General features: G+C 47.9%; 1 long non-coding RNA gene across 1 annotated transcript; it reads left to right on the top strand.

Annotated features, from left to right (window-relative positions):
* The first annotated feature begins 22976 nt into the window (after nucleotides 1-22976).
* Nucleotides 22977-141281, top strand: LOC138481754 (uncharacterized). The gene is made up of 3 exons (XR_011274383.1): nucleotides 22977-23059; nucleotides 27823-27977; nucleotides 140696-141281. It is a non-coding gene; the product is annotated as an uncharacterized lncRNA (long non-coding RNA).
* The last annotated feature ends 2898 nt before the right edge of the window (nucleotides 141282-144179 follow it).

Raw genomic sequence — 144179 nt, 5'->3', positions numbered from 1 at the left:
TACTGTTGGAGGACGGTTCAGTGGTCACCAGTGAGGAGGGGATAAATAGGGAATTCACCCGGTTCTACTCTAATCTATACTCTAATCATGACTCGAAAACGCCCGAGGAGGTGGAGGCATACCTCCGTGGCATCACCCTCCCGTCGCTACCCTCCGAATACAAGCTGGCAATGGACCAACCCTTGACCACTGAGGAAATCGCCGATGCGATAAAATCTTTGGCCAACGGGAAGGCGCCGGGCTCGGACGGGCTTGGTGCAGAATTCTACAAGGAGCTTAGTGAGGAACTAACCCCGGTGTTGCTGTCGGTGTGGGAGGAGGCTGTGGAGGTGGGTACTCTCCCGCCATCAATGAGAGAAGCCATAATCACAGTATTGCTGAAACCCAGGCGACCATCCAGTGAGATGTCCTCTTACCGCCCCCTTTCTTTACTTAATTGTGATGCAAAAATTTTTGCTAAAATCCTGGCCACTAGACTTCTCCCACACATGCCCACGTTGATACACCCTGATCAGTGCGGCTTCATCCCTACCAGATCGACGGCCCTCAACCTTAGGAGGCTGTTCGGTATAATGGCCCAGATAAAACCGGAGGCCCAGGCAGTGGCAGTCTCACTAGACGCTGAAAAGGCGTTTGACACGGTGTCATGGCTTTACCTGTTCAGGGTGCTAAATAAATTTGGTATAGGTCCCTACTTTCTAAGATGTGTTGGGCTGTTATACTCGGACCCGGGCGCCAGAGTGCTAACCAACCGCGTGCTGTCTGACTGGTTTAAGCTGGGCAGGGGCACGCGACAGGGATGTCCATTTTCCCCTATATTGTTCGCCCTCACGATGGAACCGGTTGCAGCAGCAATCAGGGAGCATCAGGGGCAGAGGGGCATAAAAATGGCAGGTCTGACTCAATCCATATCCTTATATGCAGACGACACACTGTTATATATTAGAGAACCAGATGTACATTTAGGCCCTGCGATAGAGACAATACATGAGTTTGCCGAGTACTCGGGCTACAGAACCAACAGGTCTAAATCCGAGATATTCCCCTTAACCCCCGCCACGAGATGCCCAACCAACACATATGGTTTGCAATGGTCCCCCGCCAAGCTGAGATATCTGGGAATAGTGGTGTCCACTGGAGCAGCCTCTCTTTATGCTGACAACCATGATCAGCTATTAGACAACATATCTGCTAAACTTAAGTTGTGGACACGGCTCCCCATTTCTCTCGTTGGTCGAGTGGCCATACTAAAAATGGTAATACTCCCGAAATTGCTATACATATTCACCAACATTCCGCTGTGGCCGGGGGCACAGTTTTTTGCAACCCTCCGATCACTGGCGGTGGAATTTGTCTGGGGAGGGAACACGGCCAGGATGAAATGGGAAAAGATGGTGGAACCTTATGACAAGGGGGGAATAGCTGCCCCGGATTTCGAATTATATTACCTTGTAGCACAGGCCCAATTTATCAAATACTGGTACGACGACCTGGACACCTCCCCACATGTTGTTATCGAAAAGCACGCCGCTCTCCCTACCGATATAAGGTCCATAATCTTTAATAAAAAACATAAGGATGACTGCCCATTCCACCCGGTTAGCGTTACAGTACACGCGTGGTCTAGACTCTTCGGCAGGCTTGGAATAGTAGCCCCTTACTGCCCGGAAGCACCCTTCTGGAACTTTCCCGGTATAGCACCGTCCTACGATCCGGGTATCCGCACAAACTGGGACCCAGATGGTGAGTTTAAACTCCGGGACATATACCCTAATGGCAAGTTCATAACTTTAGAGGAATTTAAAGTAGGGATGGGAAGAGATCCGCTGAAAATATTGCAATACCATCGCATGCGACTATCTTTTAAAGCTAGATGGCCTCTGTTCCCGGAGGAACCACCTACCCATCCATGCCTGGATGTGTTGACTGCCCAAGGGGGAGTTAGTGTCTCGGGGCTATATGCAGTTATGCAGGCAAACACACCCACAACAAACAGGATCAGACTGACATGGGAATCTGACCTGGGGATCACGATCCCGAACGAGAAATGGGAGAAATATTGTGCTCTGACAAAAGGAGTCTCCATCAACGCGGGTCTCCGCCAAATCCAATTTAAGGTGTTAAATAAGTTACATTATACCCCTCAGAAGGTAGCGAAATTTATACGAGATGGATCGAGCAGGTGCCTGAAATGTGGAGACGAACAGGCCGACTCATTCCACATGTATTGGAGGTGCCCACTCATATACAAGTTCTGGGGTGAAGTGGCATCCATCCTAGAAGATATTACACAGATTCCAGCGGACCTAGCTCCTCAGAAATATATATTTGGTGACATTGGTAAGATCTCAGTAGTGGCCCGGCGATTATTCAACGTTGCGTGCGCAGTGGCCAAAAAATGTATATTGCAACAATGGAAAAGCACGAACGCCCCGAGTGCAAACCACTTCCTTAAAGAGCTGGCCTATGTCAACGAATGTGAAGAACATTACATAATGTCCTTGCCAGGTACATGCAAACCCAAGGACATATGGGGCCCATTCAGGGTATACTTGTGTGAATTGGGGTCGGCTGGAAACAGCCCCGGGGGAACTGTTACTGTGCCAAGTGTGTAAAATCGTTCCACTGTAACCAAGTTCCGATATTGGAGAAACGTAATGTGAAATGCTATGGTATGTTATGTTGTGTAGTAAGTGTACCACCACGATTGTTAAATAAAGTTTAAAAAAAAAAAAAAATTAACGTGACCTATTACAATTAGAGTCAGAAATCTAATTAATTGATATAATGTGTTCATTAAAGTGTGGAAGGATTATTTTTGAGATTAGCAGAGGCATACCAATTCTTATTTCTGTAAATAAGTTACAAATGTACCAACGTTTTTTGTGGTGACTTCCTTAGCATAAAGTTAGAGGACCGTCTTTCATTTGATTTCATTTGAATAAAATTACATTTTGATTCCTGATATATGCTGATATATTCCCAGAATCTGTGAGTGGGACTTATGACATTAAGTGGCATTACACTAGGGATGTATCTTAGCAATATCTATAAATGAATCTATGAAAGATCTGTCGAGTTGATTTAATCTTTCACTCAAATTTGATAGGTAAAACAGTCTACTCTAAAATCCTTTTCCAGATAAATGAAGGTCAGGTGCTCCGAAGGAAAAGGAAAGTCCTTTTCCCTACCCATCTAAAGGGAACATTTGGGGTGAAACTGCTGTGGGGACAAGGCCTACTATAACAAAGGTAAAAGTACCCAAGTCCCTGCCACTGGACACAAACAGACCCCTGCAAGTACCCCCTTCAAAGCTGTCTGGCTGGGAAAAGCAATGAAAAGGATTCACCTTGTAATTACAGAATAAAGGATGTGACCCCCTGTCTCTCTCTGCATCTCTGAACCTCCTCAGCATCTATTTCGGCTACTTCAACACTATCCAAGCTGCTGCAAGGGAACCACTGGAGCCATCTTAGACCTCAAATGCCTCTACATCCTTGAGATTCACGTGATGCAGACACTGAGGACCCAGCCTCTCTGTATATGAACTCCATCGAGTCTTCTAGCATTCTGAAACAGACACTACCTGTCTGGTTACCACCTTTTTGAAGCCCCAAGCTGACAGTGCTGTGGTACCCCAACTGTTAAGACGGATTTCTGAACTCTGTCCTGGTGGCGCAGAAGTTCAGAAGGCCAACCTAATTACTTGGAACAGGGTAACCTCTGGACGAGCCAGACCAATCAAGGTAGCGATCGCGGCGGTCAAGACTAGGTCTCAAGAGGGGTGAGGGTGACTGAAAGCCCGCAATGAGCACACAAAGCAAGATCACTTACAAACTACTCCAAACAGTTGTTATATTAAAAATATATACACATTTATTCCAAGGCCTTTAAAACAATGACCATAGCGAGAAAATCACAATATAACGATAGTAAACCAACACATACAGATCAACACAATATATATACAAATACAACAAGTCTCAAGCGTTATATGCACGAAATGGGTAGTCTACCTAAAAGGGAAGGAAGACAGGCAGTGCGAAATAATGCTTAGACCCAGTTTGCCTTCAGAGGCACCTAACTAGATGGAAGTCCGAGCCCTGCGAAGAGTGGAGCCTTGTGCTCAAAAGTACCTGCACGCGCTGGTGCCAACGGGCAAAAGGAGAAGCTCTTTGAGGGAAATCAGGCAGTTCAGTTTAGTGCACAAAAGAAGAACAAGTTCCGCGACTGAAGCGCAGCCTCCACAGTGGGCAGAAGCAGAGCGCGAGTACGGAAAAGGGTGCTGTTTGACACAGCGGGGAAAAGCAATGGGCTCCTGCAGGAGGGCGACCAGATCCTAGCTATGCTACTCACCGGTCCCCGATGCAAGCAGACCCAGGCTTCTCCGCGTCAGTTTCAGCAGCTGGCAGGTTCAGAAGAGCAGGGAACGCCTCGTCGTCATGTTGAGTAAAAAGACATCCCAATCGAAGAAATCCGCACAGTTTGTTACCACAGCAGGGCAACGGAGCGGCCGTGTGTATCTGAGCCAAATGTACACTACTCACTTCAGACCTGGGAACGCCAAGTGTACGAAGCGTGTGAGAGTGACAAGGACTCGAAATACTACACAACCTGGCGGCGGTTACAGAGCAAGACTCCCGTGTAAGCTGGTCAGTCAGCTGGATGGCCCAGAGACGCTTCCGAAGGCTTACTGGCAGGAGATGGTGAAGATGCCGAGAATAGCTGTTCCCGCTATTCCAAGGGTCGAAGTACCAGTACAGGCCTTCTGGTTCGATCAAAGGTGAAAAGGGTTTCACAAGGCGACAGCAGTGCAGAGGAGAAGTCCTTCAGCGGGTCACCAGCGATTCCTCGGTCCAGCCTCTTGGTTGCAGGATACTTGGCTCCTGTATTCCTTTGTTCGTGAGAACTCAGGAGATCGACATGGTAGTGGTGTTTCCAGCCCCCTCTTATCCACGGTTCCCTTCGCGCCAAAACGGAGGGGACCCAATGGGAGATCCGCTCATCAACACTCACACCATTCGTGGACCAATCACGGACCACGGTGGTGCCAGGCGTTCACACCACCCTAGACTCTCTGGCACCCAGGATGTGTATTGGGACCAGACATCCCAGCCCACATCCTGGAGGCACACACAAGACATGTAGAAGCCCGCGAAAGCATCCATGTTTCGCGGGAAAGTACATGCCCAAATAAGGAAGGCCCCGGGTTGGCTCGACCTGGGGAAGGTGAAGGGAGCAAGACGGTCAGCGGACAGGACAAAGGAGCCTCGTGGTCTGGCCATTTTGGGAGCCAGGCCACCATTTTGGGTTAAGCGCGAGAAACGCGCTTAGAACGCCAAAAGGAGCTCAAAACACAAGAAACGATCGCTGCCACCATTCCCGTCCCTGAATCACTTGCACCGATCAGATACAATCCTAAACGAGTATCTAGGGCCTGTAGAAGGCTAGAGACCCAAGAGAGCTGTAACTTAGTTTACAGTGCCCTCTTGTGTCATGTTGCACGAAAGCCGCAACATGATAAAAGAAACTACAGGAAACAGCGTTCCCCGGTACTGACTGTCTTAAGAGCATGTCAGTTTCCCCATAAGAAAGGAGCAAAAGCCCAGAGGAGTGCGGCAGAAGGCTGCACTTCTCTGGCAAAGTCAAGAACAAGGTGAAAAACAACAGCAAAAAGTTTAGGGGTTGCCACATGGAAGGAAAATTACCTACAATTACGAAATCTTTCCTAACACTCGCCCCTCCCAGACTATGGACAGGGGGAACTAATCCACCCCTGGATGAGTCTCTTGTTCAGGTCAGTTAAACATTCTGGACAACCCATCAGCATTGCTATGTTGGACACCTGGCCTATGCTCAATAGTGAAGTCGAAGCCTTGTAGACTTATGGACCACCTAAGCAACTTTGGATTCTCCCCCTTCATGTTCATTAGCCACTTTAAGGGCTTATGGTCAGTTTGCACAGTGAAGTGGGTCCCATAGAGGTAGGGCCTCAGCTTCCTTAGGGCCCACACAACAGAGAAACATTCTTTCTCTACCGTGGACCATCTGAGCTCTCTGTCCTTAAGCTGGCGGCTAATAAAACCAATAGGGTGTTCCTTACCCTTCTCATCTACTTGTGATAGTACAGCTCCTATCCCAGTGTCAGAGGCGTCCGTCTGCACGATAAAAGGTCTTTGATAATCAGGGGCCCTGAGGACAGGGGCCTGGCACAAGGAGTCTTTTAAGCCATTGAAGGCCTTCTCACACTCGTCGGTCCAAGTTACCTTCTTGGGTTTCTTCGGAGTTGTGAGGGCAGTCAGAGGGGCAGCTATGGTGCCATAGTCTGCCTTGATCTTAATATAAGACCGTACTTTGTCTGACATCCTGTATCCCCTACTTTTGGTAGGTACACTGTCTCCTGTGTCAATGTTATGTTTGCACCAAGGTGTCAAACCAGGCGACTGTGAAAACAGGGGGAAAACTGCCTAAGCAAACTTTTCACCTCAGCCTGCTGATCAGAAGTCAGGTGAGGGGCCACTCGGACACCCTCAAAGGAGCTATCTGAAGGACCGCTTTGGAACAGGTCGGGGAGAGGTTCAGACTCCTCTTCCTCAACATCTGAAGCCAGTAGCAGTGCTGCGATTTCAACTCTTGGGACGAAAGCCTTCAGCCTATTCACGTGAAACACTTTTGGAGCCTGTCCAGGCCTTCCAAGGTCCACTAAATAGTTAACCTCACCCAGGGGCTCCACCACTGTGTAAGGGCCTGACCATTTGTCCTGTAAAGCTCGAGGCCTTATGGGATTCATGATCAGGACTTGTTGACCAGGTGTAAAGTTGATGAGGGAAGCTTTCTGGTCGTACCAATGTTTCACCAGCGCTTGTCCTGCCTTCAATTTATCACTAGCCAAGCCCATCAGAAGTACCATCCGTTTTCTGAGCCCTAGCACATAATCAACTACTTTGGTAGTAACAGGGGGAGTGGGCATCTCCCATCCCTCTTTGACGATGGCTAAGGGTCCCCGTATGGGATGACCGAACAGAAGTTCGAAGGGGCTGAAGCCAACACCCTCCTGTGGTACCTCTCGGTAGGCAAACAGTAAGCATGGTAAAAGAAGATCCCATTTTCTTCTCTGAGGTTCCTCCAGAGCCCCAATCATGCTTTTTAACATTCTGTTGAAACATTCAACCAGACCATTGGTCTGGGGGTGGTATGCAGAAGAGAACTTGTAGGTGACCCCACATTCTTTCCACATAGCCTGCATATACTTCGACATAAAGTTGCTGCCACGATCTGACACAACTTCTTTAGGGAAGCCAACCCTAGTAAATATGCCAAGTAAAGCTTTTGCAACTGACTTAGCAGTAACAGTTTTCAATGGGATGGCCTCAGGATATCTGGTTGCATGGTCGACCAGCACCAGGATAAACCTATTGCCCGAGGATGTTTGCGGGTCAAGGGGACCAACGATGTTGATCCCTACCCTTTCAAATGGTACCCCCACAACTGGGAGCGATACCAACGGAGCTTGGATTGTCACGCCAACCTTACCAGACAACTGGCAGGAGGCACAACTCCTGAAGTGACTTTCTACTTGCACCCCCATCTTGGGCCAGTAGAAGTGCATGGATAACCTTTGCTTGGTCCTCTTCATACCAAGGTGACCAGCAAGGGGAACTTCATGCGCCAACTGCAGGAGGAAGGGCCTAAAAGCAAGGGGAACCACCAACCTCCTATGGTCTCCTTCTGTAGACTCTGTGGGCTCACTATACAGGAGTCCACCTTCCCAATAAATCCTATGCGTCCCAGGAGGTTCACCCTCAAGCTGGGAGCAGGCCTGTCTCCTTAGGCCTTCCAGAGATGGGCACTCACGTTGGCCTTTACTGAATTCGTGCATATCAGGACATCCTTCAACTAACAAGTCTTTTAGTTCAGGATGATCGTTGGGGTCAAATATTTCAGGCATCGCCACCTCCTCGTCAGGCCCGGGCGATTGACCAACTTCCTCCACCGCAGTGGTAGGCGAGCTCGGGGGAATATTCTCTTTCCCTCGTCTTGACTTGTCGACTCCTTTCGCCTTGGGTTTCCCCTTCGGCTGGGGCGGCGTATTGGTCTTGGCCAATGCTGCCCATGCTTGAGACCGTGTGCAGGGTCTTTCGGCAGTGTCTCCTACGAGCCCTAAAGCTCTGAGATCATTACCTAACAAGACCTTTCCCGGGACGTTTCTCTGAATGCTCACTGGAATCCTGACTGCTGTACGATTTAAAGTAAGATTTACAGGTATTACTGGGAACATACAGAGTGGGCCGTCAGCCAACTTAGTGGGCATCAGAGTAGCTCTGGCAACTTCCTCTGAGTCTACCAAGGTAGAATCCACTACAGTGCGACTGCAGCACCCACTATCCCTAAGAGCTGGAGTATTTACTCCATTGATCAGCACACTGTCTTTAAAGTAGTGCTTGGTATTATCCGGAATCCTAGCATAAGCCTCTGCGACTTTAGGCTCCCAGGAACCCAGGGACACTAAAACTACCTCAGCCTCTATCCCGCTGGGAAATGAGTCTGAGGAGAAGGATGCTCCTGTAATTTCTTCTTCCTCGTAGGAGGAGAAGGCCAAATTAGCGGAGTGGACCCCCAAAGGTCTAACCTTACACCGGGGATCCCCCTTCACGTGGTCAGTTGCTCTACAAGCAAAACAAGATCCATTGGGTCTGTTTACATAGGGGGGCTTATTGTAACCAGAGTTCTGTTTCGGAGGCTGACCTCCACTACCCTGTGAGTTCTCTTGTGTCTTACCCTTATTTTTCTTTTTGTGGCCCTTATGAGAAGAAGATTTATCAGATTCTCCACCCTCCATATCTTTGGACTTTTTCCCTTCCTCCTGCTTACTAGGATGAGTTTTGTCCTTATGGGACACTCAATGTGACACCCATAAGTCGGCTGCAATGGCTAGCTTCTTAGGATCTATCTCCTTCGAATCGGCCAAATGCTGCTTAAGCTCCGGGGAAGAAGATGCAAAAATGTGTTCCAGCATGAAAAGATTTATCATGCCTTCGAAGGTAGAAACCTTATAACCTTCGACCCAGCCAGTTATGTTTTTCAAGGACTCAGTGACATAAGATACCCAAGTACCACCTTCCTTTTTCTTATGCTCTCTGAAACGTTTCAAATATTGGGCCGGAGTCTTCCCAAACTTTAAAATGAGAGTTTGCTTTAACATTGCGAAATCAGCTCACTCAGCCTTCGACATTTCCTTAATGGCACTACAGCCAGAATGGGGCAGTCTGCTGAGTAACCAGGCAATCTTATCAGCATTGTCAACTTGTTGAACTTCGCATGCATACTCAAACGCATTCAGCCAGTCCATAATGTCATTTCTTTCTTCATACACACTGAGCAGATCTTTCGGAAATCGTGGATGAGAGGAGGCCCCAGACCCATGTCCAGGACCCTTGGACCCATTTGCAAACTGAAGCTTGGCCAGTTCCAACTGGTGATCCCTGTCTTTTTGTTTTTCTGCCTGTTCGATTTTTAGTTTGGCTATGCTGAATTCAAGCTCCTGCTGCCTAAACCGCAGCTCTTGCTTCTTGAATTCAAGCATAGCCTCCCCATCAGCACTGGCAGAGGAAACATTAGACATCTCATCCTCCCTGTCCTCGTGGTCGCGATGGATCAGTGCAGCGGCAGAACCGTCGGTTCTACCAGTGAGAGCAGCCCCACCACCTTCCGCACTGTCCTCAGAAGTTATAGCGTCAAGCTGCGCTTCTTGCCACGCCACGATTCTTGGATCATTTCCAATTTCGTGCCTTGAGAGGAAACACCTCTCTCCGCACACATCTTTTTCAATGTTTCTGATTTGGAAGCATTTAAAGTTAACAAGGTATTTGTTTCCATACTGTTAGATAGGACTATGGCCTTTTTAAAGTTATACTACAACAATTCACTACGTGTCCTGGTTGGAATAACCTGAAATGCCTTAGTTTGTGCGCAACACTGGATACCTTCAGTCGTATCCCACCGCTGTACACCAATTTGTTAAGACGGATTTCTGAACTCTGTCCTGGTGGCGCAGAAGTTCAGAAGGCCAACCTAATTACTTGGAACAGGGTAACCTCTGGACGAGCCAGACCAATCAAGGTAGCGATCGCGGCGGTCAAGACTAGGACTCAAGAGGGGTGAGGGTGACTGAAAGCCCGCAATGAGCACACAAAGCAAGATCACCTACAAACTACTCCAAACAGTTGTTATATTAAAAATATATACACATTTATTCCAAGGCCTTTAAAACAATGACCGTAGCGAGAAAATCACAATATAACGATAGTAAACCAACACATACCATATCAACACAATATATATACAAATACAACAAGTCTCAAGCGTTATATGCACGAAATGGGTAGTCTACCTAAAAGGGAAGGAAGACAGGCAGTGCGAAATAATGCTTAGACCCAGTTCGCCTTCAGAGGCACCTAACTAGATGGAAGTCCGAGCCCTGCGAAGAGTGGAGCCTTGTGCTCAAAAGTACCTGCACGCACTGGTGCCAATGGGCAAAAGGAGAAGCTCTTCGAGGGAAATCAGGCAGTTCAGTTTAGTGCACAAAAGAAGAAGAACAAGTTCCGCGACTCAAGCGCAGCCTCCACAGTGGGCAGAAGCAGAGCGCGAGTACGGAAAAGGGTGCTGTTTGACACAGCGGGGAAAAGCAATGGGCTCCTGCAGGAGGGCGACCAGATCCTAGCTATGCTACTCACCGGTCCCCGATGCAAGCAGACCCAGGCTTCTCCGCGTCAGTTTCAGCAGCTGGCAGGTTCAGAAGAGCAGGGAACGCCTCGTCGTCGTGTTGAGTAAAAAGACGTCCCAATCGAAGAAACCCGCACAGTTTGTTACCACAGCAGGGCAACGGAGCGGCCGTGTGTATCTGAGCCAAATGTACACTACTCACTTCAGACCTGGGAACGCCAAGTGTACGAAGCGTGTGAGAGTGACAAGGACTCGAAATACTACACAACCTGGCGGCGGTTACAGAGCAAGACTCCCGTGTAAACTGGTCAGTCAGCTGGATGGCCCAGAGACGCTTCCGAAGGCTTACTGGCAGGAGATGGTGAAGATGCCGAGAATAGCTGTTCCCGCTATTCCAAGGGTCGAAGTACCAGTACAGGCCTTCTGGTTCGATCAAAGGTGAAAAGGGTTTCACAAGGTGACAGCAGTGCAGAGGAGAAGTCCTTCAGCGGGTCACCAGCGATTCCTCGGTCCAGCCTCTTGGTTGCAGGATACTTGGCTCCTGTATTCCTTCGTTCGTGAGAACTCAGGAGATCGACATGGTAGTGGTGTTTCCAGCCCCCTCTTATCCACGGTTCCCTTCACGCCAAAACGGAGGGGACCCAATGGGAGATCCGCTCATCAACACTCACACCATTCGTGGACCAATCACGGACCACGGTGGTCCCAGGCGTTCAAACCACCCTAGACTCTCTGGCACCCAGGATGTGTATTGGCCCCAGACATCCCAGCCCACATCCTGGAGGCACACACAAGACATGTAGAAGCCCGCGGAAGCATCCGTGTTTCGCGGGAAAGTACATGCCCAAATAAGGAAGGCCCCGGGTCGGCTCGACCTGGGGAAGGTGAAGGGAGCAAGACGGTCAGCGGACAGGACAAAGGAGCCTCGTGGTCTGGCCATTTTGGGAGCCAGGCCACCATTTTGGGTTAAGCGCGAGAAACGCGCTTAGAACGCCAAAAGGAGCTCAAAACACAAGAAACGATCGCTGCCACCATTCCCGTCCCTGAATCACTTGCACCGATCCGATACAATCCTAAACGAGTATCTAGGGCCTGTAGAAGGCTAGAGACCCAAGAGAGCTGTAACTCAGTTTACAGTGCCCTCTTGTGTCATGTTGCACGAAAGCCGCAACATGATAAAAGAAACTACGGGAAACAGCGTTCCCCGGTACTGACTGTCTTAAGGGCATGTCAGTTTCCCCATAAGAAAGGAGCGAAAGCCCAGAGGAGTGCGGCAGAAGGCTGCACTTCTCTGGCAAAGTCAAGAACAAGGTGAAAAACAACAGCAAAAGGTTTAGGGGTTGCCACATGGAAGGAAAATTACCTACAATTACGAAATCTTTCCTATAACAAAGGTAAAAGTACCCAAGTCCCTGCCACTGGACACAAACAGACCCCTGCAAGTACCCCCTTCAAAGCTGTCTGGCTGGGAAAGGCAATGAAAAGGATTCACCTTGTAATTACAGAATAAAGGATGTGACCCCCTGTCTCTCTCTGCATCTCTGAACCTCCTCAGCATCTATTTCGGCTACTTCAACACTATCCAAGCTGCTGCAAGGGAACCACTGGAGCCATCTTAGACCTCAAATGCCTCTACCTCCTTGAGATTCACGTGATGCAGACACTGAGGACCCAGCCTCTCTGTATATGAACTCCACCGAGTCTTCTAGCATTCTGAAACAGACACTACCTGTCTGGTTACCACCTTTTTGAAGCCCCAAGCTGACAGTGCTGTGGTACCCCAACATTGTGTTGTGCCTGCTGAGCCCACTTTTCTCTCCGCACCAGAGGTCAATGAGTCTTTCACGGCCCCCAACCTGACACCGCCTGCAATCCCAAGCATCTTTAACCTGCAAGCCCATGCTGTTTTTGAACAGCACTCCATCATTGGAACCCAGCAGCACCACTCCTTCACTTGACTCTGGCACAACGCCAAAAACACCCAAACTCCCGGCTCGGTGCCTATACACCTGACACAACTCTGATGAGCCCTGAAAAACAATAATTAAAGGTATTTGAAGTCAACTGTCCCCTTGGTCTGCCTTAAAGGACCCTAGTGACTTTTATGAGTCACCTTCTCTACCTTATAAAAGAGATCTTCACAAATATTGACATTTTGCTGCTGAAATTGTTGCCTGAGCATCCCTGTTTACAAATCCTGAGTGTCAGTCTGTCAGTGATAACTTTATTCAGCGTTCAGCCATAAATGTTTTTACAACATGTCAAAGAAACATACAAAATGTAACATTAATGTTTCATTCCGAATTAAATGAAACTAGAATAGCCTAAATGTCCTAGAGACCCCATTATAGAGCATGCATAGATAGAATCACAGCAACAGGTTTGCATGTTAGAACAAGATCAAGTCACTAACACTGTATGCCGGAAGGGTCCGAGTTTGATGGTTTCTCTTAACAGCTTTTTTCCAGTGGGACAGTATTTGCTCCTGAAATAACTGGCCATTGGAGTATTTTTTCCAAGGGATGGGCACTCAATTTGATCACACTATTTGCCGATGGATAACATCTCCTGTTAAACCTTAGTATTCTCTCGGCCAAAGCTGAGTCCCCGAAATCAACTCTAATGGAATCATAATCATTTCCCCCCTCCTCCGTTTACAGATTCTAGAAATGCGAACAGTTTTCTCAGGGGACTCAAATAAACAACCCCCAACTGCCCAGAGCCAGTGTAAACACTTATTTAGCAGTGCGTCCCTGGGTTTGTGGCAGTTTGGGGATAATTTTGGGACCCTGTATAAATATATTTAACCCACTGCCTTAGATGGAATTAACCTGCCAGTTTTAATAGTGGGAGAATCTAGAACTCGACCCAGCCTTCTTGGGCTCTTAAAAGTGGTTTATTTGCCCCACATAGACTAGCACCCTTTAAACCGAGGATCTGTACTGATGGGAAAGAAGCAGAATGTTGGATTCCCCAATTAGTATTACAACCACTTGGGCCTTTTTCTGGCTGTATTCCGATGCACTCTAGGGGAAATGTAGAGTTGATACTTATTTCGATCCCTTTTGGTGGTCCCCTCTCACCCTCAGTGGCAATATTGTGGAAAGACTAAATTCGGGCAATGAGGCTCCAGCTTCCACCAGCTTATCGGATGCTCTAATTCCCCCCTCGTGGCTGTAGGTTGGCTTTCCCTTACTCACTCCTTTCCCAACCATTTCAAACAAGGATAGGACTATTTTTTTAATTGTCAGCAGTTCAGCTAACACAATGACACTCTTTCGTCTTTGTACCTCCCTCATCGATCTGGTCTGAGCTCTGCTTTACCTCTGTCTCATGGATAGTACTAAACGCACTGGTGTGAGTGATCCCCTATCCAGCATGACGCCACTAACTGCCCCTATGGATGACACCAGCGATCCTTCATCCACAGTGCCCTGCCGGGCCATGGGGCGGATGCAGGGGTGGACTGGGAGCCAAAAGAGGCCCTGGAAATCATTTTCAAAGTGGCCCCATATTACACATATTCAGCAACCCTAAGCCTTTTCCTATGAAAAAATGTGGAAATAAAATAAGTTATCACACAAAAGGGGCTCAGCGCGCAGAGGCCTTCCTGGAAATCTCCAGAGTTCCCTTTATACCAGTCCACCCATGGGCAGATGTGGACAATGTGGATTCTGGAGAAGAATCATTGCTATCCGTCAGATATGGCACTGGTTCCCTACCACACTTGATGCAGCAATTCCAATGGTTCCAGTGGCGGCCAAAAGGAGGCAATACTGAGAAGGGGTTACAACAGGAATGAGTCCAGAAGTCTCCATAGTAGCAATGGGGTGGAAGGATCAGCATCAAATCAGTTATTTCCCCTGGGGTAGTGTTCGCTAGGTATCCTACCGTAATTTGATACAATGCATTACAAGGCCATGTGTATTCAGAGCCGATCTTGGGCCCCTTATCATAGCCCAAGTCACTCTAATGGTCAGCACTGACTGAATTTTCAGTGATAATAGTATTGGCAGGCACCTCAGTAAATGTCCGTATAAACAGGGGCTTCAGTATTGGTTGTGATATTTTTGACCCCCAAGGATCCAGGCTGACTGGAAATCTAACTGCACCCAGAAACTGGTTAATTCTTTTGTGAAGTGCTTGCAATGTATGCATATGTATGATGAGCTGAGAGAATGTTGGTGTGCTGTGTTGAATGTTTGGGTGTAAATGCCATGTAAAGATTCTAGGACTAGTCAGTTGGTAGAAGTCAGCCTGGGTGATGGGACCCAGTGGTTCACTGTAAGATCCTGTAATGAACTGTGAATAAAGCGTAACTGAAGAACCTCAGCATGAGTGTCCTAGGGATCTGCTTCCTAGAGATAGCAATGAGGATGGGATGATACTTCCCCGTGCAGAGAGCGATCGTATGTGGCCAACAAATTAATTGGACACAGTAAGGACTTGCAGCAGAAGCTGTTCAAGGCAGTGGCTGGGATCGTTAGAGACAACAGCATTGAGGGATACTGTCGTGAGATATTCCCAGTTCGCATGAAGTGAAACACAACTGGTTTCATAAGGATTGGGCTACCTTTTCTAATAAAGAGTAACACGTATTTAATTTAATTTATTAATAATGTGATACAGTTTAGATTTAAACTTTACACATAATTATAAATTGTTTGACTATATAATCAAGCACTATCTTAAAAAGCAATAGAAGAAAAAGAAAAATGAACAAAATTAAATATACCTAATAATAATAATAGAGGACAGGAAAATATTTCTAAGTACTATCATAATTAAAATTTAAAGTTTTAAAATTTTAGAACTTAAGATTCCCAGCAATTGTTGGTAACACTTTCTATTTACGCAGATTTCAAAATTGTAATATCAAGTGTGTTCAGATAGAAATGTCCAAGAGTCTTTCAATAATTAGCCAGACATTAAAAGTAGCAATTTGCAGTTGCAAACTTTGAGTATTGATGAGACACTGCCAGAACATAGGTTCACGTATAGAATCAATGTCGTGAACATGATTACTATAATAGGTATTGCAAGCAAGTTACCAGCAGTGTTGGGGTCGGCATAGCGGGCCTTGATGCTGAAGACAGATCAGGGGGCTCGGGCTCGGCCCAGCTGTGCGTGGGGGCCTTTGCCAAGGAGAAACATCAGAGCCAATGTTCTGTGGCTGCTGAGTGGGGGCTAATGATGATATCATGTTGTTGGTGTAGAGTATGGCGGAGGTAGAACGCTTCCGCGTGTCAGCCCCCAGAGGAGCCGTTAAAATGAAAGCACCAAATATGGAAGTCTGCCTCAATGAAAAAGAGAGGCTTGAAACGCAGAAGAAAGTGCACGGAAAAGAGAGGTTTGAAACGCGGCAGGAAGTGCAGAAGTGAAAATGTTCTAGCTGCTTGCCAGGTACCAGAGGAATCTTTCCTGAACATTTTTTTTGCGCATGTGTGTGAGGCGTGGTCCACTGATTACTAGAAGCTGCAGTCCAAGTAGGTTATGCTCAGTCGTTACTTTCAGTATGACGTCTCTTGAAGCGTTGTGCTGCAGTGGAATCAACCGTCAGGTCAGGAGTAAATGTCGAAATGGGCATGAGGCCCGCATCACATACCAGTATCCTTTTGTTGTTCGATTGTTCGATCTGGCCGATTAAGAAATATTTGCAGTAACACGTGGAGTCAAATGTACGTTGCAATCACGTAACATGTACGTGATTGCATGTGATGTGAAGTGGATGATACATAGTGTAAGTAAGGGAGAAGTGGGTCAGGAGTAAATGATACCTGCATTTAGGTGTATTAGAGTTTATAAGTTTGAGGATTTGCAGGTTAGCGGTGCAAAGCACCGATGGACTTTTAGGAAATAAAGTCATTGCGATAATAAGGACAAGGAAAGTGCCACAATGTTGTGGGAGGCTGACATGTGGGTTAGTGGTAACCTTTCGAGGATTTTCAGGTCTAGGGCAGCAACACAGCATGGACACTTAGCAGTAAATCTATGCTGAGGGCTCTGTGGGATAAAGCATGTTTAAAAAAATAGAAGCATGTTGATACTAGAAATGTGTAAGATGCTTAAAGTGAATTGACAAGAATGAGAGGATGCGGATGATGTCCCACAGATTTGGAGGGTAGCGCCTTCTGTGAGTGTAATGAGGCTGAATAAGTGGGAATAGTGTTCCACAAAGTTGGAGGGTCACACTTTCTGAGAATGTGTGGGTGTATGGTGTCCCACAATGTTGGAGGGTCGCGCCTTCCCAAGTGTGAATGTGGGTATGGTGTTCCACAGAGTGGGAGGGTCGCGTCTTCCGCGTTAGAAGTGAGGGTAAGGTGGAGGGGCACGCCTTTTGAATGTGTAAGTGTAGGTATGGTGTCCCACTATATTGGATAGTTGTGCTCTCCAAGTGTGAATGTGGGTATGGTGTCCCACAGAGTTGGAGGGTCGCGCCTTCCCAGAGTGTGAGAGTGGGTATGGTGTCTCACAGGGATTGGATGGTTTCCCTTCCATTAGAGATGAGAGAGTAATTAGAATGCATTCCGTACCAAGTCAGGGATGCAGGCACTTCCTGATATGTTTGAGGAATGCTGGATGGGAGCCAGCAAACGTACAGAGGGGGGACGCCCTCCGCGTACGGATGTGGAGTATGTTGGAGGGGACAATCTCCAATCATTTCTTGAGTCACATCTCCTTAAAAAGATGCATTGTTAGTGTGTTCCCCATTTGTATCCTTTTGTGGTTTTGTGTTTGTGTGTAGGGAGGGAGATGTGTTGTGAAGTGCTTGCAATGTATGCATGTGAATGATGAGCTGAGAGAATGTTGCTGTGCTTTTTGGAGTGTTTGGGTGTGAATGCTATGTAAAGGTTCTAGGTGTAGTCAGTTGGTAGAAGTCAGCCTAGGTGATGGGACCCAGTGGTTCACTATAAGATCCTGTTATGATCTATGAATAAAGCTTAACTGAAGAACCTTACCATGAGTGTCGTAGGGATCTGCTTCGTAACAAATTCATTAATAAGGGAATTAACTTCTCCCGGGTGCCCGACAGGCTGAATTATTTCGATTTTTCCAGTCTCTCCAGGATGATGTTGGGGGTGGTGGAACTGCAAGTTGAATCTTCCTTTTTAAAATCATTTTTTTCCTTGCAAGCACTGGCACAAGTGGCAAATCAAAACTTGACATATCGAATAGGCTTTCGGATTAGAGGCGCTTTTAAAGTAAAGATCACTATATAATCCACCAGTGCTTGAGGACGTGAGTGTGCCAATAAACCACGTTAGTCAGTGATAAACTTAAAAACAAATTTGGCAGCCCCCGCCCGCCCCCCTCCGTGTGTCGCGGATTTCACCAGGGCCACAGCTTCACTTCACTTGCCTGCACAAATGCCGGTCCCCAGGTTTTAGATCCTGTGTGCTGAAACCTCCCGTGAAAACTGTTTCAGTACCGGCAAGTATCACTGTGTGAATGTGGTTCAGCTACACCCACCGGCAGACTGGTGAACTTCGTGTAGTGTCAAGGTGTCCAGGTGTCACTTGTGCCCGAACATAAGAAACCATGCTGTCACAAACACCCCCGTCCTTGACCCCTGCGTGCTTCGCCCTCGCAGGGGTCTGCAGCAGTGATGAGTATTTGGGTGGGGTGGGGCTCCAATAAGCAGCGGCTGACAATGAGGAAAGCAGGGCAGGAACACCCTGCTAGTGAAAACACCCACACCCTTGACCCTCGCAGGCTTTCCCTCGTGGTCGTCTGCAGCAGTGATGAGGGTTCGGGCGGGGCTCCAACAGGCAGCAGCTGACAATGAGGAAAGCAGGGCAGGAACACCCTGCTGTTGCGAACACTCATGCCCTCTTGACCACCCCAGAGTGTAACTTTAGTTCAAAGTATGCTTTCTCTGTGTCTTCCCTTAGAGGTGTGGGCCAGTAGTCAATTTATCAGTTGTGCGCATTGTTATTAGTTTAATTAAATATCCTATTTTATAGAACCTTAGTTGCACATTCTTTTATTTAAGTACCCCATACTATGGTTTTTTGTGTTGCTTCTTTACCAGCTCAGACCCCTCCTGAAGACTGTAGCCTGCCTGCGGTCCACGTTGTTAAGAGAGGTTGTGATGTTAGAAATGCTTTGGAGGGACAGGGCCTCCTTGTTCCACTACTTCCCATGTCTGTGTTTTCTGCATGCTTTCTGCACAGGAGTCCAGCTTGGACCCCTGGCAGTAGAGCTCTTCATTTTCTATTGTTGGTGAACAAGACCCATGGGATTCCTTTATGACAGCCATTGGTAGGGGTACACCTTGGTACCCCTATTGTATTTTAAGGCCCCTATGTTTTGCCCCAAAGAGCAGGGTATGGACTGGTGGCAGCTACATGCTGATTTTGCAGGAGCGCTGGGTTTCCCCCATTTTGGGACACACATGCCTGCCATAGGAATAAATGGATTCCTGAACAAAGGTAACATGGCTACTGCCACTGCCTTTTCCTTCCTGTTTCTCAAAGTCCTGAAAAGCCTGGCTCTGTTCCCTTACCCTGATTGGATGATGGGAGAAAGGACCATATATGGCTCTGGGGTTGCCACTGCTTAATTGGCAGGGGCCCTCCCCAGAGACCGCTTGTTTTGGATACAACCTAGGGGTGGGACCTGACTGAATGGAAAGAGGAGTCAACTCACATTCTGGTTTGTGGGTATATGGTTTTGGTTGTGTGTCACAATGACCGTGGTCTTTCCTGGGCCAGCATTGTCTAAAAATGAATGCATTCAGTATGTGCTCTGAAAGGCTGGGAGTTGCCCCCAATACACATCGACTGTTTTGGTGATTGGCTGAATCCTTGTGAGCCTGATTGGGTATTGTATGAAGTACTTGTGTGTGATTGGCTGACTGAGTCTAGTTCCGCCTGTATGGGGGGATTTGTGCATATCAGAAGACCCCGCTCTTTACTCACTGCCAGAAGCTTGGAGTTTTCCTGGAGGTGTATCCTGAATCCAGCTGGAGGGGGATCTCTGCTGCTGCAAGACTTCATTGAATCCAAAGCTTCCTGTGTTGATTCAAGGACTGATCAAGAGAGAACCTGGATAGGTGACCTCTTCTTGTAGCTACGAGAGTACACAATGCAACTACTGTTCTTCCCCCAAAGTGTCCCGGAAGCCAGTTCTGATTGCCTGCTGTCCTGCAGAGGTATGTTCGTGGGTCCTGAAGAAGAGTGACTGCACATCTTGAGCCCAAGAAATTCATCAGTGTCGTCCAGTGCCTGAAGGCTGTCTATGACAGAAGACAGACTGCTGTGTATAGCCTAGAAGAGTTGGTACCCTGGCTTAGTGCTACTCAATGCTACGAGCTTGTAAGGTTCCAACCAACTGAAAACATCTTCAAAAGGCACTGCAACCTCAACATCTGTCCACTTTTTCCCAGCTGAGAAAGTCCAGTGTCACCGCCTGCAGAGAAGTACCCACAGCATAGAAGAATAAGTCCTGAGGGTCCAGACTTGGTGAAGGCCTGCTGGGCAGTCCAGTGCTCTGGTCCAACTCACCACAAGCCATCCTATCATCCTTGCTATGGCTGCAGCACCGAAGAATTAACCAGCAACAAACTGCGAACCGACGAAATCCGGCACCAATTCTGCCACTGCATCCCTCACCTCCGAAGGTCATCAACAAAAAACAGCTATGGGACATCCACAGCTGGTCTAGTCACTTAACCAGGGAGACCACTGCGACAGACATCACTGCTGCCTTTCTGACACTGCTTGATTCCCTTCTCCTGCCCCACACCGATGACCCAGTGACTTCTTTTTGGACAGGAAGTGGTCCATCCTTGAGGGGGATTGTTGAGTAAAGCTGAGAGACTCCACCACATCACCTTCTAAGGCACTCAAGGTACTGTGATAAGGAAAATGGGCTTCTTCCTGCAGGGGTAGCACAAGGGTCCCGGATTTGTCTTGGGACAGGCTCTCCTATTGCTTCCTAGGTACTTTGGGGTGGTGGGACCTGTCAAGACAGGAACAGAAAATGACTGAACACTTAAGGGCTGGGCATTAATATAAAAGCAAAGTATCACTTATCTTTTATTGCTGGTTGCCCACGTGGAGGGGCGGGGGGGTTGCCACAGAGAATTGCATTTTGCCTCTGAAAAGTATTTTGCCTTTGTTCCGAAGAAATTTCTTGCATTTCTAGTTGTACTTTGAATTTCAAACAGTGTTTAGTAATTTTAGTACATTATATGACCTATACCAGCTGGTGTGTTATTGCTGAATCTAAGAATAACTGTGGTGCGACAGAGTATTGTATATATTGTGTTAAATTGTTAGAGTGTCCTGATTACAAAGTGAGCCTTATTATATATATATATATATATATATATATATATATATATATATATATATATATATATATTACCTAAACCTAATCTTTATTTGATAAAATAACGGTGTTAGCACATAACATAGTGTGCAGAGGTTCCTTTGTGGGGGGCCTGGGGATTCATTGTACCTAAGAAGCAGCCTGCCTCACCACCCTGTGAGTCTCAGCCTTGGCTTCTCGTCCGTTGCTACCCCTTGAAAGCCTTGGCAGGGGTGCCTCTGTGCCTCTACCACATCCACAGTGGGTAGTATGACAGATAACCCCCCCCAGTCTTTACAGAGATGAAGGAGGCAATCCTGTTGGGCAGTGCCGTTTTCACCTTTATGATTGGAATCACTGCTGCTGTAGTAGTAACGTTGGCCTGAGTAGGCACCGACCTTAGCCTCTACTCACCCCTGCTTTCCTGCAGAGCAGTAGTCCTTTTTGTCCATAAAGATCATCTCTCTTCTACTGATTGTCTCGAAGCCAGTCTCGTCCTTGATCTGAAACAGGGGCCATGGATTGGAACCAGTACCCTGGACACAATGAAGACGGCCTGCTCTGGTGACAATTATTTCTGACCCCAGAGAACTCCTTTGATTGTGTCATGGCACTGCATTCTGCAGCAACTCACTGTGAGCCAGTGACATTATGTTGCATTGCCACCCAGGAGACAACGTTTAAAAAGTGAATGGGATTAAATGTGACTGTTATGAACCCAATTGTACAGAGTTTATAAAATGAAAGAGCAAATATAGGCGTTTTAGTGGGTGCCTTTAGAAACATGTTTCCTGGGAGAAGGGTGCAGGGCAGTTGAGAGCGTGAGATTAATAACTGCCCACAGTGCTAACAATTTCAGACATTGTGTGATGGGAAGGCAATGTTGGAAGCAATTTTAGATCCAGTGATAGCAAAGAATTAGGAAGTGTTGACAGACAGAAAAAATCTGGAACACAGAGAGCATATCATTCATGGAAGGAGTTCATTTGGGATATAAACGCACATGGGAAATTTGATAGATATACCATCTTTAAAACGGAAGCATTAATAATAACTTATTTTTATATAGAACTTCTACCACAGTTTTACTCTTTCATATTGCTGTTAATATCAGCTGAAAGTAATACGCAATTTAATAATACTCATATAATAGGAATCACTGTAAGCCAGTCATGTATTAACATCATTGTCACCCGCAATGATTTTGTAAATAAATAGGTGCCAGTGCTCAAACATTGTCAAACACACCTGTGACACTTTGGAGCGGCAGCTCTCCACCCACTGTGGCCTCTAACCACAGCTAGTTCCCACAGTGTCTTTATGTTTGGGGTTGCAGTTGTACCTTCCACTAGATCATTGGGGTGATGTGTGTACCACCCATGGCAGATGTGCAATTTACAAATACAAAACAAAATAACATAAAACAGTGGCTCTTTTGAAATGAGACCCCAAGGGCCTGATTTACAAAAAGCTTTTCAATGGGATTGCACCATTGTAGAAGGCTTTTGTAAATCAGACCCCAATTGTTTAACTGTTTTCTAAATATGACATATTCGTTATTAGAACACCCTAGTTATGTTTCCAGGAAGCTGATTGGTCAATCTGTGGGCTATACTCACTGGTATAGCCCGCAGATTTATTACAGCCCGTAGTTCGGGTTACATTTATGTACCTGAACACCCGGGTCTGTCCGCGGGCAGGGAAGCCTGCAAAAGTGGACTTGTTGATCAACGTGTCATTTTGGAACGAAAAGAGTTAACTTTCCGCTCCGAAATGCACATTGCAAGACCAATGTGTCTACTAGGCACGGCCAGGGAAATTAAACTGGGAAATGAAAGCAAAGGAAATGCTTTCGTAGCATTTCACATAAATAGTAAAGGGGCTGACATGAGCTGCACTGCAGCGTTACGGGTAACGTGTGAAAACGTTTATTTTTGGCAGTGAAATGAAATGAAATGCTGCGCGCACTTCTGGACATTCAGTGGAGCATTGAACTGCCAATGGTGAAGAAGGGCACAGAAAGGTAAGTGAATTGCCTGTCAATTTAATGTATGTGCAGATGTAGCTTGCAGATTTACATAAACTGCATGTTTCTGTTGAGTAATTGGTAGCTAACATTTGTGTAGTGGGGGGAGCACACCTAAAGTAAACTTAATTAGAGCAGGGGGCAGGCATACCCACACCTGAATCCACTTTAGTATGATACTCCTCCCACCCTAGCACCTTCCACCACCCTATAAAAAAATGAAACATCTTTAAATGAAGTACAAAAAATGTCTGCAACATTCATTTACCATTTTGCAATTTTTTGTACTTCAAATAAACATGTCTCATTTATTCAATTTTAATCAAACAATGAGGGTGTTCTAATAGGTTAGGTTTGTAGACCTGCAGCGAGGGCCGTACCAGGCGTTATGGTCCCTCACACCTCGTTAAAGGTCTTCAGTGCCCATAACGCCTGGTACAGCGCTCGCTGCAGGTCTATAAAGCTATATTGTTTTCCTCTGATTGCAGGCGGCAATTGGAACATTTTGACAGTCTAGACACAGAAAATTGAACAACAATACCTGCTTCATAGTGTGAAGGGATGGACAAAAGCAGACAACAGCATTACTGAAATGGTTTAATTGCCTTTCAAACACATCAGCAGGTTCTTCAACAGGGCAGAGCTCAGCACTGACACTGCTCTGTGGCAGTGACCTCTTCCCTGGCCTTGACCCTCTGGTGGTGTTTGTGGCTCATGTCTGTCCTGGTGTTATCCTATCTGTGCAGAGACCTCCTCTGGCCCAATAACAGCACTGGCGACTTTGCGGCACTGGTCGCAGTCATGTGACTGTGTGTGATTAAGATTCAGTGAGTTGATGGCCTGGGACACGCCTGAGCATTGGTGCACCACAAAGTGACTGATTGCCAAAAGAAAAAGGCAAAGTACCCAGCTTAACAAGGCCCTTCATGAGTGCCCGGCCTGCAGAGGTACAGCAAACCGACATCATAATGATGCCGGCGCATCTACATGTGTATGCAGCTTGCCCGCTGAATTACTGAGGTGCACCAGGTACCCTGGCTGGGTGGCTGCTGCCCTTACACACACCCAAGCCCTGCACCCTGCTGCAGCCAGAATTTACTGTAGCGGAGCATTGCCATTGCCATGTAGGCTGACAGAGGAGTGTGCTGGCATGAGCAGCATGGGTACCCAGCACTGCTTCTTTGCCACACATTGTTATTCATAACAATGAGACAGAAAGCAGTAGCACCTGCATGTACCAGTAGCACCTGCATGACTCTCACTGTTGTTGTTTGTTCTATAACTGAAAGTTAAAAAAGAAAGTTGCCAAAACACATCATGATTAAACTGAGACTGAGGCAATAAGTATCGGTGCTCAGAAATAAGACCTAGGGCTCAGCATTGGCAAACACTCCCAAAAACTAAGCACCGGGTACTCAATCTACCAACCTGGGGAGCATGGGTGGGGGTGAAGGGCTGTGTTGACCCAAGCAGGGTATTAAGCGAAGGACATCCCACATTGTCCAGCTCCTAAAGGTTAGAAAAGGAGAAGTCATTAACACAAGTACATTAGAAGCAGGTGTGTGCTGAAATAGATTTTTAAAAGAAGTATGATATGATAGGTTATTTATAACACGCTTAATACCCAGAGGTTTCTAAGCACGGACCCGGGGATCGAACCTGTGGTGCTCCGTGTTATCTTGCTTCCAAGGGGAGCACGTTGCCCCTGAGCTATCCTCCCGAGACTATGTGCTTTCTGTCAAGAAAACTATACAACATAGAAATACCAACCCCATAGAAAGAGTTAAGCCACGGAACACATCCAGTTGCTCCAGTTTCAATGGAAATGTCATTCGACTTGGACAGGAAAAAGATGGCAGCACTGCAATGCATTGGATTTTGTAAACACTGGGCCTGAGCTAGCAAACACCCAAAGCCTTGCAATGGGAGAAGGATACATGCATTGCAAATTCTTCTCCTAAGTGTATATGCAAGATGAGGATAGGAGGCATACATGCTACGCCGTGCTCCCTTATTTGGCGGTGTGGAGAACATAAATATTATGAGAAGGGACCCACGTTTTAAAAAAAAAATACACATTTTTAATTTCCCTTGTACTGCAGAATGGTAAACACCCATTGGAGTCAATCAGTCATTTATCGTTTATATTAAATGTGTGGGACATTATTGTAAACTTCTGCAGATTCGGCTGCTATCACACAGTGGGGCCCACTGTGCAGTGGCGTGCCACTGAAGACCACTGGGCTGTGATGGGCATTAGTTCTGCATTCAGGCTTTTATCACATAAGTACCCGGCGAAAGACAATCAGAATGCAACAAGCATTCTGAATGGCTCTCGCCGGGTCATTACCCGGCCGAGGATCCTTCGATTCTCGGCCGGGATTCCAGCCGCCTTGTCCTGGGCGGGGGCGTGGCAGCCCCTCAGCCAATGAGGAGGCTCGAAGCGGGGCCATCCCCGCTGCGAGCCTCCCCACGACTGAGAAGCTGCCTTCGCCCCCCGCCGGGGACTCGGGTAAGCTTTTTCTTTTTCCTTCCCTTCCTCCCTCCTCCCTACCCCACTTACCTTTTTGCTCCTGCATCCCCGCTGGGCAACGATAGCAGACTCCAGCAGTGTGGAGACTCAGAGCGGGCCATCCCCGCTCGGCGCCTCCACACGGCTGGAGGCTTCCACCGTCCCCCAGTGGGGATGCAGGTACGTTTTTTTTTTTTTCTTCCCCTCCCTCCCTCCTTTCCACCCTCCCAACCCCACTTACCTTCTGCTTCTTTTTTTTTCTTTTTTTTTTCAGGAGCGGACGCGCGGGGAACACTTGTGTTCCCAAAGTGTCCGCTCCCGATGGCCGCCATGGAAAGGGAAAACAGACTCCGTTTTCCCTTTCCCGGTGGCCATTTTTTTTCATTTTTTTTTCTTTTCTGTTTCGAAACGCGGCGAAACAGAAAAAAAAATGCCATTAGCACCCCGATCCAACGGGCCGGGGTGCTAATGGCTACGCTCGGGCCTATAACTACGGCCCCAGGCATTACCTGGGGCAGTATTGGACCGCCGCCTCGGGTCTTATTGCCACAATGCAACCACGCCCAAGACTCAGCTACAAGCCGCGTCTATTCAGAAGGATAGTGTCAGTTTCTCCTTCCACTCAGTGATCTTCCTATTAGATCCCCGGCAGTGGGTTTCCATGCACTGCCTGGGGCTTGCACAGGGGAGACATCTTCGGATCTGCTATACTGGTTCCTTGGCTGTTGCTGTTATAGGCTTCTGTTCTGACAATGCATATAGCAACGGTAAACTTGTCCTCCTCCATGAAGCCATATCATATAGCCAGAAACAGCAAAGTAGGGGTGATTATTGTGTGTTAATGACCTGTCCTTTGCCGCAGGCAATGGGTTGGCGAAGGGTCCTTATCCTAAGCGCCAATCACCCCTCATGAGGCCAAGAAGGCAACAGAGGTTTTGGGGTTGAACTAGTGATGCAAGAACTTGAATGCAATTGTGAACAAAATACATTTACAAAACGTGTTCGCAAGTTAAATGTGGATTTATTTTGTGTTATTCATATAGCAATGTTGTCTTTGTAAAGTAAGCACTTGAACTGTAAGCTTGCCCACATTAGACCAGTTTCAACTTAAGCCTAAATTCAGTGTAATTATTAATTTATTTATTCAAATTTATTTAAAGCGCACATCAGCCCTAGGGCATCGTGGCACTGTTACAGATAAACATTAAGCTAGTTGCAGTGGAAGGAAGATGGTTACAAGGAAATTTTCATTACAGGATAATGTATACAGATGCTGGTATTACAGACACATTTTGTAGCAGAAAGTATGAGAGCAAGTGTAGGTGATGGTTAATTGAATAGTGTAGTTTTGAGGGATTTGCGAAAGGAGTACAGCGAGGGTTCTGCTCTGAGTGAGAGTACATGGTTTCTCTATGCAAGTATATTTTGTTCATGTTTTAGTTTGCACATAAAATGTAATGTTCTCTATCATGGTGAAAGTGCAATGAAAAAGAGACACTCACAGAAAGGGAGTGTCCTGTAAAAAAGAAATCTTGCTGGGAAATTGCATTGCTGCTTCATGAGTGCAATTGCGTTCTGCTGTTTCCCTGTCTGCTTCTAAAAATTGCGAGAGAAATACCTTGATATGAAGGAAATATTCAGCGCTGAATTTGTAAATAAATAAGTGCCAGGGCCCACATATTTTCTAGCATGCGTCTCTCTGGGTGGGTCCGGCAGCTGACACCACTCACTGCTCCCCACCCCCACTCCTCCTCCCCGCAGTTTTAACATATTTCGGATTGGACTTGCGACTCCCAGCAGCTAATTGGGGACGTGGGTACGGCGGCAGATGGCCATTCTGCAAATATCAATTAAAGTCAGTGATAGAAGTGAGCGGGAACAGTCGGGAGGGGTGTTCCACTACTTTTATTTTTTTCTGTTTACCACTCCTCTACTTTTTGCGACCATATTTACCATTCTAAATAGACGATTTGCCCAATCATGTCCCTGTGCAAGCGTAAAGTTGTAATAGGAGCATTAGTTACTAGTCACTTAGACTATTGCAAAGTCCTGGCTGCAACACCTTGTCACATGTTGCACTATGCTTCTGCCTACCCTCTTCCCTGCAGAGACCTCAGTTCCACGACTTTTTTGATACACTTCTACCACTGATTAAAGTAACAACAAATAGAGGTTGTGAAGTGAAATAAAGCAACACATGATTCTTTAAATGCATCATGGTCATGATCAATTTCCTCTGATTCTATAGGTTCCAAGTGGGAAGTTTTGGCCATCGATGCACAGAAAGCAGACCAGAAGTGTTTTCTTCCTACGTTGAAGTGATGGACAAATGCAGAGAGAATCCATACTGAACTGTTGAACTGTGGAGCTTGCCCATAGAGCACCAGCGCAAGAGCGCCTCTTGTAAGTCGGCACTCAGCCAGGTCACTCCTGCTTTGAAGTGGCCTTTTTTCTGACCATGCACATCTGGTGGTGCTGTAGGTTTGCCATTGTCCTAGATGTGTCCTCTGCATGCTGGTTGCCCCCCAACCCCAGTAATGGCCCTGGCAACTGTACAGCACCAATTGCAGTCCTGCGCCAGTCTAGGACTTGCTGAGTTGATGGCCTGCAATCTGTATTCGTGCACCCCATGTTGGCTAAACACCAGGAGAAAAAGTTTACGTTTTAAGATTAACAAGGCACTGCATGTGCCTGTCCAGTACCACTGCGCAAAGGGGTTCAGCAAAGCCAGTGTCACATGACACTGACAAAGATAAATGTGTGTGTCCACCTGCCAGCTGAACTAGTGAACGAATGTGTGTGTTCACCTGCCAGCTGAACTAGTGAACAAATGCGTGTGTCCACCTGCCATCTGAACTAGTGAATGAATGTGTTTGTCCACCTGCCAGCTGAACTAGTGACAAATGTGTTTGTCCACCTGCCATCTGAACTAGTGAACGAATGTGTGTGTCCATCTGCCAACTGAACTAGTGACAAATGTGTTTGTCCACCTGCCATCTGAACTAGTGAACGCATGTGTGTGTCCACCTGCCATCTGAACTAGTGAACGAATGTGTGTGACCAACTGCCAGCTGAACTAGTGAACGAATGTGTGTGTGTCCACCTGCCATCTGAACTAGTGAACGAATGTGTTTGTCCTCCTGCCATCTGAACTAGTGAACGAATGTGTTTTTCCACCTGACATCTGAACTAGTGAACAAATGTGTGTGTCCACCTGCCATCTGAACTAGTGAACAAATGTGTGTGTCCAACTTCCAGCTGAACTAGTGAGTTTTGTGTGTGGCCATCTGAACTAGTGAACGAATGTGCGTGTCCACCTGCCATCTGAACTAGTGAACGAATGTGTGTGTCCACCTGCCAGCTGAACTAGTGAACGAATGTGTGTGTGTCCACCTGCCATCTGAACTAGTGAACGAATGTGTGTGTCCACCTGCCATCTGAACTAGTGAACGAATGTGTGTGTGTCCACCTGCCATCTGAACTAGTGAACGAATGTGTGTGTCCACCTGCCATCTGAACTAGTGAACGGCAGGCAGCAGCCACCCTCGATGACTGGCTGCTACCCGCACCACATGCCCAAGGCATCTGGTCTCATGCAGCAATGCTGTCAGTCATTACTGCAGCCGAGCATCTTAAATGTCAGGAAGCCTGATTAGAACAGCATCCTGGCATGCCCTGCATGAATTCCCAGGCGGTGCAACCTTCCGACTCATGGGCGTACATGAAACTGGATAATTAGCACAGCGGCGCATTTTTTGCTTGTTATGTAGCTAAGACTAACATTTAAAAGAAGGATGCACAAACACCAAACACTGAACTGAATATGAGACAATACATGCCAGTGCCTAGAGGTGAATCCCGTGCCCCAGCAGAGGCAAACCCTTCCCCCCACAAATTGAGCAGTGGCAAGAGAGCTGTAACATTTTAGACACACCTTGCACATCGTTCTCACACTATCAAGAAGTCAGAGCCATCATCTCCCCACACCTCTTTATACCTGCACCTCTACAGTGTGGCACACTTTATTCATATTAGAAAGATACATAACATAACACAAGATAAAATAACATATATGGTTGTTGTGCATCACAAAGCAAATCATTACAGTAAAGAGAGTGATGAACTAGTTCCAAACAAGTACAACCTCTATCCCAGGAATTCACATTAGGGACTCCACTGCAACTCTTTAAAGTAATCCCATCACGCAAAGAACACCGACACTATGGGGCAATACCATTAGAAGAGTCAGCCTGACCTTACCACCCTCGCCCTCCTCACTTATAACTAACTACAAGTCGTAACTTTGAGCCGGTATGTATGACTAGTGGGGTCACAGTGGCTACATCAACATGCAGTGTGTCGATGTTAAGGGTGGTGGGGCTTTCCAAAGATGCAAATAAGGTTTCAGTGTTTAGGAAACTAGATGTGTACATTATTTGTAATGGAGACACTGGGCCTTGCACCTCAATATGAGCAAAGCTGCTTTCAGGGAGCTGACACCGTTTGGAAAAACCGATGCAAAGGGTTGAGTGCAATAAGGGTTTTACACCAGCTATATAGCAACCTCTTCTGGCAGGAAAGGAAGGGAGTAGGACCAGCAACATCATTGTGTTGATTCAATTGGAACACAAACATGTTTCCGACAAATTACAAATAACCTAAAGGAAAGGAAGTTAAATAAACAAAGTAGATGTTTCAACGCTTTTAGCACTGTTATAGTTTGACACACTTTAAAAATGCTAAAGGATTTATAAAGTCAATGTTTTGTAATTCAGGTTTCTTTCATTTGCTTTTTTTTAAATTTTGTCTAAGAACTATTTGTATTACAGCTTAAATTACATGGCCTTGAAAAAGTGTTTTCTAATACGAAACACATGTTGGCCAATTGATTCTTAAAAAGGATGTACTAAAACTATGGTTGATTAAGAGTAGGAAATATTACATTATTCATTGATCAGTGATTGAAATTATTATGCCAAAAAAACGACAAGCACACTTCCATTAATATGCAGGACTTGAAATACAGGGCCTTGCTTGGATTTGCAGCAATTTATTAATTGGGCTGGTCGAGTGTATCTGCCTTATTCTCATGATATAAATCAATGCCGGGGAAGGTAAAATACTATCTTTGTATGCAATGACATGTGGAAAGACATCTACAAAGTGTCTAGAAAGTAATCCTGCTAGGCTGTTGAATGTCACCCCCTTCCCGATACCTGCATGAAGGTGAGCAGATCCCTTTCCCTTTTCCTGATTTGGTAACAGAGCTATTTACAACTCCTTGTGATTCCAAGCCCCATTTGTCCCTAATTATTCCACAATGGCTCAACTGCCATTAGAGAGCCTTTCATTTCCTGTATCTGGCCCTTCTTCCTTATTGACTCTCTTGTACACGCCTAACATCTTCCCCCCACCTGTGCCACACCTCTGGTCAACTCTGCTCTGTCTGATTTTCTTTGCCAATGTGTGACTCACTATATTTCAATGTATCTCCCTCCTTAATGACCGTCCCTGTGTCCAAACCACAAACCATTATCACTCAATCCCCTTGGACACTGTGCCACTTCCTCACTGTTGTACCGTGCTCCTCTGTTAAGGGGATCCCAATTGATAATCGATAATCAATAAGAAGACAAACTCAAGAAAATTAAGTAACTACAAGTGCACGAGTACAGCCAGCTTTATTCAAACATGAACGTCCGGGAAAAACACATAAAAGCATCCTCCATCGTTATAATACAAAAAACAAACTTTTAAATCAAAAGCACGTCATAAATGGTGTCACGGTTAGTGATAAGAAAACACTTTTATTCATTTGTCCTATTGGTTAGTAAGATATAACACTTACAAATTATATAGGCGAAGGCTACAACTATTGGATATTCTTTAAGTGATAACTCCTCCTAAGTGTGTCCTAATAAACAACGTTACATGTAATACTATCATTTCTTTGGTTAGCTCTATACTACGGTAGCCCACCTGGTGGACAAGGTTCTAATTGGTCAGTAGTTTGCTCATCTGACCTAGGGCACTTTAATATAATGTCAATATGCGTGGTGAGGAAGGAGAGATGGCCATTCTGCTATGATTCAGTTTGAAGAAGTTACTCCGTTCTTGTTCCCAAGCCTAAGAAGACCGTAACTGCCAATTTGTTCATGGCCTTGGAGTGTCATCCCTGTGTCTGGGTGTGCCAAGGGGGTAGCAGGCGTGCTAACTAGTTGAGTCTGGAATAAATGACCACTGTTCCGATCATGTGGTAGGAGACCACTGTTAAGAACTCATTTTCATCTATTTATTGAGTTGTCCTATCCTAGCCCGTGTATGCTGCACTGTGTGTTTATTCATTAGGAGTACATTTGGCAGAGTAGCTATTTGCACCTGGAAAGCAATGCAATCTGTACCTTCTCACTGTTGCCAATAGAAACAAATTAACTGTATAGTTGCATGCTGTGTGCTTCCGGAGAATGCTATCTAGTGTGGTTTCAACTGCCTTTTGGGGCACCCTTACCCACTGGCCATGACACCTGAGCATCTGTCTTAACATTGTGGGGCCTGGGATTGCATGCAAAGCTGTTTTGATGTTAGGATTCAGTATTTCGGAATAAAGGCCTGTCAAAGTTCGATCTAAAAATGGGAGTACTCTGGTTAAATCTCTGCCATGTTAATGTTCTGCATGTCTCGTGCATTGCATACCACCATACATTGTTCCCTGCCCATGTATTCTGCAACCTACATCTACCGATGCACATCTCATTGCTACTTGTGTAACCCTATCTATGTATTCTGCAGCCTTTCCTTAAACTTGCAAGTGCTACTTCTCATGCTGGTTGTGTGGCGTGACCTATTGTACTCTTTATGGTTGTTGCATTATCACTAATGTTTAAACTGGCTGTTTACAGGTCAATTGTCAGCTTGTACCTTGGTTCACCTCTGTGGACATCAGGGAGTGGGACCAAACTTTGTGTTGAACTTATCTGCATCATCACACTTCTGTACCATTCCACCCATGTACCATGATGTTTTCGTGTCTTTTGGGCACAGTGGTCTTTATGACACATAATGAAACAGTGACCATTCTTGAGACTTAATTATGAAAACATATGGCCGGATTCACAAACACTGGGCACCCCTTAGGGACACAAAGGGCCTCCATACCGTGTCCCAGTACGGGGTTCCTTCAATGAGGAATAACCCGGTAATTCCTCCTTGAAGGATGCCACCCTCATTCCCAATTGAGCCCCCATAGCGCTCAATGGGAATGGGGAGGGAGCTAATAACGGGCCTGTTAATAACAAACAAACTAGGAAAAAGTAATGCTAATCAGAAGCACTACCTCCGGCGTTACGGACTCCTTTATTGAACCGCGAACGTGAATTGACCTCCAGCATTGCCAGAATGGAGCCGTTCTCTGCAATCTTCCCTCCTTCAGTCGGGGGTAATGCATGTGGCGCAATGCAGATCGGACCTCAGGTGTGACAGCATCCACCCCCAAATATAGCGGAAACCCCCTGGAGGTGCAAAAGGAACGGAGATGGTCAGGTGAGTGGATATGAGCCAAAGGTTCCCAGGTGCGGTCTTCGGGGCCAAATCCCTTCCAAGCCACCAAATAGTATAAGGTACCCCTAGAGAATTTGACATCCAAAATGCGTGCCACCTCAAACTCATTCTCACCCTCCACATGAATAGGGTCTGGGCGCACAGGTAACCGGGTACCAGAAGGACAGGGCTTCAACAGGGATACATGAAAAACCAGTTGCACTCGCCAGCTGGAGGGCAGAGACAGACGAACAGCAGCAGGGTTGATCACAGCGTCCACTTTGTAAGGACCCACGAAATGAGGCAGCAGCTTTTTGCACCCTGGGATGCGTAAATGGCACATGGACAGCCATACATTTATTCCTGCGCAGTACATCGGTGCGGGAGTACGACGGGCATCCGCATACTTCTTGGCCCGTACCTGAGCATGCAGTAGATGAGACCGTATGTCCACCCATAGCTGGTCCAAATCTTGAACACACGTTTCAGCAGCTGTATTTCCAAGCGGCAAGGCAGGATCCAGAGGCAAAGAATGTAGATGGAACCCGTATGAAGCATAAAATGGTGAGGATTTAGTGGCCGAGTGCAAGAAATTATTACATGCAAATTCAGCATGAGGCAAGGCCTGCAACCATGATTGTTGACACTGGAGGCACAAACAGTGTAAATATTGTTCCATCGTAGCATTGGTGTGCTCCGTCTAGCCGTCCATTTGTGGTTTATAGGACGAAGAAAAGCGATCATCGATGAGCAAAGCAGCGGTTAAAACCCTCCAAAAACGGGAGGTGAATTGCGAACCCCTGTCGGAGATCACAATGGAGGGGAGTCCGAACCACTGGAAGACACCGGCCAGAAATAAAGTGGTCAGATCAGGCACAGTAGGATTGCTTGTACAAGTAATAAAGACTGCGTATTTAGTGAAATAATCAACAACAACAAGGATGGTATCAAACCCTTTAATCTCTGGTAAATCCACCACAAAGTCCATTGATATCATCTGCCATGGTTTATATGGCACTGGAAGGGGTTGTAACAAACCCATTAGTCTAGTTTTGGAGGACTTACATTGTGCGCAGATAGCACAGGAGGCCAAATGATCAACAACATCACCAGGACCAGGGGTGGACTGGCAATCAAAAGAGGCCCTGGAAATAATGTTCAAAGTGGCCCCATATTACACATTTTCAGAAATATCAACCCTTTTCCTATGGGAACATTTGGAAATACCACACAAAAGAGGCCCAAGGCTCAGAGGCCTACTGGGAAATCTCCAGAGTTCACTATAGGTCATTCCACCCGTGCTGTCACATCAGTGTTCTGAGACATATGGGTGTGTAGTGCTGTATAAGAAATAGATGTTATTATCATCTTGGAACTAATGAAACAGCGGAGTTGGAGTTATGGTATGTTACGATGCTTATACTGTCCAGATTAATCACTCGAGTAGTTCCAAAGTGCCAAATCCTTGTCTGAGGTGTATTGCGACTCTGCTGGGAAGAGCTACACTAGTTGTTAAGTAAAATTGAGGGAATGTGGGACAGGAGTTTGCAGACGCAAGGCTATTTCCAGAAGTCTTTGCGATCTGTGCTGATCTTCAAATGAAGTGAAATGTTCCTCATTTATACATTGACCGATCAGGCTAAGCCCCTGCAAGTACTTTAAGTGGGCCGGGGCTGTCTAAGGCTCAGTCTTGACATTGGCCAAAAGCAAAGCTTGAGTCCGGGTCAACAAACGAGCACTCTCTGTGCTGAAATTGAATGAAAAGATATGAGATAATACTGGTGTTTGCCGGTATGTGTCACGATCACCCATACTTAAAATCATAACATCAGTTGGGGGCGTGGCTTGGAGCGCCATCGATGTGGTCGCTTCTCTGAGGCTGCCCGTGGGATGCCCGCCTCCGCCGTCAATTCCCAGCGGTTCTAAGCAGGTTACTGTGTCGCCAATGCCATCTAAGGCGACCAGAACCGACACGGCACAACCTGGCCAAACATAGCCTTCGACCGAGGAGGCGTTCTACCAGAATTCAGCAGCCGAACATCTCCCCCGTCTCCAGCCAAAGAAACCAAGATGGCCGCCAAGCCAGAACCCAGCAACACACTCCGCACCTGGTGGTAACGGGGCCTTAGAGCGCCAGAGAGTTGGAGGAGGGTAGCAGAACCCAGCACAGAGCCATCCGATTCATACCAAGGCTGCCTGGAATACACACAAGTGCATCCTCGGCTGCTGGGGCCTGAGTGCCCGACGCACACTCCAAGGGACGGGGAGTGCGGGCTTTCCCCATCCCCCGCTACGTGGAACGAGTCGGGACCGCCTCTCAGCGACAGCCGACATCTTTACAGAACCGCATACGGGAGGTTCACAGAGGGATCTGGGACCTCCATCAGCGAAGGACCACCGATGGACACTTGAGGAGGGGCGGAGAAGCAGCGAGACAACCGCTTTCATCCAGAGAGGCCTTGAGCCCGTGGGCCTCATCGCAGCGACACACCCCCCCTCACGCAACAGTCGGCCATCCTGCACCGTTCCCGACTCACTGAGACCCCCCCACACCAACGCTTCCTCGGGCGCCCCTGCCCACTCGCCCAGATCTGGACCAGAGAGGGGGTTGAGAGCGATACACACCCCGAGTGCACACTCCCACTGCCCTGGGCAATCAAGACCGCCCAATACGAGCAGCATGTCTAGGCAAACAAAGGTGAGCAAGGGCACAGATATCTCCGCCATGTTTACTGCACCGGAGAAACCCAAGAAACAAGACCCTTCTAAACTGACCCCACAGAAACCACAAGATGACAGGGGTGCCCTCGCTACCAAAGGAGACCTGATAGCCTTCATGGCGGATATTAAATCGGAGTTCCGCGCCTGCCTCTCGGAATTCACCACTAAAGTCAAACAGACGGACCAAAGGGTCACAGAGATCGAACAGAGGCTCGGAGAAATTGAGGACCATTCTCAGGACCACACTACCACGCTGGGGGAAATGCAAAGATCCATCGATTCCCTGCATCACAAATGCGAGATCCTGGAGTTCAAACATGAAGACCTTGAAAATAGGGCACGTCGCAACAACCTCTGCATGCGGGGCGTCCCAACCTCTGTCCCCGACAGCAAGTTAGCGGACTACGTGGGAAGCTTCTTCGAGGCCCTACTCCCGGATCTGGACAAATCTCAGCTCCTGCTGGACCGGACCCATAGACTCTGCCCGCGCCGAGGGACAGATTCGGACCCCCCCAGATGTTATTACCAGGGTCCACTTCTTCACAACCAAAGAGGCAATATCAGCGATCAGTCGCCAAGGAGAAGAGATCACTTTTCAGAGCACCCCACTTCAAATATACCAGGACCTCTCACCACTTACTCTTCAGAAAAGAAGAGCACGCCGACCTCTGGCAGTGTTCCTTCAGGAGCAACAGATCCGTTACAGGTGGCTGTTTCCGACAGCTCTCCAGTTTACATATAAAGGCACCCTACGCCGAATCAGCCACCTGGAAGACGCAGAGAGAATCTTACATCCAGCCTTGCCCCGAGATCCTTCCACGCCAAACCCGGAGAGGACCGAGGACTCTGGACCGCCTCCCTCCCCAAAGCCCAAACGCACATCATGGTCGTCAACCCAGCGGAGCAACAGAAAGAGATGACGAGGACGCTTCCATGGTCCCAGGTTCTGTCAGCAACTTAGCCTGGACGCAAGTGCCCTTACATAAATTAAGACCCGCCACCTTCGGCTCGAACTAAAGAACCCTGAAGGGGGTGGTGGCGGGCCATACCCATGGTTCTTACCCACTCCAAGGATACTTTCCAACCTTTGTTCCTTGGAAACCCACAGTACACAATACGTGATGGGACAGTTGGCCCTGTTGGCCGAGGGTATGCCCGTACTTACAATGTCAGTCTACCCTCCAGTTAAAGTTGCGGCCCCCCGTTGGGGCTCTGCGTTAAAACCTCAAGTGCAGGATGATATTAAGGTATCCCCCAACAGACATGGCAGCTGAATCACCACCCCACGACTCCTCCCTAACCCAAGGAAAGGAGAGTGAGACTCCAGTGGACCTCCAAACGCTTCGGGTCCTCTCCCTGAATTTTAATGGCCTGAACTCCCCTGGCAAGCGAAAGGCAATTCTACTGAAACTCCGGGACGAAGACGCAGCGATAGCCATGCTCCAAGAGACTCACTTGCTGCCGGTAGACGTGACTCGGCTTCGCTCCCGGTTATTCCCGCTCCAATTCTTTGCCTCTGGCACAAACAAAAAAGGAGGTAGGGCGATCCTCTTCAGGAAAGACTTGAACCCACAGATTCTGGAAACGAAAATCTGCCCAGAAGGCCGATTTACAGCAGTCAAATGCCTCCTAATGGGAGATCTATATACACTTGTCTCAGTGTACGCCCCTAACACTGGACAATCACACTTCTATGACTCCTTGGGCACATCTCTCGCTAGCTTTGTGGAGGGCCAAACAATAGTCGGTGGGGACTTCAATGGGGTTCCCGAACCCACCAAAGACCGGTCACACCCCCCGACTCCAAGCGACTTCACCCAAGCACTTAGCCTCCTCCGACTCTTCAGGACACTGGAGATAATAGACTCATGGCGGGTGTTCCACCCTGACGAAAAAGACTTCTCTTTTTACTCATTCGTCCATCGCACCTTTTCAAGGATCGACCTGTTCCTGATCTCCCCGCAAACTTTCCCTTCAGTCAAAGAAGTCTCCATCGGCTCAAGAGCGATTTCCGACCACGCCCCAGTGCTCTTGGAACTCCGGGTTCAGAATCCCAACCTCAATAACCCACATAAATGGACGTTGTACGACCTGATCCTTAACGATATGGCTACCAGAGACAAGATCGCAACAGGAATGAGAAATTTCTTTAACGAAAATCCAGCCTCGGACACCTCGTTAGCGAACAACTGGGATGCCATGAAGGCAGTAATCAGGGGCTCCCTAATTGCCCAAGGTGCGGCCTACCACCGAGACAGGCATCAGACCCGGACGGCTCTAGAGAACGAACTAAGAGAAGCCGAGGCACTCCACAAGGAGAAAGGCTGGTCCCCCAAAACGCAACAGATCATTCGTACAGCAAGGAAAAAACTGGAAGCCCACTATGCGGAACAAACCGCCCAACTAATGGCGAAGGCCAAACAGTCATACTACGCGAAGGGTAACAAGGCGAACAAGTTCCTGGTGGCCAAGCTAGCCGAGCGGAGACGCGTCAATGCCATCACTGGTCTGCGTGATCCCAACGGGGTCACACTATACTCAGAGTCCGAAAAGCAACGACTCGCAATAGATTATTTGACCCAAATCATGAAGGCAACCCCACGAAACTTATCACAACAGAAGGAATACCTGCAGCAGGCAGCAGTGCCCCGTCTCTCCGACACAGCGAGAGACGAACTGGAGGAGCTCATTACACGGGAGGAAGTTGAGGAAGCCATCAAATCACTTCAAACATGGGCCCCCGGCCCAGACGGCTTTTCAACCAGGTTTTACAAACTATTCAGAGCACAACTGACCCCCACCTGGTTACCCTATTCAACTCCTTCAGGGAAACGGGAGCAGTGACCCCATCGATGCAGGAATCAACCACCATCCTCCTGCCCAAACCTGGGAAAGATCCAAGAAGCTTAACGTCCTACAGACCTATCGCACTTTTAAACATCGATGCAAACATATACTCAAAAATTCTAGCAACCCGCTTAAATCGCATCTTGCCGAAGATCATTCACCCCGACCAGGCAGGTTTCATCCTACACCGGACAGCAGGTGACAACATCCGGAGAACCCTGAACCTGGTGGACCTGGCCTCCCGGAACTCTCAAAAACTAGTCTTAGTGGCTCTCGACGCAGCTAAGGCGTTTGATAGGGTGGATTGGACATTCATGAGACACACCCCAGGGGCCTTCGGCTTCGGGTCAACTTTCCAAACGATGGTTCTAGCCAACTATAATAGCCCTAAAACTAGCCTGAGAATCAACGGACACAGCTTGGCTCCAATCCCCCTGTCATGCGGAACCCGGCAGGGCTGTCCACTGTCACCCTTGCTTTTCGCACTCACCATGGAGCCCTTTGCACAAAAGATCAGGTGAAACGACCAAATCAAGGGCATACAAAGTGGCCCCACGCATCACAAAATCGCCCTATACGCGGACGACATTCTGCTCACGATCTCGGAGGCCCACTAATCTCTAAAACACGCGATACGAGAAATCGCCAGCTACGGGGAGGCCCCAGGCCTCCCCATAAACTTCGATAAATCATCCGCCCTGGGCATCGGCCTCACCCCAGCAGAACGGGAACCACTGTCTAAGATGTGCCCGATAACATGGAAAAAAAGAGCCATTGCCTACCTAGGGGTCCACATCCCGGCTGACCCAACAGACACATACAAAGCCAATTTCCCCCGACTCTTTAAAGAATTGGAAGGCGACTTGAAATGCTGGGAGACCCAAGAAATCTCACTGCTCGGGCGCATCACTGCATGCAAGATGAACCTCCTTCCGAGGTTCCTATACGCCTGTGCCTCCCTACCAGTAGCGATCCCCACACCAACTCTTCGAGGGATCCAGAGAAAAATGCTGAACTTTATCTGGAAAGGTAAGAAAGCGAGAATCCCTCTCAGAACTATGCTGGGCAGTTCCAAACTGGGAGGATTGGGGGTCCCAGATTTGCAGGCCTCAGAGTGGCAGCTCAATTGGCACAGGTCCAGGCATGGCAAAATACGACAAACCGCCCTAGATGGGTAGAGTTGGAACAATCACAAGTGCCCCTACCTTTGCGATTTCTACCACACATCCCGCCCCCCCTTAGGACTCGATGGGGAGATCTCCTGCTATCAACCAAACACACCCTTAGCTCCTGGGACTGGGAGCTAAAACGAAAGGGAGTGCCAAGAGGCCTGAGCCCACGCTCCCCGGTCTTCCATAATCCAACGTTCGCACCGGGAACGAACCCTCACAATTTTCGTAACTGGATTAAGGGCGGGCTGGAGACCATAGACCAGCTGTATATTGGGGGGAGACCTCTCACATTCGCCCAATGCAAGGAGAAATTCCAACTCCAGGAAAGGGACAGATTCACCTACATTCAATTACGCCACTGGTGCTCACACCCCCAAACTCTGCAAGCAGCGACTCGCCCTCCTACTGCCCTAGAACTCACCCAGGGAGACCTTCCAACCCGCGGCAGAGTATCCACCCTTTACAGGCGCTTCCTAAGTGACTTCCTGACCACAAAGACCCGCTTCATGGCCCAATGGGAGGTGGACCTGGGTCACCCAATAGAGGATCAAACCTGGGTGGACATATGGACCAGAACACACACCTCGTCCACCAGCATTACCAATAGGGAATGTGCGTACAAGATCACGCTGCGGTGGTACTACCCGCCCCTCCGACTTCACCATATGAACCCCCAGGTGGATCATTCTTGTTGGAGAGGATGCAGCCACCCAGGCTCCTTCTTCCACATGTGGTGGCCTTGCCCAAAGGTCCAACAATTCTGGAAATCATGCCTGGGCTCCATCACACAAATTACCGGAACAACGATTCCCCTGGAACCAGAACCAGTTTTGCTTGGAGCTCCAATCCCCGAGATCTACCCGCGCTCCGGGACCAGATCGAAACTACTAACTCACTGCCTACTAGCAGGGAAAACGGTGGTGGCCCGAGCTTGGAAAACCCCGGAAGGTCCTCACATAGCCCAATGGTGGACCAAACTTTGGGACATTCTGGTAGCGGAGAAGGTGACGGCAGCACAAGCGGGAACCCTCCATCGTTTCCAGAATATCTGGGCCCCAGTGCTGGAATTCGACCAGCGCTTCCCCGCCCTGACGTATAAACCTATCAGGGCCTGCTGGATCCTGAAAAATCAAGAGATCCCTGAGGAAGATACATAGACACTGAGGCGCAAACTGAACAGCCCAGGAGGGAAGATTCCGCCTACAATGCCTAAGGGACAGAGGGACCAAAGGGAGGAGGGAGGGAGAAAACTCAGGGGGGATAAAGGACTAACGGACTGGGGATCAACATACCTAAATAATCACTGCTTATAATGTTTGTAATTGTCATCCTGCCTTGATTTAAAATAAACAAAGTTAAAAAAAAATCATAACATCAGTTTCAAACATTTCGAGTTAAAGTATTTGTTTTGTAGTATTCTACATTGTTCGATTTTTGCCATTTACTATAGGGAAGTCTTTTCAATAGAGTGAGTAGATAAAATGATTGAATTCAAAAGCAGGATAGGCGTCCTTCAGAAAACTACACTATTGGGATCTGCATTGATGGGTCCTGCGATCTGCACTCATCGACAGTTCAGTAGTCCCACCTGCACCACCCTATTCTCTCATTAAGCTCCTCCACTCCCATCTTCCAGACCGCACCCCACAAGGCTGCTCATACGGCAGAGGTTTGCGCCGTTCATGGCCACTCCACATTATATTACTTTACAGAGAAGGGGTACGTACACAAAGCTGGAACATGCCGCCCCATTTCAGTGCCACACATGCATGCCACACCTCTTTGCAACATGTCATCTTTAAAGATCAGGGTTGAGCTGGGACATAAAATTGTCTCGGGCACCAATGAAAAAGACGCCCACAGTTGCAAATGGTTATTCATTCCTTTTGTGACACTGTTTGAATAGCACCCAGGGGGGGCATTTTCTGATATTATGTGATGCAAATTGTGCATTTTTAAAAAAAATGTATTCAGCAACACTGGTAAAAACTATTACCTGCATAGTGAAGTAACTCAAACTGGCCCACTTTGACCAAAAAAACTCCCACTCCAACATTTTGAGTTTTTGGTTTGGTCATGGGCCTATTGCCCTATTGGTCAGTCTGAAACTTATAAAGGTTTGAGCCCGAGACCGGCCTAAATGCGTGTGAAAAACTACACACATGCCTATACATGCGTACAGACATGTGTAGAAGCATATCTTAATGCAGATACAGAACCATGCAAACAGAAACACGCATAGAAGCACATGAAGGCATTACACATGCAGATGTATGGAGCTGTACAATGGCACATTCCTAAATACATGTTCTAAAACATATGTATTCATACCCGAAAACATGCATGCACAAAAAACTATGTAGGGGTGCATAGAAACATGTAGCAAGCATGCATCTATACAGGTGAAATCATATATGGGTAGAATCATAAACAAACAGCATAATAGGAACAGGTAACATATAACAAACACATCATCCATCACTGGGTAGCTTGATGCTGCCTGACGCTAATCTGCTCCAAGAATGAAGTAATCTCCACATCCCTCCGTCTTTAATGCTAATGCCACTCTCCCATCTCCCATCTCCCCGACCTACTCACTGCACCCTTGGCCCTTTAACACCCTGCGATTCACCCAAGATAAGGAAATGCCCCCCAACACCTCATTCACGATGTTGTCAAGGCCCTGATCCCTGCCCTGGTGCTCAGCAGACTGGGCTACCGCTCAAGCCTGCACTGTGGTCTATCTGTCTCCTCCTTCTCTTCCCTAAACGAATTCCAGAACTTTGCGAAATCCTCCTCCACTGCTACACATTGACACCCTCCTGGATGGCTTCTGTACATAATAGCCTCTCGTTAGGTTCCTAACTCTCTTATACAAATTGACCCATGGTCTTCACCCCTGTACCATGCTGTGTGTGTATCTCTCACCACACGCGGCCTTCCCCGCTCACCACAATCTCTCTACCCATCTTCGCCTGTGTCCCCTCCCGCGTCCACTCTTTACCTCAGCAGATTGCGTCCCCAAGACATTAAAGCCAGCCCATCAGGGTAATTGTTTAAAATCAGAAATAAGTTCCCCCTGTCATCCAATGAAGGGTTTTTCCGACCCATGCACTACCACTCACTAAATGACCACCAACAACCCCTCCGGAAAATGTCACACGTATGTTCAAAATGTAAACAAGCAAACTCTGTGCTTCTTCAGGCACTAGGACCTTGCGGTGCACCTCGTGCATGCCCGTTCCTTGGCAACTGGCCTCGGTCTAGGTCTCTTTTTACAACACCCTTCTTTAACTGGTTCTATGCGCTTGCTTACATCCCCTCGCTACAGGAAAGGAACCACACTTCTAGACTGGAGAGACTTCGAGGTGTGTCATTTCTGTCATGAATAACTTCCCCAGTGTTCATTAAAAAAAAACATACATTAAATATATGGATCCACACATTAATGTAAGCATAGAAATATGCCTACATCGAGGAAAGGGGACACATTGGATGTATTCAGTCATTCAGTCATGTTCAGAAATATGTGTTTGTTTATACATGCATGCTTAGTTATCAAAGAGGACAAGCATACATACAAAACCTGCTCTTTCGTTTTTTAATGTCACACACATTGTCCAAACCCGAGATTGCTTGGCTACTGCCTCTATAGCGCTTTGCACACAGACAGCTGTATGAATGAATGCTTAGTGGCTGGTGGAGGTCTCCTATATAAGCCACGAGACCCTGTATCCCCCCACATACACAGCTACTGTCCTCTTTGTAGGCAAATGACCCAGGCAAATACTACCAGCGCCCTGTGCACGATTCTTGGGTGCCCCAACCTCTCATGCCCGTAGTGCCTGCGTCAGAGCCAGGCCCGGAATGTTCAAGTACAGGTTGCAATTAAAGCAGGAAGAGGTGGAGGGAGGGGCAGCCGCGTCACTCCTTAACTTTCTGCCCAGGGAAGGGAAGGGAATGCTGCGGCTATTCCATCAGCCAGCGCGGTATGTCTAAGTAAACATCATTAGGCTGCCTGCATGAAGTGACTTACTGCGGAGGTTCACTTCTTTCTACACATCATTCTTCTGTGGCGAGAAGGTGGGGGAGTTAAAGCCGCTTTGCTTTGAACCCCGTTGTTACGTCCTGCCAGGCCAACCAGGGCTGGGGGCACCCAGCAGACACACTGGTTGCGTTCACGCAGAAGGATTGCAGGCAGGGACTGGATTGTGCAATGCGTGTGAACGTTGTTCCTCTAAGTTTGTATTCTTCCGCTCCTGCCAAAGAGGTCCTATGCCCAGAGGTCCACCGGGGGATGTCCCGGTGTCCCGGTGGGGCAGTCCAGCCCTGACCAGGAACAACGTTTTAGGGATTCGATTGTCTATTGTTGGCCCAGGGTGAGCAGCATTTATGGAGTCATGATTATCCCAGAGGCATTGTAGGACCGTAGAGACGTGTTGAACGTGTTCATACCTTGAGGATGAGTAGATCAAAATATCATCCAGATATATGACTACGTATTGGTCCATGATATCACAGAATACGTCATTCATGAATGCCTGAAAAGTCACTGGGGCATTATATAGGCCAAACGGCATTACCAATTACTCGAAGAGACCAAACTGCGTTTTAAATGCAGTTTTCCACTCATCCCCACTCCTCATTCGCACCAAATTATATGTCCACAGAGGTCTAGTTTGGTAAAGATCTTGGATTGCCCTAATTGATCAAGCAAGACTGAGATCAGCGGGAGGGTGTATTGATTTCTGACTGTCGCCGCATTGAGGACTCGGAAATCAATGCAGGGCTGGAAATAACCCTCCTTCTTGGGCACAAAGAAAATGGGTGAGGCAGCAGGTAATGTGGAATGTTGAATGAAACCCATGGACAAGGCTTTGTCTAGATATTCTTTGGGTACAGCATCCTCCTTGAGGGATAACTAATATACCCTGCCGATGGTATGTTAGCTACTGGGATCAAATCTATAGGGCAATCGTAGGCTCGATGTGGAGGTAGAGTCTCTGCCATCTTCCTGTCGAAACCATCGGAGAAGGAGGAATACTCCAGAGGTATTGATGCAGTAGGTTCCGTGGATATGGCCCCTGTAGAAGTTGTCATGGTGGCTAAAGCATGGGCAGGAGTAACCATTGATATGCTGTGGGTAGCTAGACACTGACAGTTAGAGAATGGAGATGGGAACTGAATAGTACCCAGAGCCCAATCGATCATATGATTATGGAGCTATAGCCATGAAATTCTCAAAATGAGCCTAGCCTTGATGACATCAAAGGAGATTTCCTCAGTGTGCCCTTCAGTAGTGCACATTTGGGGGGGTACAGTGTGCTGAGTTACCAGACCCGATATCAGAGCAGAGCCATCTACTGCGCTGACCATCTCGGATTGAGGTTTGGTGACAAGGGCAATACCATAGGATGAGGCAAACTCCTGGTCAACGTAGTTTCCTGTGGCTCCAGAGTTGATAATAGCCAATGCAGGAAAGGACACCCCAGGCACTGCTGAAAAGGTGACCGGAAGATGGAATAGGGAAGGTGGGCTGGCTACAATAGAGTCCAAAACAGGTTTTCCCAACAAAAGGACTCTTTCTATTGTCGGGATTTGGCGTTTCCCACCTTCTTTTTGGGTTTCTTGTTGCAATCGGGTAACAAGTGGTCTGAGGACCCACAATACATGCAGAGGTTATTTTTTCTGCCGTATTCACGTTGGGCCGGGCTAAGGGGCCCCCTAATGGTTCTGATCTTCATAGGTTCAGGTGCTGGGGAAGACACAGAGGAAGTGTCTGCAACCATAGGAGGATGGGCGGGACGCTTCTCGTCCTTCCTTTTTGGCCTGCAGGCATCGATTTGGAGCACCAAGTCCAAAAGCTCACTAAAGTCTGTAGACACTACAGGGAGTGTAGATAATGTGTCTTTCAGCTCCTCCGAAAGACCTTGATAGAATACCGCTGATTTCTTGTCCTCAGGCCAATCAGTCTAAGTATGAGGAGCTCGAGATCAGAGGCCTGGGTAGTATACTGAGTATCGAAGACTCAGCTCATGGCAGAAAGAAGGGCGTCGCAATCATATAGTGCATGACTGTTGGACTCTAAAATGGGGTTGGCCCAGGCGGCTGCAGTACCCCCCAAATGGGATAATACAAAAGCCGCCTTGGTAGTTGAAGAGGGGAATGATGTGAGGTGACACAAAAAATGCAGCTTGCACTGGTTAACAAACGTGCAATACTGCTTTGGATCACTCGTAAACCGTTCAGGTGGAGCCAAAGGGAACTGAGTGGAGACCATTATCGGAGCTGGATCTTGCCCGGGAGACGGGAAACCAGAACCTGAGGCAGACGCATTAGCTGCCCATGTGACCTGTTGTTCCAATGAGGTCACTATTTCCTGAAGGGCATCGGTTCATTGCTGAAGGGACTATTGTCCACAGATCATGTCTGACCTGAGATCAGTGACCATCTGTGTAAGCTGTGCCAATGACGCTGTGGGGTCCATCAGCGTTTTTTTAACTTCAGGCTTCTGATTCTGTTAACTCACCACCGTGCAGACAGGCCAGGGCATTGGCTAAGAACCACACGAGAGCTGTTCAATGAGTCCAGAACTTCGGCCACTGCTGGAAAAAAAAAACACTGGGGATTTAACGAGACCAGACTCCCTCTCACTGAGGGAATTCTTTTTGGCAATGGACCTTCCTGCTGTGTCTACATGAAAACAACTAAGACGGTAAATCACCCAAAAGAGCAAGGACACCCACACCGCTACACCAAGCTGTAAAGTAAAGGGCAGATGGTTAACACGGAGTGGACAAAAGGCAATATTGAACACAGTTATACTAACGAGACAACAACCTGTAATACTGGTGGTGATAGACTAGTTGAACCTACAGGAGAATGGAATGGTGAATATTAGCTAGGGCAAGGGTGATGAACCTGCAGGGAATTATTTAGGAGAAGAACAAAACTCTTACCCTCTGTAGTTTAATGAATCCCCTAAGTATGGAAACAACAATAGGACAAAATAAGAAAAGGGAAGGTTAGTACAGGGAACTCCCCGGACAGAACGAGTGCCGCTACAAGGTTTGGGATGGTGCCAATGTAGACAGCAGAGCATTTGTTGAATTGCACAGGTGATTCCCAAATAATATCCGGTAATGTTAAAGGTGAGCAATTTCTGCGTAAGGATGTTCATTGGTATAGCACAAATTATTCTCAATATAGTTTCTGATGTGATAAGTAGTGTGATTTGTACAGAGGATTTTGGTGGGGGGAACAACCCCAGTTGGAAATAATGAAGACTCGGCCTTACCAGATGCTGAGGGCCTGCAGCTGGAGGATTCGGTCGTATCAATGTTCACAAGAGATGCAGGAGGTGGAAACCGCAATAGCAGCATTCGTCTCTCGGGTCTTGTAGAAAGATAGTATCCTGCGGGCGCGGGAGGTAGACGTAGTTCAATGATCGTATCCCACTGGGTGTGGATAGCTCAGACCAGGGGCATGTAACAAGAAGCTCCAGGAAGAATGCTGAGCGCTGGGTCTAAGATGGTCCAGGTCGGCAACCAGAGTGTCAAACCAAATACCAAGGGTGAGACAAGAGAATGGTCTTGTTCGGATAGCCAAGGTCGATTTCACAGATTATGGCAGTAAGTACTAGGAAAAAGTAATGCTAATCAGAAGCACTACCTCCGGCATTACGGACTCCTTTATTGAACCGCGGACGTGAATTGAGCAAGCGTGTCGAGCTACCGGCTGGCAGCGTTGTGTTCAGCTGATCAGTAATGTGACCATCGAGAACAGCCTCCGTTTCCCTAGCAACCTCCAGCGGTGCCAGAATGGAGCCGTTCTCTGCAATCTTCGCTCCTTCAGTCGGGGGTAACGCATGTGATGCAATGCGGACCGGACCGCAGGTGTGACAATTTCATCTAGGTGTAGCACATGCTAACATTCACAATTCCATCCAGATACGGCGCAGGTTAATGTTTTCAATTCTAAGTGTGGCACATGCTAACATTTACAGTCCTATCTAACGTCCTATCTAGATACGGCGCAGGCTAATGTTCTCAAATCTAAGTGTGCACATGCTAGCATTTACAGTCCTATCTAGATACGACGCAGGCTAATGTTCTCAATTCCGAGTGTGACCCATGCTAGCATTTACAGTCCTATCTAGATTGGGCGCAGGCTAATGTTCTCAATTCTAAGTGCGGCACATACTGACATTTACAGTTTGATATAAGTTTGGCGAATACTAACATTCAGAATCCCATCTAGATGCAAGGCATGCCAAAGTTAAGAATTCCATCTAAGTGTGTTGCATGCCAACATTCACATTTCTATCAGAGTTCTATCGAGTTTGGTGCATGCTAACTTTCCTAATGGTCCCTCTCTAGTTCAAGTTGACTTCAAAAACTGTCCACTACTGGCCAATATGTATTTTCAAATGTGTTGAAAATGTGTCATTTCCGAATACCAGCTAAAACTCATGTGTACCCTTTCTAACTGTATGTTTGGAAAATGGAACTCGACCTCTTCTCTGTCCCTACTGCTGCCTTAAACCTTACATGAGGCCTCTATCGGAGACCATCACTTTCTGCAGCCTGGAATTCCTTAAGTATACTGATGTCACCCATGTCTTCCTCGTGGTCCTCCACATCTCTCACCCGTCTCCTTCTCTTAGCCTTTCAAACTAGTGCCCCTTCCCTGTCCATCTAATTCTTTAGGTAACCTAGTCTTCCTCTTTGACAACATACTCAGATTGGATACCCATAGCAAGCCTCTTGTCAACACCGGAAATTTCAAACTGAAATTGTCTTGTGACATCAGACCATATATCTATTACTCACACAGGGCTTCACAGCTTAGAGCCCTCATTCTTTCCAAGGTCACCTTTGTCATCTACCTCTTCGCCTGCTAGAGCAAACCTGCAAGGTGGGTTGGTACCTTCAAGGCTCATGACCACTGTTCATTATAGCTACTTGACTTTCTCGGGATGCTCCTTTCTTCCAGAATAAAACTGAACATTCTCCGCCTAGCCCACACAGCTGCTCCAGACCAAGGAAAAACCTACCTGGGAAAATGCATCAGTTATTACTGAGGGTCAAGATCTCTGGTATAATCAGGCTCTGAGTTTTATCGAATGCCAAATTCTCAAAATAGCCCCTGTTTTGTGATCCAAGCTCGCATCCTCTGGAACTCTTTACCAGCCCAACCCAGACGCAGAGTGAAATACAGTTACTTCAGCAGAGGCTGCAATACTCATCTGCTCCACCTTACATTTGAAACATCCACCTTTGATAATCTTCTGATGGCTGCCTCTCCTCCTACCACCCCTTTCCGTCTCCCCTGGCAGCCCCACTCCTAACACCCTTCCATCTTGCCTCTTAATCACGATTGCATGGGCATGTTAGTAGCAATACAAAGGTATGTTTCAGGGGAACTTGTTTAAATACATTTCACTTATTGCAACAGTAGTGGTCGTTTCTACTGTGGCATTGGCTTGTATTTGTGTACATGTGGGGGGGGGGGGTAAAGAGATTGACTGGATTATGAACTGATTCCAAACATAACATGCCATATGTTTCCTTCTGCATGCAAAGTGGTGTATTTTGAAAGTATACATAGGACATGCAATGCTCTATGAAGCAGCGGGAGATTAGTGTGCGCCAATATAATGTAAAGCATGAAAGTGACAGCAGTGGTGAAGGCATGCTTTAATATGTAAACCTAGGCTCGCAATACCTAGCAAATGATTTGCATTCCTCAGTACTTGATGGATATTGTAAACTATCAATGGCCAAAGTGCCTCTTCTTTTGATGGGAATAATCTACATATATATTGAGTGTATGCTTCCTGATTTGCATAGTTTATGATTTCCCTGAGGATTTTGTGATTTTGTAACTTGCAATTTGTAATTTGTTTTATATATACATTTGAATTGTGATTTTATATTTTGTAAGAGTTCTAATGGAACTAAAAACAAATAACCAAATATATATATATTTGTGAAAGTGTGTTTGTATGTTCGGGTTTGGCTCCAGCCCCATAACAGTTGGTGGGCTGAAACTTTGGCCCAAGGTCAGCATACCAGTCTAGGGTGTAGTGCAGATATTGAAATGTGACCAACCCCACCCATTCGCCCTGCACAGGGAGGGGTCCGGTCCTGTGCTATCAGTATAGGCGATTTCGGGAGATTGACGATTTTGCGATTGTTGGCACCAGTCCCAAAACAGTTGGTAGGCTGAAACTTCACCCCGAGTTCGGCATGCCAGTCTGGGGTGTACAGGCAACACTGAAATCTGACCAGCCCCACCCTTTTCCTCTGCACTGGGCAGGGTCCGGTCCTGTGCTATCAGTATAGGCGATTTTGGGAGATTGACGATTTTGCGATTGTTGGCACCAGTCCCAAAACAGTTGGTAGGCTGAAACTTCAGCCCGAGGTTGGCATGCCAGTCTGGGAAAATCTAGCCTGTCTTCTGGATGAAGCCTGCATGCATTTAGACATGCCCGCATGACACGCAAACTCGATCACGTGATACGGAAGCCTCAATGTACCTCGAAAGGAAACAAGTGACACTTTCTATTCTATAGTAGGCACAAATCCTGGAGCAACTCTTTTAGTTTAGAGTTGAAGAATAAAAATAGAAAACAATATTTTGATTGTTTTGAAACACAGTTGGAGAAGTACTGTTCCTTGCCTGACTCTGACCAGGGCGAACCCATGGTACTTGAAGCAAATCCAGCCTGACTTTCGGATGAGGTCCTTACACGTATACACACGCCCATATGACACGTGATCTCGAATCACGTGATATGGATATAGAGCCCGTTATATGACTCTGGAAAACAAACTGCGAGTAATGCGTTTCTCTGCCAGCCGTAATCGCAAATGGAGAATGGCACTGTGGAAACAACACACAAGTAAGTGCTCGAACTGAATTCAAAATTGGCTCATGATATATAAGACTCTGGAGGCTTAACTATATGAGTTTTCTCCATCGTGGATGGATGGGTTACACACCCAGTCCACGCCAGAGCGGCTCACAATACAAGGCATGCTAATAACTACCATGAGGTTCTAAAATACAATACCACGTATACTTGTTACAGATGAAGAGTGTGTGGACTGGATACTAGTATACCCCTAAACTATGGAGAGCATATCCAACTACCAGACCACACAGGGATACACTATACAAGGTGAGTTTAACCCCTCCCCTTGACTCCTTATTTTTGAACTGGGCTTTTTTATCCAAATTGGGTTGCCGCACGCCACACCCAAATTCGGTGAGACGTGATAAGACAGTGCTAATTTAGCAAGAATGAATGGGGCACGAGTTTGGCCCAAAAGGAAATAAACAACCAGTTACCAAACTGGTAATTTAGCTAAATGTGGTATAATCTTTCAGTAGTTGTTGTACATATGAATTACATGAAGTAATGTGTCGATTCATAAACCAAGCTATTGGAAGATAGCAGCCTTGAAGTGACCATGGTGCATATATTTCTTTTGCCCATAGGTTCCCTCCCAGACTGATCCAGTCCAATGGAACCTATGGCGAGGTTGTAAAGTATTAATCTACCTGCCCGATCTTGTTTCTCCAATCTGGTCTGTACTTGTTTGACGACATCAGTTCGGAGAGACTGAAGACTGTCCTGATGAAAGTGGCTCGATCTAAGTTTATGCCACTGAAACCGGTCGATGGTGTTTGCTACACTCTGTGGGATGTTTCAACCCACTGGTCCAGGCCCTGCAACATTACTGTCCATTGCTGGCAGAAGAAACCTCAGGCTGCCATCCACTTTTGCCTATCTCAGTGAACACAGGAGACCACTGCGAAAACCCACCATTGGGCTACCCACAAAGTAGCCTGAAACCACTTGAAAAAGCAATGCTGATTGCCAAAAGAAACACAGAGCTGTTTGGAAATCCGTTTTCTTGGTTGTCAAATTTGGAAAAAATCATGGCTCACAAACCACCCAAAAGATCCAACCTCCTTGTTGGGTGTTCCACATCATGCTACTTCAAGAACGCATACAATTACAATGTCAGCAAGAATCATATGTCATCAGAACAAAATCCACTTTTAAAGATACTTGGTGGAAAGAAATCTGTCAAAATGGGTGCAGTACCGTTACTCGCCTCCGCCAGACGCTGGCGATCTCTAAATCTGACAGGAGAAACTTGTGTCAAAAGCTAAATATGCCAAAGAAGGGCTTTCCATCAAAATGCCATATGGAGTGCTATCACATTCATTTCATGTTGAGAAAGACTGGAATTAAAGGTATGTTTGCTGATTTTAAATTTATAAATGTAATTTTTCACAAGGAACTATGTTACAATTGACCATAAGGTAACCTAATTCAGCTAAAACTTCCAAGAGGCTTTCTTTCCCTGAGAACCTCCCACCTTGTTCATTCCCACCAAAAGGAGAGGATTTCACATTGGCATGTTAATCAGAAGGGGAGGAGATTTCCTCTGCTGCCCTGAGCAAGAAACAATGGGTTCCTTGAACTGAATAGAAAATGCTAATTTGGGTGTGACTGACAACAACTGCTCTGGCAGGAAGGCAAGTCATGTGACCCTCTGACTCAGCCCAGCTTTGGAGGCGGGCCAGACTGAAAATGCTTATAGCAAATTGTACTGAACTGACAAAAATATGAAACTTATAGGTTGTTAAAATGAAAAATGTGCTCACAGTTTAAAACTAATTTGGAATCTGTGCGATGTTCTGAGACTGAATACCAGAAATTATTCATATTGTAGCCATTGTGTTTATGTTAGGAACATGAAAAATCACAGGAATATGCCCAGATGGGATGTGTATGCATGTATAAAAATTGGTGCAGAACTAACATTGAGAAACCCACCAAAAGTGCGAAAAAGTTGTCATTTTGAACTAAAGCTTGCAGGAAGATGAGAGTTGGACAGCAATGTACCTTAAGCAATCTGTCATGTAATTATTTATTATTAACAAGTTGTGCATCTTGGAAATATGTTTTTTGGGGAAATAGATTTCTAAGTAAAAGCAAAGGGGAGGGATTTCCTTTGGACCATAAACACAGTGTCACTCTGACACATATGAGACACTGCTCCTGTCTCAAATCAGGAGAGGGGAAATTCTCTGACCTATCAGATCCTTGGAGGGTTGGGCATAGATAATCAGCCTCCCCATCCACTTTGGAAATGGATAAATAGGGACTGCTGTGGACAGACAACACACACACTTTCCACTCATCAACTGATTTCTTGGCGAAGCACCCTCCAGGAAGATCCAGACTCCAGACTCTAGAACCAGACCCAGAATCCAGACCCTAGAACTTTGAAGCAGAAAGGCCCAACCCAAAAGCTGAACTCCTCTCAGCTGGCCTTCAGAATCTTAAGCAACCTGATTTTAACCCCTTAAACTTCCAAGGGGCACCACAAAATACAACGGCCTGGCTGAGCTGTTTTGCTGTTCTAGCTAAGAACCCCGTGCTAGAACCAAGATCCAGACCCGCAGAGCAGAGCTCTAACCCAGAACCCTTCAGATCCAGTCCAAGAGGCCACGCAGACCAGAGTGCCTTGCTGAGAGCAGAATCCAGGTGCCCTGATCCTGTCCAGTGGCGAGTGAAGTCCAAACCTTTGACCAGATCTTTGACGGGCCCATTCCATTTCAAAGCCATAGTTGTAAGTATTTAGTGTAGAACTGTCCATAACCAACCTCTTAGTCTTAAGTAACCCAATCCAACCATTCCAAACTATCCATAACTGCATTATTGAATCTCTTTTGTCTATTCTAAATTCTTCTCTCCTCCACATAATCCTTGATAATTGTAGTGATAATCATCTTGGCGCTAATATATATTTTCTGGAGAAAGGCAATCGTCTCGTGCAGACAGAAACCATCCGGAGGCGCCTCTGGATAGGTGGCTGGGCTGTTGTGTAGTTTGCAGCTCCATAAACTCTTTAGTGTTAAGAAATCTTTGTTCCAAATCTTCAACAGCGCATCTTTCATTTTGAAATCTTGACTTTTTGAGAAAAATCTACTTCTACTAAAACCTCTGTAACTTCTGAACCATACGACCTGTCATTTTGAAGCTAACATCCTCAGCTTTCAAACAAACACAAGTCATTCCAATACCGTTTTTCCGCAATTGTGTTTCCTGCACGTGGAAAAGTTGCCGTGATTTTGCATTTGCCTCAATTTCATTCCATAGAAAAAACGCTATTTCTTGCTTTCAACTTCTGTATTTCGTTTTCCATCTACTAATCCTTCTATAATCATTGCTAGTGTTGACCTGAACCAATCCAAAGCCACTCTCCCTAGTTCTGGATCCCATTTAGCGAATTAAAATCAATTTTAGCATTTTTCCCATTCATTGCAAATCACATTCAAAAGCATTTTGACCTGTTTTTAAAAGCATTCCTGTTCTCTCTAAGCTTGCTGGGGGAATTGAGATTGAACTGCATTGTTGATTGTATTCCTGATACCTGTGTGCCCTCATTCCATCTCTTCATATTGCATATTGGGGGGAGTGAGTAACAACAGGGGGAAAGAGTGATTACATTGTCTTGGTTAAATTAATATCAGGTTTATTTCTGTGTTGCATTCTTTCCTATCATTCCATTTCTTGAAACCACACAAAGTTATTCTCTGCTACACTATTCTTCCTATTCCTACTCCTAATTGATTAAAGAGATTGTTGATATTGTAATATTACCCATTGCTGATAATTGTTCATATTCATAAGAGTGATATTCAGATATTATTCATATTCATAATAGTGTGATATATTTATTTTGTTAAATTCTTCTAATAAATCTTTTAATTTGCAAAACAAACCTATTTCTTTGTTCAGTGAGACCGGGGGAATTCAAAGAGAGGGGCGTTATATAAGGGTACATCATCCAGAATTAAACGAACTTTGACATAAAAATATATAAATAAGGGTTTCCATTGGGCATCCCATACTAGGCATTGACTTAGTTGGAGTGCCGGATTGAAATCACTTACAACTCAAAAGGCATAAGTTTGGCCTATTCCTGTAGTCTGAGCAAACCTTTTTACCTACCTCCACTCACCGCCAGTTTACTATATCCACAGACGGAGAGTGGTGATTGTAATGTCTTCTTGTCTTATGAACACATAATTTTGTTCTCTTTTCTTTTCCTTTTTGTGTCTTTTTAACCCTAGTTCCCCAGGGTCAGTAAGACAATGTATGGGTTATTAAAGTAGACATTATCCTAATTGATGTCTTACATGTAGTTTCCCTGGTGTACTTTTTTACTATATTTTTCTATTCCAAACACACACATACAGTGGAAGAGAGTGGTGCAGGACCAACAAGGCTGAAGGTATTACAACCAATAGAAGTTGCTAGTCTATCGCTTATCCTATCTCTGTTAGATAGGCATTACACCACCATAAACTAGTTTAGGTAAGGAATTAGGTAGGGATAGTTAGAATTTCACTCTATCCTTTCTGTCCTTCCTCACAGCCTTGTCTCTATGAAATACATGTTGTCGTTACCACTGGGGGTTCTTAATCTGACCTTGTATCTGGATTAATATTGGCTGCAACTAAAAACAATACAGATGTGTTTTTGCCTGTTCTTTTGTGTTAAAATATATATTGAGTAAGGCCAATACCAGGTGAACTTAATTGGTCTTGCCCCCTTGTTTGGTCACGACACTGAAATCTGACCAGCCCCACCCATTCGCCCTGCACAGGGGTGGAGCAGGGTCCATCCCTGTGTCATCAGTATAGGCGATTGCGGGTGATTGCCAATTTAGCGATTTTTGAAAAATAGTAAGTACACAATATAACATACACACGGCTATAGCAGACCCCCATGTGCATGTCAGGTACAGACCCATGCAACGCTGGGGGCATATGGCTAGTAGGTCTTTGACTGCAATAGATTTCAGTACAAGAGTAAATGATGTTAGTATTTGGGCCTACAATGGCAATAGCTGGCAAATGAGGAACACCTGCCAAACAGATACACAATACCCATGCAACATCCCAAACTATTGACTTTATCAATGTTTATTATCATTGTAATATTACACTGTTAATGTTGCCCTTGGTCTAATTCCAATCCAGTTTTTTTGCATCCATGATAAGAATTGAGCGTACCAGTGCTTTCACATGTAGGCTGAATTTACAGTATTAATCATCAAATGCGGAGACAGAAAAATGCTTAAATATTTTGTCCTTTTGGATCGCAATTGTTTCTGAGAATCGGATCTGCCCAGTGACAAGTACAATTGTTGTCACATTTCCTTACCAAACCTTTATAACATCGGTCACAACATTGCAAGCAATTTGTTCTTCTGCTAAGGGGCCATTTGCATGCAGACACAGTAGTTAAGGAGACATGGAGATGTATTATTAAGCACGTCGTTGCTATTACACACCTCCCTGCAGGATCATTAACAATCTTCGCTTCCTAGAATATAACCCATTGTCAGTAAGGATTGCTGCTAACCTGTAGCTAAATGCAAATGATGCATAAAAAGTCTTATAACATTCGGTATTTTTAAATTCTTCATGCCACAGAAGTACAAAGTATTTCATCCACAGTAAGGCCAATTTGCAACAGAGATTATGGCACTCGTACCTGCATCTGGGGACAGACGTGCTGTTAACGGTCCACCAGGCCAAGCCCAAGAGAAGCGAGGACATCAGCGAGGGCTGTGGCTCGTTACCAGTCATGTCCACCCCCTGACAATGGAGTGACAGCCACTCTGACCTCAAGGTTGATCCGGGTTGAGAATGCTGAAAAGGAGACGGGAGCCCAATCTCCCATCAAAAAAATAAAAACAAGATGACAGCAGTCACCCATTTCTATGGCAGCAGCCACTTATGGGAGGAGCGCCGAGACCAGAGCAAAAAGCTCTGGTGAAGCAGATAAGTGGGGAGGAAGGGATGGGGTGGGGAAAGGTATGTTTTGTTTTGGGGGTCAGGGAGCGGGTGGGGGTTTGGGGAGGAAACAGGGAGTGGCTCCATGTGTCTCCCCACAATCAAGATGGCACCACCCGGGAAAGGGTCTCGGGTCGCTGGAAACAGCTTGCGCTACACAGTATGTTCTCGCCCGCTGTTCCAGCCACCTGATTGGCTGAGCACCCTTCGCTAGGTGTGAATTTACATTTCATGCTATCATAGTCGGTGAAAGACCAGGAGGAAAACTTTACATTTTTAAATATTGCCAGATATTTTCCATACCAGATTTGTAGCTTGTATCAACTTGTCGTTTTTATTGTTTGCTTTATGTCTTTATATACAGACCCATGGAAATCCCAATGATTGTTATCAGGATCCATTTTTTATTTTGGTACATGCGGTGGTGCTCATGCTGCCTGTGGCCGCAATAATGTTAACAAAAAAGAAAGAAGGAGTGCTAAGAATCGGGATATTTATGTTTGGCATGGCAAGTGACAATGCTTGTAGCATGCTTCGGCTAAAGTACATGGTTGTTATTTTTCTGTGTTGTATACCATATATATATATATATATAATAAATGAGGATGTGTTATTGTAAATGTGAGCTAAACATGATTTTTTTTTATACATGGTTCAATTGAAATTAAAACTATTTTTACAAGTCTTACCCCATGAGATGGAGAGCTTCCCCTTATTTTCTTTTTTTCCTTTATAGTTCTTTAATTCTTTAGCTTTGCCTCTGTCTCTACGTTGATGGAGTCAGACTTTTGCTGATTAGTCTGAGGTTTTCGAAGAAGCCTACTACGGCTATTATCCAGGTCATCTTCTCCCCACTCATTAACAGACTCCACCATTCCTCTTCGTTGTAGTACGAGAGATTGCTGAGAAAGTGGCCTAGATGTCGGGTGCGAGTGGGGATCAGCCCTGGACGCTTAAGCAGGAGATGTATTACTGTTTCAATCACTTCAGGTTCAGGGCAGTGGTGGCACGTGTTTGTGTTGGATTGTTTCCTTCTTGCCCGGATTTCGTTCGTGTGTAAGATGTTTAGGCAAATGTGCAGAAAATCTTCCCGAAGTTTCTTGTCCGGGCATTTTACCAGGTAAGATCTTGTTGCGTTGATTTTTATAGTATTCACTGGGAAGTCGGAAGTCAGCTTAGAAGAGCTGGCCTCCTCCAGTGTTTGAATCTAGTCCCTCTCCTGTAAGCGTTTTTTTTACTTTTTCGAGTTTTGCTAAGGGAAGATTCCCATTCAGCAGTCACTGACTGACCCCCTTACAGATGTTTATTCCACCAAGCACAGTTAGGAAGTAGCCTTCTGGACACAGAGCGGTATGTGTCTACTTCACTAACAGGCAACAGTGATGTCATCTTACTCCCACTGCATGGTATCATTTTGAAAGCAGGGGGTGTGTATTGCAGAATGTTTACCACTCTTACTTGCTATCATGATGTCAGCACCCGTCGCTGGGCCATGTCAGAAGTGGTAAACCTACATTCCATTCAATTAACTTTATTTCGGTTAGAGATCATAAAAGTACTATCACAAACAATTCATAATCAGAAAAATCATTATTAGACACATATCCAAACATTAATACCATTACGTTAAAATCTCTCATTGTCCACAGAATAAAAATTCACAAAAACACACAAATGGCAAGAACAAGACATAGATAAGAATCCATCGAAAATACTAAAATAGCAAACTAGAAAAGTGCATGTTGCTATTAATAGAGATGTGCCGAACGAAAAAATGCCACACTGATAAAATAACAAAATCATGAATGTACATGAACAAGTCTTCAACAAAGTTAGTCCAACTTCATCCCCATGTTTATACAGGAAAAATGATCAAACCATGCAACGTGATCTTACCCTCCAAGCCGTGGTCAAGTAGTTTACAACTGAGTGTACAGCCAGGTAATCATTCGAGTTTACACACAATGCCAGCGCTTGGCTGATAGGTCTTACAGCTCTACATCAGAATAATGGCTGCAGGTACTTTTGCCGAATTCCCTGGTAGAGAGGGCAGAACAGCAAAACATGCATTTTACTCTTGGTTGCATTCTCACACAAGAAGCTTTTATACGAATCTTTGCAGTTCAACTGGTATAATGTTGTTTCAGCAAGTGGTAGTATGACCCAGGTGAAGCTTGAGATACAATGCCCTTAAGAGCGTAGGGGTTACTACATCAAGATCATTTTCGTAACCAAATTTCTGTTTCAGCTCCCAATATTTCCTTCCACTCTCGCTGCTTGCAATATCGGTAAGGAGTCCACATGCTCCATCATACAAGAGATCTTTTTTAATTAGATGTTTGCAACTCCAATTAATAAGCTGTGGTTCAAACCAACACTCATGGTGTTCTAGTGAAGTACTTCATCGAGGGCAAAGAATGGCCACCCTCCTGAGATAAAATATCTTCCACGGCCAATCTCCGGAGAAGAGGTTTAGACTTAGAAATGGGCCCAATCCTCCAGAGGTCAACCTCCGGGAATACAGAAATAGTAGGTGAATTCTTAGACAGCCCCAATACATTGGTAACAAATTTATTTTCACTAATAGTTAGTTGGTCGCTGTTAGTTCCTATCCATAGCTCTGCCCCATAGAGCAAAGCTTGTCTAGCCAGGGCCGAATAGGCCTCCAAGGATACCCTCACTGCCCCATTGCCATAGTCTCGAGCAAACATTTCAATGGCACTGGTGTAGCGGTTGAGGGTAGTGTAGCGGTTGAGGGTAATTACGACCCTGGCGGTAGCCGTGCCGGTAAATACAGCACGGCTGCCGCCAGGGTCGTTTTTTTTTTTGGCGCCTGGCAATGGGGAATTCCCGGGGCATTACTGCACTGGTGGTCCGGGTAATTCCCCATAGCCAGGTGCTGGGAAAAATGACTCTCCATTCCCGTTCGAGTCCCATAGGACTCGAACGAGAATGGGGAGGACGGATGGACCGGCACTGTGTGCAGCAGTGCCGGTGCATCCGTCAAGGACTGCATGCGGTCGCAGAACTCGTGTATGCCAGTCCGGTAACAACGGTGCCGGTAGCTTACTGGCACCGTTGTTACCGGACCGGCATACTCATAATGAGGCCCATTGACTTGCTCGACATTTTCTCCATTGAGTATCAAATGTAATGTATTATTCCCTTCCATTCCCCTATTCCAGAAGACTATCACACAGACAACCCATTAGCATCACTGTACTGTTAAAACACAAGCAGTTGTTTTTTGAATCCTGATGGGGTTAATGATAAAAGTATTGCATCATCTGCAAATGTTAAAATTGGGCACTTTTCCCCACATAAAACTGGCACATCACAAGACAAGTGCTTTAATTTAGAAATAATACCATTAATAAAAAGACAAAAAGGTTTTGGAGCTAACACGGAACCTTGGCGCACTCCCATTTGAATGTGACCATTCTTAGTGACCCTGCCGTCTATACTTCATCTTACGATGGCCTCATTCCCAGTATATAAATTTCTATAGCCCGAGGAGGGCTGTCTGAATACTCATATCTGTTAGGGTCTTCCATAACTTCGACATGGGGACCGTGTCGAAAGCTGATTTTTAGATCGACATATAGGGGGTCATTACGAGTTTGGAGGGAGCCATGGCGCTATTAGCACCATGGCTGCCTCCAAACTTGTGTCCAGGTCCGGAATGGGACTTACCGGGTCATTCCAACCTTGGAGGACCCAGTAAGTCCCCATTCTGAAAACCATTCCCCATTCCTATTCGAGCCCCCACAGGGCTCAATGGGAATGGGGAAGGAGCTAATAACGGGCCCGTAAACTACGGGCCCGTACATTACAGGCCCGTTATTCGCTCGCTGGTCCCTTAGCGGCTCCCGCTAAGGACGGCTGGTTTTACCAGCCGGCCTTAGTGGGACCCGCTAAGGGACCTCGGAATGCAGCGGTAAGGGGTTAACGGCACCGGCATCCTTACCGGTGCCGTTAAACCCTTACCGCCGCACTCGTAATGACCCCCATAGTCTCATCTTTCTTAATGTAACATATTTTTCACACAACAGGCCCAATCTTAAACATTGGTTCATGATTAGTTGATGATGGTAACATGAACCCAGAAACCAGCCTGTAGGTGGCGAATGATATTCATATCACCGATCCAAGAATCCAAGTGCACCAATAATGCCGTAGAAAAAATCTTCTCCCCAGCGTCCAGCAAAGAAATTGGGCAGTAATTCCCTGGAAACTCACTACCACCCTTTTTATACAACGGAACAATCTCAGCCTGAGTCCAAGACTGGGGGACGGAATTTGCTAGCAAGGCAGCATTAAAAAGTTTAGTAAGATAAGGAACTCAGATCGTGGGCTCAGATCTCTAAAGGTCTGCCGGCACCTTATCTGGGATGGGTGCTTTAACAGATTTTTAATACTTACTTCACTCAGTGTAAAACTGTGAAACATATTGCTCCTCACTGGGGAGCTTATATCATTAGCAACTCTGGAACCCATGTGCAATGTTGAGAAGTGTGAGTGCCGGACTGACTCAGGAATGTTACAATGAATCTGCTACTGAGCATCAACACTTCCCGTTCCTATGAGACCCCAGACATTCTTGGAGTGCTTCTCCAGAATGGCATTTAAAAGGTATCCCATAGCCCTCTATTAAGCTCCACACAAGTCCAGGAAAAGTACCACGCATTTCATTCCATTAATCGATGAAGGCGGATTTGCATGCAGTTGCGTGTGTGGGTACCCTATTTTACGTGCAAATAATTCCTTGAATCGGGCCCTTAGCTGTGAGTGGTGTTTCTTCAGGTCAACCCTTTCTAACACTATATATTATTTGAAGCTGAGCTGGGTCTAATGTCTCTTTTAATTATAAGTATGCTCTCTCTTGAGAATGCCTACTTTTAGGTAGTTGAACTGTGAGTGAAGTCCCCGCTCATTAAAGGTATGCAGTATCTTGCCTATTTGCAAAACATTCATAACAGTAAGACGTAGGCCTGGATTAAAAATGACTAAAAGCAGGAGATTAGCAGAAGACTATCGCATTGGCATTAACCCAGTGGAAAAATTACAGGCATCTCTAACTCACCCATGTCAGCTGTGAGATGCGAAACCAGTCTTGTTTGTCACTTTGGTTTCTGGTTGTCCGGCAAAGATTTAAACATTGTACACGCATACCAAATGGTGTGCTACAAGCTATAATGTGAGAATCTCATCCACTGCAGGGATAAAACTGCATGTTTTTGAACAATGTAAATAAGCAATAGTGAGGTCGTCCCTTCTAACCATGGTAAATGATTCAAAAGGGAGAACGTTGAACTGTCCTACCTCATCCCGACCCCCACCCATATCCTGAGTTATATGGTTAAGAGCACCCCTTTTCTTTGACATTGCTTCCAGGTCCATCATACATTATGCCTTTAAACTACCCTCCCTTCACCTTACAAAAAATACAAATGATGGCACCCACACACAAAGTATTAATTTAGATCCTGATGGGCCATTGTGCAGGAAACATTGCATGGTGTTGCATAACTAAAGATGCCATTTAAGGATGTGTGTAGCTTGAAGTAAAAATAAAAAACCTGTTAACCGAGCAATATGAAAGCTTAGGCTCAAAGCCTGGATTTAGTGATTAATTAGTGATATTACACTGTAATTAAAAGTGATTGTACAAATTACTTGTAACCTGTATAGAATAAGAAGAAGTACTGATTATGTTTTTTGAATATATTACTTATAGAAACAAGAGCCCCTAAACAGAGACGCATATTCTCGAAACACGTTGGACATTAAGGAACTTGAATTTAAAACAAAGCATTTAAAAAAAAACAAATTGGAACAACAACTGTTTGAACATTAGAATAACGACTCCTTATGGATGGGATCACTCATAAACAACTCTATATTGGGGTCAAAAACCTCCTAAAAAAATGGTGCTTATTAATTGAGCCAATCACAGTGTGCAGGGGACGTGAGTTCCCCAAATAGGGATCTTTCTTCTGTTTTGATTATTTATAAACGCTATCTGGTCAATCCATTGACAACCAAAGCATCGACAGCCATACCATTGAATTATATGCAATGAAATTCCATTCCATTGAATAGCCATTTCATTGTATATAATTCGACGGATCCATCGAAATTAGTGGGGTTAAGGTTGGGGCTAGGGTTAGATTAGGGGTTAGATTAGGGTTAGGGGTTAGGATTGGGTAAGGGTTAGGGTTGGGGTTAGGGTGGGTTAGATTAAGGGTTACATTAGGGTTAGGGTTGGGGCTAGGGTTAGATTAAGGTTTATATTAGGGTTAGGGTTGGGGCTAGGGTTAGATTAAGGGTTATATTAGGGTTAGGGTTGGGGCTAGGGTTAGGGTAAGGGTTAGGCTAGGGATAGGGTTAGGATTGGGGCTAGGGTTAGATTAAGGGTTACATTAGGGTTAGGGTTGGGGCTAGGGTTAGGGTTCGAGTTAGAGTTGGAGCTAGGGTTAGATTAAGGGTTACGTTAGGGTTGGGGTTGGGGGGGTGGGCTTGAGGGTTCGGGGGTCTTGGGGAGGGAACCCCCAATATAGAAAAACGTGTAACGTTTTAAAGTTACAAAAAAAAAGGATTGAAATGCTATCTTTTACATGTAAAAGTGCATTTCCATTGAAACTAGTCCATTTATATTTTCGATGGACTGGTTTAGATGGAAAGGTACTTTTACATGTAAAAGATAGCCTGTCGATGCTTTGGCATTCAATCCTTTTTATTAGATGCTTTGGTCGTCGTTTTTTTTTTCCTCGATGTAATCATTATAAACCTCTATAAACCTGGATTGCCTACTTGACAAATAAAGTATCCTGAACAAATCATTCTATGTAATAGGCCTTATTATCCTTGGCTGTCAAAATGGGGATCAACTCGGAACTACACAAAGTCACTCACAAAAAAATAATGTAACACAGCACAGCGTGTCTCCTTAAGTAAAAACCAAAAATAATAACAATGGTCCTCATTCCGAGTAGGGCGCAAAGGGATACCGGGCACAGTTAAGGACATCGGTGCCGGTAATCCCTTTGCGCCCTATTCCGAGGTCCCTTAGCGGGTCCCGCAATGGGTGCCTGGTTTTACCAGGCACCCTTAGCGGGAGCCGCTAAGGAACCAGAGAGCTAATAACGGTACCGCAAATTGCGGTACCGTTATTAGCTACTTCCCCATTCCCATTGAGCACTATGGGGGCTGAAATGGGAATGGGGAATGTTTTTTTCAATGGGGACTTACCGGTCCCTCCAAGGTCGGAATGGACCGGTAAGTCCCCATTGAATCAGGAGGGACTTGGTACCGGTATGGGAGGTAGTCATGACGCATATAGCGCCATGATTACCTCCATACTGGGAATGAGGCCCAATGTCTCTTAGCACACTCATGGCATTGCCACTTGTGAGCCTGGTTCTCTCAAAACAGAAAAGTAAAATGAAGTTGAATAAACCATATACTGCACATTTTAGTTAGCCAAAGGCTTTGCCCGTGGCATTGTCATCGACTAGGTATTATTTTGTTTTATTTACAAATGGTACAGTATTCATTGCAGATAATGTTATAAGACATTCATCCTCATTTTTAATGTCTTGATGTTTTTAAGTTCACCAGTTAGTGGTATTCAAACTTTATGTTATGCCCTATTTGAGTACAAAAAGAGTTTAAGTCCAGCCTAATGTGACCAGGTGACAACATGTAACAAGGAAACCCCATTTTCAGACCTGCACTTTCATTTAACAACGAACATTGTGCCTGACTGGAACTGTCTGCCGCACGTGTGTCGCACTTTTAAATAGTTCGGCAGCCCAACCCTGTCCGTAGAACACCTATGCGCATGCGTACAACCAATCCTGCGCAATAGGTGTCCTACGGACACTTAACCTGTCCGGGCTGCCTGCAATCAAAATGGAGGTCTCTGTAGAACACCAAGCCTGTCCGCATGTCTGCAAAGTTGTCACACACCTTTGATTATTTCAGGGACCCTAGCCCTGTCTGGAGGACAATTGGACGCATGCGCATCCCACTTTCGGGTTCCTATGAACATCGCGTCTGTCTGGAACTGTCTGCTGCACGTGTGTCGTACTTACAATTAGTCCACGAAGCCCAACCCTGTCCGTAGAACACCTGTGCGTGTGCGTACAACCGATCCTGTGCAATAGGTGTCCTATGGACACCCGTCCCATTCGCGGACGTCGGCGACATCACCATGTGACCGCACCAATGCTCAGCGTAGGCCCTTGTCTGCGAGCAGTGTCCGGGCACCTGGACACCAAAAAAGTACTTTTTTGAGCAATCCAAGATGTTTTACTATGAAATGTCACACTTGCACCAGTCCCCGACCATGCTCCTGGTGATCTGGACACTTTTTGGAGCTTGTTGAACTCTCTTTGGTGTTCGAAGTGTCTGTGGAGCATGTGGCTGTCCACAGACCGCTCCCTAGCACGCCTATAAAAGGTCACACCCCAGAGCTGCTCCTCATTCTGTTTTTAGATTTCCAGTACAGACACTGCTCCACATTGCTGGATTGCTGAACTACTGAGTTCCTGGATTAGACAATGGCATCCATGACTAACTCTCCAGCTGACTCTGCCTCAGCACCACCCCCACCCCCTTCCCCATCACCACCTATCCAAGGACCTGGAGAGAGGAACAGGTGTGGAGATGTAGAGAGGGATAAAGTAGTACGTTGAGTTCCTCTACAACATCCTCCGTATCTGCTCCTGCCCCCAGAAGAGACACTCCTGTGGGCCAGCGCAGCCCTGAACCAGCCTTGAAGGCCATATGCGACGCAGCAGACCCTTACCTTTCAAGCGTCACTGTATTGTGCATGTACTGCGATTCGGTACTGTGGAGGTGGGAGTGCTTTTGAGGCTTTGGTTAGGGAGCATGAGAAAGAGTGCCTCCTATGCAAGTGAGGCCCCCCCAACATCTTCCTCTCTCCACTCGCCCTTTCTTATCCCTGTGGTTGGTGCCCCTTCCCTGTCCTCCCTTCCCTTCCTTTCCTTATGTGTCATGTCTAAAAAAAAATACAAAACAATAAAAACCAAAAAAAAGCCTCTTTTCAGAGCCACCTTTCACAGTTTAAAAATAGAAGTGCCCATGAAATAGTGCATGGCCCTGGGCATTCGGAGAAGTCTGCAGACAGCGCAATAGTCCGCAGACTTTAAAAAAAAAATGCAGGGGGTGGCTCTTTTAAAAACAGTGCACCATGGGAAAGTGGTGGCTCTGAAAAGAGCCTTTTTGTGGTGTTTGTTTGTTTTTGGAAGGGTGGAACAAGCCAACACCTACTGGAAAAATGCTTTCAATACTTGCAAAAAGGGCTGCAATGCACGTAGGATATTTCGCAGAAAAAGATGATTACCAGCATCAGTAAGATGGACTCCATCTCTGGGAGAAAAAAAATCACTCAAAAAGGTGCAAACAGCCTTGTTAACATTGCACCTCGCTTTCTCCATTTGCGGACCAAATAAAGAAGAGCGCAGCCACGTCTGTCTCTGTGCAATGCAAAAAAAAAATAACCCGGAGTTTGGAAACGTGTCCATAACTTTCCCAAGTGCCTCCTTCATCACAAAATGCAGTGAGATGCCGGTAACATGTCCTAAACTGTTCCCTCCACAATGAATAATAATAAAGTCTGGATGATGATGTGTCACCAAAGTGGCACAAAGAGGAACCAAATCCAGCCACTTCATTGCACACACTCCAAACCACTGCATATCCACATAAAGAAACCAAAATGTGCAGCCACTCCAGAATGCTTTGCATACATTTGCAACCAATGTATCCAAGAGTCTCCCAAAATCCAGACACACTGCCTCCTGAAAGACACAAACATAGCCAGAGTCAACTGCACTCCTCTCAGCATACAGACCTTGTGCCACAGTCTTTCTTTACACACTACACCCAGGAAAACGTGTTGACCAATCCCCTGGCCTCCACAGTCCGATGTCCATGCCTGCCAGCCTCAAAAGCTCTGTATGTGGCACATGTGCTCCACAGACTACTACAGTGTCTGTGGACATATCATGCAATTTGTGAGGGTGGGAACAGAAATAGCAACTGGGGTAGTCCATTTCCGCTTTAATGGTGGCTCTGAAAGAGCAATTCTTTGGGGGAGGCTGTTCAGATGTTTTCTGCTACACCTACTAAATGCAATCAACATGACTTTACAGCAACCTTATAATTGAATTTGGAATATTATTAAGAAATATTTAATTTCCACAATCCGTCAAAGTAATGGCATCACAAAAAAAAGAAATTGCACCATCCTCCATAATGTTCTCATTTGGGAAAGATGACATCCCAATAGCACACATAAAACAAGATATCCCCTGGTTAATACAACGCCTTCCTATGTCTTATTGAGGATTAAAGACACTACGACACATCCATGCAGCCCTAGGTGGTATTTGGGAAAAGATTACCTTTTCACATGGAAAGAGGTACATTAGTGCCTTCAGGAACTGCTTCAGATCACCCTCCAAAGTAATTGCACTCTCATACCCCAAATACATCCCTCCACATTTAATCACCAGGACATCTGGACTGTTGAAAACAGCCATATTTTTACAAAGTATAAGTACAACTTGCAAATTTCTCCCTGGCACTCCACACCACAAAGCCTCCACACCTTCCAATCCAAGGTTGGCAGAAATGCCACATATCTCTGCATACCTCTCCCAGATTACTCATAAAACAATCTCCTACCATCCACAAACTCACTCTCTCCATCTCTCCAACCACAGTCATCTTCACCACACACAGCAATGAAAAAAAGGATTACCCTCTCTCCCTATGAATCACACCTCAACACCTGATTGGCTAATCACCCAGTCCCATTTCCATGCCAGGCATGCTGAGAAGCCCCAGATATGGCACGTCCTGTCCACGACTACCGTGGTGTCCGCGGACTCCATAACACAGGGGCAGCCCATCTTCCCTTTCCACATCACTCTAGAGTACATTTGCTACTCTTTTATAAATCCCTGTGAACAGGATACCTGCCACTTAACCTGCATAACCTACTCCATAGGCATACTGTCATTTGTCTCCTACCATCAAGTGGCACTTACAATGCTCCGTGCTTTAAAAGTTTTCTATTACCCATATCACCCATTGTGATGTGCAAACTGTTATTCTCTTCATTACTACATCAATTTTTAGAACCACTTCCCCCATTAACACACCTGCTATAAAATGCCCACAAGACACACAGAAAAATAAAACTGCATGTTAATGGAATTCCACACACGGAAACATAATACTTTCCAATCTGTACATCTTTCTGCATTTTTTAGTGCATTCATATACAAAGCTGTGCAATTTCACACACACAATAACTCTTCCTACCAAGAAATCTTTCACTAACTTTAAATAATGTGTTCTCCAAGTGCAATTACTGTGCCATTAACACACATATGTACCAACTTCCTTCTTTTGCAATTACAGTGAAGAGCACTCTCCTGAAAGCCAGTGGCGTATAAAGTGGATAATACAACCCTTCCATGCATTTTCCTCTTTTTTCCCATTCCCATGCACTTGCAAACTTAATGTCACTAGGTCTACTAATATTGTTGTTTTGTTCGCCCCTGTTCCGCTCCCTCTGTCTAGTCACAGTCTGAAACACTTATGTGTGAGCGCGATATAAAGTAAATATCATTTCATTTCATTCAATTCCACAATCACACACCTCTATACATATGCCGACCATCGTATTCAGACACTGATGCACAGTGCACACATATACATTGCACAACCTCCCAACCCACACTTTCCTTTCTTCTCCAACAGACAGTGAAGAATGCCTACCAAAAAGCAACTCTGTAGAAAGCAACGCAGAAATAGAGCAGATCAAACTAAAAACCTACAAAATAGCCATCCGCCTCTAGCAGAATTTGTACAGAAAGTTCAAACAAAACGGCTAATACAGTCACTAGGCAAAACTGAAGCAGCTTGCAGGAAAGAAACTCTGACTCCTCTTTCAAAATGTAAAATTAAAAAGAAATGCATCAAGAAAATTGCAACTACCACTAGTGTTAACATTGCACCTATAAAGCTTGATGAAGCCACAAGTAAGCATACCAAAAAAATTATTTTACAAAAAATGTTCCACCACAGAGTCCTTCAGAACCTTATGGAAACAGGGGACAAATCACGCTCAACCCTTAAAACCTACTGCAGAAAACTAATCCTGGAAGCTCTCATCGACAGTGCAATCCTTCTCAAAAGGAAATTATTTATATTAGTTTTAAACAGAATGAAACCACTAACAAAACAAATTACTAAATTAGAACAGACGGAATATCGACAAAGATAGCTTTGCAAACAGCTGTGCAGGTGATTGGAGTCACACCACGAGCACAGAGCCATATTTCAATGAAGATGCATACAAACAAAAGTGAACAAACCCAATTGCCATACATAGCAGTGGACAGGGGTATGAAAAGGTTAACAATACCATTATAGAACAAGAAACGCTGCTCACAAAAATATCCCCAGCAAACTTACAATCAACTCTCCATTCCACTGAACCAATACGTCCAGTCTACAAATGGCCATGCAAATCAATGTGTAACATGCCCAAAAAACCTTGCACATTTTTACGCCGGTTCCTCAATAAGTATGTGAAAGGCAAAGACAAACCAAAAATGTAAATATTACAAACTATAAACTCCTGTCCATATTAGCAAATACACAGGACTACGAGGACATTCATTAGCCTGCCTTTCTGTACCTACTTGCAATAGCACCTTCGTCCATATCAAAATGTTAGCAGCACACCATTCAACTGTACGAAATCTCGTTCATAAACTGTACTATGCAAAAAGTCCTGCTTTAGCACTGGCCCATTTAAATAACATTGTTCTACATGGTACAACCAAAGAACTACTCAAAGAAATAGAGCACATCCAAAGCAAATATTTTGGAAGTGAAACCCACTTTGTCAGGGATGGCACTCTATTAAGAGTGGCACAGGACACCCAGAAAGGGTTTGGGTGGTTGTGCCAAAATAAAGTGGACAGATAAGTACACACACAGCTGAAAGGAAAGAGAACGAAGAGTAGGCAAGAGTAGCAAGGAAAAAGGTACAGAATGAATTCCCTCTTGGGGTGTATGCAGATATAGGAAAAGAGTATTCCACGAACCTTAGGAAAAAACTCTAGCCTTCTGCACAGTTTGCTATAACAGAGGCCCACGCTGTTTGCTCATGGCTTGGAACAGCAGCTATGGGTGTCTGTAATGTAGAAACGAGACAAGGGAAGGGGCAGAGGTTGACTGATGGGAACCAACAGACAAGCTCTGTACAAAACGGTCTACAAACAGTACAAGAGAAGATACTTACAGACAAATCCAGGAAAAGGAGGTTGATAGCAAACTAGCAGAAGGAAATGAAGGGAAAGTCGTGTAACAGGATAGGATAGCAGAGGACAGTAAGGAACAAGGTTGAGAGCTCAGAGGAGCAGGAAAGCAATGAGCAAGCCCACAGGAGCAGGGCTGTAAGGTAGAGAGCCCAGAGGAAAAGGGCTTAGGGCAGCAGAGTAAAGCAGGCTGCACGGCAAGGAACCCAGAAGGGCCGGGCAGCAAGGAGTGGGCCCTGAGGGGCAGGGCCGCTGACCGTAGAAGGTTGCAGAGGACTGTAGAGGGCTGCTAGGCGAGAACCCAGCGGAAAAAGGTAGGTAGTAGGCAGCGGAGCGTGATAAGCTGCAAAGTAGGAAGCCCAGAGGACAAAGGCTGTAAGCAGCCGGAGTGAGGCAGGCTGCACAGCAGGGAGCCCAGAGGACAAGGGCTGTAGGCAGCCGGAGTGAGGCAGGCTGCAGAGCAGGGAGCCCAGAGGACAAGGGCTGTAGGCAGCCGGAGTGAGGCAGGCTGCAGAGCAGGGAGCCCAGAGGACAAGGGCTGAAGGCAGCCGGAGTGAGGCAGGCTGCAGAGCAGGGAGCCCAGAGGACAAGGGCTGAGGCTGGAAAGCAGCAGAGCGTGATCAGCTGCAATGTAGAGAGCCCGGCAGGGCAAGGGCGGAGGCTGGAAGGCAGCAGAGTGTGATCGGCTGCAATGTGGAGAGCCCGGCAGGGCAAGGGCGGAGGCTGGAAGGCAGCAGAGCGTGATCGGCTGCAATGTGGAGAGCCCGGCAGTGCAAGGGCGGAGGTTGGAAGGCAGCAGAGCGTGATCAGCTATGTGGAGAGCCCGACAGGGCAAGGGCGGAGGCTGGAAGGCAGCAGAGCGTGATCGGCTGCAATGTGGAGAGCCCGGCAGGGCAAGGGCGGAGGCTGGAAGGCAGCAGAGCGTGATCGGCTGCAATGTGGAGAGCCCGGCAGGGCAAGGGCGGAGGCTGGAAGGCAGCAGAGCGTGATCAGCTGCAAGGCAGGAGCCTGGAAGAGCAGGGCTGAGGCAGGGAGCCCAAAAGGCTAGGGCTGTAGGCAGCAGGGTGTAGCAGGCTGCAAGGCAGGACGCCCAGAGGAGCAGGGCTGAGGCAGGGAGCCCAAAAGGCTAGGGCTGTAGGCAGCAGGGTGTAGCAGACTGCAAGGCAGGAGCCCACCAGGGCACTGGAACAAAGAGCAGGTGAATCAGGAAACAGCATACAAAGTTTGTAGCTCGAAGCAAATAAGGTGCCGGAAGGACTCTCAATGCAAGAGACTGAGCTCTCGCAGGCAGCAGCCTTTATACTGCCCAGCCCAGCACAGAGGCAGGCTAATTGGTTGCACCTGGCTCAGCACACCTGCAGACAATCGGCCACCTCCCTCTCTGTTCCTGAGCTGGTGGAAGCAGAGCAAATGCCTAGGGCTTCTGGGGATTGTAGGTCTGATGAAGAAAAATAGGAATAGCCAGGAATAGATGGTTATAGGCTAGTGCATTATGGTAAGTGTAGTTTTCTGGAAAAAAATAAAAAAGCACCAAAGTCTTGCAAATGGGAAATAAAGTCCAAATAGTGAATAGCGGTTGATCCAAGAGTTTTCTGTAGATAAATGAATAACAATTTGTCCATATTGATCGCCAATGTATGCGCCCATGGCGCAGGCATGACACACTTAGAAAATCCAGTACCTTCAGAAAAGAGTAGCAACAACCTTGCAGTTGTCAACCCACTATTACACACATACAAAAATGAAATACTAAAGTTTAAAAGCACATCTGCTGAAATACCAAACCAAGTGTGTTTGTGTTGCCGCAGAACCTTTTATAAAAAGAGCGCCAAAACTGTACACATAATGTACAAAATAGAAGACAATAAGGAATCCCAGTGGTTCCAATAAGCTCTCTATTTTACAGCAGAAAACAAATACGAAATTACTAACCCCTCAATACTTTGCAGATACTGCACTACAAAACTTGACAACAACCAAATACCTTCACGGGCTATGACTAATAACTTGGAAATATTCCCACTGATAAAACCACTCCAACAACTTAACTTGTATGAGAGCATTATAATCCAAACAGTGCACCCATTTCAAGCAATAATATGCCTTCAACCAAAAACAGCAAAACTGCCTCCCTCTGAATTATTGAAAGGCATTTGTGGCAAAGTAGTTTATTTGCCATTAGATTTCAAAGAAAATGTAGACACTCTGGGAGTGTAAAGTCCAATAGATCAATCTTTGATTATCCTAGTGAATGGCGTACCTGCAAAAGATAAAGGGCCTCATCATGAGTTGGGCGGTAATGCCGGCGCTAATAGCGCTGGCTCTATTTACCCTACCGCCAAACCCACCGGTGCGATTAGCGCCGGATCACAGGTTTGGCGGATTTGGAATTCCCCATTGAGCCCATTCGGGAATGCCCCATTCCACATTGGGCTCAATGGGGAAATTTTGCGCTCATACTGCCGGCGGATTTCCCCCCAGCTCAGAGCTAGGGAGAAATCCGCCAAAGCCCTGATTTGGCAGACCATTAAATCCAGCGGTAACAGCGCTATTGCCGGATTTAAGGGTTACAGCCAAACTCGTGATGAGGCCCAAAGAAATTTGGCAGCGACTTACATAAAGTTAGGGAAGCCCTGCAATACAAACAAGACAACAATGAATACTAGAAAGAAATAAACATTGAAGAAAACCGGAGGGAAACCCCTTAAATAATTCAGGACTCCTCAGGAACTGGCCAATTTGAACTTCTAGATCCTACTACAGCCTCCAACATGTTAGACCACTATACAATCCACCTACTGCACTCCAAAGACACCATAGACGATGCACTGGAAACATATCAAATGCAGCAAGCCAAAGGATCTCCAATCAGCAATAAAACTGTAGAAGCAAAAGCCTTTCCTCTTCTTTTTCCTACTGGAAAAGGTTCAAGGTACGATGAAAGATCCACACAAATAACAGCATCAGAATACCGCTCTTTACAAATGTATTCTGAAGACCCCAGATTCAGACAAAATATTGAATACATATTCCACCTCCTCTTTGGAAGTGAACTAGCAACTCTATGTTACGGAGTTGCACAAACATTGAAAACAGGTTCCAATTTTCAAAACACGTCTCTACGCAGCTACTTCAAAAGGTGCAAGAAAAAGATGAAGTTTTACAGTCAAGTATTACAAATCTTTTAGCAAACATGCATCGTACAAATTAATACTGGTTCTGATGTCACGCAGATGTACACTGTATGATACTCAATCTTGGCCCTGCCCACATGGTTTGTGACTTTAAGTTGTGCAGAATACACATGGGAAGACTTGCAGGGTTTCCTACGTATAGCAAATGAAAACAAAGGAAATATAGACATAAAAACACCAGGAGATCTCTGCTCTCTTGATCCTGTAAATGTATCAAGGTACTTTTGCTTTATTGCCATGCTGCACTTCATTTGTAATAAAACAGTTCTTCCCCTCGGAGAAGTGGAACACTTCTTTTGGAGAAACGAATATCAAGCCAGAGGAGCACCACACATCCACATGTTTTTGTGGATTAAAGATGCTCCTAAATTTGGTCAAGACAGTGATGCAACTGTTTTGCAGTTCATTCACAAATATGTCACTTGTGAAATCCCTTCAGAAACTACCCATAGCGACCTACATGCCCACATTTTACAGTTTCAAAAACACAAGCGTGGCAAGTATTGTAAGCGCAAATATAAAAAACTAAGGAAAATACTACACCTAATGCTGCTTTGGTTTCCCTAGACCAGTTTCAGCAACAGGGCAAGAGAACAGCTACATGTCTTCAGTTAGACACAGTGTGAAAGGCAAATCACCTAAGAACACATAATGCATAAAAAGAACAGAAGGATCAAAGTACATCAATGATTACAATGCAATGCATGCATGCCCTCCTCTGGAATGCAAATAGAGATGTGCAGTACATTGCAGACAATTCCACTGCAGTTGCACCATATGTCACAGCCTACTTAATCAAAGCAGAGAAAACAGAGCTGAAAGACCTCTGGGATGACAAATCATCTGACAAAACACTGTCACAGAAATTGTACAGCTTCGCCATAAAAATGCTCTCCCACAGAGAATTTGGCTGCTACGAAGCCGCAGGCCATTTAACCAGCACCGTCTTGTATGGGAAATCTGAAAACATAGTTTGGCTAAGCCTTGTTCCTGGTGCATCCAGAAAAAGAGTTCTCAAATCATACCAAGACATAGAAACAATAGCCAAAAACAATCCCAACAGCTAGGACATTTTGAAAAACAACTTACCAGACACAAACTACCCAAACAGAAATACTGCTTTGGAAACCATGTGTCTATACCACATAGCTCAAAACTTCACATACAAAAATAATATTAAACCAGATGAGAAAAAATAAATAAATAGTCAAAGATTGTGGGGGCAGCCTGGTTAAACTTAACAAACACAGCCTGATTAATCATATTAAACTATCATTATAAGCTCCTCAGCATAAAGAACTGTATGACATGGCCCTACTACAACTTTTTAAACCAGGGAGAAAAGAATAAGATTAATTAGATACCCATGTCTCCTATGAAGATGCTTTCAATGCAAATGAAAGCACTATAACCGATATATATATTTTACGCAGTACAAAACCATGTTGGACAATGAACGCCAACAAGAAGAAGAACTCCAGGCACAACTAAATATAGACACTCCTGAGAGCAGTCAACCTTCTCTAACAGGAAGCCAAGAACCACTTGGACAGCCGGTCACATCAAATCAGGCAGAATTAGCCATGACTAAAGTAGACAACACCATGTGTCAGTACGAGCTATCTACAGAAGACTTTGCTATGCTCAAATCACAATTAAACAATGAACAGCGTAGCATTTTCCTAGAAGTAACTAGAGAAATTGAACATGGTGTGCAGCACGACACTAAAACTTGTACCTGTCAACACTATACACCTATTCAGCTGTATGTAAGTGGTCAAGCTGGTTCAAGCAAAACATTCTTAATAAACATCATCAGCAAGTTCCTCCAACAATTGACAAACAACACACTTTTAGCTGTTGTAACTGCCCCATATGTTTAGCTGCCTACAATATGTGTGGTGTCACTTAACACCAATTACTACTCCTTCCAGTAGAACATCAAAACAAATAAGACTACTACAAACTTTCAGCCGAAGCTGCTATGGAGCTACGCATAATTTTGAAACAAATGAAAGTGCTGTTAATAGATGATGTGAGCATGGTCTCCAACCTAATGTTGGCTTTGATTCACCTCAGATTGCAAGAGGTCCTTAAAACAGACTATGAAGAACTCTTTGGAGGAAAACATGTTATTGTTTTCGGAGATCTTCTTCAATTAACATCTGTGAAAGGTGAACCTATTTTTAAAACCTTAGGATACAAACTGTGCCGTAAAACTCTTAGCAGCATCGGAAATGTAAATCTTTGGCAACATTTCCAATACAAAGAATAACTTAAAACATGCATCAGTCTGCAGACCTCACCTATGCCAACATTTTGAAAAGTATTCGGATTGGTGTACTATCTAAGGAAGCACTGTCTATATTAAATACCAGACGCATCCATGAGCTATACAGCCATAAAACATGTGCTACTGATGTCATGGAACAATTAGCACACACAAATGTAATCTGTATGTCCTTAATGCCAACTCTGGCAAGCTACACACAATTCAATGAAACAATGCTGAAAAAATAAATTCAACCATTAGTGCAAATTTACTCCACAGACAGGACGTGCATGGTATGACACTACCCATGTGTCAACAAGCCACAACACAACTAAATACCTTAGAAAACTCTATCACTAAGACAGCTGGTTTAGAGAAAATGTTAACATTGTGTTTAAATTGTAGAGTGATGTTGAAGCATAACCTTGACGTGGAGCAAGGATTAGTTAATGGAGCGCTTGGTACCGTTGTTGGCTTCCAAACATACCCACTGACAACAACATTCAATTTGTCAATGTTCACTTTGAAAAACTTTCAGAAGTTAAAACGATAGGATGCTCAACAGCCCAATTCCTTCTTTTCAAAGACATGTATGTACGCAGAGAACAGTTTTCTCTGTCTATAGCATAAGCTGTCACCTTTCATAAATCACAAGGTCTAACCCTAAATCAAGCATTGATTGATATTGGCAGCACAGTCTTTAAAGAAGGCATAAGTTACCTAACACTATCACGCCTACGTACACTTGAAGGACTATTTCTAGTCAATGTTGATGTAAGTAAAGTCAATGCTGACATTCCTTGCATTGTAGAGTACAATAGACTTCATGCACTCTACACACCCAATCTCAAAATGTACCCTGTTCCTCAAAAAGGGAAATTTGCAAGAGAAAAGTAGTGCAGACTCAACTTATACATGATCTCAAAACAGTACCTCCAAAGAAATTAAAAGCAGATGGTAGTTCATCAATTACTACAACCAAAGAAGGATCTACTGAAAAAAATGCATACCCAACTGCACAAACAAAGGCAAGTACCTCTTCTAAGAAACTACTTGCACTTCCATCAAATGACTCAGACACAGAACTGTCTGGTCCATTCAAATTTTCCAATACAACTGGTGTAAATTGCTATGCAAATGTAGCAATCAATGTTCTTTTCCAATTGCCACCAATTGTTGAAAACATTTACTTAAACGGCACAGACCAATTGTGTTTGTAAATGTTATTCCTTCACAGAAATGCAACAAAATATCCTGACAACACTTACAGTGTTTCTGGAATAAGGCAGGAATTGGACTACTGTGCAGGAATGGTGAGATTCACTATAAACACACAAGAATATCCACAAGAATGTCTGATGTCTAATGGTAATTCCGCCTTCTTCCATTGCCCTTCTCCATTCACATTTTTGCCCCATAGGGCTCTATGGAAATGGGGAAGGTGCTAATTACGGTACTGCAAATTGCGGTACCGTAATTAGCACCTTGGCCCCTTTGCGGGTTGGTTTTTAATGCCTGCAAAAAGCAGGCGTTAAAGTCTCCTACCCGCAAAGGGACCTCGTAGTAAGGCGGTAAGGGTTTACCGGTACCGGTAAAATACCTGTACCGGTAAACCCTTACCGCCTACCGTGCAATGAGGCCCATTGTCCTCAAAACATACCCTGCAGAAGTTAGAAACTGTAAACAGAACTGTCTGGTCCATTCAAATTTTCCAATACAACTGGTGTAAATTGCTATGCAAATGTAGCAATCAATGTTCTTTTCCAATTGCCACCAATTGTTGAAAACATTTACTTAAACGGCACAGACCAATTGTGTTTGTAAATGTTATTCCTTCACAGAAATGCAACAAAATATCCTGACAACACTTACAGTGTTTCTGGAATAAGGCAGGAATTGGACTACTGTGCAGGAATGGTGAGATTCACTATAAACACACAAGAATATCCGCAAGAATGTCTAATGTACTTACTACAAGTACTGGAAAACAAAAACATACCAATAAATGAAATATTCCAGATTTTACACATGTAGAAACATACATGCACTCTCTGCAACCATGTAATGCACGAACACGTCCCTAACGAGCGCTTTGTGTATGTATCTATAGCTAACTGTGAATCCATTCCATTTCAGCAGCTTGTACAAAATGCAAACCCTGGCATATTATGTACTACTTGCAATTCCGATAATCATTCCACCTTACAGATACAGTCACATAGCCAATTAGTAATAGTAATGTTTTTGCATTACAATGCAGATGGTACCAAAAACAACTGCAAGCTGACTGGCTTCACATATGAACAAGTATCACTTGGCAAGAAAACCTTCACAACAGTAGGCATAATCTACTACGCAGGAGCCACAAACAATGCAGGTCACTTTACTGCATACATTAAAAAGAAATGTGGATGATTTGAATGCAATGATACTTCCATTACTCTAAAACAGTGATTACCAGCAAATCTTGCAAACACTCACTTAATATTCTTGAAACCATAATCTGAGTATGAGCGTCGACACATTGGGCCTCATTACACGTTAGGCGGTGGACCAAGGTGCTATTAGCACAAATTACCAGCACCGCCTTTGAAGAAAGGGGAATTACCGCCTAATTCCGAGGTTGTGAAGGCGGTAATTCCACCTTCTTCCATTGCCCTTCCCCATTCCCATTTTTGCCCCATAGGGCTCTATGGGAATGGGGAAGGCGCTAATTACGGTACCGCAAATTGCGGTACCGTAATTAGCACCTTGGTCCCTTTGCGGGTTGGTTTTTAACGCCTGCAAAAAGCAGGCGTTAAAGTCTCCAACCCGCAAAGGGACCTCGTAGTAAGGCGGTAAGGGTTTACCGGTACCGGTAAAACACCGGTACCGGTAAACCCTTACCGCCTTCCGTGTAATGAGGCCCATTGTCCTCAAAACATACCCTGCAGAAGTTAGAAACTGTAAACAGTTAGAATACGTCAACTGGTATCTGACTGCAACGATAATACTGCAATATAGGTTTTTCTCAGGAAACCCTGCAATACTTATTATGTATAAACATACCCTCAATAACTTCAAAACTATCAACAGTTAGAATACACCAACAGGTATCTTACTGCCCCCAATATTCTTCAACATTACTGTGCAATACCACCGTACTTACAAAAGATCAACAACCAAACACATAAATAAATACTGCTAAAAGGCACTAACAAATAAACAATTATAATACACCAACTGGTATCTAACTGCAACAATAGTACCACCACTGTATAAACATACCCTCAACAATTTCGAAGCTATCAACAGTTAGTATATGCCAACCGGTATCTAACTGCCCCCAACATTCTGCAACATTACTGTACAATACCACAGTACTTACAAAAGATCAACAACCAAACGCATAAATAAATACTGGTAAAAGGCATGAACAAATAAACAATTAAAATACACCAACTGGAATCTAACTGCAACAATAGTACCACCACTTCCAAACCAAAAACCATACACCTTTTCAATTCCTTCCACTACAATAGACCACTGAAAAAGACTGTTCCATAAAACAACAAATAAACGTGGAAAGGTTTGTTTTTTAATTCTGCATGATTTTTTTTCCCACAGACCCAATGATTATGGGAACAAACACAGGAACTGAGCACATTGCACAGTATACTAGTTTGAAGCATAACACTTGTGAAGTACTAACTATGAGGTTCCACAAAGTACACAAATGTCTGCTATGCAATGCAATACCACATTACAAAGTACCTACCCTAACATGTGATCCTTTCTTTTATTACACAGAATGGAAAAAAAATGTCTGCTACATTTCCACATACCATGCAAAGAACTGCATACACCATCAACAATGCAAACAGTAAGTATACAATGATTGGTGTCACAACGTTCAGTGCATACCTGTATTATACTCCAATATTTGTAGCCAGGCATAGAATATCATACACCATTCTGAACACAGTCCAACAAACCAACTGCCACACACCCTGTCCACTTTTGTACAAATACTATTACACTACTTGCAGCCAGGGAACAAACTCTTCAGTACATACCCCCTATGCAATCCACTTGCCACTGTCAGAATGGTGAGGATTCGTACAGGGAGAGTGAAGTTATACGCCGCCCAAAAAGTGCTCTTCCTCTGAGATGAGCAACTTAACCATAACTACACGGCCGCTACCGCAGGCAGTGTAATATCAAAAGTTTGTTGTAAACCAGTTTAAATGGTGTGTTTTATGATTTCTTAAAGTAGTGAATTAAAACGAATATCGTGAGCCCTTAGCCAGAAACGTTAGAAACATATATCTGCCTCCCAGCAGAGGTGTTTTTGAGTTGCCCCTGGCAGAACCAAAGCGGGGAACCATTTTAAAGGGCAGCAAACACACCTGGATATTTTGAAGAGATGTTTTATGGTTGTCTTCTTGCATCCTTGTTTAGTTGTATAGCATTGTTTTTCTTGTGGCTGTTTCAATCACGCTTTTCTAACACAGGCACCAAAGTAAGGTGCTGTGAAGAAACGTGGCCTCAAGAAATGGAAATAGCTACAGACGGCCTGGTTATTTTGAGTACATCTAATGGCACCCAGATTATTAACCTTCGGATGGTGAACAGCAGGAGTCGAAGGTGCTGGGTTATGATCCAGTCACCTACCGGTCACAGACATATCAGCGACAAGCGCTCAGCCACCCGAGCTAGTCCCCTGGCTGTACAATTGTGCGAGTTAATTGCTTCACATCAACCGCTGTCGAATTTTGCTGCTATTATAGAAGCCGGTACTGCGTTTTAGGTCAATTGTACTCGTTAGACCCACCTAAGGAAGTCCACTGACTGAATGAATGTCTCTGCCTGTCTTCCACCCTTATAACTCTACAATGGATGGGTGTAAGCAGCAGGCACACAACCCCTCGAGCTGACTCGCCGGTTTGGCCATGTTAAATGTTTGCCCCAATTGAACGGGACTGAGACCATACGCTATATTTTTCCTACCAGCCCCCTTACACTGACCAACAAATTTCACCGTGACCCCTCCACTTTTACCATCCCTGGTCTATAATGGGCCTGATTTACACAAATGATTTAACATTGTAACGTCCCCTTGAAAACATTTGTGTAAATCAGGCCCAATACCTGGTTTCTATATAGCACTGTTTGCCATAGTATTGATGCTTCTTGGCGCTGTGAATGGCAGGGTTGCCACTATTCCCGAACTCATTGCTGCTCCTTGTATCATTATCTGGATGGGTGCAGTTGTCCTCCTTTACGGGATTGGACTTTTCTGGAGCACCCTGATGTATACCCCCAATTAGAAGTGCCCCTCTTCTTTAGGCTTCTTTAGGAAGGCTTTGAAGACATGGCTATACCCACTCTCAATCCAACCCACTGTGCCCTCACCTTTCAATGGCACCTCTTTATGCTTCTCTGTGCGCCAAGATAGCCTAGGGTAAATGAACGTAAACAATTCAATGAAATAAACCAGGCAGATCTATGCAGCAAAGGCATTGGCCCCTGATTCATTCATGTTTTACTTCACAGTGTCTTTGCACATAGTCCCTGCATTAAAGGCAATCCTCCTGCCCCCCAACGCACCGTGCAATACGCCAATATGCCTGGCCAGGGGCGGACTGGCCTGTAGGGAACTCTGGTTATTTCACTGTAGGTCTCCGCACTCTGGGCCTCTTTTGTGTGGTGTTGCCAAATGCTCTCATAGGAAAAGGGTTGGGCTTGCTGAAAATGTGTAATATGGGGCCACTTGTACAATTATTTCCAGGGCCTCTTTTGGTCCCCAGCCCACCCCTGTTCATGGCATAAAGATATACGCACTTGCAACGAGCAGAGAAGTGGGGCTTACTCTTCGGGGTCTCGTCCACGCTCACTGCAGGTACATTCGGTTGATGTTTTTATAATGAAAGATGCGTGTTATATTTGCATGCCCTGTTGCCCAAGTAAACCGGACCCTCCATAACGTTCAATAACTGAACTCAATGAAAGCAGATTATACAGTTATTAGCGGCCGTTTGCTGCACGTGTCGGGCATGCCATGGCAATCGCGGCGTGTGGGACTACGATCTCGCATCTTTCGTGGTCGGGTCCCAGTGGGAGCAGAGGGTCCCACGGAACGGGGGATATCGCGCATAGGACACTTTTACATGTCCCTTCATTTCGCTAAAGGGCAGTAGGCGTCCACCTTAAAATAGGGCGTCTTTTTGGAATGTCCGGGGGCATTTTCTTTATAGGTTTCTATGAACACTGGAAGACTGACTCAGAGGGTCATGTCAATGGCAACGTTGTTCAGGAATAAAGACGACGAACATTTTGCAGCCAGAAAAGCGCACAGCATGCTGCTCCCTGTGTCGTCGACACTCCCTTCCTTCCTCGCCTAGTTGCCTCCAAATCTGCTGTCATTTGCAGGCAACACTTGAAAACGGCCACGTGACGTTTCTTGACGAGCTCAGTGCTCCCCCTTACTCCCGTGACATGCATTGTTATTTGAACTTCGAGGAGCAAGCACTGAGGGGGGCTGCTGGGGCCTCGCCGGCGGATGTCTGGGGCACTGGCACTGGCAGCAGGCACAGCCCCATGCAATTGGTGCATAGCAAAGCAAAAACAACAGTTAGTATCTCCCCTAGGTGTTAACTTACTTTGTTTGTTCTCATCCGACCGACTCCCAAATTGGGTCTGGATGTCGCACATGCACCCTTTTAAAGGGCTGCGACCATCCCAGGCCTGATTGACAAAATGTCTGCCGAGCCACGTGTTCCTTTTCCTTTCCTGTGTCAGAAGCATGCACGTGGCCGTGAGCCCCCTCCCGCTGACAAACTCACAGAGAAAGAGATGCGTGCAGTTAGGTCTCTCTGGTCCCTCTGCGCAGCCGGGACACGGCCTGTTTATTTATAGTCACGTGGCGGAGTGCAACGTTACTCTGCCGCGTGCTGAACCCTTAAAGGGGCAGCACCACACTGTACATCATAAAAGCATGTGCATCCATCCTTGCACGCACTATGCGACTACCTGAATCCGGCCAACAAGGATGTGTGGCTAATAAAACCGGCCCCAAGGGCCAACCCAAGTCCATTTTGATGTGGCTGGGAGCAGAAAGGTCGATAGGCCAGTCTGCCCCTGCTGGCAGCCACGGCCTGACGGGCCAGACAGGGGTGAGCAAAGGGCCTTATGAGTGGGCCTTGAGCAGGGGGCCGGCTTTGCCTTGCCGGCTCGCTGAATAGGCCTTTTGATGTTACATCAGCCAATCCGTGGTTTGCAGGGCTGAGTCCGGGGCACACGCATGAGTCACGCCAGCGCCGAAAATGGCTGCAGCCATTTCTATGTGGTGAACATGCACTGGAGTACAGTAGAAGCCCAAAAGGGTGTACACTGTCAGAATCCCGGCCAGGCAGTGGGAGTGGATGAAATGCAGCCAGATGGCCCAAAGCCTGCTCAAAGGAAGAAAGAGGCCAGGCAGGAGTGAACAAAGGGCCCTGTGAGTGGGCATTGAGCAGGGGGCCATGTTTTGAGAAGTAGTTGGCCAGACCCACTGAACAATAGCAAACACCCTTGGGGTAACCAGTGGCAGCAGTGATGAGTAGATGAAAGCACTCCATTGCATGGTGTTCTGGCATGTCTTCTGACATTTATTTATTTTTGTTTGCATCTATAGCCTGGAAAAAACAATTGCACAGAGGGAAGTTTGGGGCAATCCTGCAACTGGCTCTGGACAAGAAAGGAGCAGTATTATAAAGAGAAACCAGTTGAGAACAATGGACATAATGAAATAATCTGACAGGTAAATACATAAAAGACATAATGGGCCTGATTCTGAGTTTGGCAGTAGTAATAACACATCTGGTCATTACCATTAGCAGATGTTTTACTGCATCGCCAAATGGCGGATTACGTTGCCAAAACTATTGCATATCTTTGGAATAAGTCACCAAAGCTCATTTTAATGCATGTTTTTTGTGGAGGGAGTACACTCCATACAAAAGCATTCCTACATGTGTTAATTTTCATATGAGGTAGTTACCACATGCGGTAAATACTGAACCCACTGAATTCCTATGGTTATCCGAAATGGGGGATTGTTGTTCTTCATTTCACCCAAGGTTTGCAGGATTTAGAATTATGCTGATCTTTCGGGGTACCCAGTATTTACCAAATGTGCAACCGTAAATTAGTTTGGCAGTACTACCTGGGGTAATACAGCCGAATCCATATTCAGGCCCAACTAGTCGTTCACACAATATGGGGGAGAGGAGGGGATGAAAGATGTTCAAAATGAGGGCACTGTCTGCTTCCAGGGAGAGTAGATGTAGTGTAGGGACACATTTGAATTCTGGGATAGCAGTGATGTTTTTGATGTCGGGGAGCGAGAGTTCCATTGAAGAGGGGCAATGATACAACAGGAGCTGAAGCGAGAGGCAACGCATGGGGATCCAGGAACAGAGAGAAGGAGTAGGATGCTGGAGTGGAGGGTGCGAGGAGTGCGGCAGCCCGATTCAGTGCTTCTCCATGATTGATGTTGAAGATAAGTAGAAGGACCTTGTGAAGGGATCAGCGGCGATGGAGAACCAGCCGGTATGGAGGACCTGAGCAGAGGTGGGAGAAGAGAGGGGAGATTGTGTAGAGTGCACCATGTACAGTTGAGAATTACATCAAAGGAGTGGAGAGGGTCTCCCAGGACAAGGCAAGAGCAGCAGTCAAGTCGACTGAACAGAAGGATGGATATGTCAGTTTTAGTGGCAATAGATGAGAAAGAATGTGCATTTTCTAGACCTTTAGCACCTTAAATATCGCGGTGGTCGCAGGAGAGGCGATAGATCTGTGGAATTTGAGATCACTGTTGAACAGAGTAGTGAGGGCTGAGCCATAAAATTGTCTCGGGTACCAATGAGAAAGTGGCCCACAGTTGCAAATGACTATTAATTCCTTTTGTGACAGACTGTTTGAATAGTACCCAAGGGGGAGCTTTTTGATCAAATGTGATGCAAATTGTGCATGTTAAAAAATATTTATTCAGTTACACTGGGCAAAACATTGAGTGGTAGATAACTTTGGCCTTAGAGGAGCTTAGCATAAGGCAAACAAGTACGAACCAGTGGCAGCTGGTTGAAAGAAAATTTGAGGTCTGAGAGGAGAGGGGATGGGTAAGTTTTGGGAAGGAGAGGAAGGTCTGGATATTTTTAGTAAATAAGTGGTATGAGAACCGGAAGGAGGAGAAGCGCTTAGCAAAAGAGGATGTGTGGAGAGTAAAGAGTAGTGAGCTCATGACTGAACATAGGGGTACTCCCAGTGTGAGATGGGTGGGGTCTGAGGTTCATGTTAGAAGTGATGAAATATGAAGGATCTGAAAGTTGAGAAGCAATTCTTGCATGCAGAGGTGTGATAGGTTTATAAGACGAGGCGGGCGGCTGACGGAGCTGAAGGTCACTGTAAGGTCAAGACGGGAGAGTGAGGAGTAATGAGCAGTGGTTGGAAAATTAGAGGCATTAGCCGGTGCAATATGAGGGAATGTGTCAAACAGGAGATCTGATGTATATACAATGGGACTGGTGGTAATAACACTGTAGAGGAGATCTATATAATGAGCTGATGAGGTATCAAGTATATGTCAAACAGGAGATCTGATGTATATACAATGGGACTGGTGGTAATAACACTGTAGAGGAGATCTACATAATGAGCTGATGAGGTATCAAGCATATATATATATATATATATATATATATATATATATATATATATATATATATATGCAATATGAGGGAATGTGTCAAACAGGAGATCTGATGTATATACAATGGGACTGGTGGTAATAACACTGTAGAGGAGATCTGTATGAGCTGATGAGGTATCAAGCATATATATTGGTGGAAGTGAGTGAACATGGTGTGTTCATTGTGGTTGACCTCATGTTTGAGACCCCATGTAATATGAAGTGGGTGGTGATGAATGTGCTCTCATTTCTATAGTCTTCATGTCCTCCAAAGCACGCTGAGCTCCTTGCCTAATAAGGCACCATAAATATGGTCTAAATCAAACCAAATCCAATTAGTAGTGCTGTTTATGATGTGCAACCTGAGGCCTATTCGTTCAATCATATAACTGCATCTATATTTTGCTGCATTACATTTTAAGAGTATGGCCATGTACTTATGGTTAAGTTGGTGTTTCCATAGGAAGAGCACTTTTTGGGCAGCTTATAACTTCGCTCCCCCTGGACGAATCCTCACCAAACCTTGCAAAAAAAGTATATGGCCCACTCTGAATGGGAAAACATTTTTGCTCGCGCCTACAGCCCAAACCGCTTGACGGATTTTCATCAAATTTGGACCAGGAGCAGCGGTGAAAATCCGTCCAGTAGTTTTTCTTTAAATGACCAAAAAGTAGGTCAGAAAAAATTAGTGATATCTGTGTTCGCTTCGTGGATAGGATGGTGATTGGGCAAGCAGCTTGCGTGATGTCCGCGGACATCTGACTTGCTTTTCTATTGGCTGCCGTAAAGCGTGCAGTGCGTCTATTTTCAGAGACGCCCGCCATCTTTGTTTATCGGAGCGGATCTGCTGCCTGCACAGTGTAGATGTGGGCTGCGTCGGCCACGAAAAGGCGGTGAGGCACAGGCCCTCATGTCAATCTCTTGTTCCCCCCACCCCCGCTCATGGGCCGTGTCTCCCATGTTGCCCCCCCTCGCTGATTCTCTGTGTGTTCCTCCCACCCCCCTCATGCTCTGTTTCTCTTTCCCGTTCCCCCGCTCATGTCCTGTGTCTACCTCCTTCCCCCCCACCCCCCACTCATGCCCCGTGTCTGCCTACTGTTCCCCCCACCCCCCGCTCATGCCCCGTGTGTCTCTCCCCTCCCCCCGCTAATGCCCTGTGTCTCGCCCCTTTCTCCCCCACACCCCTCTCATGTCTCTCCCCTTCCCCTCCACCCCCTGCTCATGCCCCGTGTCTCCCTACTGTTCCCCCCACCCCTCCGCTCATGCCCCATGTCTCTCTCCCCTTCCCCCTCACCCCCTGCTCATGCCCCGTGTCACTCTCCCCTCCCCCAACCCCCTGCTCATGCCCCGTGTCTCTCCCCTCCCCCCACCCTTCCCCCCACCCCCCGCTCATGCCCCGTGTGTCTCGCTCCCCTTCCCCCCACCCACCGCTCATGCCCCGTGTGTCCCTCCCCTTCCCCCCACCCCCTGCTCATGCCCCGTGTGTCTCTCCCTTTCCCCCCCACTCATGCCCCGTGTGTCTCTCCCTTTCCCCCCCACTCCGCGCTCATGCTCCATGTGTCTCCCTCCCCTTCCCCCCACCCCCGCTCATGTCCCTTGTCTCCCTTGTGTTACCCACCCACCCCCCGCTCATGCCCCATGTCTCCCTCGTGTTACGCCCACCCCCGCTCATGCCCTGTGTCTCTCTACTGTTCCCCCACCCCCTTGCTCATGCCCCGTGTCTCTCTCCCCTTTCCCCCACCCCCCCTCATGCCCTGTGTCTCTCTCCCCTCCCCCCCGCTCATGCCCCATGTCTCTCCACTCCCCCCCACCCCTGCTCATGCTTCGTGTGTCCCTCACCTTCCCCCCCACCCCCCGCACATGCCCCGAGTGTCTCTCCACTTCCCCCCAGTCCCCTGTTACCCCCTACCCCCCGCTCATGCCCCGTGTCTCCCTTGTGTTACCCCCCACCCCCAGCACATGCCTCGTGTTTCCCTTGTGTTACCCCCCACTCCCCGCTCATGCCCCGTGTCTCCCTTGTGTTACCCCCCCGCCCCCCGCTCATGCCCCGTGTCTCTCCCCTTCCCCCCACCCCCCGATCATGCCCCGTGTCTCCCTCCTTTCCCCCCACCCCCCGCTCATGCCCCGTGTGTCTCTCCCCTCCCCCCACCCCCGCTCATGCCCTGTGTGTCTCTCCCATTCCCCCCCACCCCCCGCATGCCTCGTGTGTCTCTCCGCTTCCCCCAACCCCCGCTCATGCCCCGTGTGTCTCTCCCCTTCCCCCCCACCCCCCACTCATGCCCTGTGTGTCACTCCCCTTCCCCCCACCCCCCTCATGCCCCGTGTCTATCTCCCCTTCCCCCAACCCCGCTCATGCCCTGTGTCTCCCTTGTGTTACCCCCCACCCCCGCTCATGCCCCCTGTCTCCCCTGTTACCTCCCACCACCCGCTCATGCCCCGTGTCTCCCTCCTTTCCCCCGCTCATGCCCCGTGTGTCTCTCTCCTTCCCCCCACCCCCCGCTCATGCCCTGTGTCTCTCTCGCCTTCCCTCTTACCCCCCGCTCATGGCCCGTGTCTCTCTCCCCTTCCCCCCTACCCCCGCTCATGCCCCGTGTCTCTCTCCCCTTCCCCCCACCCCCCGCTCATGCCCCATGTGTCTCTCCCCTCCCCCCACCCCCGCTCATGCCCCGTGTGTCTCTCCCCTTCCCCCACCCCCCGCTCATGCACCATGTATCCCTACTGTTCCCCCCACCCCCGCGCTCATGCCCTGTGTCTCTCTACTGTTCCCCCACCCCCGCTCATGCCCTGTGTCTCTCTCCCCTCCCCCCGCTCATGCCCCATGTCTCTCCCCTCCCCCACCCCTGCTCATGCTTCGTGTGTCTCTCACCTTCCCCCCCACCGCCCGCTCATGCCCCGTGTGTTTCTCCCCGTTCCCCCCACCCCCCGCTCATGCCCCGTGTGTCTCTCCCCTTCCCCCCACCCCCCAATCATGCCCCGTGTGTCTCTCCCCTTCCCCTGACCCCCCGCTCAGGTCCCGTGTATCCCTACTGTTCCCCCCAACCCCCAGCTCATGCCCCGTGTCCCTCTCCCCTTCCCCCCACCCCCCGCTCATGCCCCATGTGTCTCTCCCCTTCCCCCCCAACCCCCGCTCATGCACCATGTATCCCTACTGTTCCCCCCACCCCCGCGCTCATGCCCTGTGTCTCTCTACTGTTCCCCCACCCCCGCTCATGCCCTGTGTCTCTCTCCCCTCCCGCCGCTCATGCCCCATGTCTCTCCCCTCCCCCCACCCCTGCTCATGCTTCGTGTGTCTCTCACCTTCCCCCCCAACCCCCGCTCATGTCCCGTGTGTTTCTCCCCCTTCCCCCCACCCCCCTCTCATGCCCCGTGTGTCTCTCCCCTTCCCCCCACCCCCCGCTCATGCCCCGTGTGTCTCTCCCCTTCACCTGACCCCCCGCTCAGGCCCCGTGTATCCCTACTGTTCCCCCCACCCCCCGCTCATGCCCCGTGTCTCTCTCCACTTCTCCCACCCCCCGCTCATGCCCCGTGTCTCCCTTGTGTTACCCCCCACCCCCAGCACATGCCCCGTGTTTCACTTGTGTTACCCCCCACTCCCCGCTCATGCCCCGTGTCTCCCTTGTGTTACACCCCCACCCCCGCTCATGCCCCGTGTCTCTCCCCTTCCCCCCATCCCCCGATCATGCCCCGTGTCTCCCTCCTTCCCCCCCCGCTCATGCCCCGTGTGTCTCTCCCCTCACCCCCACCCCTGCTCAAGCCCTGTGTGTCTCTCCCATTCCCCCCCACCCCCCGCATGCCTCGTGTGTCTCTCCGCTTCCCCCACCCCCCGCTCATGCCCCGTGTGTCTCTCCCCTTCCCCCCACCCCCCTCATGCCCCGTGTCTCTCTCCCCTTCCCCCCTCATGCCCTGTGTCTCTCTCCCCTTCCCCCCACCCCAGCTCATGCCCCGTGTCTCTCTCCCCTTCCCCCCCACCCCCGCTCATGCCCCGTGTCGCTCTCCCCTACACCCCCGCTCATGCCCCGTGTCTCCCTTGTGTTACCCCCCACCACCCGCTCATGCCCCATGTCTCTCCCCTTCCCTCCACCCCCCGATCATGCCCCGTGTCTCCCTCCTTTCCCCCCACCCCCGCTCATGCCCCGTGTGTCTCGCCCCTCCCCCCCACCCCCAGCTCATGCCCCGTGTCTCTCTCCCCTTCCCCTGACCCCCCGCTCATGTTTCGTGTGTCTCTCCCCTTCCCACCCACCCCCCGCTCATGCCCCGTGTGTCTCTCCCCTTCCCCCCACCCCCTGCTTATGCCCCGTGTCTCCCTCCTTTCCCCCACCCCCCGCTCATGGCCCGTGTCTCTCTACCCTACCACCCCACCCCCCACTCATGCCCTGTGTCTCTCTCCCCTTCCCCCCACCCCCCGCTCATGCCCGTGTCTCTCTCCCCTTCCCCCCCACCCCCCACTAATGCCCCGTGTCTCTCTCTCCTTCCTCCAACCCCAGCTCATGCCCCGTGTTTCTCTCCACTTCGCTCACCCCCCACTAATGCCCCGTGTCTCCCTCCTTTCCCCCCACCCCCGCACATGCCCCGTGTGTCTCTCCCGTTCCCCCCCACCTGCCGCTCATGCCCCGTGTGTCTCTCCCCTTCACCCCCAGCCCCCACTCATGCCCGTGTGTCTCTCCCCTTCCCCCACCCCCCTTCATGCCCCGTGAGTCTCTCCCCTTCCCCCATACCACCCACTCATGCCCCGTGTGTCTCTCCCCTTCCCCTCCAGCCCCTGCTCATCCCCCGTGTGTCTCTCCCCTTCCCCCCACCCCCCGCTCATGCCCCGTGTCTCCCTACTGTTCCCCCCACCCCCCTGCACATGCCCCGTGTCTCTCTCCCCTTCCCCCCCACCCACCGCTCATGCCCCATGTGTCTCTCCCCTTCCCTCCACCTCCCGCTCATGCTCTCTGTGTCTCTCTCCCCTTCCCCCGCTCAAGCCCCGTGTGTCTCTCTCCCCTTCCCCCCACCCACCGCTCATGCCCGTGTGTCCCTCCCCTTCCCCCCCACCCCCCGCTCATGCCCCGTGTGTCTCTCCCTTTCCCCCTGCTCATACCCCATGTGTCTCTCCCCTTCCCCCCCACTCCGCGCTCATGCTCCATGTGTCTCCCTCCCCTTCCCCCCAACCCTGCTCATGTCCCGTGTCTCCCTTGTGTTACCCACCCACCCCCCGCTCATGCCCCATGTCTCCCTCGTGTTACCCCCACCCCCGCTCATGCCCCGTGTCTCCCTTGTGTTATCCCCACCCCCTGCTCATGCCCCGTGTCTCTCCCCTTCCCCCCACCCCCACTCATGCCCCGTGTCTCCCTCCTTTCGCCCCGCTCATGCCCCGTGTGTCCCTACTGTTCCCCTCACCCCGCTGCTCATGCCCCGTGTCTCTCTCCCCTTCCCTCCACCCCCCCGCTCATGCCCCGTGTCTCTCTCCCCTCCCCCCCGCTCATGCCCCATGTCTCTCCCCTCCTCCCCACCCCTGCTCATGCCCCGTGCGTCTCCCCCCTTGCCCCCCACCCCCCGCTCAAGCCCAGTGTGTCTCTCCCCTTCCCCCCACCCCCCACTCCTGCCCCCTGTCTCTCTCCCCTTCCCTCCACCCACCGCTCATGCCCCGTGTCTCCCTTGTGTTACCCCCCACCCCTCGCTCATTCCCCGTGTGTCTCTCCCCTTCCCCCCACCCCCCGATCATGCCCCATGTCTCCCTACTTCCCCCCACCCCCCGCTCATGCCCCGTGTGTCTCTCCCCTCCCCCCCTCCCCCGCTCATGCCCCGTGTCTCTCTCCCCTTCCCCCGACCCCCTGCTCATGCCCTGTGTGTCTCTCCCCTTCCCCCCCAACCCCCCGCTCATGCCCCGTGTGTCTCTCCCCTTCCCCCCACCCCCGCTCATGCCCCGTGTCTCTCTCCCCTTCCCCCCACCCCTGCTCCTGCCCAGTGTCTCTCTCCCCTTCCCCCCCACTCCCGCTCATGGCCCGTGTCTCTCTCCCCTACCCCCCCACCCCCCACTCATGCCCCGTGTCTCTCTCCCCTTCCCCCCAACCCCCGCTCATGCCCCGTGTCTCTCTCCCCTTCCCCCACCCCCCACTCATGCCCCGTGTCTCCCTCCGTCCCCCCCGGCACATGCCCCGTGTGTCTCTTCCCATTCCCCCCCACCCCCCGCTCATGCCCCGTGTGTCTCTCCCCTTCACCCCCAGACCCCACTCATGCCCGTGTGTCTCTCCCCTTCCCCCCCACCCCCGCTCATGCCTCGTGTGTCTCTCCCTTTCCCCTGACCCCCCGCTCAGGCCCCTTGTGTCTCTCCCCTTCCCCCCCACCCCCCCGCTCATGCCCCGTGTGTCTCTCCCCTTCCCCCCACCCCAGCTCATGCCCCGTGTCTCCCTCCTTTCCCCCACCCCTGCTCATGCCCCGTGTGTCTCTCCCCTTCCCCCCCACCCCCCGCTCATGCCCCGTGTCTCTCTCCCCTTCCCCCCACCCCCGCTAATGCCCCGTGTCTCTCTCTCCTTCCTCCAACCCCAGCTCATGCCCCGTGTTTCTCTCCACTTCGCTCACCCCCACTAATGCCCCGTGTCTCCCTCCTTTCCCCCCACCCCCCGCACATGCCCCGTGTGTCTCTCCCGTTCCCCCCACCTGCCGCTCATGCCCCGTGTGTCTCTCCCCTTCACCCCCAGCCCCCACTCATGCCCGTGTGTCTCTCCCCTTCCCCCACCCCCCTTCATGCCCCGTGTGTCTCTCCCCTTCCCCCATACCACCCACTCATGCCCCGTGTGTCTCTCCCCTTCCCCTCCAGCCCCTGCTCATCCCCCGTGTCTCTCTCCCCTTCCCCCCACCCACCGCTCATGCCCCATGTGTCTCTCCCCTTTCCTCCACCTCCCGCTCATGCTCTCTGTGTCTCTCTCCCCTTCCCCCCACCCCCCGCTCAAGCCCCGTGTGTCCCTCCCCTTCCCCCCCACCCCCCGCTCATGCCCCGTGTGTCTCTCCCTTTCCCCCTGCTCATACCCCATGTGTCTCTCCCCTTCCCCCCCACTCCGCGCTCATGCTCCATGTGTCTCCCTCCACTTCCCCCCAACCCCGCTCATGTCCCGTGTCTCCCTTGTGTTACCCACCCACCCCCCGCTCATGCCCCATGTCTCCCTCGTGTTACCCCCACACCCGCTCATGCCCCGTGTCTCCCTTGTGTTACCCCCACCCCCTGCTCATGCCCTGTGTCTCTCTCCCCTACCCCCCCGCCCCCCGCTCATGCCCCGTGTGTCTCTCCCCTTCCCCACCACCCCCCGCTCATGCCCCGTGTGTCTCTCCCCTTCCCCACCACCCCCCGCTCATGCCCCGTGTCTCCCTCCCCTTCCCCCAACCCCGCTCATGTCCCGTGTCTCCCTTGTGTTACCCACCCACCCCCCGCTCATGCCCCATGTCTCCCTCGTGTTACCCCCACCCCCGCTCATGCCCCGTGTCTCCCTTGTGTTACCCCCACCCCCTGCTCATGCCCCGTGTCTCTCCCCTTCCCCCCACCCCCACTCATGCCCCGTGTCTCCCTCCTTTCGCCCCGCTCATGCCCCGTGTGTCCCTACTGTTCCCCTCACCCCGCTGCTCATGCCCCGTGTCTCTCTCCCCTTCCCTCCACCCCCCCGCTCATGCCCCGTGTCTCTCTCCCCTCCCCCCCGCTCATGCCCCATGTCTCTCCCCTCCTCCCCACCCCCGCTCATGCCCCGTGCGTCTCCCCCCTTGCCCCCCACCCCCCGCTCAAGCCCAGTGTGTCTCTCCCCTTCCCCCCACCCCCCACTCCTGCCCCCTGTCTCTCTCCCCTTCCCTCCACCCACCGCTCATGCCCCATGTCTCCCTTGTGTTACCCCCACCCCTCGCTCATTCCCCGTGTGTCTCTCCCCTTCCCCCCACCACCCGATCATGCCCCATGTCTCCCTACTTTCCCCCCACCCCCCGCTCATGCCCCGTGTGTCTCTCCCCTCCCCCCCACCCCCGCTCATGCCCCGTGTCTCTCTCCCCTTCCCCCGACCCCCTGCTCATGCCCTGTGTGTCTCTCCCCTTCCCCCCCAACCCCCCGCTCATGCCCCGTGTGTCTCTCCCCTTCCCCCCACCCCCGCTCATGCCCCGTGTCTCTCTCCCCTTCCCCCCACCCCTGCTCCTGCCCCGTGTCTCTCTCCCCTTCCCCCCCACTCCCGCTCATGGCCCGTGTCTCTCTCCCCTACCCCCCCACCCCCCACTCATGCCCTGTGTCTCTCTCCCCTTCCCCCCACCCCCCGCTCATGCCCCGTGTCTCTCTCCCCTTCCCCCACCCCCCACTCATGCCCCGTGTCTCCCTCCCTCCCCCCCGGCACATGCCCCGTGTGTCTCTTCCCATTCCCCCCCACCCCCCGCTCATGCCCCGTGTGTCTCTCCCCTTCACCCCCAGACCCCACTCATGCCCGTGTGTCTCTCCCCTTCCCCCCCACCCCCGCTCATGCCTCGTGTGTCTCTCCCCTTCCCCTGACCCCCCGCTCAGGCCCCTTGTGTCTCTCCCCTTCCCCCCACCCCCCCGCTCATGCCCCGTGTGTCTCTCCCCTTCCCCCCACCCCAGCTCATGCCCCGTGTCTCCCTCCTTTCCCCCACCCCCTGCTCATGCCCCGTGTGTCTCTCCCCTTCCCCCCCACCCCCCGCTCATGCCCCGTGTGCCTCTCCCCTTCCGCTCACCCCCCGCTCATGCCCCGTGTCTCTCTCCCCTTCCCCCCACCCCCGCTCATGCCCTGTGTCTCTCTCCCCTTCCCCCCACTCCCACTCATGCCCCGTGTCTCTCTCCCCTACCCCCCCGCCCCCCGCTCATGCCCCGTGTGTCTCTCCCCTTCCCCACCACCCCCCGCTCATGCCCCGTGTCTCTCTCCCCTTCCCCCCACCCCCCGCTCATGCCCCCTGTTTCTTTCCCCTTCCCCCCACCCCCCGCTCACGCCCCTTGTCGCCCTCCTTTCCCCCCACCCCCCACTCTTGCCCCGTGTGTCTCTCCCCTTCCCCCCACCCCCCGATCATGCCCCGTGTGTCTCTCCTCTCCCCCCACCCCCCGCCCATGCCCCGTGTGTCTCTCCCCTTCCCCCCAGCCCCCGCTCAAGCCCCATGTGTCTCTCCCCTTCACCCCCACCCCCGCGCATGCCCCCTGTGTCTCTCCCCTTCCCCTCCACCCCCCGCTCATGCCCCGTGTGTCTCTCCCCTTCCCCCCACCCCCGCTCATTCCCCGTGTCTCTCTCCCCTTCCCCCCACACCAACCCAATCATGCCCCGTGTGTCTCCCCTTCCCCTCACCCCCCGCTCATCCCCCGTGTGTCTCTCCCCTTCCCCCCACCCCCGCTCATGCCCCGTGTCTCCCTACTGTTCCCCCCACCCCCCTGCACATGCCCCGTGTCTTTCTCCCCTTCCCCCCCACCCACCGCTCATGCCCTGTGTGTCTCTCTCCCCTTCCCCCCACCCCCCCCTCAAGACCCGTGTGTCTCTCTCCCCTTCCCCCCACCCACCGCTCATGCCCCGTGTGGCCCTCCCCTTCCCCCCTACCCCCGCTCATGCCCCGTGTGTCTCTCCCTTTCCCCCTGCTCATACCCCGTGTGTCTCTCCCCTTCCCCCCCACCCCGCGCTCATGCTCCATGTGTCTCCCTCCTCTTCCCCCCAACCACGCTCATGTCCCGTGTCTCCATTGTGTTACCCACCCACCCCCGCTTATGCCCCATGTCTCCCTCGTGTTACCCCCACCCCCGCTCATGCCCCGTGTCTCCCTTGTGTTACCCCCCACCCCCTGCTCATGCCCCGTGTCTCTCCCCTTCCCCCCACCCCCACTCATGCCCTGTGTCTCCCTCCTTTCGCCCCGCTCATGCCCCGTGTGTCCCTACTGTTCCCCCCACCCCCCTGCTCATGCCCCGTGTCTCTCTCCCCTTCCCTCCACCCCCCCGCTCATGCCCCGTGTCTCTCTCCCCTCCCCCCCGCTCATGCGCCATGTCTCTCCCCTCCTCCCCACCCCTGCTCATGCCCCGTGTGTCTCCCCCCTAGCCCCCCACCCCCTGCTCAAGCCCCGTGTGTCTCTCCCCTTTCCCCCACCCCCCGCTCATGCCCCGTGTGTCTCTCTCCTTCCCCCCTCCCCCCGCTCATGCCCCGTGTCTCTCTCCCCTTCCCCCCACCCCCCGCTCATGCCCCGTGTGTCTCTCCCCTTCCCCCCACCCCCTGCTCATGCCCCGTGTCTCTCTCCCCTTCCCCCCACCCCCCGCTCATGCCCCCTGTCTCTCTCCCCTTCCCTCCACCCACCGCTCATGCCCCGTGTCTCCCTTGTGTTACCCCCCACCCCCTGCTCATGCCCCGTGTGTCTCTCCCCTTCCCCCCACCCCCCGATCATGCCCCGTGTCTCCCTACTTTCCCCCCACCCTCCCGCTCATTCCCCTTGTGTCTCTCCCCTTCCGCCCACCCCCCGCTTATGCCCCGTGTCTCCCTCCTTTCCCCCCACCCCCTGTTCATGCCCCGTATGTCTCTCCCCTTCCCCCCACCCCCCGCTCAGGCCCCGTGTGTCTCCCCCCTTCCGCCCACCCCCGCTCATGCCCCGTGTCTCTCTCCCCTTCCCCCCACCCCTGCCCCGTGTCTCTCTCCCCTTCCTCCCCACTCCCGCTCATGCCCCGTGTCTCTCTCCCCTTCCCCCCACCCCCCGCTCATGCCCGTGTCTCTCTCCCCTTCCCCCACCCCCCACTCATGCCCCGTGTCTCCCTCCTTCCCCCCCCGGCACATTCACCGTGTGTCTCTTCCCATTCCCCCCACCCCCCGCTCATGCCCTGTGTGTCTCTCCCTTTCACCCCCAGCCCCCACTCATGCCCGTGTGTCTCTCCCCCTTCCCCCCCACCCCCGCTCATGCCTCGTGTGCCTCTCCCCTTCCCCTGACCCCCCGCTCAGGCCCCTTGTGTCTCTCCCCTTCCCCCCCACCCCCCGCTCATGCCCAGTGTGTCTCTCCCCTTCCCCCCACCCCTGCTCTTGCCCCGTGTCTCCCTCCTTTCCCCCCACCCCCGCTAATGCCCCGTGTGTCTCTCCCCTTCCCCCCCACCCCCCGCTCATGCCCCGTGTGCCTCTCCCCTTCCCCTCACACCCCACTCATGCCCCGTGTCTCTCTCCCCTTCCCCCCACCCCCGCTCATGCCCCGTGTCTCTCTCCCCTTCCCCCCCACTCCCACTCATGCCCCGTGTCTCTCTCCCCTACCCCCTCACCCCCCGCTCATGCCCCGTGTGTCTCTCCCCTTCCCACCACCCCCCGCTCATGCCCCGTGTCTCTCTCCCCTTCCCCCCACCCCCCACTCATGCCCCCTGTTTCTCTCCCCTTCCCCCCACCCCCGATCATGCCCCGTGTGTCTCTCCTCTCCCCCCCACCCCCCGCTCATGCCCCGTGTGTCTCTCCCCTTCACCCCTTCCCCCACAGCCCCCGCTCAAGCCCCATGTGTCTCTCCCCTTCCCCCCCACCCCGCGCTTGCCCCGTGTGTCTCTCCCCTTCCCCTCCACCCCCGCTCATGCCCCGTGTCTCTCTCCCCTTCCCCCCCACTCCCACTCATGCCCCGTGTCTCTCCCCCCTACCCCCCCGCTCATGCCCCGTGTGTCTCTTCCGTTCCCCACCACCCCCCGCTCATGCCCCGTGTCTCTCTCCCCTTCCCCCCACACCCCGCTCATGCCCCCTGTTTCTCTCCCCTTCCCCCCACCCCGCGCTCATGCCCCTTGTCGCCCTCCTTTCCCCCCACCCCCTGCTCATGCCCCTTGTGTCTCTTCCCTTCCCCCTGCCCCCGATCATGCCCCGTGTGTCTCTCCTCTCCCCCCACACTTGCTCATGCCCCGTGTGTCTCTCCCCTTCCCCCCTTTCCCCCCAGCCCCCGCTCAAGCCCCATGTGTCTCTCCCCTTCCCCCCCACCCCCGCGCATGCCCCGTGTGTCTCTCCCCTTCCCCTCCACCCCCGCTCATTCCCCGTGTGTCTCTCCCCTTCCCCCCCACCCCCCGCTCATTCCCCGTGTCTCTCTCCCGTTCCCCCCACACCAACCCAATCATGCCCCGTGTGTCTCCTCTTCCCCTCACCCACCGCTCATGCCCCGTGTGTCTCTCTCCCCTTCTCCCCCACCCCCTGCTCATGCCCCGTGTGTCTCCCTCCTTTCCCCCACCCCCCACTCATGCCCCGTGTGTCTCTCCCCTTCCCCCCACCCCCTGCTCATACCCTGTGTGTCTCTCCCCTTCCCCCCACCCCCCGCTCATGCCCCGTGTCTCTCTCCCCTTCCCCCCCACCCCCGCTCATGCCCCGTGTCTCTCTCCCCTTTCCCCCCACTCCCGCTCCTGCCCCGTGTCTCTCTCCCCTACCACCCACCCCCCGCTCATGCCCCCGTGTCTCTCTCCCCTTCCCTCCACCCCCCCGCTAATGCCCCGTGTCTCTCTCCCCTTCCCACCAACCCCCGCTCATGCCCCGTGTCTCCCTCCTTTCTCCCCATCCCCCGCTCATGCCCCGTGTCTCTCTCCCCTTCCCCCCACCCCCGCTCATGCCCCGTGTCTCTCTCCCCTTCCCCCCCACTCCCGCTCATGCCCCGTGTCTCTCTCCCCTACGCCCCCACCCCCTGCTCATGCCCTGTGTGTCTCTCCCCTTCCCCACCACCCCCCGCTCATGCCCCGTGTGTCTCTCCCCTTCCCCCCCACCCCTGATCATGCCCCATGTGTCTCTCCTCTTCCCCCCACCCCCGCTCATGCCCCGTGTGTCTCTCCCCTTCCCCCCCACCCCCCGCTCAAGCCCCATGTGTCTCTCCCCTTCCCCCACCCCCGCGCATGCCCCGTGTGTCTCTCCCCTTCCCCTCCACCCCCCGCTCATGTCCCGTGTGTCTCTCCCCTTCCCCCCCACCCCCCGCTCATTCCCCGTGTCTCTCTCCCCTTCCACCCACACCAACCCAATCATGCCCCGTGTGTCTCTCTCCCCTTCCCCCCCACCCCCTGCTCATGCCCCGTGTGTCTCCCTTCTTTCCCCCCACCCCCCACTCATGCCCCGTGTGTCTCTCCCCTTCCCCCCCACCCCCCGCTCATACCCTGTGTGTCTCTCCCCTTCCCCCCACCCCCCGCTCATGCCCCGTGTCTCTCTCCCCTACCACCCACCCCCCGCTCATGCCCCCGTGTCTCTCTCCCCTTCCCTCCACCCCCCGCTCATTCCCTTGTCTCTCTCCCCTTCCCCCCACCCCCCGCTAATGCCCCGTATCTCTCCCCCCTTCCCACCAACCCCCGCTCATGCCCCGTGTCTCCCTCCTTTCTCCCCACCCCCCGCTCATGCCCCGTGTGTCTCTCCCCTTCCCCCCCACCCCCCGCTCATGCCCCGTGTGACTCTCCCCTTCCCCCCCACTCCCGCTCAGGCCCTGTGTCTCTCTCCCCTACCCCCCGCCCCCTGCTCATGCCCCGTGTCTCTCTCCCCTTCCCCCACCCCCCGCTCATGCCCCGTGTCTCTCGTCCCTTCCCCCCCACCCTCCGCTCATGCCCTGTGTCTCTCTCCCCTTCCCCCCACCCCCCGCTCATGCCCCGTGTCTCTGTGTCTCCCTCCTTTCCCCCACCCCCCGCTCATGCCCCGTATGTCTCTCTGTTAGGCGGAAACCTGTGCAGTTCCCTCTGGGACCACTGCAAAAGATTTAGGACTACAGGCGTTTGGCGGTGAACCCACTTGGTAGCAGTCTGTACCAAACAGATTCACTTGGTAGCTGTGGCTGAGCAGTCAGACTTCCCAAAAGAAGAGTTGAGCAGTATGTGGAGTATACAATATAGGGCAATTCTTCACAGTAAGACAAGCAAACACGCAACGAGACTCAGTGTATTGATATTCAGGTATGTATTTATAACGGAACATGTATGAAAAACACTTTGGCACTATCACGGCAAACACTTCAATCACATTTACTCTACGAAAAAGAGATGATCAATCCCTCTAACAATATTTCGATAAGTCTAGGTTCTACCAGCATCACTTATTTGCAGACAGAGGTGTATGCCTCAACCTAGATGGCACTCTAATATTAGTTAGGACGGGAGAGAAAAATAGGAAGGTTACGAAATCAACACAGTTCAATACTTCACGGCAAAAATGCAAGGTAAGAAGGCAAGAACCACAATAGATCATAAAGTTCAGAGGCCAGGCCCACTCGGAGAGAGGCAAGGCGATATGTCCCAAAAAGTCTCTAGGGGAAATGCGTTCTAGTCTTTGTAGCAAATTGTTATCGGCAGATTGAACCAGTTCAGAACAATACGTGAGAAAGCTTGGAGGCGACCCAACGGAAAGGAGAGGATTAAGACACCTCACTCGAACCGATCGAAAGGGAAGCCAGGCGGACACGGTACCTTGTTTGGAGAGACAGCTCCGGCGGGGGCAGTTGTTCCTGGTGGTGGATGCACATCGGGTCTTTGCCAAGAGTAGAGATGATCTCGTCGTCGAAGAAAAGTGAAGTCCGGTGCCCCACCAGGGAAGATACCAGCCGCGGAGTGCTCCGTCACAAGGCACCACCTTTTGGTCGCAGTACAGGGGTAGTGGCTATCCGGTTGCCGAGGTGCTCTGCACGGGCAATTCGACCACTGCGTCCTTAGGCGAAGAAAAAGCAAAGGGGACTGGTTGTTCCCACCCTTCAGGGGAAGAGACTCTCCGGCAGGGAGATCTCCTCTGTCGTCGGGAAGTGGTGATTCGGTTCCGCAGGGCTCCACCGGAGGTGTCGTCGTGCAGGTCGGCTCAGCGTTACCCTCGTCGGATTCTTAGGTCCTGTGGCGACTTCTGAAGATCCAGTCCCAAAAGCCCTGCTTTTATGCAGAAAACCCCCATTCATTCAGCCTAGCTGTCAATCAACACATGCTAAGTGGTGAGCGGGAAGGCTCACCACTTGGGCCAATCACTCCAGAGTGAAACCGGATTTTGCAAGGCAACTCGGTCCAGGGTGCCTAAACCCCCTCCCACACCCCTGTGGTAACCCAGACAGAATGGCACCACTTTGGAGGGTCTCTGTACAGAACCCGCCAAAAGTGGAACAAAGGGCTCAACCATTGGTTTAGGAGTCACAGAGACGAACACAGACGCCATTTTTAAAAACCGAGTTCTGGCAGAAAATACCATCCGATAAACTCATTTAAGATAAGTAGACCAGTGGTACGTTAGAAATTAACAAGAAAAAGTATCAATCTCTAACAATGGGACGAATCCCATAGGGTTATGTTCGGGGTCGAACATAACAAGTAGTTTCCACTGCCACCAGCCAAAACTCGACAAGGGGGGACGGGACAGTGCCCCCTCGAATAACAGATCCAGGAGTAATCGGATTACCCCTACTAGTACGTCCACAATAAGATGGTTTGTACTAGTTCTGTTAGAAAATTTAGGTCTAGTAAAGCCAATGGTGACTTTACATGCCCGGGGAGACAGTAGTCAGTCCCCGGATATGGAGTCTATGAGGGAGGTCCGCTAGGACGCCCCGGTGTTACGGCACGGAGGGTGCAGTGTAACACACATAGCAAAACATATGAGACCCTATGGAGTAAAAGACCCCATAGCCCATGGAACACATTGACATTCAAAGGAATTACACACATTCATGTCCAAGAGTGGGAGGAAAAGAGTCTCACTCTTGGCAGGATGGAAAAAACAAACTCCAGAAATCCAGCAAAGCTGCTGGGGGACTCACTAGGTTAGGACATTCAGCCTAAACAGAGAATTCTCCCTAACACTCGCCCCCCCCCCCCAGACTAAGGGACAGGAGGATTTAAGGTTTACCCTTACATCTGGGATCTCCTTTCACATGATCAGTTGAGCAACAAACAAAGCATTTACCGAACGCTTTTTGGAATGGTGGCTTGTTCTGACCTCCTTCCCGTTTGGCACCAGAAGACACACTATTCTGCTGTGGTTTTCCCGGTGGCTTACCCTTCTGGTTTTGTTTGGGGCCCTCTTTGGAATTTGAGTTATTCAAATTCTCTTTTGAGTCTTTTTTAGGCTGCCTTGCCTCATCCTTCTTCTGAGTTGCCGCAGAATCCTTATGAGTAGCCCTGTTGGCAACCCATAAATCAGCAGCCTTAGCTAGCGTCCGGGAATCCAATTCCTTCAAATCAGCCAAGTGCTGTCTGAGCTCAGGAGAACAGGCATCATAAATCGACTCCAACATAAAAAGATTCTTCATACCCTCATAAGTGTTCACTTTGTAACCCTTAATCCATCCCTCTAAGTTTTTCAACCCTTCACTCACCCAGGTAGCCCAAGGGGTACCATCATGCTTTTTGAGGGTTCTAAACCTCTTAAGATACTGGGAAGGGGTCTTCCCGAATCTAGCTATTAAAGCTAGTTTCACACTTTCGTAATCCGTCTTATCTGCCTCCCCCCAACTCCATTACCACATCAGTCGCAACAGGAGGGAGCCTAGAGAACAACCAGGGAAGTAAATCATTCCCGGTGATGTCCTGGAGCCCATGATTGTACTCAAACAGTTTTAACCAATCCAACACATCCAATCTCGGTTCATACATACCCACTAATTCCTTTGGCATCCGGGGTCGTTTGGGACTGGAGCTCCTAGAGGAACCAGAGGAGAGAGAAGCATTTTCGATAGACAACTTTTTCATCTCTAACTTGTGATTAAGTTCTATTTCCCTGAGTCTTAACTCAGCTTGCTTCTGCTCAGCCTCGGCATTCATCCGTCTGAACTCGAGCTCTTGGTTTCGTTCAGATTGAGCCAAGAACCGTTTGTATTCTAATTCGAGCTTCATTTTTTCAAGTTCAAAATAAGCAGGGTTACTTGTGGGACCTGGTATGGGCCCCGTAGGCACAGCGGGCAAGGCAGGTAGAGGAGTAGGGGAGACAGTTTGGTTAGCCTCTCCGTCTTCGTCAGCCCCTTCATCGCTATCATCAGAATTACGATTCAGATCAACACCATCACTGTTATCTACATTTGCTGGAGAAATTGGTTCCTCTGAACCAGTACCCAGACTTTGGTTCGCCAGCAATCTCTCTATTAATTCTAACTTCTTGCCTCTTACAGAAAGATTCTCTTGCCTACAGAGAGCTCGCAAACTCTCAGTATTTTCACCTGACAAGGATTCCTGACTGTAAGTTTCCATCGTAGACATGTTTTTGAAAGTTGCTTTTTAGTGCTAAGTTTTGTGGTTATTTATCCTAAAGTGTCGAAAAGCACTCTAAACTGTATACTCGATACAAATCCCACCGCTGTACACCAGTGTTAGGCGGAAACCTGTGGAGTTCCCTCTGGGACCACTGCAAAAGATTTAGGACTACAGGCGTTTGGCGGTGAACCCACTTGGTAGCAGTCTGTACCACACAGATTCACTTGGTAGCTGTGGCTGAGCAGTCAGACTTCCCTCAAGAAGAGTTGAGCAGTATGTGGAGTATACAATATAGTACTCATTTAAGATAAGTAGACCAGTGGTACGTTAGAAATTAACAAGAAAAAGTATCAATCTCTAACAATGGGACGAATCCCATAGGGTTATGTTCGGGGTCGAACATAACAAGTAGTTTCCACTGCCACCAACCAAAACTCGACGAGGGGGGACGGGACAGTGCCCCCTCGAATAACAGATCCAGGAGTAATCGAATTACCCCTACTAGTACGTCCACAATAAGATGGTTTGTACTAGTTCTGTTAGAAAATTTAGGTCTAGTAAAGCCAATGGTGACTTTACATGCCCGGGGAGACAGTAGTCAGTCCCCGGGTATGGAGTCTATGAGGGAGGTCGCTAGGACGCCCCGGTGTTACGGCACGGAGGGTGCGGTGTAACACACATAGCAAAACATATGAGACCCTATGGAGTAAAAGACCCCATAGCCCATGGAACACATTGACATTCAAAGGAATTACACACATTCATGTCCAAGAGTGGGAGGAAAAGAGTCTCACTCTTGGCAGGATGGAAAAAACAAACTCCAGAAATCCAGCAAAGCTGCTGGGGGACTCACTAGGATAGGACATTCAGCCTAAACAGAGAATTCTCCCTAACACTCGCCCCCCCCCAGACTAAGGGACAGGAGGATTTAATCCACTCCTGGATGAATCTCATACCTCTAGTCGATGACATACATCCTAGAGAGACCATCAGCATTTTGGTTGTGACATCCTGACCTGTGCTCAATGGTGAAATCAAACCCTTGCAGGCAGATCGACCATCTCAATAGTTTTGGGTTTTCCCCTTTCATTTGCATTAACCATCTCAAGGGTTGGTGGTCAGTCTGAATGACAAAAGTAGAACCATACAAGTACGGCCTAAACTTCTTCAGAGCCCACACGATAGCAAAGCACTCTCTTTCGATTGTTGCCCACCTTGTTTCCGGATCCTTCAGCTTGCGGCTGATGAAGCAAACGGGGTGCTCCCTACCTTTCCCATCCAGTTGACTGAGTACGGCACCTATCCCTACATTTGAAGCATCTGTCTGCACAATGAAGTGTTGGCGGTAATCAGGAGCTCTGAGTACCGGGGCTTGGCAAATAGCCTTTTTCAGTTTTTCAAAAGCCTGATTGCACTCCTCGTTCCATTTAACCTTTTTAGGAAATTTGGGCGAGGAGATGACATTCAGTGGAGAAGCTATGGTCCCATAGTTCTCTATGAAATTCCTGTAATACCCAGTGAGGCCTAGGAAGGCTCTCAATTGGGTTTGAGTAGTAGGTGTTGTCCAATTTTGCACAGTTTCAATCTTACTGAGCAAAGGCCTTATTTCTCCACCTCCTACCTGATGTCCAAGATATACTACCTTACTCTGTCCAATTTGGCATTTACTCGCCTTTATGGTCAGATTGGCTCGTCCAAGAGCCTGCAAAACATCTCTCAGGTGGGTTACATGTTCTTCCCAGGAATTGCTGAACACTGCGATGTCATCCAAGTATGCCATGCAGACGTCCTCCATCCCATTCAGAACCTGGTTCACCATCTGTTGAAACGTAGCAGGTGCATTCTTCGATCCGAAAGGCATTACCTTAAACTGGTATAAGACAACGGGGGTAGAAAATGCAGTTTTCTCCTTGGCATGGTCTGTCAGGGCTATTTGCCAATAGCCTGACGTCAAGTCAAATGTGCTGAGGAACTTGGCGGCGCCAAAGTTTATCAACCAACTCATCTGTTCTTGGCAAAGGGTGGGCATCAGTCTTGGTGACTGCATTAAGAGCTCTATAATCCACGCAGAATCTAAGTTCTTTAGATCCGGCCTTTGGTACTAACACAACTGGGCTAGACCATGGACTAGTAGAGGGCTCTATTACCCCTAGATCAAGCATCTTGCTGACCTCACCTTTGATGTGGGTTCGTACGTTTTCTGACATTCTGTATCCTCTGCTTTTGACTGGCAGACAGTCACCAGTGAGTATGTCATGCTGGCCCCAAGGGGTCAAGCCTGGTGAAAGCGAGAACAGAGAGGCAAACTGATTCATCATGGATTTGCACTCTTCTTGTTGCTCGGGTGTCAGATTGGAGGAGAGATTTACTCCTTCAATTTGTTCATCTAATGGTAAGCCTCTGAGGAGATCCGGAAGAGCTTCACTCTCTTCTTCTTCCTCGGATGATGCTAGAAGCAACGCTCCTCCATCAGGTCGTGAGACATACGCTTTGAGGCGGTTGGTGTGGAAGACTGTCGGAGCCTCCTTGGGATTGCCCAAGTCCACCAGATAGTTAACCTCTCCGAGTTTACCCACAACTCGGAAGGGTCCTACCCCCTTATCTTGCAAGGCCCTCTGCCTTGTTGGGATCATAACGAGAACGAGCTGGTCTTGAGCGAACTCAACCATGTTAGCCTTTTGATCGTGCCAGTGCTTGATCAATGCTTGTCCAGCTTTCAAGTTATCGCTTGCTTCTGTCATCATGTGCGACATTCTCCTCCGGAGACCTATCACGTAGTCAGTCACTCTGACTGGCTTGGGGGAAGGAGCACTCTCCAACCCCTCCTTAATCAGGGCCAATGGGCCTCTGACGGGATGACCATAGAGAAGTTCGAAGGGAGAGTAACCTACTCCCTCCTGAGGGACTTCTCTATAAGCAAAGAGAAGGCATGGCAGTAGAAGGTCCCACTTACGCTTAAGGGGTTCTTCTAAGGCACCTATCATGCTCTTCATGGTTCGGTTGAACCGTTCTACCAGCCCATTGGTTTGTGGGTGGTAAGCTGTTGAGAACTTGTAAGTAACTCCACAGGTTTTCCACATGGCTTTTATGTAGTGGGACATAAAGTTTGACCCCCTGTCAGAGATTACTTGCTTAGGAAACCCGACCCTAGTAAAAATACCAAGGAGGGCCTTAGCCACAGCCGGAGCTGTAACAGTCCTCATAGGAATTGCCTCAGGATACCTAGTAGCATGGTCTACTACAACAAGTATACACCTGTTGCCTGAGGAGGTTGGAGGATCAAGGGGACCAACAATGTCAATCCCTACTCTCTCAAACGGGTCTCCCACAACTGGGAGAGGCACTAAAGGTGCCACATTCTTGGAGCCAACCTTACCAGAGGTCTGGCAGGTGTGGCAGCTCTTGCAGTGTTTTTCTACTTCGGCCCCCATCTTTGGCCAATAGAAGTAGAGAGAGAAAGCCTTTCCTTAGTCTTCTTGAAACTCAAGTGACCAGCCAAAGGAATCTCGTGGGCTAACTGCAAGAACTGTGGTCTGTTCTCTTGGGGTACTACAAGTTGTTTGTAGTCTCCAGGTGCAGACTCGGTTGGTTCGCTGTAGAAGAGGCCATATTCCCAGTGCAACCTGTATTTCCCAGGCTCTTGCCCTTCAGCCTGAGCTTCTGCCTGGTGGCGAAGACCTTCCAGAATTGGACATTCTCTCTGCCCCTTACTGAAGTCTGCCCTGCTGGGTCCACCTTCTGCCAGTAAAGACTGCAGCTCAGGATGGTCAACAGGATCCATATCTCCAATGAGTTCCTGGCCTTCCATTAGCTCTTCCTCAGAGTCTAATTCTACCACACAGGGTTGTACCTCCCTCTCAGCCTCAGCTGGAGGTGGAGTTACGGGTGTAACTTTGGACAACCGCGGGGAAGTCCGTGTTGGCTGCACTGAAATGCTGGCTGCTGGTTTCGGGAGAGAAGTCTTAGGTTTCCCTTTCACTTCTGTTTTCTTTGAGACTGCTGCCGACAATTCCAGTGGAGCAGGAGTGATTTCCTTCTTCATCATCTCCTGGAGAGTACCGCGCATGGTCCTCTCTCTTGCGGGTCTGGTTAGCTCCTGTAACCGTTTACTAGGAGGCCTGGGAGTATGCGATAAAACTCCGAGAGTTTTCAAATCGTTACCCAACAGTACGCGTCCTGGTACCTCACTCTGTATGCTGACAGGTATCTTTACAGTCATGTCGTTACACTGGATGAGAACTGGTAATTGGGGAAGCATCTGCACAGGCCCTCCAGCTAACTTGGTGAGGCGTTTGGGTGCCTTAGCAGCATCCTCAGCCTGAAAAAACGATTTATCCACCACAGTTATGCTGGCCCCAGTGTCCCTAATGGCAGGAGTCTCCTGACCATTCACCTGGACACTGTCCTTATAATACTCTTTAGTATTATCGGGGATAGAATTATAGACATCTAAATTCTGTTGTTCCCACAACCCCAGAGATACTAAAGAAATGCTGGCTGAGACTCCAATGGGTTCGTCAGCTAGCAGTAGAAAGTTTCCACTTGCCATTTGGACTTCCTCCTCTGGAGAGAAGGCTAAGGAGACAAGCTGGACCCCTGAAGGTTTACCCTTACATCTGGGATCTCCTTTCACGTGATCAGTTGAGCCACAAACAAAGCATTTACCGAACGCTTTTTGGAATGGTGGCTTGTTCTGACCTCCTTCCCGTTTGGCACCAGAAGACACACTATTCTGCTGTGGTTTTCCCGGTGGCTTACCCTTCTGGTTTTGTTTGGGGCCCTCTTTGGAATTTGAGATATTCGAATTCTCTTTTGAGTCTTTTTTAGGCTGCCTTGCCTCATCCTTCTTCTGAGTTGCCCCAGAATCCTTATGAGTAGCCCTGTTGGCAACCCATAAATCAGCAGCCTTAGCTAGCGTCCGGGAATCCAATTCCTTCGAATCAGCCAAGTGCTGTCTGAGCTCAGGAGAACAGGCATCATAAATCGACTCCAACATAAAAAGATTCTTCATACCCTCATAAGTGTTCACTTTGTAACCCTTAATCCATCCCTCTAAGTTTTTCAACCCTTCACTCACCCAGGTAGCCCAAGGGGTACCATCATGCTTTTTGAGGGTTCTAAACCTCTTAAGATACTGGGAAGGGGTCTTCCCGAATCTAGCTATTAAAGCTAGTTTCACACTTTCGTAATCCGTCTTATCCGCCTCCCCCAACTCCATTACCACATCAGTCGCAACAGGAGGGAGCCTAGAGAACAACCAGGGAAGTAAATCATTCCCGGTGATGTCCTGGAGCCCATGATTGTACTCAAACAGTTTTAACCAATCCAACACATCCAATCTCGGTTCATACATACCCACTAATTCCTTTGGTATCCGGGGTCGTTTGGGACTGGAGCTCCTAGAGGAACCAGAGGAGAGAGAAGCATTTTCGATAGACAACTTTTTCATCTCTAACTCGTGATTAAGTTCAATTTCCCTGAGTCTTAACTCAGCTTGCTTCTGCTCAGCCTCGGCATTCATCCGTCTGAACTTGAGCTCTTGGTTTCGTTCAGATTGAGCCAAGAACCGTTTGTATTCTAATTCGAGCTTAATTTTTTTAAGTTCAAAATAAGCAGGGTTACTTGTGGGACCTGGTATGGGCCCCGTAGGCACAGCGGGCAAGGCAGGTAGAGGAGTAGGGGAGACAGTTTCGTTAGCCTCTCCGTCTTCGTCAGCCCCTTCATCGCTATCATCAGAATTATGATTCAGATCAACACCATCACTGTTATCTACATTTGCTGGAGAAATTGGTTCCTCTGAACCAGTACCCAGACTTTGGTTCGCCAGCAATCTCTCTATTAATTCTAACTTCTTGCCTCTTACAGAAAGATTCTCTTGCCTACAGAGAGCTCGCAAACTCTCAGTATTTTCACCTGACAAGGATTCTTGACTGTAAGTTTCCATCGTAGACATGTTTTTGAAAGTTGCTTTTTAGTGCTAAGTTTTGTGGTTATTTATCCTAAAGTGTCGAAAAGCACTCTAAACTGTATACTCGATACAAATCCCACCGCTGTACACCAGTGTTAGGTGGAAACCTGTGGAGTTCCCTCTGGGACCACTGCAAAAGATTTAGGACTACAGGCGTTTGGCGGTGAACCCACTTGGTAGCAGTCTGTACCACACAGATTCACTTGGTAGCTGTGGCTAAGCAGTCAGACTTCCCTCAAGAAGAGTTGAGCAGTATGTGGAGTATACAATATAGGGCAATTCTTAACAGTAAGACAAGCAAACACGCAACGAGACTCAGTGTATAGATATTCAGGTATTTATTTATAACGGAACATGTATGAAAAACACTATGGCACTATCACGGCAAACACTTCAATCACAATTACTCTACGAAAAAGAGACAATCAATCCCTCTAACAATATTTCGACAAGTCTAGGTTCTACCAGCATCACTTATTTGCAGACAGAGGTGTATGCCTCAACCTAGATGGCACTCTAATATTAGTTAGGACGGGAGAGAAAAAATAGGCAGGTTACGAAATCTATACAGTTCAATACTTCACAGCAAAAATGCAAGGTAAGAAGGCAAGAACCACAATAGATCATAAAGTTCAGAGGCCAGGCCCACTCTGAGAGAGGCAAGGCGATATGTCCCAAAATGTCTCTAGGGGAAATGCGTTCTAGTCTTTGTAGCAAATTGTTATCGGCAGATTGAACCAGTTCAGAACAATACGTGAGAAAGCTTGGATGCGACCCAACGGAAAGGAGAGGATTAAGACAACTCACTCGAACCGATCGAAAGGGAAGCCAGGCGGACACGGTACCTTGTTTGTGGAGAGACAGCTCCGGCGGGGCAGTTGTTCCTGGTGGTGGATGCACATCGGGTCTTTGCCAAGAGTAGAGATGATCTCGTCGTCGAAGAAAAGTGAAGTCCGGTGCACCACCAGGGAAGAGACCAGCCGCGGAGTGCTCCGTCACAAGGCACCACCTTTTGGTCGCAGTACAGGGGTAGTGGCTATCCGGTTGCCGAAGGTGCTCTGCACGGGCAATTCGACCACTGCGTCCTGAGGTGAAGAAAAAGCAAAGGGGACTGGTTGTTCCCACCAGTCAGGGGAAGAGACTCTCTGGCAGGGAGATCTCCTCTGTCGTCGGGAAGTGGTGAGTCGGTTCCGCAGGGCTCCACCGGAGGTGTCGTCGTGCAGGTCGGCTCAGTGTTACCCTCGTCGGATTCTTAGGTCCTGTGGCGACTTCTGAAGATCCAGTCCCAAAAGCCCTGCTTTTATGCAGAAAACCCCCATTCATTCAGCCTAGCTGTCAATCAACACATGCTAAGTGGTGAGCGGGAAGGCTCACCACTTGGGCCAATCACTCCAGAGTGCGACCGGAGTTGGCAAGGCAACTCGGTCAAGGGTGCCTAAACCCCCTCCCACACTCCTGTGGTAACCCAGACAGAATGGCACCACTTTGGAGGGTCTCTGTACAGAGCACGCCAAAAGTGGAACAAAGGGCTCAACCTTTGGTTTAGGAGTCACAGAGAAGAACACAGACGCCATTTTTAAAAACCGAGTTCTGGCAGAAAATACCATCCGATAAACTCATTTAAGATAAGTAGACCAGTGGTACGTTAGAAATTAACAAGAAAAAGTATCAATCTCTGACAATGGGACGAATCCCATAGGGTTATGTTCGGGGTCGAACATAACAAGTAGTTTCCACTGCCACCAGCCAAAACTTAACGAGGGGGGACGGGACAGTGCCCCCTCAAATAACAGATCCAGGAGTAATCGAATTACCCCTACTAGTACGTCCACAATAAGATGGTTTGTACTAGTTCTGTTAGTAAATTTAGGTCTAGTAAAACCAATGGTGACTTTACATGCCCAGGGAGACAGTAGTCAGTCCCCGGGTATGGAGTCTATGAGGGAGGTCCGCTAGGACGCCCCGGTGTTACGGCACGGAGGGTGCGGTGTAACACACATAGCAAAACATATGAGACCCTATGGAGTAAAAGACCCCATAGCCCATGGAACACATTGACATTCAAAGGGATTACACACATTCATGTCTAAGAGTGGGAGGAAAAGAGTCTCACTCTTGGCAGGATGAAAAAAACAAACTCCAGAAATCCAGCAAAGCTGCTGGGGGACTCACTAGGTTAGGAAATTCAGCCTAAACAGAGAATTCTCCCTAACACTCTCCCCTTCCCCCCCACCCCCTGCCCCGTGTGTCTCTCCCCTTCCTCCCCACCCCCCGCTCATGCCCCGTGTGTCTATTCCCCTTCCCCCCACCCCCTACTCATGCCCTGTGTGTCTCTCCCCTTCGCCCCCACCCCCCGCTCATGCCCCGTGTGTCTCTCCCCTTCCCCCACCCCCTGCACATGCCCCGTGTGTCTCTCCCCTTCCCCCCACCCCCTGCTCATGCCCTGTGTGTCTCTCCCCTTCCCCTCACCCCCCGCTCATGCCCCGTGTCTCCCTACTGTTCCCCCCACCCCCCTGCTCATGCCCTGTGTCTCTCTCCCCTTCTCCCCCACCCCCCGCGCATGCCCCGTGTGTCTCTCCCCTTCCCCCCACCTCCCGCTCATGCCTCGTGTGTCTCTCTCCCCTTCCCCCACCCCCCACTCATGCCCCGTGTGTCTCTCTCCCCTTCCCCCCACCCCCTCTCATGCCCCGTGTGTTTCTCCCCTTCCCCCCACCCCCCGCTCATGCCCCGTGTGTCTCTCTCTTTCCCCCACCCCCCGCTCATGCCCTGTGCGTCTCTCCCCTTCCCCCACACTCCCCGCTCATGCCCCGTGTGTCTCCCTCCTTTCCCCCCACCCCCGCTCATGCCCCGTGTGTCTCTCCCCTCCCCTCCACCCCCCACCCCTGCCCTGTGTGTCTCTCCCCTTCCCCCACCCCCCACTCATGCCCCGTGTCTCTCCCCTTCCCCCCACCCCCGCTCATGCCCTGTGTGTCTCTCCCCTTCCCCCCCACCCCCGCTCATGCCCGTGTGTCTCTCCCCTTCCCCCCACACCCCGCTCATGCCCCGTGTCTCCCTCCTTTCCCCCCACCCCCTGCTCTTCCCCGTGTGCCTCTCCCCTTCCCCCCCAACCCCCGCTCATGCCCCGTGTGTCTCCCTTGTTCCCCCATCCCCCGCTCATGCCCGGTGTGTGCGCCCTTCCGCCCCACCCCCCGCTCATGCCCCGTGTGTCTCTCTCCCCTTCCCCCCACCCCCCACTCATGCCCCGTGTGTCTCTCTCCCCTTCCCCTCCACCCCCCGCTCATGCCCCGTGTGTCTCTCCCTTTCCCCCCACCCCCCGCTCATGCCCCGTGTGTCTCTCCCCTGCCCCCCCACTCCCCGCTCATGCCCTATGTGTCTCCCTCCTTTCCCCCCACCCCCGCTCATGCCCCGTGTGTCTCTCCCCTCCCCTCCACCCCCCGCCCCTGCCATGTCTGTCTCTCCCCTTCCCTCCCACCCCCCACTCATGCCCCGTGTCTCTCCCCCTCCCCTTCCCACCACCCCCCGCTCATGCCCTGTGTGTCTCTCCCCTTCCCCCCCACCCCCCGCTCATGCCCGTGTGTCTCTCCCCTTCCCCCCACACCCCGCTCATGCCCTGTGTCTCCCTCCTTTCCCCCCACCCCCCGCTCTTCCCCCGTGAGTCTCTCCCCTTCCCCCCCACCCCCCGCTCATGCCCCGTGTGTCTCCCTTGTTCCCCCGCACTCCCGCTCATGCCTCGTGTGCGCACCCTGTTCCCCCACCCCCGCTCATGCCCTGTGTGTGCCCTGTTCCCCCCACTCCTGCTCATACCCCGTGTGCACCCTGTTCCCCCCACCCTCGCTCATGCCCTGTGTCTCCCTCGTGTTCGCCTCACCCCCTGCTCATGCCCCGGTGTCTCTCTCGTGTTCCCCCCACCCCCGCTCATGCCCCGTGTTTCCTTCCTTTTCCCCCACCCCCTGCTCATGCCCCATTTGTACCCTGTTCCCTCTCACCCCTGCTCATGCCCATGTGTCTCCCCTGTTCCCCACCCACCCCCCACTCATGCCGTGTTGTGTTCTCTTTATACACCCCGCCTTCCCTTTCCATGGTGGCCATCTTGGTAAAAGATTCTCCTTCCTACACCGGGACGCCGCAGCCCGGTGTAGGAAGTAAAATCTTTTTTTTTTACCACCCGGGGTTCCCACTTTGAGGACCTAAGTGACATAATGCCTGCCTCCAAGGAGCCAAACCAGGCCCGGCACCCTCAGAGACAGACACCATGCATTCAAGGGAAGTCCCAGCAGCCCCAGATGGGGGCCCTTTGGACTCAGTCCTGGCGCCGTTGGCGTCAGGCTCATAGGGGACATCAGTCCTGGCGCCATCGGCGCCAGGCTCATACAGAAGTAGGTTGGGAGTAGTGCTTGGTGTAAACTTACCTGTGCAGACCATGCTGCAACTTCCAAGACTGGAAGGAACTATTTTTCTAGGGACTTCTTGATCTCTAGGGTGTGACCGGTGGAGGAATACATATTTCTGGGGGAAGAATACATACCTGGAACTACTTGAAAGGCTATTTAAGCCACACCCAAGCAGCAGACCACGCTTCGCGTTGTTCTGCACTTAGCAGCTGGACGCTCACCGTGCCTGCTCCTGCCTTGGTCCTCCATCACGCCTGCCAGCAACCTGGAAACACCTAAAGAAGAAAAGGGAAGAGAACAGGTGAAAACAAGAACCTTACCTGATACATCTGCACTCCGGATTCTGCACGCCGACGATCCTGCAAAGAAGGCAAACATTTTAAACGCACATCGCGTCGCGCGCAGCACGCTACATTTCACTCACCTGCACATGGCGTTTTTCGAGTCCTGCAACATCCATCCGGAGCTTCCACCGCCATCCAGCACCTATTGGAAGGAAGGAGAAAGAGAGGTGAGAAGGGAAACACAAATCTAAGTAGAACTTACCTGTGGTTCACTTCCCTCTCCGCCTTCGGGTTTGTGCTATACCTCCGGCATCTCAGCACCGTAAGAGGAAAAGAAACAGACATTGTATTAGTGAGAGCATGTGAGAACATTAGCAATACGCTCACTCAAGACTTACCCATTTGCAAGAGAGACACAGCAGCTCTTTTCGGGTCGGCGCCTTACCTCCGGCATTGCCGTACCCCGGCCCCTATGGGGAAAAAGACATTGGACATTAAAGGAGATACTTAAAACTGCAAAGGAATCTCTCATCGGAATTCTTACCAGAATTTGGCTTCATCCAAATCGCCTGCAGCCCGGAATCTTCTCCAGCACCTGCGAAAGAAAAGAACAGATGAGTGAATATAAACCCAAACTTGCCATAAACATTTGCGGTACGACGGGAATGGACAAACTAGTTTAAACTCATCAATCCAGTGAAGTAACTGGAATCACAACGCGCCCCTGCATCAGAACCAGGATGGAGAGCTCGTCATTTTGGTCCCTAAGGTGAGTCTTCGCAGGGAATCCCAAAAGGGTTTCACGGAGGGAGAGAAGGGAAGTGGGAGGTCGGAACATCACCCGCAGACTATTAACCCTTCCTTTTCACACACAGTGGGATATTCCTCCGAGCCAGAAAAGCCAGGTTGGGGAATCCAGTCCAGTCCATCTTCCGGGTCTTACGCATCTCTGCAGAAGAGGTCACATCAGTCCCAGCCACGCCTGCGCCTCCGTGGGAGCCAGGTGAGCGTTACACTAAGATGCTAGTGGTCTTCATCTATTGAAAAGGATGTTATGGTGACGTTGCACTAATAAAAACCTATACAATTCAGTAAAAAAAAAAATGTGTTACAGGAACGTTATGGTTAAGTTGCACTAATAAAAACCTATGAAATTCAATGAAAAAACTTTGTTAATGGGATGTTATGGTTAAGTTGCGCTACTAAAAACCTATGAAATTCAGTGAAAAAACTTTGTTAAAGGGACGTTATGGTTAAGTTGCGCTACTAAAAACCTATGAAATTCAGTGAAAAAACGTTGTCAAAGGGAAGTTATGGTTCCAAGTAAAACCGAAAAAACCCTTGAAATTCGCCAGTTATGGTAAGATAAGCAACCATAACTCGCGCCACCACCGTGCACTACTAAGACTAACACCCAGGACATCAAAGATGACATCACAAATGTCATTGATGACATCACTGGTGACATCACATGTCAGGCTCACTCTTTTTTCTTTTGCTGACATATCTAGGCCACATGGTTTTCTTCAGTAACCGTCAGAAACTAAACATTTTATTTTATTTGTAGACGTATCCTTCAAGTAGGTTCTTACAGTAATTCCCTTAGAGTCCAGTCACATCATATGAAACATATACATACGGGAAGACACAAGCTCGAAAAACAGCAATCCTTTTTGTGCATAAAGATAATCAATAGACTTATGAGCACTTTCTGATAGTTCTATTTTTTTTTATGGCTGTACTTTTCCTGTATATGGTCATATTTGTATACATTGTACTCACACTACTTTCCTTAGGGTCCAATCACATCAAGTGATACATATACATAGGGTAAATAGTAGCTTTGAAACAGAGCAATCATTTATTTGCATGAAAATAATCAGTTAAGTTATGAATTGTTTCTGCTACTACTTGTGCTTTTTTGCTAACTTCACTTTCCCTGTATATACCCATATTGGTATGTGTTCTTGTGTCTTTGTGTTTTGTCTATATTAATGCAATTATGTAATACATGTGTTTTATTAGCTACTTATTACATATTTCACAGTACACAAAAATCTATTAAGAAAACAATTATCATTTCATTATTCAACATATTAACATTAAGAATATTATACCTTCATCTTGTAAGCTGCACACAATGTTATGTTTCTGTATGAGTAGCTTAGTATACTAGATAGAACCCCATAATAGAATGCTATTTATATCAATGCATCGATCAATGCACTAATTAGGGTATGATATTTATTGCAATGATCCTTGACACTCGTTTCGCAACATTATAATAAGAATCCCTTGTACACATATTTCATGAAAAGTACATACACATGTGATGTCAGTGATGCCATCAATGACATTTGTGATGTCATCTTTGATGTCCTGGGTGTTAGTCTTAGCAGTGCACGGTGGTGGCGCGTGTTATGGTTGCTTAGTTTACCATAACTGGCGAATTTCAAGTGTTTTTCGGTTTTACTTGGAACCGTAACGTCCCTTTGACAAGGTTTTTTCACTGAATATATATATATGACGAATTCAGGGAAAGGTGCAAGAGAATGTGTTTGGAAGGGGGTCACTGTAGGAAGAAACAGTGGTTACCAGGGTGGACCCTACGTCACATAGGCTAGGTCAGAAAGGGAAAAATAAAATTGAGAATCTGCATTGCTCGATCTTTTAACTCATGGATCCCAAGGAATAAAACGTCTTCATGAAAGTCAATAGGAACACTTTTGTTTTCTAATGCGGTCTCCTGTAACATCCTCCTACCTAGTGCGAGGGTCTAGTCCCTTTCCCAATGTGCAGTAGCCATCACTGGGCCTGATTACTCAGAATTTCAGCATCCTCTAGGATCCATTATCTGAATAGGAACAGACAACAGACATACTATTACCATATCAATTTAATTCTCCACCATGCCCAGGATAGCAAATAATATTTCAGATATAGAACTGGTGAATGACGAACAACAGTTATTAGCTTGGAGGACATTTTATTGACATCTTGGAGGGTTTCATAAAGCGTGATCTAGATCAGGAGCAGCTGTGTGACATACTGTGAGGGGGAAGCAATGACACAGCAGCGGATGGTTTTCTTTTCTGAAGTGTAAAATAGCAATATCAGATTTTTACATAGCACTTCCGGTCAAAATCTTCTTTCTTCTAAATTCTGTAATAATAGCCGATAGTACTGACTCATGTATTAATATTTCTCAGTTATTCAACTTCAGAAGGGTGACAGGCTAGGTCTGCCCTGCCAGGATTTGAACTTGTGAAGTCTAGGTTTTTCCAGCATCAGAGGCCAGTGCTTAACCCATGAGCTATCCCCCTTGGAGATAGAAGTGAAAGGGCAAATCTGCTAGCAGTAGTTATGCTGTTCCATAGTGTGGGGCAGTATGGATGAATGTTCCTTTTCTTGTGTCCTGCTTATGCATTTCTTAGTTTCTGATCTGGAGATGGCTTCGCTCCTGAGGCTCCATCAGCCCATGGTGATGGCAAGCCTTTCTGCCAGGTAGGGTGGAGTGGCGGTCACCCTGGCCTTGCAAGTGATGCACAGTCTTTTGAAGGTAACACGGTTTGAATGGCAGCACCACAGAGTTCTTTGATGATGAGGAGGATATGTTGAATGTCTTTTGCCTGTGCTGAGGTGAGCTGCTGTGTCTTAGCCAAAGTTGCAAGGGGGCAGAGCGCTGGTGCAGAGATCTGCAAGGAGAATGGTGGGAGGGAACCATGGCTCGGGAGATGGGGGGTCAAGGAAGAGCTTGTGCTAGGAGGCTTGGACTGGCCCAGTGGGCAATAGGCCCATAGCCGAAACAAAAACACAAAATGTTGGTGTGGGCCTGTATTTTTGGTGAAGGTGGGCCCCTTTTTTGGCAAATGTGGGCCAGTTTGATGAGTTACTTCACTATGCGGATAATAGTTTTGACCAGTGTTACTGAGTAAATATTCTTTAAAATGCACAATTTGCATCCCATTTTATAAAAAAAACCCTCCTCCTTGGGTACTTTCAGACAGTGTCAGAAAAGGAATGAATAGCCATTTACAACTATGGGCCACTTTTTCATTGGTGCCCGAGACAATTGTATGGCCCAGTCCGAGCCTGTGTGCCAGGCTGTCAGCGCTTTCTTAACGATTACTGATTGGATAAGGATGAGATGTACAACTGGCCAAGGATGAGATGTACAATTTGCCTAAATCAGGACAAGCGAGTCTCTACACCCTTGCTAGAACGCAGTGGTAAGGCCATTGAGGGGTCTAAGGTAAATGACATCTGAGTGCTGGCAGTGATGCCAAGCGACTTGGTGTGAGTTCTACCCCAATGGAAGAACGAACCTGAAAGGTTTTCATTTGAATCAACGCCAAGATTAATGATGACAGCAGATAATCATACAATTTGTTTGGGAAACGTTCTTGAAATTGGGCTTCAAAGCGAGCAGGCCTGTGCTTTCTGAAGTCCTAGGGGTCTGGTGAACATTGAGAGCCAAAGGAATACTCGAGCCCGCAATGCTTTATGGGATGCATTTAGACGTGGCCCTAGAATTCCTTGTATGGAAAGTGACTGTGGGCAAGTACTCCCCACCTACACCCAGGGAGGCTTTTTGTATTTAAAGTTTGAGCAAACATACGTGAACTTAAAATGTGTATTGTTAGGTGCAACATCCACAAGGACATGTGTGTAAAGAAGCAGCAACGCGTTTGGGTGTTGAATTAGTGGCTGTTTTTCAATTGGTCCTCCTCTTCCTCCCATCATCACAATCTGAAGAATTCGTAAAGCGAGTAGAAACGGGATGCATTTTGGGAAGGAAACTCTTTGCAGCTGCCAGCTAAGGAGACAGAAAAGTGAAGTATATGCTCCCGAAAACCACGAGGCATGTGGTGCACAATAAAACGAAAGCCAGCATATTGTGTATCCGGAATCATATTGTAAATTGAAATGCATCTACGGCATATCCAATGTATTTGCATTGCAAATGTGCATTGTTCCTACCTTACCTCCGCTTCCACATATGTGCACACATCAATGATTGCTGAATGCATTACTTTCTAGAAACGTTTCTACTTTTGCTTGAAAGTATTAAAGTATGTTTGATAACATCTCCCTCCTTAGTCCCCCCCCCCTTGCAGATGCGCCTGAGTACCAGGAGATAATTTAAATTGCAGCAGAGCGAGGAATGAATCCCAAGAAAAATATGAAAACACAACAGAGCCGGTAGAGCAGGGTCCACAGCAAGTGCTAGTTGCACTCCCACAGTACTGGGAACAGCAAGCGGCACAGCATGGCAAGCTTCCCTCAAACACAACGGGCGAAGCCTGGACTCAGCAGGGCAAGCTTCACTCACACAGAAGAGGTACAGCATGAGCACAGCAGGGCAAGCTTCACTCACACACAACGGGTGCAGCATGGACTCAGCAGGGCAGGCTTCACTCACACAGGAGAGATACAGCATGAGTGACAGCAAGGCAAGCTTCCCTCACACAGAAGAGATGCAGCATGTGAGACAGCAGGGCAAGCTTCCCTCACACAGAAGAAGTACAGCATGGGAGACAGCAGGGCAAGCTTCAATTACACAGAAGAGGTACAGCATGAGCCACAGCAGGGCAAGCTTCTCTCACACACAACGAGAGCAGCCTGGACTCAGCAGGGCAAGCTTCACTCACACACAACGGGCGCAGCATGGACTCAGCAGGGCAGGCTTCACTCACACAGGAGAGATACAGCATGAGAGACAGCAAGGCAAGCTTCCCTCACACAGAAGAGATGCAGCATGTGAGATAGCAGGGCAAGCTTCCCTCAGACAGAAGAGGTACAGTATGGGAGACAGCAGGGCAAGCGTCAATTACACAGAAGAGGTACAGCATGAGCCACAGCAGGGCAAGCGTCCCTCACACACAACGAGAGCAGCCTGGGCTCAGCAAGGCAAGCTTCATTCACAAAGAAGAGATACACCATGAGAGACAGCAGATCAATCTTCCCTCACACAGAAGAGGAACAGCATGAGCCACAGCAGTGAAAGCTTCCCTCACACAGAAGAGGAACAGCATGAGCCACAGCACTGAAAGCTTCCCTCACACAGAAGAGAAACAGCATGAGCCACAGCAGCGCAAGCTTCACTCACACAGAAGAGGTACAGCATGAGCCACAGCAGGGCACGCTTCACTCACACAGAAGAGGAACAGCATGCGCCACAGCAGGGCAAGCTTCACTCACACAGAAGAGATGCAGCATGTGAGAAAGCAGGGCAAGCGTCCCTCACACAGAAGAGGTACAGCATGGGAGACAGCAGGGCATGTTTCCATCACACAGAAGAGGTACAGCATGAGCCACAGTAGGGCAAGCTTCACTCACACAGAAGAGGTACAGCATGAGCCACAGCATGGCAAGCTTCACTCACAGAGAAGAGATGTAACATGAGAGACAGCGGGGCAATCTTCCCTCACACAGAAGAGGTACAGTATGAGCGACAGCAGGGCAAGCTTCCCTCACACACAACAAGAGCAGCCTGGACTCAGCAGGGCAAGCTTCACTCACACAGAAGAGATACAGCATGAGAGACAGCAGAGCAATCTTCCCTCACACAGAAGAGGAACAGCATGAGCCACAGCAGTGAAAGATTCCCTCACACAGAAGAGGAACAGCATGAGCCACAGCAGTGAAAGATTCCCTCACACAGAAGAGGAACAGCATGAGCCACAGCAGGGCAAGCTTCACTCACACAGAAGAGGTACAGCATGAGCCAAAGCAGGGCAAGCTTCCATCACACAGAAGAGGTACAGCATGAGCCACAGCAGGGCAAGCTTCATTCACACAGAAGAGGAACAGCATGCGCCACAGCAGGGCAAGCTTCACTCACACAGAAGAGATGCAGCATGTGAGAAAGCAGGGCAAGCTTCCCTCACACAGAAGAGGTACAGCATGGGAGACAGCAGGGCATGTTTCCATCACACAGAAGAGGTACAGCATGAGCCACAGTAGGGCAGGCTTCACTCACACAGAAGAGGTACAGCATGAGCCACAGCATGGCAAGCTTCACTCACAGAGAAGAGATGTAACATGAGAGACAGCGGGGCAATCTTCCCTCACACAGAAGAGGTACAGCATGAGCGACAGCAGGGCAAGCTTCCCTCACACACAACAAGAGCAGCCTGGACTCAGCAGGGCAAGCTTCACTCACACAGAAGAGATACAGCATGAGAGACAGCAGAGCAATCTTCCCTCACACAGAAGAGGAACAGCATGAGCCACAGCAGTGAAAGATTCCCTCACACAGAAGAGGAACAGCATGAGCCACAGCAGTGAAAGATTCCCTCACACAGAAGAGGAACAGCATGAGCCACAGCAGGGCAAGCTTCACTCACACAGAAGAGGTACAGCATGAGCCAAAGCAGGGCAAGCTTCCATCACACAGAAGAGGTACAGCATGAGCCACAGCAGGGCAAGCTTCACTCACACAGAAGAGGAACAGCATGCGCCACACCAGGGCAAGCTTCACTCAAACAGAAGAGATGCAGAATTTGAGACAGCAGGGAAAGCTTCCCTCACACAGAAGAGGTACAGCCTGGGAGACAGCAGGGCAAGCTTCCCTCACACAGAAGAGGTACAGCATGAGCCACAGCAGGGCAAGCTTCACTCACACAGAAGAGATACAGCATGAGCCACAGCAGGGCATGCTTCACTCACACATAAGAGATGCAACATGAGAGACAGCAGGGCAATCTTCACTCACACAGAAGAGGAACAGCATGCACCAGAGCAGGGCAAGTTTCACTCCCACACAAGAGGTACAGCATGAGAGAAAGCAGGGCAAGCTTCGCCCACACAGAGGAGGCACAGAATGAGAGACAGCAGGGCAAGCTTCACTCACACAGAAGAGGTACAGCATTACAGCATGAGCCACAACATGGCAAGCTTCACTAACACAGAAGAGGTACAGCATGAGCCACAGCAGGGCAAGCTTCATTCACACAGAAGAGGTAAAGCATGAGCCACAGCAGGGCAAGATTCATTCACACAGAAGAGGAACAGCATGAGCCACAGCAGGGCAAGCTTCACTCACACAGAAGAGGTACAGCATGAGCCACAGCAGGGCAAGCTTCACTCACACAGAAGAGGTACAGCATGCGCCACAGCAGGGCAAGCTTCTATCACGCAGAAGAGGTACAGCATGAGCCACAGCTGGGCAAGCTTCACTCACATAGAAGAGGAACGGCACGCACGACAGCAGGGCAAGTTTCACTCACACAGAAGAGGTACAGCATGTGAGACAGCAGGGCAAGCTTCCCTCACACAGAAGAGGTACAGCATGAGCCACAACAGGGCAAGTTTCACTCACAGAGAAGAGGTACAGCATGAGTCGCAGTAAGGCAAGCTTCACCCACAATTGTTACAGCATGGGCCTCAGAAGGGTAAAATTCACTTGCACAGAACAGGTGCAGCGCAGGACACATTAGGGCAAGCTTCACTCTCACAGATGAGGTACCGCACGGACCACAGTTGGGCAAGCTCGCCTGACACAGAATAGGTTTAATATCATCCACAGTAGAAGCTTCACTGACACAGGGGTTGGCATCAGTCAGCCGATTAAACCCATAAATTGCACATACTGCCCCGTACATGGTCAAGTTTTAGATATCAGAGCTATGCCCCTTATATTGCATATGCTGGAATCCCTGAAGGGCCTACATGTCACAAGAAGGAAGGGCATGACCGACAAAAGAACCAAATATTACTGAAGAGGCATGGGCAAAGATGGGGACTGTGCATGGCAGGATCGGACTGGCCTACAGGGCAATAGTCCCATGGCTGAAACAAATATTCAAAATGCTGGTGTGGGCTGCTTTTTTTGGCCAAAGTGGGCCACTTTTCTGGCCAAGGTGGGCCAGTTTGATGAGTTACTTCACTACGCGGCTTTAGTTTTGACTAGTGTTGCGGAATAATGTTCTTTAAAATGCACAATCTTCTTCACATTTTAATAACAAAAAAACACTTCGGTACTATTCAAACAGTGTCACAAAAGGAGAATGAATAGCCATTTGCAAAAATGGACCACTTTTTTATTGGTGCCCGAGACAATTTGATGGCCGAGCCCGACCTTGGTGAATGGCATATGTGTCACTAAAAAGCAGACCCTGTACAGACAAAAGGGGAACAGATACTGAAGAGTTGAGATCAAAGCTGCAGACCACACCAGGCCTGTGTGTCAAGAGAAGGCATGAAATATTCCAATGCGATGGGCCATCAATAATCAGGGAAGGGCACGCTGGGACCCCTGGAGGGCCCGAATGTCAAAAAAGGCAGAAAATGACTAAGCCATCAAAAGTGGCTAAAACAAATGTATTTTCACATCTTTTGCAACGAGCCTCAAATCCATCCAATAAATCAAAAACCTTCTTGTGTAAAAGTGTAAACATTAGGGAACAAATCAGTCAGCCTCACCACTGTGTAGAAAGGCTCCTCCCTCTCCCTTAACCCCGCCCCCTTTCTAATGCAAGTAGATGTTGAAGGTTGAGGCGGTTCCTTCCTGGCTCTGGGAGAAGCTCTGTGGGGAAAGACTACACATTGTACGCATGTGAATCCCTGACAGCCTCTGCCTACCTCCTCAAGGACAGCCCCCTATGAGCTCTGGCATATAGCAATACCTAGTTAGGGGCAGGAGTTACTGGACTGCTCCTCCTATCCCCCTGCCCCAGGTACCCTCTCTTTCACTCGCAGTATCCTTCTCTTTGGCCTTCCTGAAGTTGTGGCATCGATTTAGGCCTTGGGGATGGAACATCCCACTCCATGGGGTTCTTTGAGGAAATCCAAACTGCTCCATTTAACTTTCCTGCTCCTCATTTCACCATGAAGAAACACAAGTAGTTTTTCAGCATCATTCTGCAATTGAAGTGATGGAACACCCTAAAAGCCAGGTGAGGATTGGCAGGTAGGTGCAGGGGTGGGGAGGCAATTTAATTTCCTTTGGGCCTGTGGCTTTGCACAGTGTGTGAGAGGAGTTTGAGGCTTGTGGTCTTATTGGAGAAATGTCCAGGGATTTTGACCCTTGACACAAAGGCCTGACCAACGCCTTTTTTGCTACCACATGCACCCCAGCTCTTGCAGATCTACTTGAATGTCTGGAGTGGAAGGAAATGGATCGGAGCCCAGTAAACATCACAGTAACATAATATCCTAGGATCCGCAGGATGCACACACTGGTCCCCTTAGACACAGGGAGGACCTCCGTGTTGTACGAATGCCAGTGCTGCATGCCCAACCCTTCATGCATATTTAAGTGTAAGATGCTCAGATCTGTGTGGGCGTCCAGTGTCCTGTGGGTTCAGAACGAATGCAGCAGAAGCAAGCAACCCGACCTTGCAAGTGAAGGAACTGCAAATGGGTGTTTGTCCAACAAATGCCTGCAATTCCTAACTTGCAAATCAGCTCTTCGCGCATTTAACACATCCCTCTCAACTAACTTGTTTACAGTGTTTTTTCAATATAAAAATAACTAAATGATGTCAAGTGGCACTTCACATTAGCATATTTAATAGAACCTTCTCTAGTTGTGACATCACATCTAGCTAATAATACTCTAATGTCACAAGAGAGAACACCACTAAACACATCTCTTGGGAGGTGGCCACTGCTCTTGGTGTCTCCGCTTCCTCTCTGGTGAAAATTGCCCACGTGCATTAATCTGACTTCTTCAAAAGGGGGATCACCCAGTATCATTTCGGTAATAGATCGAAACACGCGCCACCGTGAAGGATATTCTAAGTCACTTTTCATGTCCGTCCCTGTGTAAAGCTCATGTTTTATTTGGAACAGAGCTCAACAGTGAACCATAATGTTTCTTGTAATGTCTGTTAAGTGCACATTATGAAAAACATGCAAAATGGATGTGAGAGGCAAGGCATTGGTTATTTAAGCAGACGTTCAAGAAGACAACGAGGTTGGGCCGCAGATAGGCGGGATTGGGCTAGCCTCCTCTGTACCCCAATTCCAACAAAAAGATGCATGTCTACTTTGAGAGGGAGGAACAGCCTCGCCCTACTTACACTGGAAGCAGGAACGTGGATTGTGACATCTGGGAGAAGCTCAGGGTTGTGCCAAGATATTTAGTGTTTGCCCCCTCCTTGGTGGCTAAGCACCTGATTAGCAGCATTTCTGCTTTATTTTAGTAATTTCGGCACACTCGAGTGTCATCATGCATCGTCAGTAAGCCCCCTCCATGCTCTCCTTCTTTCCCCTCCTGGCCCTGCTCCCATCCCTCCCACCCCCCCCTCCCCCCCGTGGTTTGTACCTTCTGTGAACAACTTACACCAGGTTCCAGGCCCCTAACATCGTCCAGTGCAACCTCCTTTGCTTGGGTTCCCAGAGTAAGTGTTTGCCCCCTCCTTGGTGCCTAAGCGCCTGATTAGCAGCATTTCTGCTTTATTTTAGTAATTTCGGCACACTCGAGTGCCATCCTGCATCGTACGTAAGCCCTCTTTTTGCCGCTTCCTTCTTTCTCCCTCTCAGCCCTTCTCTCAGCCCTCCCACCCCTGGACCCCTGTGATTTGCTACCTTCTGTGAGCAACTTAGTCCAGGCTCCAGGCCCCAACATCATTCAATGCACCCTCTTTTTCTCGTGGTGCCCAGGGTACGTGTTTGCCCCCTCCGTGGTGCCTAAGAACTTGATTAGCCGCATTTCTGCCTTATTTTAGTAATTTTCGTTAAGGTGCTCCCTTGCGTGGCCTGATTTAAAATGCATTTAGTTTTATGTGTGTGCATTTTGCAGCGCTCCCTGCACCATCTCTTGTGTTTTCCCCTTACCCAACCTGCTCACCTGTTTCCCAATTCCCTCACCTGCCTCCCTCCCCCATAACACCAACCACCCTTGATTGGCCTTCTAGCACTTTGCAACCTGCTTCCTGCTCCTGGCCCACCCTCCCACTTCCCACTCCTTCCCTGGACCACTGATTGGGCCTTTTGCCCTTTTTTACTTCATCCAACCAGGGCAGCCCCCTACCACTGGCAGCCCCTGCAGAGAAGGCAAGCTCCTGCAGAAGTAGCTCCTGATTGTGATTGCTGGTGATCACCACAGGAAGCAGGAAGCCTGCAGCCATCAACCAGTAGCGACTGGCAAGATAAGTGTGGTGCGGGGAGGGGGCCCAGCAATCACTGCATCCCACTAACCTGCCCAACTCATAATTTCTCGTAATTTATCTTAGCTCACTACCACCCAACAGATCTCATATAAATAAATTGTCTTAGTCTCCTACACTTAGACAAACTTTGTTGTTTAGCCATCTCTTGCATCTAGGCAAACTGTGCTCATTAACAATATCTTGCATTGTTAGCATTATGTTAGTCAGCCATTACTGTACTCCATTAGCTACCCCACCTGTCTTATTTCCCAATTTCCTACTCCCCAGCCACTCAGCCACTCAGCCTACTTGTTACTTATCAACCAGAGCAGCATTCACCCCACTTGTATAAGGAAGCCTTTCTGAAAGTAGCCACAATGTGTAATGTTACAATATGTTTCATCAAGCCAATTGGGTCAGTCAACCAAAGTTTACATTTTGGCAAGCTATGGATGGGGTAAAATTGTAATGTCAGATCTAGACAGAACTGTGAAGACTAGCCTGCACCACATCTAGACAGAACTGTGAATGTTAGCTTGCGTCAGATCTAGACAGAACTGTGAAGATTAGCTTGCATCACATCCATTCAGAACTGTGAAGATTAGCCTGCATCATATCTAGACAAAATTGTGAATATTGGCTTGCGTCACATCTAGACAGAACTGTGAAGATTAGCTTGCATCACTTCCAGACAGAACTGTGAAGATTAGCTTGCGTCACATCAAGACAGAATTGTGAAGATTAGTTTAGGTCACATCTAAACAGAATTGTGAATAATAGCCTGCATCACATCCAGACAGAATTGTTAATATTAGCCTGCATCACATATAGACAGAACTGCGAAGATTAGCTTGTGTTACATCTAGACAGAACTGTGAAGATTCGCTTGCGTCACATCTAGACAGAACTGTGAAGATTATACTGCATCACATCTAAACAGAATATTGAAAATAAGCTTGTGTCACATGTAGACAGAATTGCGAATATTAGCCTCTGTCACATCTAGACAGAATTGTGAATATTAGCCTGCGTCACATCTAGACAGAAATGTGAAGATTAGTCTGTGTCACATCTAGACAGAATTGTGAATATTAGCTTGCGCAACATCTAGAGCGAACAGCGAAGATTAGCCTGTGTCACATCTAGACAGAATTGTCAATATTACCCTGCATCACATCTGGACAGAATTGTGAATTCTGACAATCAACCCTCTGCATAAACCTCTCACATACTGCACTAAACCAACCGGAACTCCTCAGCACAGCAAACCGCACACACTTCAGAACACTGCAACAAGACATAGCACCACAGCCTTGCACAACACCACATGATGTCCACCTCCCGAATCTCGCACCCAAGTGCATCCAAACTGAAGCTGCTAACAGCACATCACAGATCCCTTGCTTTTTTCTTCCACTACTCCCACTAACCCACCTCCTGTCACTCTTATTTTCACAGAACCACCAGAGTGCCAAGAGACCACGCAAGGGGCACCTGTGCATGGCATAAAAACCTTTGACATTAACATTCATATATTTCATTTCATATCATGCACTTCTGCCATTTAAGTGACCTCTTATCACTGGGTAATTTGAGAAAAGGGGGGACTGGATTTGATTAGTAGGGATAGAGAGAAAGGTAGGTTTTCTGTTGGGTGAAAGCGTGCAGTTCAGAAGCACCCCGGTATTGTATTTTGCTGTGTCAAGAGCATTTGAAGTATCTGCATCCAGAGGGGAGCCTCATGTGCCCATATAGCAAGGGTGCTTTGGTTTGGTCTATGTTCTACCAGTTGGTGAGAGACATGCAGAGTCCTGATGGTTTGATGTGCTTTGCGAGGAGGTTGCCCAATTGCAGTGGGTGGGGACCTTCAATCGGTATACATATTATGATACTTAAAGTAGAATTTGACTGTGAAAGGGGGGGGGTCAAGGCAATAAGTCCCCAATGGACATCTGCAGTGTGTTATTTGTTAAAGCTGGGCCAACTTCCTGGTAGTGGTGCACCTTATGGAGTGTCCTCAAGGAACCTAGAGTAGGCTGTTGTCACTGGCAGTTGTTGACCAACGACTAGGTCCCTTTGTCTATGAGTCAACATCAATACACCCAATGTCAGAAAGAAATGCTCTTTTGATTCATGGTTTTGACTCCTTGCACTTTAAACAGTTGGTTGCCTTGTGTTTAAACATTAGACTAGGTTTTTTTGTACACATTGCACACTACACACTGAGTTCAACCAACAATGTTCACATGGGTTTAAAAATCAGTAAGCCTGTTTTTGTTCTTACATGTTTTGTTTGTTAATCTTTGCTATTTTCCTTTGATGTATTTGCTGAGCAAATTAATGTTCTTTAATTTACATGTACATAAAAAACTAAAAATTGGCATGTTAACTTAATGCAAAAACGTATGTGTACCTACTAACACTGCTACAGTGTAATCTTTTAGGGCTTGATTGCTCGCCTTTTTTGTATGAAAGCTAGCTTAATAAAATAGCTTCTGTCATACCAAGCATGTTGAATAGTTTAGCCTTTACAGAAATATATATGTAAAGTGACCAAACATAAGTGGTAGGACGCCCCCCCTTTAGTTTCAAGTTGTTGACAAGCAGCACCTTAGCCTAACACGCAATGGGGACAAAACTGGGGAAGACATCCAGGGCGAGACAATCGCTGGGACCAAGCAGGATCCAAGTCTCAGTCGGTAATACCGTAGAGTAGCCCGCAGTGGGGATACCTAACCGTGGAGCAAAGTAATGGCCGAAGACAGGGGCAGACAACAGTGAGGGCCCACAGGAGGAAATAACATTGGAGCGAAATAGAAATGAGGGATACCTCTGAGCAGGTAACAGGGGAGAAAACCAGTAGTAAAACGGGGGCCACCGAGCAGCGAAAAGTGGCAGAGCACCTAGTGGCACAACAATGAGGGATCTTCTTGGAGGACGTTCGGGGCCTACTTGGGTGGGAATTACTGTGCGAACTAGCAGTAATAATGATATGTTTATTCTAGATAATAGAATTCATAAAACAATAATTCACAAATATGAATTATAAATAACATCCAATTCCCCCTTAGTAATAAATCAAACACAAATGTCACAAATAAAATGATCAATATATAAAAATAATAAAATCAAGATAAAATAAAATTCACCAAATCATCATAATCAACACCTGTAAGCAGTTAATACAAGATACAATACAATAAAGTACAGCCCTACTATAAAGAAATCCTAATCAAAATTCAAATTCCTGCACTATAGTTTTTTCAGCCTCTTCTCGTAGATCTTAGAAGGACCACCATTTTTTAAATCTGAAGTAATGATGGCACTTTAATATGCTTGTGGGGAAAAGAAGCCCTGTGCGTGACACCTGTCTATGACAAAATGTCATCTGCGTGGGTAGACAACCCCAATCATTTTACATTTTTGCAAGTATAGTGCAAACAATTAACTCTGCTGGGACTTGACAACCCCACCTGTAGTTTGTCAACATGTCAGTTTGAGAGTAAAGTAGATTTCTACAAAAAATGTTAATTACTGCAAAAACAGCCTTTATATTGTATCAGGGTTCACCACGGTTAACGGCAGCCCCAGGCTTTTGGAACTTTGGGTTCCAGCAGGCTGCTTGCATGAATCAACATGTTCCATTTAATATAATGGATCAGGGTTACCCATGGTTAAGTGCAGGCCTTGGCTTTGAAACATTGTGTTCCAGCAGGCAGTTTGCAGTAATGCACATGTTACTCTGTAGCTGACATATTTCCAAACCATGGGACAGTTGCTGGAGGTGTTAGTGGACAGCCCCAGCAGAGCTACATGTTTGCAATATTATATTTATATCTGTGTGTGTGTGTGTCTCTGTGTGTGTGTCCAATGCCTGGTGGCAGATTAATGAACAAATATAAACCATATTTGGTTTGATATTGTGATCTATATGTAATTATAAGGACCAGGACTATTTTGATGTTATTCTATTGTCAGCTGTGTTTCCAATGACTCATTCAAATAGTTTTTGTTTCCTTATCTGTAGGTGGGTTTCTCCCAAAACAAACCAGCCCTAAAAGTGTCTCTTTGTTTTCACTGGAAAGGCTTGTCACCTTCCCAGGAGGTCAGGCTATACGCCAATGGGTGAGTTGTGAACCTGTGCATCAAGTGGAAGCCCTGCCATTTAGATGCAGAAATCACACCACTTTGATGAAAGTCAGACAGGAGAAAGAGACAAGTTAGAGTAGCCCAAGGGAGTATTTGCATCCAAGAGAGAGGTTTCATCATCTTGAGATTTCTTAGGCTTCTCACATTTCCTCTGACCATGTGCCACTTTCTGCAACCAAGGCACTCTTGGATTGACATAATAAGGCAAACACCTTTGTATTAGTAGCCATTAAATGACCTTTACAGAAGGCTTACAACTGACCAAATTGAATATATAAGGAGGCAAGACCACCCTTTTAGTTGACCCATTGTTGACACCAGAAGAGGGATTCATTTAGAGCTTTATTGGGATACTGTGAGCACAAAGTCCTCTTCCAGGTTTCAAGGAGGGATGAAGACCCTATCCTCCCCCAACCAAAAGGTCCTTTTGGGTTGAACTGCTGTTTGGACAAGGCCTACTGCTGCCTGAATTCTGGTACTCAGGATCCTGCTCATTGGAGATGGCAGACCCTGCTAGTACTCCATGGCAGCTTTACTGAGTAGGAAGGGTAGACAGAGGACCAAACGTATCCCTGGAGCCCTGGATGGGGCCCCCCAGCAACCAAAAATCCAAGCAACAGATCCAGGCTCTCTTCCTTGCCTCTGCCTGCTTTCATGCCAATTCAATCGCTTTTGAGCCACTTTCAAGCTGCCACAGAATAGAATGAGCTGTTTTTGACACTCACCACTGTGTGCCACTGAGTCACTGACTCACTGACTCCACCATAGCCTGCATATGCTCAAGTCGTATTTAAGCTGATCACAACTTCAGAACTGCATTGCTGCACCTGGATCTCATTGAACCGACATGACTAGGGTGAGGTGGAATCATAGATGGCACCTGCTTGCAATCCTAGTCATATTTGTTCAAAGGCCAAGTTTGTAGTCTTTTTCTAAAGGTTAGGTAAGATGTTCTTCAGCCAAATCAAGCAAATCACTTTTACAGGACTGCACTGCATCACTGGACTGTGGTGAACTGGCTTGACCATCTCAACACAGACTAAATACATTTGGAGCACCCTACGTGACCCTCTCCACTCTGATGTGACACATTGGTGTAAAGGGACTCGCTTAGCAGCTACCCCAATTACCAGCAAGAGGGCACTTGCGCCCCAACATAATCCCAGCTGCAAGAACAAAAGACTCAACCATAGGGCAAAGCCTACTGTCTTTACTATCAAACAAAGTGACAGGGATCACACTAGAACAGGATTGCAGTCCACAGGCTCTCGTTCTCCAAACGTGGGTTACACCATTGGCCAGTGATGTCATAAAACAGGTTACCTCACCAGAAAACCTATCAGGGATGGGGATTGGTCAGTTTAGGAAAACTATATATGTAATACAAAGGGTTATTGGATCGCCATATCTGGTGGCTCCTCCTAGGACCACTGCCAAATGTTACAATCACAAAGTTGCAGGTTTAACTGGTAAATTATTGGCCAATGCAACATAGTGTGCTGTGAAAGTTAGCTAAGGATTGAACAGAACGGGTCTTCTCAGCCTGGGACCTTGGACAGCTACCAGGCTGAGTGAACCTATTCAAGGCAATGGGAATGAACATGAAGATGCTGTGCATTTCCAATAAGTTCCCATCTCTGATCGCCTAAGCCCTGAGAGCATTCATACAGATTTTAACCTCTGTAGCAATTGTATCTTTCCACCTCTGATTCGAAAGGCAAAGCTTTCCTCCATCTGCCTCAAGTGAATAGGCACTGTCCTAGTCTTCTAGGTCACCTGTGTTTGGACCACGAAATGGAGCTCTCCTGCTTGTAATTATGAGGATTTTAAGCTATATTCCTTGCAGGTGTTGTATCGCCTTGGTAAACTGGAAACTTTTCGTCTTTACTTGTCCTTGGCTAAAATGTGCACTGTGTTTGCGTTGGAAGACCTATCTGTCTGGCTTTAACTGAATCCGGCTGTCAGCCTCTCCATGTATTCGAAGTCTGTCTTGCCTTCCCCATTCTTTTCAATGCACCTGTGGCTTCCATCTTTGTTCATATGGTTGTCTGTGTTAGTGGCAATTAAGCATGTGCAAGCTGGTTGAACGTATTCTTGGAGTCTTGCTGTTTCCGTTTACCAAAGGATATATGTTTGTGTGTGTGTGTATGTGTGCTCATCCTATATCTGCATGAGTCATAAGCATTTGTTGTGTGTCTAACAGCAATAAACCTTTGTGTTTTAGTAGCTTTATGCATGGATGCCTTAATGCTTCATGTCTAAATGCACCTACGTCGTGATGTCAGTAGTGACGTCAGCAGCTTTTCGGGGTTATAGTCAGTCAACTTGTTCGATCGATGACAACGCTTTCTCCTCCATATTGTCATTAGGGTATGGTTTGAACGGCTGTCTTAGTGAACAGTGTATCTTGCATCAGCGGTACGTCGACGATTGTTAGGAAGGGCCCAGGAGAGACGTACATCTCTCATTTGTCTGCCTTCGGGCTGTGAATTGGGTGGGGGTCATGAGGGCCACACTTGGACCTCCGTCTTCATTGTAAAACACCTAGAAGCCTGACTCGGCATTGTAGATCCACCGAAGAAGTTAAAGGTACTAAAAGGGGTCCTATTCCCCTTGACTGGTTTTAAGGGCCTAGAGATATTTAAGAGCATACTATTTACCTTTTCAAGACAAATCCTTTGAACTTGAACATTGCTGCCGAAACTATTGCCTGTCTGCTCCCGTTTTCAGAGCCTGAGAGCCCCTTTTCAACTGCAGGTCTGCATGTTCTGTATCTCCCTTTACCGGGGTGGGTTGCTTGTGTTTTTATTAGTGTGTTGGTATATTTAGTTAATTAAAAATGGATCTCTTTATAGAGCCTGGACTGGACCTTCTTTTATTTTGATACCACAGTACTATGTTCGGATGCTTTGCTACCATCTCACATCCCTCCTGAAGAGCAAAGCCCGGCCACAGCCCACATTTCCAAAAGAGGTGAAGGAGGTATGATGCCTGTTTCAGGTTTATGATATGGATCACTGCTGGTTTCGTAGTAGTGCGGGGCTGAGTCGAAGTTGCATCCCGACTCACCCCTGTACTCCTGCAGAGCAATATTCATTTTGTCACACTGGCATGAAGCTGAGTAGGATCAAAACGAGGTGGAAAGAGAAGGATATGTTTAAGCAAGTGTTTATGCAAAGTAAATCCTTTAACAGCAACAGTATATCTTTTGCCCGGGGTCAATCATTTCAGTCTTTAATGTACACATTTCCAATTTGGAACTCTTCTCTCCGATCTGCATGATCAATAGACAGATATTCGCAGTCCTTGGGCTTTCCGTGTCCCTGATCTTCTTACTTGTCTCCTTGGTTGATGTACTTTGTTTGCCTGCATCTCATCCTGGGTGTCAAGTAGGCAAATGATCCTGGGCCTTGGCGTCAACATGCTCTTGTCCTCTACGCCAACACAAGTGTGGATGCAGGGGCGCAGTTGCAGTGAACAAAACCCCAGCGCTCATAGGTTTTGCTTACCTAGATGCTCAAATTCTTCTTTCCCATCACCTCCCTGTCTCAGTTGGCTTGCCTTATTCCCCAAGGGCCTGTCCTTGATTTCCAACTGGGTGGGAAGTAACAGTCTTGTATCTAAGGGAACCTCTCCTGCCATATATCTCCTGAATGCCTGCGTACCACTCCTTCAAGCCTCCTCTTCGTTTCTTCGTCTCTTCACTGATGTTTTCTCTCTCTATCTCTTCACTGTCCTGAGTATCTCCTCCAACCTCCCCTCTCCCTCTCTTGAATATCTCCTCCAACATCCTACTGGTGTCTCCTTCCAACATCCTCCTTGTATCTCCATCCGACTTATATCATGATCCACCAGAACTCTATTGGATTGTGTTCCTTCATCTCTTCGAGGTCCTCCAACCACCTCTTACACTCCCCCCTGCTCCACCACCCACCACTTCCTTCAATCTTCCTCTATGTTGTTCCCTTCCACCTTCCTTATAATAGTGTCTCCTTCCTCCTCTCTCCTGCTCCCACCAGCATCCTCTCTCTGTCCTCCTTTCGCCACTTCCCTCCTCTCCAAAGCCTCTGCACTTTGCTTGCCAACTGTTTGCAACCTCCTCTCACCCAGACTGCCTCCTAATCTTGTAAGGGCACAGCCTATCCCACTGGGCCATTGTAATCAGAACTTTGCACATTTGTGGCTCTTATGGGATTGGGATAGTGTTTCTATACACCGATTTTCCCTGCATTTTATGGCAACATCAACATGAACCGAGATAATATCCGAGTCAGCCACCATTTTGGATCTCAAGCTTGCTGCTAAGCACAATGCCCTTGTATATTCGCTCCTGGCTTGACAGCAGCATTAAGGCTAGGTGCCTGATGCCTTTAGAATGCCCACTTTGCATTCAGCCATGCCAGGAAGACTTTCAGTGTTTTTTGTTTAGTTAGGCTGCTGCAAAATGGGACTATAGTCTCCAGGGGCACTTCACCAAACGATGAGTTAAAGGAGCAGGAGAATTAAATGTGGACTACCTGTGGCGGATCCATGTCTCAAACCAGGGGAAAGTTGGAGTGCTCAAAGGGAATCCCACGTGTAGCTCCTCTGAGCTCAGATCTACATGGTGGGTGGCAGTACCTGGCCCTATGGCCATGACAGCTTCCAACCACGGGCATAGGCAGGTGACCTTGTTACGCACTATGCACTCTTTATGCACTTATTACATCTCAAAAAAGGGTACGTGTAGCCATTAATGGAGCATAACAAAGTATGAATAAGTTATAAAGGACAATGATTTAAGGTTGCATCTAAGAAACATACCTTGCAGGGGCCCAGGCCACTCAAGAATGAACACCACAAAACCTTTCCTGCTACCCACACCTTTCCTTGTTTTGTGGCCACAAAGCACCTTGTTAGAGAAGTACAGGTCGACTGACAGCCCATTATTTATGCACCGCAGATCACACGAATCTTTGAATAAGACACTAGAACATTGTCCAATCCACCCATGCTGGCTATTCAGGGAGAGCAAAGCCAATAGCACACAAATGTGGGAACCAAGCCATCCCTGACAAAAAAGTGGTGAGTTCCAAATATGGCTAATTTCTACTGGAACCAAAGACTGAAATGATGGCTTAAGGGTGAGGCATACAGTCTGGTCATGTGACTTCAAAGCTTCGGAGTGTGTAGATGGCTGTGCCTGATCATCAGGTGTAGCCAAACAAAAGCATATGTTATGGCTGCAGTGGGTAGAAGGTTGATAAAGTGCGAGAAAACTTCAAGATGCAGTGTTTGAGAGGTTAGATTGAGGCCAATGTGGGTGGAGTGTGCACCCGTTTGGTCATTCCATTCTGTTCTACTTGTGAGGGGATTTTCCCAAACCCCTACTCACAGTTATAGCACTTTTACTCAAGCTCATAATTATGGTGACTGCAAGTCGGCTTCCTGGGGGAATGTACATTGATAGGGCTCTGAACAATCATCAATGATCAACAGGCACCATGAATCACACAGAGACATCTCAAGAGGTGGATACCTCAGCTACAACGTGCTCGCCTTGGAAACAAGACAGCACGAGGCAACACAAGTTCGATCCCCCAGTCCGCGCATAGAAACCCCCGGGTATTAAGTATGTTATAAATACGCAACAAAAGAGACATATTCCTGTAACAGCGTCTCACTGTGTGAGTGCTTTAAAAATGAAAATAAATAAATAAAAAGCAAAACACTCATACAACTGACGGTGCTCTTCCTGCAGACACACGCAAGCATGCACATGCGTACCCCCCCCCCCACACACACGCAAGGCCTCATAAAATGTGGTCATCACAGATTGTGAGAGCAGGTGCAAAGAAATGGTTGTGAATAACTTACATTTCGGTTACAATTAAAATTGAACATAGCAATATTCATGTTCTGCATTCGCTTCGACTGAGAGAATTAATTTTCTTTTTTTATTGGTTATGAAAAATGCAATACTGACTTATTTTTACAGACATAAAAATGTTAGAAGTTTTTCATAATTTGAAAACTAAGTTGGGATTTCGACAGGCAAATATGTGAAAAATGCTAAAACACATAATTTGGATATTTTCCAGGAAATCCAAATCCAAACACTCACTTCTTTGCACTTATAAAATGTTAATCATGTTTTTCATCATTATAAAAGTGAATTAGGATAGCTGTTTTTTTAAAAATACTTTTCAAAAAATGGAAACCTTATGGGAATACTTTCTATATTTCTGGGAATCAAATGCCTGCCCTACATTTTCACAGTTATAGAAAAAAATAAACGCACTTCTTTCATATAACTTAAAACTAAGTTAGGATTCCTGCACTACCACCCACGCACAATAGAAACTAATACATATCCTCAAAAACCTACTCATGACGTTACTACTATTTCTCTAGCTAGCAACACAATTCCAAAAATGGTAAACACTATTTTAAATGTAAACTAAGTTGAGATAAGTAACGTGGGAAAACATTGTTTCCCCCCTTTCACAAGAATGGGGAAAAGAAAGACATCTTTTCGAAATACACTCCTAGCACTGGTCTACTTTGACTTGTGACCTCGGAGACTTCTAAGTATTCGGTTCGAGTTATATATAAGTGGATATAAGCAGCATTACTTCAGGAACAGCCAGAGACAAGCCAATGGACACCACTGCAGCAGCTGCCCGTGACAACACTCAGGTCACTGGTGGAAAGTTCAAGTATACCTCGAACCACACATTGAATGGCACTTGACCCATGTATTTACTCTCCACTCTTTATGAATCAGTTGGGTACACAAGTGGATATACCAACACACTAATGTTACAGTAAGCAAAGCAAGTCAATAATGCAATTCATTTATGCCACAAAATGTCTACTTATTGGACTGACGCAAGGGAAAAGTCAGGTATGTGGAAGGTGATTAGTTTACATTTTCAGCTCCATATGCTTGAGAAGTAGGATAGTTTTTTTTGTTGATGTTCTTTCCTGCAATTTGAGCTAAAAGGGTTTCGGCATAAAAATCCACGGAGCAGCTGTTCACCATTAGCACCCGGCCTGAGGGAGTCAGCCAGGTCAGGATTACTTACCGGTAATCTTCATCATTCTTAATACAACTGTTCCTCATCCCAGTACAGAGCAAGTACTGGACGGGGAAGAGGGGGATGAAGGTACTGGAACTTGCTCCCAAGCCATGCTGGCGATTCTACAATGGCCATCACTGCTGCAGAGGCAAACTTATCAGAGGGAGATCTCAAAGTAATTAACTGCTGTGCAATTTTACCTCTAAGGGATATAGCATTGCCAGAACGAGGGCACTCTGAGCAAAAAGCATTTATATGCAGTAATACTACTGTTTCCCTTTGTACAAAATGGAGAATCCATCCTTTGCTGCCTTCTTTATAAATAAACGCTCGTGGCTGAGCCCATGAAACATTTTACTTGGCAATTTATTTACCGAATATGTTACTGCATATTATGTGTATTCTTTTTCTAGGTAAGTAGCTGCTTGCTGCTGTTTGGGTAGCAACTGAGTGCGTTTTCAAACACTAGAAGCTGTAGGGTTGTCTAACTCTAGGTCTCGAGGGCCGGAATCCTAATGGGTTTTCAGCATATACCTCATTAATATTCATGAGGAAAAATGTGCATGCATTTAGAATCATTGTATGCAAATTTATTTCAAGAATATTAATGAGGGGCATGCTGAAAACCCAGCATGGACCCAACCCTCGAGGCCTGGGGTTAGACAGCCCTCATGTTACCTTATTTTATCTTGCATTTGTATAGCTCCTCCTCACATAGGTTATGCTGTCGAAGCAATTTGCCTGTCAGATAGGAAAAGGGGGGAGTATGATAGAACACTCAGTGGAACATCGTAAGTCACTGCTGGCTTTTCAGCCAACAGGATTTTACATTCTGGAACTAGAGGTTTCTTCTTCGATTCGATGCATGGGCTTAAAAGGCCCAACATGCAATGCACTGTTGATTTAAAAGCCATGATTGAATGAAGATATCACATGGACTGATTTGCAGTTCTGCTAGCAGAAAGCCCTATGGTAGCGGGAAGTCCCACCAGATGTTAACATATGACCACCCTCCATGACCTCGACTACTTCATAAGGCATCTGATGTAGAACATGACGTCTGTGCAACTTGCCCAGGGTATAATGCCATCTATGTAGGGCCTAACATTGCAACTCAGTCAGATGAACGCTAACTAATGTTTGGATATCTTTCAACATATCGATTCATATGCTGCTTTGCCAAATGTAACTCTGAGGTGGAGGTGCCACTTAGCCATGTAACCACCTGAGTATTCTCCGTTCTTGTCCAGGATTTCGGCTATTGGGCCCTTCACAGACTAAGCACTCTCCACTAACATCTTAAGGTTGGTCGGCCTCCTGAATCCTCATAGTTTGAGCAATTGGACGAGTGTCCAATGCCTGAATTGCAGGTATCTGACCCAATAGTTTTCTCCCACTCTATATCTCTGACTGCATTGCACAAAGCATTGCATATACCGGACATAAAGGAGGACATTGCCCTTGCTATGTCCACCTTCTCTCCTAACTTCCAGTGTTATGCAGATGACACGCAGCTCTCCTTGAAGCTTCCCTCCTCCGCCTCCTCTTCCTCTATCATTCCTGACTGCCTGTCTGCTATCCAGGCATGGTGCTCTGCTAACGATCTCTGCCTTAATGCCAGTAAGGCAGAGATCCTACTCATTGGGACCCCTGCTCCCTCTTTCTGTCCCATACCCTCCATGGGCCCCCTCCCCTCACCATCCTGTGAGGCAAGAAACCTTGGTGTCATCTTTGACTTCTCTCTCTCCTTGTCTCCTCACATCACGTACCTTGCCAAGAAAGCCCACTTTCAGCTGCACCTCCTAAGAGGCATTCTCCCTTTCCTCACCTTCTCCTAGAAACTCAATGTCTCCAGAGCTCTGGTCCTCTCCAGGCTGGACTACTGCAGCAGCATTTTACTTAATCTGCCTAACTCCTCCCTTTGCCCCCTTCAACTAATCCAGAATAGGACTGCAATACTTATTCTTGGCCTCAAGCCCATGGACCTGATCTCTCCAGCCCTGAAGTCTCTCCACTGGCTCCTGGGTTGCTGCAAAAATAAGGTTCAAGACCCTCTGCATCATCCACAAGGCTTTCTGGGGCATGGGACCAACTTTCTCTCCCTAAATACTCCCGTGCTAGAGCCCTTTGGTCATCTAGCTCTAACTCTCTACAGATCAGACTTGTTTCCAAGCACAGAGTGGGGGGTAGATCTCTCTCCTTTGCAGGTGCCTCCCTGTGGAATGGCCTTCCTGCCCCTTTCAAACTTGAGCTGGATCTCCTTAAGTTCACGAAAGCTTCTCAAGACCTTCTTTTTCTCTTCTTCCTTCCCTCTCCCCCTCCCCTGCCAATGTCCCTGTCTGCTTCTTGACTGGCTGCCTGGTTTCCTTCAGGGCACCAGCCCCACCCCCCATTCCAGGCTACTCCTGCACTTGGTCTCCCTGGAGCCCCCCAATCTGCATTTGCCCTTCTAGGCCCCTCCCCCTGCACTTGCCTGGCAAGGCCTGCACCCGTGTAGCCCTTTCAGCCTCTTACCTCACAATTAGCTCATGGACCTTCCTTCCCCTGCACTCTCTGCTTTCCCCTGGCTCTGTCCACGAAGCCTTCCTTGACATTCGCTTTTTCTCACATGCCCTTCCGCCCTGACCGGCACTTCCTCCCCTCCCCTCTCCCCTGCCCTTCTAATACTGCACTTGCCCTTACTGCACTTGCATGTTCCAAATGTCACAAGGACTAGTAGGATTGTTTTTGTGTTGTCCTCCCTGTTCCCCCACCCTCTTGCCTTGTTGCCCCTGGAAACACATTGTGTTTAGGCGCATTATAAATTCCCAATAAATAAAATAAAATAAATATGTGCAGCTCTTCTTCTTCCACCTTACAAAGGTCGACCCGCTGCAGACCCTCAGAGGCAAATGCGTGTTGTTAAATTATAGAGTACAGGAAGAGGGTAATGCCATCCACCTCTTATCCTTGCCAACTCATTACACAACACATTTTCTATTTACTGCACCTCAAAGTATAAGAACATCCAATTTCCATGTTCAACTTGTCCTGCAGTTCCTGGCCATGACTAGTTCCTCAGAGGCTGGAGAATGATCCGAGGGATAAATCCCCTAGATTAGCCTAAGGGATTATTTTCATGAGATCTGTGCTCAAGGGCATGTGGTCTATATGAACGTAGCACATTTGGACGTCAGAGAAGAACATTCTGCACCCCCCACCCCCCCCCCAAGATCATCTTACTTGAGGCAGGACCAACCCCAGAGCATGTGCTATCGAAAGACCTGTCCAATTCTGCGTTCATTCACCAATGATGGTCACCAGCCCAAATAACCTCCCTCATCCCAAAACCATCGAGCGTTTTCAGGAATTGCAGCAAGAACCTTTCATAATTCTGGCTTGAATTGGATGGCTGTGATTGTGTGACTCTGTTCACTCAAGTGCAGCCCCACTCCAGCGCAAAGCCCCACCATGGCTCTGAGAAAACAGTTGTAGTGCTTCAATGGTCAGAAGGATCAGAGAGTCAAAGGATCATATTTGCTAGCAGGCCCTCAACCAATGCATAGAGCGCTGAGCAAAACCCCCACAGCTGCCGAAGGCAGGATGCATACCTGCAGCTGAGGGAGGCCACTGGGAGGCCCAAGTGCTCCTGCTCCCCTGTACGGTTGCGTGCCAATTTCTACATGCTTAAAGAGGTCTCCCACCATTCCCACTGGAGCATATTCATAAGGCCAACATTTCAAAGTCAGACATCTTCACATCGTTTTGTCAAAGTATGTTGGAAGTGCCCTGACAACCCCCCAACCGGACATTGGTCATCTCCACATCAAACCTTCCCTGTAGCACCACCCATCGCCTCCCTCTTGTGGCATTAATGAACACTGTTGTGTGGGTGACGTGAACCTTAATGAATATCTTTTATTATTTTATTGTAATAAGGATTATTTGGTTCTATAAAATTACTTTACTAAACAAGTTGGTATCATTATTTTAGAGTTGAAAAATTCTGTGTGTTTCTTGAGAAAATAACATGTATCCCATAAACCGGTGATTTTATTGTTTCAAAGTTATTTTGTAACTTTAATGAGTTGAAAACATTTATTTTTGCGTTCATACTAATGTGCGTTGTGTATTGGAGTTGCTTTTACCATTTTAACAAGTTATAAGAGGTAACAGTTTTTTTAGGAAAAAACCTGAATTTTAATGATACTTTGAAATAATGTTCTCATTATATTATGCAGAGGGAAGATTTTTGAACACTTGGCCTTCAGCTTTTCCCGTTGCAGGGGAGCAGCTTGTGAGCGCAGATTTTCGCTTCGAGATTTCCTGCAAGAATGAAGTTGTTGCGCTGCTAATGATGTTGACATTATCTTCCACAGTTGAAAGCTTAAAACAGCAAATTATGTGTACCATGGAGCTTCAGTGTTCCCACAAGCAAACAGAGCGAGACAACACACAGGGACTCATTTCACCAAAATGCCAGGGGTAGCGGAAGTGACATCATAAGACCCTTGACCTCTGATGACATCACAGGAAATTATGTCATTTGACCCCACACCAAAGTGATATCGCAGGAAGCGATGGAACACGACCTTTCACCCATTGACAAAACAGGAAGTGGCATCACAAAGCATTGTTCCTAAGTACACTACGAAAAATGTACAATATCAATATAATGTGATATACATTTCATACAAGAATGGATCGCCATATGTATTGTTAAGATCTATGTGTATAGGCCAATATTACCAAATTACTGTGAATGCAAGCAGACCTCCATGGCCAAATGATAATGATTTGTTATTATATAGCACTTACCCTTAAGCTCTTTATATAGAAAAAATATACATACAATATCACCCAACCTCTGTTGGTACTCAGAAGAATGAAAGGCTGAGTTGAGGTGTTTAAGAACAGAATAAATCAGTGACCCAAACCCTGAAGTTTGCCTGAAATAAACTTTTAATGCGTCTAGCAATTATTGTGAATAATTCCAGAAAGACACATTATGTTGGTATTCCTTCTTTCTTATTTAGTGTCACTGCTGAAAGTGTTAGACTTGTGGAACCCATGTTCTTTTTTTTTTCTTATTTTTTTTTTTAAACAGGCCTGAACAAGAAAGCCAGTTACTCCAGAAGCAAAGAGCCGCATGGCGCTGGCCACAGCACAGGAGCTTGCATTAATAAAAAAAAAATGATACTTTAAAAAAAAGAAACATTTTTAGGGGTAGCATGGGAGACCACAGGCGTAGCAAGGGAGACCACAGGGGTCACATTTGCGATCCCTGCCATCCCCTAAATGACATCGCTGACAACACATCCGTGGCAATCTAGCTGCACAGCCTTCAGCCCCTTCTCACGCACGTATGCAGGGGTACCACTCCAGAATCAAGGCCTGAGTAGGAAATGGGGCTCTACAAGGGTCTTCAAAATACAAAGACCTGGTGCAAGCCTTCAATTAATAAAGGAAACCAAATAATAAGAAGTATAGAGAGGAAAATAATTCAATTTACTCTCAAAGGTTTATTCAAAAGTTAATCTTCAATTTATTTATCTTAATATAAAAAACGAATACCTGTTTAAAAAATTACAGGTAAGTTTAAAGATACACCCTATATTCAGTGTCTCATAAAACAGTACAACATACATGAGTTAATATAAAACAGTCACAAATGTAGTCACAGAAAAACACTATACAAACAAATCACAATTCATAACAATCAGCCATCCTGCTAAAGTGCTTGGCTAAAGTGCTTAAGTGTTAACGCTGCTAGAATTGTACAGCCTATTAAGTGAGGTTTTATTAACCCAACATGTTTCATTTCTAGCAGTACATTGACAAATATTGTTGGAACTTCTTCAGGGTTTTTATTCTGAAAATATTCTTTGGTCTTATAGCAATCAGACTTTATAATGCATGTCTTTTACTCCATTTTATTCTATAGTATCCTGTGTCATGGAAAGCATATGAACAACATATTAGTAGGTGTTGTTCATCTTTTGTTTCAACTAATAAAAGTAAAAACATGTTTTGTCTAATGGTCTTAATTGAATACAGTTCCAAATCTGGCTTACAAACCTACCTATTAAGAATTTGCTCAATAGGTATGTAGGAGAAGTTGCATTTCTCTGATTTCTCTCTCCATATGGAAACATAAGTGAAGAAGCCGGTGGTCACTAGAGTGAAGAGCATCTTTAGTTGCTCTTCATAATAACTTAATGCTGAATGTAAATACTTGCTAATATTATGGTTCTTTAAGCCATCACATTTTTATGGGTAATCTCTTATTAAAGAACCTTGTCAGTCATTATCGATTAATGCACAGTTTACTGGCATCTGTAAGGGAGGTATAACGCCCATTAACTATTAGCACCACCAGGTGATCTAAATGGAAGTGCAGAGCAAGAAAGAGGACCTGTATATAGTTATTCTGAGGTGACTTAATAATAGATAACTTGTATAGCGTGTTTTCGGCTCAAAAGACTTCAGTTATTTCGTTTGAGTTGCGCGTTAACAAACATGACGCAGGCTTCTTTTGGCTCTTCAGCCACTATGTGAATAATTATAGAATCAAGGCGTTGTCAACATAGTTCACCGTAGTGGTATCTCAATGTCAATAGTTAAATTGTTGTCACCACCAAGTCCCAACTCTTATTCTAGTTATCAGTTCTGTAATAACATAATTCACCCATTCAATCAGCGGTGTAATTATAGATCTCTGTCTGTATCTCAAGAAAAGTGCTTGATTCATGAAGTATTACTAGCGTTTATTAGTACTAGTTTACATGTAATAGCATTGCTTCTCCTCCTGAGTGACTGATTCAACCACTAAGAACTTTTGTTTCCTTCTCAATAGCGGCACACAAGTTGGTGCTCATGAATATATTAAAATACATTTGAAATGAGTTATGCAAAGTCTCTATGATCTAGGGTATTGATGATTCACCTGGCGGCCATCTAAGAGTGTCAGTTGGAGCACTAAGTCTCAAGGCCCCATGTCAAAAACACAGTGCAGTATCTTTCTTGTGTAGCAGCACTAAGTCCTGATCAATTCAAAGGTCGCCATCTTACGACAACTTCAAGTACTAAATATATTGTCTTTATTAGATCGAATTATGTATTTGACAACATAATGCATGCTTTTCAAACTCGCAATATAACTACTGGAGTTCCATTATCTACAAACCTCTTAAGTGTTCAAAATATGCCAATCAATATTGTCATTTAGTCCTATTAGATGACTATCTGTCAAATTTATAAGCCAGACTTATTCTTTACTCAGCCTATTTTTATCTAGATTCTTGTCATTACTCAAACTGATCTTTCTGAAGACTGTCCATTTCAGTTCATCACATTTATGATTCGCCACCATAAAGTGTCGAAACCATGGGTGCAGCAAGTATTTTATTCCTGATAAAGCTTTTGTGTTCACATTTGCGAGTCTTCACTTTTCGTTCAGTTTTTTTCTATATACATTTTATTATTGGGACACCAAATGGCATAAATCACGAGGTGGAGTTACAGATGTCAGATGTCGTTGTTGCCATGGTTTAGTGAGGCCAATATCGACCTCAATAGATCTTTCTGTTTGGGGCAGCATTTGCAACAACCACATGCACTGCAAAGAGAGCGGGGAAACCCATCTGTGGCAACCTAGCTGCACAGCCCTTAGCCTCTTCTCAAGCGCATTTAGGGTTACTACTCCAGAGTCAAGGCCTGAGTAGGAAATGGGGCTCTACAAGGGTCACCATTGGGTAAAAAGGAGAGAGCAAGAACTTACACAGGCAAACAAGGCAGCTGGAGGACATCACACACTTGCCACTAACCCAAGAGTGTGCGGGTCAGGCAGCGCCATTGCAGAGT

Source organism: Ambystoma mexicanum, chromosome 5p (genome assembly GCF_040938575.1).
Source record: "Ambystoma mexicanum isolate Mex_15411 chromosome 5p, UKY_AmexF1_1, whole genome shotgun sequence".
Taxonomy (NCBI): domain Eukaryota; kingdom Metazoa; phylum Chordata; class Amphibia; order Caudata; family Ambystomatidae; genus Ambystoma; species Ambystoma mexicanum.
This window is presented reverse-complemented; position numbering and strand designations above follow the sequence as displayed.